The sequence below is a fragment of the Schistocerca americana genome, chromosome 4 (assembly GCF_021461395.2).
Source record: "Schistocerca americana isolate TAMUIC-IGC-003095 chromosome 4, iqSchAmer2.1, whole genome shotgun sequence".
NCBI lineage: Eukaryota > Metazoa > Arthropoda > Insecta > Orthoptera > Acrididae > Schistocerca > Schistocerca americana.
Genome location: NC_060122.1, coordinates 343,138,743 through 343,282,921, shown reverse-complemented (window position 1 = coordinate 343,282,921; position 144,179 = coordinate 343,138,743). Strand labels below are relative to the sequence as shown.

Sequence of the window (144,179 nt, the reverse complement as noted above, 5' to 3'; positions counted from 1 at the left end):
TGTCTTGAACTTCAGCCTACTCTTCATCACTACTATATTGTGATCTGAGTCTATATCTGCTCCTGGGTACGCCTTACAATCCAGTATCTGATTTCGGAATCTCTGTCTGACCATGATGTAATCTAATTGAAATCTTCCCAAATCTCCCGGCCTTTTCCAAGTATACCTCCTCCTCTTGTGATTCTTGAACAGGGTATTCGCTATTACTAGCTGAAACTTGTTGCAGAACTCAATTAGTCTTTCTCCTCTTTCATTCCTTGTCCCAAGCCCATATTCTCCTGTAACCTTTTCTTCTACTCCTTCCCCTACAACTGTATTCCAGTCGCCCATGACTATTAGATTTTCGTCCCCCTTTACATAATGTATTACCCCTTCAATATCCTCATACACTTTCTCTATCTGTTCATCTTCAGCTTGCGACGTCGGCATGTATACCTGAACTATCGTTGTCGGTGTTGGTCTGGTGTCGATTCTGATTAGAACAACCCAGTCACTGAACTGTTCACAGTAACAGCTTCCTATTTATAACGAATCCTACACCTGTTATACCATTTTCTGCTGCTGTTGCTATTACCCGATACTCATCTGACCAGAAATCCTTGTCTTCCTTCCACTTCACTTCACTGACCCCTACTATATCTAGATTGAGCCTTTGCATTTCCCTTTTCAGATTTTCTAGTTTCCCTACCATGTTCAAGCTTCTGACATTCCACGCCCCGACTCGTAGAACGTTATCCTTTCGTAGATTATTCAGTATTTTTCTCATGGTAACCTCCCCTATGAACATACAGCTGAGCACTGCTTCTATAGCCTTTTATATGAGGAACAGAAGGAGATGATAATGGATGAGTATGGGGTGAATACTTTTCAGCAAATAATGGTTATTCAGTGGGACCCATTTCACAAATCACAGTACTGGAGCTGTTAACATTTTGTGAAGTGGCCAGTCAGTCCACAGTGCAGGAGACAACTTCACCCTGTTACATTACCTTATACAGAATCAACCAGAGATGTTTGCCTTGGTATATGGCCCCAACTGAGGATTTTTGAAACGAATTTTTCGCACTACTACCACCCTTGGGAACCAACAGAATGCAGCATTACCCCCTCCCCCACCAGGAAATTGGCAGGAGCCAATGGGAGTGGTGCATATGGACACATGATCGTAACATCAGGGGATATAAGACTGATGCACATGCAGTTGGAGTCAGTCAATGGAAAAAACTTGAAGCATCAGCAGCAACTGTGATCCTAACCTGCCTCCATCTCACAGAAGAAGCATAAAAGTAAGTATGTGTGGTTCAGCTCTAGTTTTTGTCTGGGGATCTCCAGCATATTTAGACCAGCAGCAGCCATCTTCAGCTCGTTGAGACCTGCAGCGACCTCAGGTCAGAATGGCAGTGGTGGCAGCACTGTGGGATCCTGTAGCCCAGATGACCATGTTAGAGCAGGATAACGAGCTGCTATTATCCATATTGCTCGTCCATGACTCTCAGAAGAACTGTAGTGGAGGTCCTACACCACATGGCACAGGTCAGTAATGGTCTCCAACATACACACCATACCAAAAGATTCCATTGTTACTGTTAGGACGGAGTGTTTATGTGGTGGATGAGAAACTGCTAGTTTCTCTGAATGCTCTAATGCTACTCACTTCAAGCTATAATATAACAGCTAGTGCTTCAAATTGCTTAAATATTGGTACAGGAGCGTCAGAGGACAGTGACTGATGTGTTGCATTAGAGACTGAAAATACACCGATAAGTGTTAAAGTGCGGGTTGTAGAGTTGGAATGGGATCACCTGTATCATGCAGAACCCTATATCAATCAACAGATGACTGAGTGTTGTCATCCTGTGGTATGGAATACACCGCTACTCAACATTCACCCACCTGAAGGTGAGTACCATATGAGATACGCACAGAACAATTAAAGGTCAAATGTGGACGCATTTGAATCTTCTTGGCTCAAACACATGGGTGGATATCCTTCCAGAAACAATAGCACAGTATAATCGAACCAAACATCACATGAAATATGAGACCAACATATTTAATGTAAGTGACATAGTAGATTTTTCAAAACACAGCAAAGTAGTTGAGAAGTCATACCTATAAAACTGGTCGATTGAGATATTTATAGTTTCCAAAGTGCAGAGAAGAAATTCCAGAACCTGCATCTTAAAAGCAGTACAGGAACTGCAGGATGCTTTTACACAGAGAAAATGCAGGAGAGCTAGGAAACAAATGTGTTTCTCATAGAGAGGGAATAGAGCTATAGTTAAATGACTTGGTTTTCCTACACCAGAATACAGATGGAGTGACGCTGACGATTTGCTATGTAAAGGGGTGCACAGAGAACTGCCTGCACAACGGCATAACATGCGTGTCAGGAGACACATTATAGGGGGTGGTGCTATTCTCAACAAACTTCCAGATGAGTTGGACATGTGGACCTGGTACAAAGCTTCAAAAACATTTGCTTCATAGTGATAAAGGAGATTGACCTGCTTTACAAGGCACGTTTGGAACACGATGCTGCATATGCGAAACATAAAGACCTCCAAAAGCATTACTCTGCACGTCGAATTTTAGCCGATAAATCCAAGGCAATAAGTGCAAAAAAGAATACTGGTATATGGCAGCGCTTTGCAGTATTTGAATTTTATAAAAGCCATGCATGGTAAAATGCAGTTTGGCTTGAATGAGAATTTCAAGTAAGTTATGAATGCCGCACATCGCGCACTGAAGAAGAAGAAAGAGAGGAAGCCAGTGTAGGGGTGTTTAAAATCTTTATCCTGATAGCAATGTAAGCAGCTAAAAGCGCTCTGAAGCGTAAAAGAGCGATTAAAGCACCCCAGATTCTACCAGTACACAAGTTGTCACGCACGATTATCCCCTTCCTCAATCCTGCCCTCACAGGTCTCTCAGTGATGGGTTCACTGGCTGGTGGTGCTGCGCCTGTTGTCAGAATAGTCAAGAACGCACAGAACTCCCAGGAGTAGACAGAGCAACAAGAAGACATAACCATGTGATGGAAGCAGCAGCCATTGGAAAAGGACTACACCTAAATCCATACAAGAAAGGACTAGGTCTCTTCACAAATAATAAAAAAAGCCTATCAGCCATCCTACTGGATAGACTACTTACAAATACAGATCTGCTCATGTTTTTTAGGAAAAAATTCGTCATTTATCATTCCAAGGTTCTGTGAATTGTTTATGTGGAATACATTACCAACGACTATCTGGAAATCTGGAGAATGTGAAATTGTGAATTTAGATGTCACTGGGGGACCAAAGACCCACTGGGTTGCGTATGTTAAGAAAAATACGGATAATGTCTACTATTTCGACTCATTTTAAAATCTGCAGTCACCAGAAGAGTTACAACGACTCTTCACAGACAGTTGACGTGCGTTCTACAATTTCCATCACTATCAAGACTTTAGTACTTACTTGTATGGGCATCTGTGCATTATGTTATAAAGGAGGACATATGCATTATGTTATAAAGGAGGACATATAAAGACGTACATTAAACATCCACTCGACAGTTGAGATTCAGTTGCTGTGTCATATGCTATGACTTAAAAAAAAAGATCGTCAGTATTTTGCGCAAATTACTTTGCACCAATTGATTTAAGCAACAGGGAGTGCAATATTATGCTGATCGGACTGAAGACATACAACAGCATTCCGAATATCACAGAGACTAAAAATAAACTTCATCTGGAAATCAATGGTGGAAAATATACTTTGGAATCAGAACCTGGTGCATATAATATTAACGATTTAAATGACGTTTGAAAATGGTCTTGGAAACATCAACACAATTAAACCAGGAATAAGGACATCGTATGCAGCGACTGACTTCAACTAGAAAGGTTCAGTAAGATGGCTTCTGGGTTTCAAAAAGGACAGGTTTTGATTAAGGACCCTAATAAATTTTACAGATATGATCAGTCAGTGGATATAATTCTTGTTAGCACAATCTGTGTTGAGTGTAACATTGCAAAAAACTCTTTACGGATTCTTCCCATCAGTGGAAAAAGGAAATAAGTTCGTTAAGAACCCTATCAACGCCATATAACTCCCAGTAACAGTTCATACGTTGGACTATCTGCGAATGCGTACTGTGGACCAGGATAATCAACTCATCGACTTTCGTGGTGAGGAAATCATTGCATGACTGCGTCTAAAACAGAGCTACCAGTGACCACGAACCTGCAGAGACCTGGAAGCCATGGTGACCTTCAACTGGCCAGGACCTGCAGTGGACCCACTTCAACCTCTCGGCCCCACCTTGCTGGGAAATCAGAAGCACCGTGGCGACCTTCAACCAGCCATGACCTATCAAAGACAGAAGGGACTGGATGTAGCATAGGGGACCTTCAACTAGCTGGAGCCTTACAGCAGCTTCCCAACATCCTCATATCGCCAACAAAGACAGGATGGGTATAAGGTATAAAATCAATGTGCAAAACGCACAGCTTGGCACTTCACAACAGAACAGCAAGATGATAACACTTTAAGAGCACAGGAAAATAACGTGCTTTGTCCAAATTACCAAATTATTCAAGAGAGTAATTATAAAATCTGAATCCAAATTTCATAGATTCTAATGGACAAAATTAATGAATACAAAATTCATTTGGAAGGACATGTTATATACATATAAACTGCATCTTTAAAAACTTAAGCTATGGTTTTATTGGGGTAATATCTAAAGTAATGCCATGTGTTACAATGAAAAAACGTGCTACTTGTATATGGCGAAACTCAAGATATTGCTAGAGAAACGCTATTTTTGGTTGACCATAATGTGTCAGATTATTTTGTAATGAAAAACAATATTTGAAACAATAAATATACTTCTTGGTAAGCAGATTTTATTTGCTATTTTAACTTTGTGCGATAATGTGGTAAAAATAATAAAATATAATATCACTTAGCCCCAATAGCGACGTGTCATCCTGTTGTAAAACTTTTGTGTAAAGCATTCTCTCTTCTTGTCTGCAATTCTTCTTAAAAACCTGGAGGTACTGATATTTTTCCTTTTGATGTTGCCAAAGACGCGTAAAGACAAATTATTATTTGTCTTATTGTTATTTATATCAGTATTGTACGAAATTATTCTAAAAATTTTTTCATTATGTTTTAAATTTTACTTCTGTAAGCAGGGGATTGATATTCTCCAGCGTGCTGCTCTTGAAGCTGCTATGAAACTCACACCACCACTAAAATCGAGGTTCCATTATAAGTTACTCGATGTTGAATGAGGTGGTGATGTTTTCTTGTGACGACTACCTCTCTGATGGGGCATGTTAGGAAAGGACATTTCATCAAATATTCATTCTTCAGAAATGACCTCCAGTTTGGTATCATATTTTACGAGTAATTGACCACTACAATAGCAAGAGGCTTAGGTTTACATCTAACTTCAACCATAATCCATACCCAATCCATTGGAACTTCTGCTACTCTTTATTTGTTAATCAGTCCCATACTCTTAACACACTTCATAAAAAATGTCCTCTAGTAGAGGAAGCTACTTTCACTCTATCCAAAGGTTTCAGTTCACTCACATGATACCTTGATAAAGTGTAATTCTTGTTCTGGCCTAAGCACATATCACAAAACCTTCGAGATATTTTACCTTCTCGTGTTCTCATTCTGTCACAAAGTGATTTAAAACGGAAACAACTACTTTGGCCTCTTCTTCGAATACCTTCAGTGTAAGTGTAGAACATTGAAGTTGCAGATTAGATTAGATTAGTACTTGTTCCATAGATCATGATTACGACACTTTGTAATGATGTGCAACGTGTCATGTTAATAAAAGGTGTCTATACAAGATATTACATTACACAAAATATTACATGACACTCGATATTTTTAATTTTTTTTGTGGGTGTTGGGGAAATTACCCACTTACTATATCTAAAAATTCATCTAATGAGTAGAAGGCGCTGCTATTAAGAAATTCTTTTAATTTCCTTTTAAATGCTATATGGCTATCTGTCAGACTTTTGATGCTATTAGGTAAATGACCAAAGACTTTTGTGGCAGCATAATTTACCCCCTTCTGAACCAAAGTTAGATTTAACCTTAAGTAGTGAAGATCATCCTTTCTCCTAGTGTTGTAGCCATGTACACTGCTATTACTTTGGAATTCATTCAGGTGTTAATAACAAATTTCATAAGTGAATATATACATTGTGAGGATACAGTGAAGATCTCTAGCTCTTTAACTAAGTGTCTGCAGGATGATCCTGGATGAGCTCCAGCAATTATTCTGATTACGCGCTTTTGTGCAATGAATACTATGTTACTCAATGATGAGTTACCCCAGAATATGATGCTATACGAAAGCAGAGAATGAAAATAGGCGTGGTAAGCTAATTTATTCAGATGTATACCTCCAAAATTTGCAATGACCCTAATAGCATAAGTAGCTGAACTCAAACGTTTCAATAGATCCTCAGTGTGTTTTTTCCAGTTCAACCCCCCATCAATGCATAAACCTAGAAATTTTGAATATTCTACCTTAGCTACCGATTTCTGATCGAAGTCTATATTTATTAATGGTGTCATTCCATTTACTGTGTGGAGCTGTATATACTGTGTTTTGTCAAAGTTTAATGAGAGCCCTTATGCAGAGAACCAATTAATGATTTTCTGAAAAACATCGTTTACAATTTCACCAGTTAATTCTTGTCTATTGGGTGTGGTAGCTATACTTGTATCATCGGCAAAAAGTACCAGCTTTGCATCTTCGTGAATATAGAATAGCAAGTCATTAATATATATTAAGAGCAGCAGAGGACCCATGTCCGAACCTTGCAGCACCCCATTCTTGATTGTTCCCCAGTTTGAGAAATCACGTTATTTGCATATTATGTGAACTGTTTATTTCAACTTTCTGCACTCTTCCAGTTAGATATGATTTAAACCATGTGGGCACTGTCCCATTCATACCACAGTACTTGAGCTTATGTTGAAGTATTCCATGATTTACACAATCAAAAGCCTATGATAGATCACAAAAAATCCCAAGAGGTGACTTCCAGTTACTCAGAGCATTTAATATTTCATTAGTGAAAGTATATATAGCATTTTCTGTTGAAAAACTCTTCTGGAAACCAAACTGACATTTTGTTAAAACTTTATTTTTACAAAGGTGTGAAGCTACTCTATAATACATTACTTTTTCAAGAATTTTGGATAAGGCATTCAGAAGAGAGACTGGGCGCTAGTTGTTGACATCAGATGTATCCCCTTTTTTATGCAGTGTTTTAACAATGGCACACTTCAGTCTGTCTGAGAAAATACCCTGCTTCAGAGGGCTATTACATATGTGGCTAAGAATCCCACTTATTTCTTCGGAACAAGCTTTTACTATCCTGCTGGAAATGCCATCAATTCCATGTGAGCTTTTATTCTTGAGAGAGTTTATTATCTTCCTAATTTCAGGAGGAGAGGTGGGTGGAATTTCAATTGTATCAAATGGTGTGGGTAAGGCCTCCTCCATTACCTGCCTTGCTTCTTCTAATGAACATTTAGATCCTATTTTCTCTACAACATTTAAAAAATGATTATTCAAAATGTTTTCGACTTCTGGTTTGTTGTTTATCAAGTTTCCATTCACTTTGATGGTGATGCCGTCATCCTGTAGTCGTGGTTGCCCTGTCTCCCTTGTAATAATATTCCAAATTCTTTTGATTTTGTCATCAGAGGTATTAATCTCAGACATGATGCACATGCTTCTGGACTTTTTAATAACCTTTCTTAATGTAGCACAGTAGTTTTTATAATATTTGGCTGTTTCTGGATCATTACTCTTTCTTGTTGTTAGATACAGTTCCGTTTTGTGGTTACAAGATATTTTTATTCCTCTAGTAAGCCAAGGCTTTTTGCATGGTTCCTTATAATTAGATTTAACTACTTTCTTGGGAACACAGTTTTCAAATTCTCTTACAAGTGTATCATGAAGTAAGTTATATTTTAAATTAGCATCGGGTTCCTTGTACACCTCATCTTAGTCTAACTGCTGAAGATTTTCTCTGAAATTTGTAATTGTTGAGTCATTAATTGAATGCACAACTTTGGAGCATAGTTTTGAATTAGTGAATTGAGGTATTTCATATACTGTAACTAGCTGAGCATAATGATTAGAAAGCCCAATCTCAACAGGACAAGAATTTATGTTTTTAAACCTATATTGGTCTAGAAAAGTGTTATCTATCAATATGCTGCTGTCCTTTACTACCTGAGTAGGAAAATTAATGACAGACGACAAATTGAAAGAACCGAGCAAGACTTCCAGGTCATTCTTCCTATTACACTCTTTCAGTGAATTAACGTTGGAGTCCCCACAAATAATAATTTGCTTTCCCCTACCTGACAGATAGCACAACAAGGCATCCAAGTTCTCCAGGAATAAATGAAAGTTTCCTGAAGGAGACCTATATACTGTTACAATTATAAAAGAGCCCTCCTTCAGTTTAAGTTGACAGGCACATGCCTCTATATCTTGCTCTAGACAAAGTTTTTTGTAACTAAGCTTTCTACACAGTGATAACTTTTGACATATATGGCAACTCCTCCTCCCACCTTATTCTCTCTACTCATATGTGCAGCTAGTTTATAACCACTGATATTTACCTTTTCCATATCAGACACAATGTGATGCTCAGACAGGCATAGTATATCTATTACATTATCAGATTCAATGTCATCCAAACAAACCTTGAGATCGTCTACTTTATTCTTCAATCCCGGAATGTTTTGGTGAAAAAGGTAACATTATTTTTTACTTTGCTTTTGTGAGAGTCTAATTTTTTCTTTAATCCACCAATATTTTGGTTAAATATGGTAACATTATTATTTACTTTCCTGTTGTGAGATTTTTGTGAGTTTTGGACCTCTTTAGCACCTGCCTGCCTGAGCTTCTCATTGGACACTGATATTAGTCTAAAACAGAGGTACATCCATGACTACTGGTGTCCCCCCTTATGGATTTCGCTAACAACCCTGCCAGTTTACCCTTCCCTTTCCTATTGAGATGTAGGCCATGCCTTGTGAAATCCCCACTATCAATGGCCTCGACAGGAACCAATCCAATGTCTGACAGAGTGGCCGCCCTACGCAACTGATCCAACTCCATATTTACCCTACTGACAGAGCGGTTCAACTGGGGCTGATCATGCCGCACAAAAGCAGGCACCAGCCCAACATTGGTATCGGTCGTTGCCGTGGCTATTTTCACCAGGTCACACTCAATACTGTAGCCCTGATCCCCATCAATACTGTTGCCCACTCCTCCTACTATCATCACATGATCCTGCTTTGTGAATCCCCCCATTTGGCTTGAAAAAGTTTGTGACCTGGTACCTGTCACTTAATTTTTCCTGCAAAATCTGGCCCACACCTCTTCCATGGCTGCTACCTAGCAACAGAACTTTCCTCTTACTTTCTACTTTTTTTTGAAACAATTGGTTTCCTAGTGAGATTCTGTTGCGTCTTAACTACATCTACTTCTACTGCAGCCTCTTCCTTACTTAACTGTGGTAGCAAGGCAAATCTATTGGTTGTGCCAATTGGGAAACTGTCAGACACTGTCCTCTTTCTGTGGCCCCTGTTCCCAGCTACTACTTCCCACCGCTGTTTGCCCTCCTCCCCCCTTAACCTCTTCAGTTCCTCACTCGCTCTGTCCAAATCAGCCTGAAGGGCTCTAATTTCCTCCTCCTGTTCAACTACAATCCTATCTCTTGAGCAAACCCTGCAAAAGAATGGAAGAGTCTCGTTTGTTTCCCCAATTCCCACGCCGCTACAATTTCCCCAATAAAACCACCTCTCACAACAGCTGCACAAAACCCCTGAACTAACTTTCCTACTGCAGCTCACACACTTAGTATCCATGGTAGTTTGGAAATTAGTTAAGAGATTTACTAAGTGATAACGATAATATATTAAATACAAATGCAAAAGGACACTAAATATGTTTTGGAAACTAATATGTAAGTAAACTATTACCAAACGCACTTAAATTTGTGTTATAACGCTAGATATTCACGATCAAAAATTAGGCCTAAACAGCCGAATGTGACCAAAACGAACTTTTTGCGATAAGTGGAAGAATACGTAATGCATTTGAAAGCTGATGAATATTGAAATAATAAACAGACACCTGTGTTTTACAATAGATGTCACTAGTACTTATGTTTGATAAGCATACTTTTTTCTGGTAGTCCATGCAGATTACTTCTGATTCATTAGACTTTTTGCTTTTTAAAAAAGAATTTCTTTTTCTGGAATAAAATGTTTCTGCTTCAACTTTGTGTACTTTTTTGTTCGATGGTGATCTTCAAGATCGGTTTCATCATGGCATCATCTAAATTTGCAGATAAAATTGCACTGAACACTTTCATCTCAGCAGTGCAGTTGTTGCAGGTTGAGCATGTATCTTTCCTTTAATGCCCTAAAGCTAGATTGAACTTGGAGTTGGGTACTCTTCTATGCATTTCATATGGAATGTCAAAAGTCGGGTGTTTTTCCTGGATCAGATCTTGCAGTTTTTCTACCAAAAGTTCCTATGGTAGATATAACTTCTTGGTCTTGTCTTTGCTATAACGGCTTGACGTACAGTTAAATGAATGACTGTGATCATAAACTGCCATTCCTCCTTCTTCCTCAATTTTACGTGGCCTGTGTCCATGCTTACCCATTCCAGCCGACTTACTAAACTCTCGTTAATCGTAGTCTTGTTACTCCATGTACTGCCCTGATGGTTTCTCTTTGTGTAAGAGTTTCAAGTACAATGTCGTCACGTTTCACTTTTACTCCGTATATGAAATTATACTCTCAAAGCTATGCTATATATTCATTCATCCTTGATCACTTTTTGTGAAGCAGAATTATTTTAATGAGGCCTTCGAGATAAATGGTTGTTCATTTAAGTCTACCGTATCACTAAATTTTCGTATAATATTTGATCTTCTTCGGTACTTACTACCTCAAAACATTTTAACTACAGTTGCAGATCCCTTAATTTCTTCATGAATGCGCTCATTTGCCTTTGTAATTGCCTTTTCCTAACACTGTTGGAATCTGAAGTTCTTTGTCTTTCATCCTCAGATGCAGTACTCATCATTCAGTACAAATAATGAACTGTTAAAAGAGGAGTGGATAACGTAGAACACCTGAAACTAAAGCAATTGTTTTCACAAGTATAAACAACGTACAGTAAAGGAAAATTCTGTTTCTTGCTTCTACGCTGTTTGTCAACCAACAATAAATCTAAAACTTAATACACAACACTGGACAAAGCACGTTTATTTCTCGTACAGAGACATTAGCATGTTCTTTCCCTGCATGCGTAACCTAAAATAAGTTATAGAATGTAGACTATTCATATTATCGCACTGGTCGATTAACAATACCAAAGACACAGAATCTTACATGTCATGGTATACATAACTCATTTTTGGAAAAAAAAGTGGACAGAACACGTTCTTTTCGTGTACCCTTCACGTGCGAACTACAAGTTTCTTAAATCAGTAGGTCTGAAAGCTCGTAATGACGTCGTTTGATGTAACAAGCCCAGTGGAACATGATGAGCGCATTATTTGCCAGGAATACTTCTCGCATAAACCTTATACTTCAACCACATTTAACAACAATGATGAAATTAGAATTGTCATCCGACACAAAGATACTTTAATCCTCCCATGCAACGGTTTCATACATATTGATGGATCATTTACGAAAAGGAACGGTACTGCAACAGCGGCATCGAATCTTGCGTGTAATGATTTAGAGTTCCTGTTTATGAGATTTATTGTGAACTAAACGGGGTCGAGACTGATCATGCGCAATGTAGGTATAGCACCAACTATTAAAACATACAGCTCTGCTTCTTCCTCGGATTTGAACGATTTATAAAAGACTGGATGGTTCATAAACGGGTCAGAGAGTAGAACAGTGGAAGACTACAAGAGATTTACTGCATGTATACCTGCAAAACTGCGTATGAGATACTTTGAAGACGTGTAACGAGTTGTTTGGAGTGCTAAACAGGATATAATTCTGGTATGGACTGCAACAGATAACTACTCATACACTCAAGAAGCTCAAGAGGAGAACGAGATCTCCATGAATAACATAATATGGAAAATGCCGAACATCACTATATCATGTGCAGTGTATTTGAAGCTTTTAAAAGTTACGAATGCCGCTGTATTTTTACTGTTGTCATTCTATCCATGGGAAGTTTTCGAATACCCAATGTTACCGACTGCAAGTAGGTAAACGTGGGATATTAAAAACTCTGCTCCACTGGAGACACCCAGGTCCATCACACTAGCGTTTGAGACCAATGTAAGAGGGACTGTCGCAAATCATATCACCAGATTTGACAACTGCAAGGTAAATGATGCCACGGATTGCATGAACTCCGAATTCTAACTGTATGACAATTTACACCCACAGTGAAATGAAAATGTATACAGTCTAGCACATGTGATGGATGCAAGATTCTGTGCTTCGTACTATGAAGAGGAAGAATGTCTACTCAGCACACGGAAATTCAAGGTGCTGGTACCGATCATCATAACAGACTTCTCAAAACAGAACGAGGTACTTAAATCTGGATCTACAGATGCACAAACTGAACTTGAATCTTCGTCAAAATTCCCAAAACACACTGCAGTATATGCTCTAATTGTACATGACCTTTGGTTAACTATTGCCCATTCACTTGTGTTGCGGCGAGAGCTGTATAGAGGAACAGGTGCTGAGCCTTACTAGAGCATTTCACAAAGGCATTTCAAGATGTGAACATCATTGCAAACGCTCAGGGTTTCTATGATGATAGTTCACACTTAAAGAAGTTGCGTTCGTAGCATGCACAGAAGATGCCAGGATAATAGAGACTTGTATCCCTGAGGTCTTTCAGGGATGTAAAGTATGCTAAAACATGGAGAAGTGCAAGGTGGTTAACATTTTTATACCATGGAATTCACTCTGATGATCGTAGTATGCCCTGTAAAGATATGGTGACGTCGTTTCAATTATTAATACACATGAATACCATCATCCATGTCAAAGGTGAGGAGAAGATCAAATGGTTTTCAAATCTTCAAGTCTTCTGCTATTCAAGACGTCGAATTCTACGGATGTACTGCTCTCCATTGACTCAAGAAGAACATGTATGAAAATTGTGTTGTGTCTGTTTATGAAAATGTAAAATTACTTTAAGTTGGACGGGAAATAAATGAATTTTTACCTCACACTCTGCATATGATTTCTTTTCACCCTGGTCTTTGATAGCATACAGCTTTCCCAGATACTGTGTCTGTGGTATCCTTCAAGTACGGGTGATATAATGTTTGAAATGTTTGCTTTATGTCTTTGGAAGTGGACATGGGTACATGCCTCCTGCTTCCATAAGCCTATTCATGCTGCACATTAGGCATAATCCCATGCAACCATTCTATGTATTTTGTTATCTTCTATGTTAAATTTCACCTTCATGTACATTAATTTGCGTCTTGCACGTCATATATGTATATGTTAAAAACTAATGCAGAGATACTTTCATTATTAGACTACAACTAAATTCCACAATCTCAAGTAGCAGTTACATGCTTATTATACAGCGACAGTTCTGATTGCCTGTGGATTATGTACATACATCTACAATTACCTGATCAGCTAGCGGTAGGTGAAACTTAAAAATTATGCTATTTATATGGGGTACAAGGTGAGTATATATAGCGAGTGAGTATTAGGTGAGTATATACAGGGTGCCCCAAAAAGAATGACCCAATTTTAACTTGTAATAATATTGAGACAAATGACATTAAGTAACTGAAACAGCGCTAGATGTAATCGGCATGGTTTAGGGTTTCAGAAAAAATCCGCTAGATGTCGCTACGAGCGCAGTTTCCTCAATGCCAACGTGCCCCAACGTTGGATATGGCGTAGAGGACCGCGAGACCAGGCTTTACACTCTTATCCTTCTAGGTCTCCGGACTTAACACCATGTGACTTCTTCCTGCAGGGAGATGTTAAACAATGTGTTTGCCTTCTTCCCTTACCTCGTGACATTGATGAATTAAAAACCAGAATATCAGCTGCTGTAGCTTCAGTGACAGAAGACACCTTACGCTCAGTTTGGGATGAATTCAGCTATCGGCTAGATGTCGTCAGTGCAGCCATGGAGGACATATTGAATATTTATGATGGATTTTTATGAACTTCTGTCTTTTCTGAGTAATTTACGAGGGTAGTTCAATAAGTAATGCAACACATTTTTTTTCTCGGCCAATTTTGGTTGAAAAAACCGGAAATTTCTTGTGGAATATTTTCAAACACTCCCGCTTCGTCCCGTATAGTTTCATTGACTACCGACAGGTTGCAGCGCTGTACGGAGCTGTTAAAATGGCGTCTGTAACGGATGTGCGTTGCAAACAACGGGCAGTGATCGAGTTTCTTTTGGCGGCAAACCAGGGCATCTCAGATATCCATAGGCGCTTGTATAATGTCTACGGTGATCTGGCAGTGGACAAAAGCATGGTGAGTCGTTGGGCAAAGCGTGTGTCATCATCGCCGCAAGGTCAAGCAAGACTGTCTGATCTCCCGCGTGCGGGCCGGCCGTGTACAGCTGTGACTCCTGCAATGGCGGAGCGTGCGAACACACTCGTTCGAGATGATCGACGGATCACCATCAAACAAATCAGTGCTCAACTTGACATCTCGGCTTCAGCGTGTTCGTAGGCACAAAAATCTGAACGAACTTCTTCTTCCTCATGACAACGCAAGACCTCACACAAGTCTTCGCAGCCGAGAGGAGCTCACAAAACTTCAGTGGACTGTTCTTCCTCATGCACCCTACAGCCCCGATCTCGCACCGTCGGATTTTCATATGTTTGGCCCAATGAAGGACGCAATCCGTGGGAGGCACTACGCGGATGATGAAGAAGTTATTGATGCAGTGCGACGTTGGCTCCGACATCGACCAGTGGAAAGGTACCGTGCAGGCATACAGGCCCTCATTTCAAGGTGGCGTAAGGCCGTAGCATTGAATGGAGATTACGTTGAAATACAGTGTTGTGTAGCTGAAAGATTGGGGAATATCCTGGTGTATTTCAATGCTGAATAAAACAACCCCTCTTTCAGAAAAAAAATGTGTTGTATTACTTATTGAACTGCCCTCGTAGTATGCAATTTGTTGGTGTTAAGCCCTTCTTCCTAATAAATAATTCTATTTTACAAGTAAAATTCTTGTTGATGAACATAGTAAGCATATTTTTCTACAAGGTATATGTTTACGATTGTACATAGTAACACAGTACATATTCCTCACACACATGATATGCACATATAAATATTTACACGACACACACACACACACACACACACACACACACACACACACACACACACACACACACACACAATTACTTACACTGTGATGAGAGGGTCATACTGTGCTGCAAATTGTACACCCTCTCTCATTCTCTCCCTCTCACACAACCAGAGTCCCCATCATGAGGCGACAGGTCGATGTTAGATTGCAGCACAGTGTACACCTCATGTCCTCTCGATCGAATACTAGTTTGCTGCATCATCTGCTGTGGCGAAAACCACCGTACAGGCACTACAAATAGTATTCTATTGAGAGGACACTGCAAATAGTATTCAATTGAGAGGGCTCTCAATGTCACATGACACAAAACCTTAGCGCGCTACTGGGTGGTACCTCCGCCATCTTCACAGCAACAAATCTGTCACTGAATATTGTGACCAATTTAAAATTTGGTCTGGTGCTGCATATTGTTACGCCATAACCCCCATCCCAATCACTAATCAAAATTTCACTATCTTTACTCAAACTCCGAAAGCTGAATTATTACTTAAAATTAAAAAAAAAACTTTGTCAAGTTCACATGCCATGGAAGATCTGTGTTCCTTATTCAAATCAATATATTCGTTCAGCGAGGTGCCAGGCTCATCCCCAACCTGAGACATTGCTGGAGATTACGATAGCGAATAATGTATCTCTGCTTATTCCCCAATGTTGTCATCAGTCCTGGGCTGGAGCTTCCTTGCAGAACTAGTTGCTCCGTACACAGTGGCAAATCGGTGTGCGCCTGATTCCAACTAATAGGGTATGTGAGTTCTGCCTCCGCCACTTACTCCACCTCACAATGAGCCACCATGCCCTCGATTTTTCCACCAAATCTCTTGCATTTGGCGTCAGGCACCCATCGGAACTTAATAGTCAGCAGTGATTATTGCATGGTGGCCCTGTTTAAGTTATTGATATCTGGGTACATGATGTAACTCGAATCAAGAGAAGTGGTGGCATGCCTATGGACACATTGACAAAGTCCCCCACGGATCCCTCGCTCAAAGAAAAGAGCTACGTCAGCATCGGTGAATAGTTTGAGCTGTGCTTCGTTATCTTGAACACAGAGTCCCAAAACAACACAGGTTTGTATAATAAAAGGCGGAATCCATAGAATGTGTGATCATGCACAGACTCCGGAATTTCTTGGAAACATTCGTGAGCAAGTGCACATCTGGGTCCTTGTAAAGCCATGCATATTCTCCTAAAGTGGGGATGTTGAATGCCCGTCAGACATTCACAGCTTGCTCATACTCTGCATCCGTTGTGGAATCGCCTGTGAGGTTACTGGAGAGCACAGTTCGGCCGGGTGGGCTGATTTCGTTGAGTTTTGCCATACTATCCAGATGCGCATATGGGAAAACCCCCTCCCTAGTCACAAGTGGAAATTTTTCCTCGTCAGGATACACAGCTAGAGTGATGTGCATAACCTTCTGAGGCAGAATTCCAAGTTTGTAGAGTGATGCCTGCACAAAATGTAGCGAAGAAGCGGAGCACAATTCTTAGTGTCATTCCTTCAGAAAATTAAGTGTGCTTCTCAGGACTCTTAAGCAGGACGTTGACGTTCATCACACCGAAATCAGCCAAGTGCTGAACAAGAAAGTGAGCGTCATGCACGCTTAAATTATGAAAAGAGACAGGTATATATCGTGGTAATTGATACGTCAAGTTGCATGTATTGTGAGCTATGACACGGAACTTCCCCTAAGACTACAGTTGTCCCAATGAGTAGCTTCCTTTCTAACGGCAGCCAACAAATATGGCAGTCAGCCGCGTTATTGTGCAAATCTTCATTCTCATTAGATTTGATCACGGATATGTTGTCGCTGTAAAGCTTATCAACATCCCATGAAAGTCTTTCAAAGCTCAGTGAGAAGCTAAATCGCAGGATTATTCCTGAAATAAGGTTTTTATTGGCTAAGACTCGTACCATAAGACGATATCGCTTGGTATGCTGCTACATATAGTACTTCTTTTTCTGTGAAGCTAGTATCTGAGGCTATAGGATCACTTTCACATTGGGTCACAGGGGTGAGGAGGCATTCTAAGTCATCACAAACCACAAATGGGCATCGTTACTGATGGTGAGAATTCTTAAACTTTATGGATAATAACACTTACCCTGTTTACCTGTACGTTTACTGAGTTGGGTAGCATGTCACTGATCCAGCAGTAACGATGAAAGTCTTTCTTCCTATTTTCCTCATCTGAGAATAGCATCACATGTGTGATGAACTCATAGGGGAATTTTCAGAAATGTGTGACGACTATATGTTTACCTGCTTGTTCTTCTCATCTGACTTGTTTCTCTAGACCATAAACATGAACCGATATTCCGGTGTTTGGCTCCTCAAATTTACAAATGTCCTGCTTGACAGGGGACCCGACACCATCAAAGTTGTAACACTTACGAACGCCAATAATTATGTCATATCCAAATTTGTCTGTCGCCGGTAGCTGAGTGGTCAGCGCGACAGAATGTCAATCCAAAGGGTCTCGGTTCGATTCCCCGCGGGGTCGGAGATTTTCTCCGCTCAGGGGCTCGGTGTTGTGTTGTCATCATCATATCATCCCCATCGACGCGCAAGTCGCCGAAGTGGCGTCAAATCGAAAGACTTGCACCGAGCAAACGGTCTACCCGACGGGAGGCTCTAGTCACACATTTATTTATTTATATCGAGATGTGCACTGTGAACATTTGATGGAATGTCTTTCACAAGTTAGGAATGTCCACGCAAAACAAGCCTCAGTGGTTTCATTTTTTTAAATTAATAAGTGATTTCTTATCAGTTACATCCTTAGGAAGTTTGATACTTCTGGATCCTCCATTTACTGGATCACAGACATGTGTACGAATGTCGTATTCAGCTGAGTGCTTTAGTTGACCCTCTAACTTCTACCTGGGAAAACCGGTCCAGTATAGCACTCCTGGTGGACTCGCGAAAACACTCGGTGATTGTGAGATTGATGTGCTTCACGATATCACGCCATTTCCCCCGCCCCCCCCCCCCCTCCGCCTTCCCCCCCTCCCCGCGGTGATTAATGTGCTCCGCGATAACATGTCATTTCCCCCCAAAGATACTGAAGTCTTGTCTCTTCAGTGCCAGAGGATTGTTTGGGTTTGTGACACAGTCCGATACACAGAGAAGCGCTACATTTAATGGTTGGATACTATGGATCATTAACAGCCTTGAGACGCTCCTTTTCCAGAACAGGAAGACGCGCTTTTAGAAATACTTCAGGGTCACGTTACTCTCGTGCTTGATTCTCGATCCCAGTGAATGAGATTCGCTCCTCAAAGGTGTCCGCAATCACCGAATTTTCTAATTACAGTATGGTGCTACCAATCTGATGTCCTTGACTAAAAGGATGGGGGAGAGAACTGCCGCTAGCCACAGGTTACTCAGGTTACTGCTATTACTACAACTGCAACTAGTTGTCGACAATGCTCCTGTTGATGACTGTTGCATGGAGAAGCAAGGAGGTGCACATACCTTGCGGTTTGGAAAAGAATGTGGGGGAGGAGACACTGCTTTACCCCAGTCTGTGCAGCCTGGCTGTCGCTGCAGACAACCCAGAGCCATTTTTTGGAGAGAGGGTTGACCATGGACGCCATAGTGGAAACGGTGCAGGGGCGGCAGCGGCAGGGGTGGCTACATCAGTGGCTGTCGCTTCTCTGGCTTTTCGTGCAGCAACAAACGACATATTACACGCTGGAGCATGCTGCACAGGACCGCTTCTTGTTCGTGGTTTCTTCGCCGGCCTCTGTATCCGCGCCATGATGTACTGTGATGAGGTACCTGCGGGAAGAAAAATTAAGTACTATGTTCTAGATATTGCTTGCCACAGCAGCTGCACGTAAAGAATGGTGATTACATGTAAGTAGAGTGAGTATGTATATAAATTACCTATATTGCTCTGGCCCTGTGACATATCCTCTGGTCATTGGGAATCACCTCTGTCATCTCCTCACACTGACACAGATCCCTCCCTATTTCCTCCATCCATTTTGGCATGTCGTCATTCTCGCCAAACCACCGTGGATCTATTGATCCATCTATCCTACATTACCTACAACAGCAATATATTAATTTAAAATAAAAGAACGTACACACTTACACAAAACTATTTTTTTACAATATACACCTTCATGATAACTGTGACGGGGAAAAGTATCACAACCTCGGCCCCTCCCCATTCCTCCACAATAACAAAGAATATATCTTAGACAACAACATGTTACAAATGTACACAGCACTACAATGAAATTTTAGAAAGAATTTCTTTTTAACGGAAAGAATATGCCTCAGCAACATATACAGGGTGTTACAAAAAGGTACGGCCAAACTTTCAGGAAACATTCCTCACACACAAATAAAGAAAAGATGTTATGTGGACATGTGTCCGGAAACGCTTAATTTCCATGTTAGAGCTCATTTTAGTTTCGTCAGTATGTACTGTACCTCCTCGATTCACAGCCAGTTGGCCCAATTGAAGGAAGGTAATGTTGACTTCGGTGCAATCACGTCATCAACACAGATTTTCTGTGAACGTTTGGGCAGGCATTGTTGGTGATGTCTTGATTGGGCCCCATGTTCTTCCACCTACGCTCAATGGAGCACGTTATCATGATTTCATACAGGATACTCTACCTGTGCTGCTGGAACATGTGCCTTTACAAGTACAACACAACATGTGGTTCATGCACGATGGAGCTCCTGCACATTTCAGTTGAAGTGTTCGTACGCTTCTCAACAACAGATTCAGTGACCAATGGATTGGTAGAGGCGGACCAATTCCATGGCCTCCACGCTCTCCTGACCTCAACCCTCTTGACTTTCATTTATGGGGGCATTTGAAAGCTCTTGTCTACGCAACCCCGGTACCAAATGTAGAAACTCTTCGTGCTCCTATTGTTGACGGCTGTGATACAATACGCCATTCTCCAGGGCTGCATCAGCGCATCAGGGATTTCATGCGACGGAGGGTGGATGTATGTATCTTCGCTAACGGAGGACATTTTGAACATTTCCTGTAACAAAGTGTTTGAAGTCACGCTGGTACGTTCTGTTGCCGTGTGTTTCCATTCCATGATTAATGTGATTTGAAGAGAAGTAATAAAATGAGCTCTAACATGGAAAGTAAGCATTTCCGGACGCATGACCAGATAACATATTTTCTTTCTTTGTGTGTGAGGAATGTTTCCTGAAAGTTTGGCCCTACCTTTTTGTAACACCCTGTATTGTATACAAACAGCACTATGATGAAGAAAATTTGCAGTTACGAAGCTGATGCTGCTACTGCCGACCGGCCGCAGTGGCCGAGCGGTTCTAGGCGCTACAGACTGGAACCGCGCGACCGCTACGGTCGCAGGTTCGAATCCTGCCTCGGGCATGGATGTGTGTGATGTCCTTAGGTTGGTTAAGTTTAAGTAGTTCTAAGTTCTAGGGAACTGATGACCACAGATGTTAAGTCCCATAGTACTCAGAGCCATTTGAACCATTTGCTACTGCTGCTGCCTCTCAGCTTCCATCTGATCCAGTATTTCATGGACATAAGCTGAAAGAAGAGAAAGCATGTATTCAATACTATGAAATCGTTAGTGAAAAAATTGTTGATGAAAAAATTTCAGTTATCGATTAGAATATGTGCTTACCAGGTAATTCTCCTTGCCGAGGGCATTTGTCACCGGCACCCCAACTGTACTGGCTGAGCGTTTCATCTTGCATTACCTAACTAATAAAGACACACGAGTAGCAGACAAGCAAGCAAAGACCTGCAATCCTGCTAAACATACAGCCAACCTGGTACAGCTACAGACGATAGCAGAATGAAGACAACTGGGGGCCGCACTGGTCCACTAATTCAGCATTAGGCAATAGGAACACAGAATCTTACGGAAGGATGAGAACCTCTGTCTTCATGTTTGGACAAGTTGGTCCTCTTAGGTGAGCAAACAGGAAGTAACTATTTGAGAGAGATAGAAACAGAAAGTGAGTCTGGAATTTTCTGATGAAAGGAAAGCCACCATCTAACGCTTTGTTTGGGGGCTGCGAGAGCAAATGGTCGTCCCTCGGGCGGGTAGGTACACAAAAAATCGGAGTGGTATCAGCTCGTGCGGCACGCAGCAGTGGCTGGCTTTGCGGCCTCCAACAGCCGTTTCTCCGCGGCGGGCTGCGTGGTTTGCAGCACCGGTTTCTCTGTTCAGGATGGAGGATGAGAGCCCTGTGCCTACGTGGTCTAGCGATAATTCCGCTGGCTACAGTATGTCAACGCCGGCGGCGCATGCTAGCTCTCGCAATCTCGAGGTGTGCAACTAGCCCCCGGGCTTCCTCAGCAAATGTAGCTCTCAATGACCGTTGATAGCAGCGCCCAGCTGGCAGACTTGGACTATAGCGCGTCCGGTGCCCAGCCGGCTGACTCACGCACGGGCTACCCAAAACGGCAGCTAATATATTGCACTTCATTCCATTTCTCGCTGCTGTGACCGTGTAGGCTGCAGATTGCTTGACTTGCGTCATCGGGTGGTGGGAATCCGGGTTCCGCTTAATAGGACAGGAGTCAATACACAGAGGAGGCGGCTACACGGGTAGGGGGGCTGTGTGGAAGGGACAGGGCGCTTTTTTAGGTTAGAGGGTATCAGGGAACCACACAAGAGATCGTCTGAAAGTGGGCTGGCAAAACACAGTAAGGTAGTTGTTAATTGTCGTAGCTATGTTGAGAAAGAACCAGAGCTCCAAGCCCTAATAGAAAGCACTGAAGCTCAAATAGTTGTAGGTACAGAGAGCTGGCTAAAGCCGGAAATAAGTTCAGCCGAAATTTTTTCAAACCATCTAACAGTGTTCCATCATCTTTCGGGCGTGCACTCGGGACAGTGACAATTCTTCTTGCGATATTTCGGCTAGAAACCTCCGAGCCATCTTCAGGACGAGTCGGAGACTGAGTTCATAGCGTTTGCGCGTTCTTATTTATAGGGAGAGTCACGTGATAAAAAGCTGCTCAGGATTGAAAGAGCATGCGTCAAAGAGCGCTATCACATCTAACAGTGTTCAGAAAGGATAGATTAAATGCAGTTGGTGATGGAGTATTTATTGCTGTCAGAAGTGGTTTGCCTTGTAGCGAAATTTAAGTAGATAGTTCGTGTGAAATAGTATTGGTAGAGGTTACACTTGACAATCGGACTAAACTATTAATTGGATCGTTTTACCGACCCCCCGACTCAGAAAATATAGTTGCTGAACAGTTCAAAGAAAATTTGAGTCTCATTTCAAATAAGTACCCCCGCTCATACAATTATAGTCGAGGTTGACTTTAATCTGCCCTCGATATGCTGGAAAAATTATACGTTTAAAGCCGGCGGCAGGCATAAAACGTCATCTGAAATTGTACTGAATGCTTTCTCAGAAAATTATTTTGAACAGTTAGTTCATGAGCTCACTCGAAACGTAAATGGTTGCGAAAGCATACTTGAGCTTTTACCAACAAATAAACCTGGACAAATAGTGAATATTGTGACGAATACAGGGATTAGCGACTACAAGACAGTTGCTGCTAGACTGAATACCGTAACACCTACAACCATCAAAAAGAAAAGCAGGGTACATCTATTTAAAAAGGCTGATAAAAATGCTCTTAACGCCTTTTCAAGAGACAGTCTTCACTCCTTCCGATCTGATCATATAAGTGTAGAAAAGTTGTGGAATGTTTTCAAAGAGACAGTATCGACAGCAATTGAGAGATATATACCACATAAATTAGTAAGTGATGGTACTGATTCCCCATGGTACACAAAACGGGTCAGATCGCTGTTGCAGAAGCAGCGAAAAAAGCATGCCAAATTTAAAAGAACTCAAAATCCCTAAGATTGGCGAAGTTTTACAGAAGTTCGAAATATGGCGCTTACTTCAATGGGAGACGCTTTTAGTAATTTACACAATGAAATTCTTTCTCGAAATCTGGCAGAAAACCCAAAGAGACTCTGGTCATACATAAAGCACACCAGTGGCAAGACGCAATCAATACCTTCACTGCGCGATAACAACGGTGAAGTCACTGATGACAGTGCCACTAAAGCAGAGATATTAAATACGGTTTTTCGAAACTCCTTCACCAAAGAAGACGAAGTAAATATTCCTGAATTCCAAAAATTCCTAACTAACCTAAGGACATCACACACACCCATGCCCGAGGCAGGATTCGAACCTGCGACCGTAGCAGTCCCGTGGTTCCTGAATTCCAACCAAGAACAACTGCCAAGATGAGAAACATAGAAGTAGATATCCTCGATGTAACAAAGTAACTTAAATCACTTAATAAAGGCAAGGCCTCCGGTCCAGATTGTATACCAGTCAGGTTCCTCTCAGAGTATGCTGACAAAATAGCTCCATATTTAGCAATTACATACAATCACTCGCTCACAGAAAGATACGTACGTAAAGACTGGACAATTGCTCAAGTCACACCAATACCCAAAAAGGGAAGTAGGAGTAATCCGCTGAATTACAGGCATATATCACTAACGTCGATTTGCAGTAGGGTTTTAGAACATATACTGTATTCGAACATTATGAAGTACCTCGAAGAAAACGATTTACTGACATATAGTCAGCACGGATTTAAAAAAAAATATCGTTCCTGTGAAACACAACTAGCTATTTATACTCATGAAGTAATAAGTGCTATCGACAGGGGATGTCAAATTGATTCCATATTTTTAGATTTCCAGAAGGCTTTCGACACCGTTCCTCAGAAGTGTCTTCTAATCAAACTGCGTGCCTACGGAGTATCGCTTCAGTTGTGCGATGGATTCGTGATTTCCTGTCAGAAAGTTCACAGTCCGTAGTAATAGACGGAAAGTCATCGAGTGAAACAGAAGTAATATCTGGCGTTCCGCAAGGAAGTGTTATAGGCCCGCTATTGTTCCTGATCTATATTAACGACATAGAAGACAATCTGAGTAGCCGTCTTAGATTGTTTGCAGATGATGCTGTCATTTACCGCCTTGTAAAGTCATCAGATGATCAAAATGACTTGCAAAATAATTTAGATAAGACATCTGTATGGTGCGAAAAGTGGCAATTGACCCTGAATAAGGAAAAGTGTGAAGTTACTCACATCAGTACTAAAAGATATCAACTAAATTTCGATTACGCGATAAGTCACACAAATCTGAAGCCTGCAAATTCAACTAAATACTTAGGGATTACAGTTACAAATAACCTAAATTGTAACGATCACATAAATAATATTGTGGGTAGAGCAAATCAAAGACTGCGATTCATTAGCAGAACACTTAGAAGGTGCAACAGATCCACTAAAGAGACTGCTTACACCACGCTTGTCCGCCCTATTCTGGAGTATTGCTGTGCGGTGTGAGATCCGCATCAGGTGGAACTGACGGATAACATCGAAAAAGTACAGAGAAGGGCAGCTCGTTTTGTATTATCGCGAAATAGGGGAGATAGTGTCACAAACATGAAACGTGAATTGGAGTGGCAATCATTATAACAAAGGCGTTTTTCGTTGCAACGGGATCTTCTCATGAAATTTCAATCACCAATTTTCTCCTTCGATTGCGAAAACACTCTGTTGGCACCCACCTACATAGGGAGAAATGATCATCACCATAAAATAAGAGAAATCAGGGCTCGCACAGAAAATTTAAGTGCTCATTTTTCCCGCTTGCCGTTCGAGGGTGGAATGGTAGAGAGACAGCTTGAAGGTGGTTCATTGAACCCTCTGCCAGGCACTTTAATGTGAATAGCAGGGTAATCACGTAGATCTAGATGTAGATGTAGATGCTTACAACTATACCGTCATGGAAAATGAGGGAGGGGAGGGGAGGAGCTCTGTCTCTTACAAACTGATTAAATAAGAAAAAAGCAAGTTGAACAATATATTATTATATCAAATGACACTGATTTGGATTTCATGTTGTGAGATCCTTCCTCTCCAGCAGCTCAGCACAGACTCAGTCCTTTCGCGTCGAATTCCAAGTGGTGATGGGGAGGGCGGAAGTGGGGGAGGGGAGGGGAAGGCAGGCGGATTTCCCACGAGGAGAGAAAGAGGCTCAGAACTGAATTTTGGAGGAGTGACAGGAAAAAGTGTCCCTTTTCCCAAAGGGTGGCGGAGGAAGAGGAGAAGGGGAGGATGGGATTTTCTCAGAAGGATGGATTATCCCCAGGGAGTCATAAATCCATTACCAAATGGTCATAAGCCACTTAGCAGAACGATAGGTTTAGGAGAGGGGTAGGGAGAAGGCTGGTTCAATTTATCGATTTATTAACATATCAATTTGATATCAAAAGTGCCTCAGAATCGCTTTGTTCCAATATTCAAGTTTCCTGGGTCATGCTAAATAACAAGCATCTAAGGCAGGGAGTTTAGCATTCGTTTCTCCAGCAGAAAGAGGTTCCTACTTAATGGTCTGAAGATGACACCAGTAGTGGTCGAAACCGGCCACCTTAATAAATAAATCGTGATCAAGATTGTTTTTAATAATAAATAGCATTCGTTTGCTGGATATGGGTTTTCTGAGATGAGTACTGGTGAGTGCTGCCAGTTCTCTGTCACGTTAATCTCTGGGCGTGCTTCAGCGACCACAGTGAGATGTTGTGTGTCACAGTGAGCAGGTATCTTGGCTACGCCGCTTGGGTCGCGAGAACGATACAAAACTATCTAAATCAACCCTTAACCTTGAGGTGTGCAGTGAGGCAATGAGATGCAGGGCAGTTAGGCACAAGAGCCCCAAGTGGGTGACCTCTGGAGAACCAGCGGCACAAGGCTTACCCAGGCTAGTGGGGCTCTGTCTAGTTGGACATCTGTTACCCTAGCTGCTCGTGATAGGGAATGGACTGTCAAAATGTTTTCGTGACTTTTAAAAGGTTTAAGGGCATCTTTGCTAAAGTGTCTATATATTACATTATGAAAGGGGTAGATAGCATTACAAATGGCTTTGTAAGGGTATATTGTTGTTCAAAAGTGCCACTTCAGGACAAGTGCATTAACTTCTCAATTCATTACGAGGGTATCCTATTGTTGCTAAATTGCATACCACCTTCAGTTCCAAATGCGTCATGTGAAGATCTAATGCTTGAAGACGTCGTTGTCTTACAAAAGAGGTGGGCAGACGAAGGTGTTATGGAGGGTAGAACGTGATGAAGAAATTGTTTAAAGCCATGCAGCCCCCATCATTCGTTACATCATTGCATGAGCTGTGAAACAGCCCACAGTTAAAATTAATGTGTCAGCACTGACGGAAACGGCAAATCCCACTATCGACACCTGCTCCTGTTACTGCACGTGACGAACGACAGCTCCAGTAAACATGTGCCTGCCAAAGAATGTTTCGAAAGTGTATTAAGATCTGAATAGCATATACCTGCTGAATAGGGGCACATTGACATATTTTTGCACAGCAACTGGGTCATTTTCAGCCATTGATCTGAGAGTCTGGTTTCCTGCTCTCGTAGATTCTGTCCAGTAGGTGGTGGACGATATCCACTCCAGTGACCGCTTCCCTATGTCTGACTACCTTTTAAAAAGAACGGAGCCTGACAGAAAATCTCCCAAGTGGCTGCTCTGCAAGTGAATCTGGACGTTGTATAGCCAGTTGCCTCTACTTGAGTACCGGGTTAAACTGGATGAGTCACACTACCAATGTGATCCATTCTGCCATTGACGAATGTATGCAAAAATCGTCAGGCCGTCACAGGAGGCAAGCTGTTCCATGTGGAACTATCAGTGTCGTAATGATATACAGGGGACAGCGCTGTGCAGATTCAAGTGCAGTTCATCGACAGAGAATCCAGCAGCCTTATGGCTAGCGAAAGCAAAGCCCAGACAACAAAAAGCGGTCATGGCACAAGTTTCTGAAGTCCACTAACTGGTCAACTTCCGTCCTTGCGGTATGGGAATTAGTGAGGAAGATATCTGGGAAAAGTATGTCAAGTCCATAAGATGTTATATTGGACAATGGTGTCCTGAAAGCAATGACCGTCTTGATAGCATAGACCATGGTCCTTTTGCGATGTAACATCATTCATGGGTCCAGTTCCAGGTTTCCACGCCTATCGCGCGGTTCGGGAGAGGAGACGCATTTATTTCTACTCAACAGTGAGGAAATCTACAACCTCCCTTTGTTCAGGAGGGAACTGGGCACAGCCGTACGTTCAGCACGCGAGACCGCTGCTGGACTGGCCTTGATACATTCTGGCATGCTATGGCATCTTAATCCTGAAGCTATGGAATTCCTACTTGCCTTTTATAATAACATTTTAGTGATGGGGAATATCCTTGGAGCGAATAAAAAATGACATCTATTCTTAAACCGGAGAAGGACCACACATATACTGGCAGCCATCGTAGCATCGCTCTTATCAACTGTGTAGGAAAGATCCCTCCTTGTTCGGACTCTAGAATCTAGGGATCTCCTAAGTTATTTCTAGTGTTGGTTCGCAAGCTATCGTTCCACTCTTGATAACCTCACCATATGGGAGGTATTCCTACGAAATAAGCATTTAATAGAACTATTTTTCGACAGTGAAAAGGCATACGACACAAAGTAGAGGCGCAGCACCGTCTGCCAGTTACACGAATGGTGGGTCTGTGGTCGACTCCCGCCTTTTTCTGAGGTTCTTCCTCGCCGAGCGTCATTGTAGGTACACGTCAGGAATGCTTTTTCCGATAGATTTCCTCAGTTTCAAGATATCACAAAAAAGAGAGTTTTAAGCATGATTCTATTCTCAGTTGCAATCAGTGTCAAATCGCCTGCAGTGAGGAGTTTTGTGCAGTGCTCATTGTTTGTGGAAGACATCTCCATTTTTTGCTCCACTTCTAGTCCCACACTTTCCTCTCGTCAATTACAGATGACACTTAAGAGGCTAGAAGAAAAATTCTCAAAGCACGTCCGACGTACCTGAATGTCACCATTCAAGGACGTTGCATTGGAAGAGGGGGAGCAGAAGGTGAACTTCATCGCCGGTAGCCTCTCAGGTCTCCAGACCTCACACCTTGTGACTTTTCTCTGTGGGATTACCTAAAAACCGCGCTTTTATCTCCCATATGCCTGCCTCTCTTGAAAGTCTGCAACATCGCATTTTTGAAGCTGTGAACTCGATAACAGCTGCTTCTTGTGTGGCAGGAAACGAACCATCGTTTTGGTATTTGTCGGGTAACACGCTGATGCATAAAAATTTGAACGTCTGAACCGCACGAATTGAGTTCCTTTCTTTTGTAGATTGGGAGTAATAAATATTTGAAATCTGTTCCTTCTTTTTGAATAGCCCTGTGTAACTGTTGGCAACAGTAACCGCTGATGGTAAATTAGCTCTCTAGTTCTGTAGGCTAATTTGTTCGGTACTTTGTGCATCGACTGATTGTGACTGAGAGTACTTTGATCAATGCAAAAAATTCTCATAGCACAAACAGTATGTGGAATGAGATTTGTGTACCGTATGTGTATTGTATTGTGTATTGAACTGGAGACTTAGAAACGACAGAGAAGCTTCGTCCCATCGTATCTCTCAGTGGCTCACAACCCCACAACAGGCCACAGCAGTACATCCACATCATCGCCGCCCCACACTGAACCCAGGGTCTACTCCCCTCCCCCCCCCCCCCCCCCCTCCCGGGAACGTCTCATACCAGACGAGTGTAACCTCAAATGTTTGCATGGTAGAGTAATTATGGTGTACACGTGTGATTCAGTGTGTTTCAGTGCACGATGCACCAGCCTCACGGCAGACGGCGGACGAAGGCCGGCCGGCGCGTTATGCAGGTGACATTTTTGTAACGAGCATCGGTATGTGTGTATGTGCGCGGCAGCCATCAACAGCCAGAACGCAGCATTAGCAGAATTACGCAGGCGCGGGCCGCGTGTGGCGCGGTTGCGTTAGCCAACTCATCGGGAACAATTTAATAAACACGGCGCCGCGTAACCGGCGGATTCAGCAGCGGTCTGCACTATTTAAGGGCATCAGAGGTGGGCGTCGGCATCGGCTCGACCGGTTGGGCGTTCTGTCGCTGTCACGTCGTCGTCATCAGTGACGCTGTCCCCGAGGACCGGACGGCGGAGGGCGTTGCCCGCTGCTGAACCGGCGACTCCCGGTGTCGTCACCAGCCGCCGTGTCTGCAGGAGGCGAGCTAGGGTGGGCCTCGTGCTGCTAACCTCCTACCGCCTGCGCAGCTGCTAATCGAGCACGGCGTCACATTCTCCGGGCTGTGCGCATCAGCACGTCTCCACCACGACATGTGCATTGGGGCTGAGCTACCGGAAAATGTATTGGAAGAACCAACAATAAAGAGGAAGATTGCTAAAAACAGCCACCTTCTTCTACCCAGCCACGCCCTACAACCCCGACCATGTCACCCACTCCGGTCATCCTATTACAGTTGAAACATGTTTGTGCATCAATCGCTGACATAGTGCAACTGACGTGGAATAAGGAGAACCATCCTGCATTCGCCGAGGCAGATGGAAAACCGCCTTAAAAACGATTCACAGGTTGGCCTGCCCTCCGGATCTTGACGCTAATCCGCCAGGCGGATTCGTGCTGGGGACTGGCACGCCTTCCCTCTTGGGAAGAAGCGCGTTCGACCGCGTGGCTAGCCAGGAGGGCATATCATGTGTATTGACACTGCATTTTCTTCAGATGCCAAGATAAGTTAATAAGGAAACTAATTTGTCATACATTTCAACCACTGAGGAAGTGTCTCATAATTTAAAGTTTCTGCAGTTTTTACTAGTATGTTACGAAGAAACGCAGCTGCCTGTCCCTATGTAACACATTATTATACAATTCTAAACACAGGAACCAATAGCGACTGACCTGTGGATGGATCTGGAGTAGTAAATATGCTGAAATGTGTGTAACTGCATTCCTTAACGCCACGCACGTGTTGTGAATTTTGTAAACTGAAAGAAGTTATGAATTCTGTCTGTCACCGTTTCCCCTGCCATCAGATTAAAATGAAATTACCTAATAGTCTTCTGCTTCCTGGACGATGGAGACATCAGACGACTTTTCTTATAGGAGGGAATGCTTTTATCAAGTGATTAATTTGACTAATGAAGGAAACAGAGGGGTACTACAGACCAGTAACATACGGAAAAGTGTTACTGAATTCTTTGTAACCTTGATTAGATATAGAAATGTGAAGTAACCAATATTTCGGGCTATTTGATGAAACGCAAGCTTGCTGTGAATCAAGCCAAATGTACATAAAAAGAAAAAAGAAGCATATGAGAGACAATTATAAGTTGTCCAGTCATTAGAGAGGATATTGATAAGAAAAATAGTGAACCCAGGGAAATTAGAATCACTAAGGACAGTAATTAGTCATAATAATTACATAATGGGAACAGACGCAGGAACAAAGCGTCAAAGATCACCTCTCTACCATTGGTGGAACCGTGATGCTATTCTAGTGGAGCATATCACATGTTTGAATCTTAATCAAGGACGCCTTTGCTACGAGGATTCTACTGTGAATGTCTTGGTTAAAGCTGAAAAAGCTGTACATGGCTGTTTCCTAGACAGGGAAAGGCAACACATGTATTGGAAAAAAATGGCAGCATTTGATGCCTACTGCTAGTCACAAAGCGAAGCCTACTAAGAACAAACGGGAAATCCGGGTTGGAGTCCAGGTCGGGCACAGATTTTATTTTGTCGCTATTGGGCAGTAGATCTACAACTAATACCGCAGACGTCAAGCAATTCGCAGCCAGTGAATTAATTTCTAAAGTATTTCGTACAACCGGGATCGTAAACAGTGCCTGTTACTCCTCAGATATGCATCTAAGTATTATTGGTTTGATGCGTAAGTTAGTCTGCCAACGCTGGGGTAACTTTCCGATTCCGCGACTGTAACATTACGTGGTTTTGAGGCGGAGAACTCGTTGAGACTTGTTCGGAACGTGTCTTCATCCGGAAAGGAAGTTCCTTGTAGGTTGTCCGATAGAGAGCATAAAAGGTGAAAATTTGAGAGGGCAAGATCAGGTGATTAAGGTGACTTTACAACCGAACTTCTGTATGTGCTTTCTGTCAGTCTAGCAGAATGTGGGAGGGCGTTGTGTAGTAGCATCACTTCACGCAGTCCCCCTGGGAGATGTTCTTGGACTCAGTCTGCAAAACTTTTCAGTTGTCGACAGTAAAAGCCAGCATTGATGGTTACACCTCGGGGAAGCAATTTCTTGTACACCACACCGACGCTTTTCCACCACGTTCATAACATTATCTTTGGTGGATGCGCGCAGCTCTTTGTATGGAAAGTTGCTGCCGTGTTTTTGGACTTCCTTTTCCTTATGTTGTCACAAAGATATCATTTCTCGCCACCAGTAACGATACAGGAGAGAAATGGTCGGCGTTGTTCACGAACCAATGGATGACGAGCAAGGAGAGATGCATATATGACCACCTGCTGATTTTTGCATACAGTATGCATATACCCGTTTTTTTGTCCCTCCCCACTACATGCAAATGTCGCACGATGATAGAGTGCATCACATTTGCGATCAGTTGACAGCGACCGCGTGGTGAAGAGATTTCGGGGCTGGACTTCAGTTAAGTAGTTTTAATTCGACATGGTACCACGGTACTATAGGTTTTAATTTTAATGTTGACTGTGCCTTACTCTGGCATATTGTAGTAACTTTATGCCTCCGAAGAAGGCTAGATTAATTTAGCCGAAACCAGATAAAGACCAGAAAATTTGCGCAAAGGAGGCTGATCCTTCAAAATATTAGTCTTTAACAGTTCCTGACGGGGCTGCAATTTCCTAAAAATTCTTAAATGAGGTTGTATATTTACTTGTGTTAGATTTTTAAAAAGAACCGGCATATCATCTGTTGGGAGTTGGGTTGTTTGGCGGAAGAGACCAAACTGCGAGGTCATCGGTCTCATCGGATTAGGGAAGGACGGGGAAGGAAGCCGGCCGCGCTCTTTCAAAGGAACCATCCCGGCATTTCCCTGGAGCGTTTTAGGGAAATCACGGAAAATCTAACTCAGGATGGCCGGACGCGGGATTGAACCATCGTCTTCCCGAATATCATCTGTGATTACAAAGTAGTTTCCTTCAGTATCCCAAAAATTTCTTTCTTGTTTTATTGGTGATATTTTAATTTTTAGTTCTAAATTATCACAAATTTTTCCATTTGTAAGATGCACTTGAATAGACTCGTCGATAAATTTTTTAACCTTACATGTAAATTTATTTTAAAAGATATAGAGTCATTTACAATATGTTCTATTTGCGTATTTGTCTTTATTCCTACTGTTACAGATTTCATATTACCTGTGTTTGGTTATTCGAAGTCAGAAATTTGATTGGAAATTTTGTGCTAAGTAAACCGAGTAATATATATATATATATATATATATATATATATATATATATATATATATATATATATATATATATATATACTATCGTAACGAATTCACGAATATCAGTCTGTATCGGTCACTGAACTTATGCTCTAAATTACCCGAACACGAAATGTACGTTGAGAAGGAACAACGAGAAGCGACAGTAATAAACACGTAGATAAAGCATTTATATTAGTTGAGCCGGCTATGGTGGCCGAGCGGTTCTAGGCGCTTCAGTCCGGAACCGCGCGACTGCTGCGGTCGGAGGTTCGAATCCTGCCTCGGGCATGGATGTGTGTGATGTCCTTAGGTTAGTTAGGTTTAAGCAGTTCTCAGTTCTAGGATACTGATGACCTCAGATGTTAAGTCCCATAATGCTCAGAGCCATTTGAACCATATATTAGTTGAAGATGATCTTGTAACTCTCATGGAACTGAAGTGTATCTGGACTGGGAATTTACTCCAATGTACTTACCACATATAGATTAGGAGAATTTCTCTCTAAAATACTCTTGGTAAGAAAAGCTCTGGCGAGCAGCATAATGTTAGGTCGGAGGCATTAGGAAAGATATCCAAAATACTTGTATGCGCTGATATGAATATATTGCCTCGAGGAAAATATTATTGATGAAATATGACGGAACGTGGCGAATTTAATTACCGACGTAACAGTCGAGAAGCTATGGTTTCTTGTACAATATTTTCCTTCTTTGTAAAGAGCCTATGCCGTAAACTTTTAAAAAGTTTCATATTAAAGGAGTAAGTGGATAAACTTGTTGAGCAATGACTCCAAATCGTACACTGCATGCATCTAACGGTGACGAAGGGAACGTCACAGAATTGCAGTGCTTAAGCGCGATAGTGTTTTTTTTATTTTCATGTGTCGTTATAGTTTTCACAAATTTTACATTCAGCTACCTCTTTCTAAAGAACAATTATGATTTATGATATATTTTATGCTAACGGGGATCATGGGAAAACGAAATGCTGTATCAAGAAAGTATCTAGGAAATATACAGACTTTGAATGCGTGAAACGGTGAGTGGGGTCACACGGAGAAGTGTCGTGTAATTTGAAAGGCGGGAGGGAGAACAGACTTAAAGGTTTCGTCTCCACTAAGCTCACTAGAAACGAAAAAGGACGGTGTTCTTTTCGAAGGAACTTTCCTATCATTTGACTAAAGAGATTACCGGAAATCAGCACTCCAAGCTGATATCTGGCGCGGTCGATTATGAGAATGATCACACAGACATTCCACATTTACTATTTCTCCTATCAGCCATAGCTCTGATTATCAGCTCAAAATGCACAAGTAGTAAATCTGGATGACCAAGTGCGAATTTGAACTACTTTGCTCTCGGATTCCTACCCTTTGTAAGATAAGGATGCACAGAGCAGTCTCTCGACTGACCCTTGAGGTACCGCCCATGACACTGTTTAAGATTGCAACAACTGATGCACATACATATTATCGAATACATCTGAAATTGGACATAGATAGGTCCTGAATTCGCGCCACGGACAATTTTGTAGCGACCGTTATCATCCACGAAAGTGTGTCCATGGCCGTATGGTCCAAATTAAAGTCGATTTAAGGCAACATATCACATATATGTACCCACAGAACTGTTCCTGTGCGGGAATACACGGTGGCATTCTCGCACTGATTAGAACACGTGCCCAAACCATGTCTACCCACTGACTGTGAAATGAAATGGGCTACAGTTACAGCCAAGCATAACATCAGGGTCATTAGGGTCTACGCCATCTGCGGTCAATCACCTGGTGATGTGGGACCCACTCTCATGTAGCAACAACTACGCCTAGGTCACTGGCCCCTATTCGAGATGCTTCTGTGTGACACAGAAGGTGCTGTCTTCCACATGGTCAACCCTGGACAAATGTCTTTAAACCCCCTCTGGTCATCCTGTCTTGGTCGAACAGCTGATCTTTGTTATGACGTCCAGCACGTAGCCTGCAACAGCGTACCAATAATGCACCTGCCACCACCACCAATACCGGAACTCGGACTTTTGACAGCTGCTTTGATCACTCAGGCGCTTTGGTAGATGTGCCAAGGTTGGAATGGAGAACCCTTCCGCCTTCTGTCACTGGGCAAGATGCAACCTGCCATATTCTAGGGGACAGCAACCGACGCTGTGGCTAGCCTGCTATCACTGAGGAACACAACCCATCCTCTGACACAGAAGCAGCTATTGTGCACGATCTGCGCTACCACTGAGCGGGCCAGACTGGGACGCCAACACACCAGGAGATCCTCTGTCCAATCACCACCCACACAAAGCCACCCTAGATAACGGTTATAACAGTATCACTAACACCCAGTATGGCTTGGACAAGACAATTAAACTATTTGACACCTGAATGGATGATACAATGATTTAGTCAACGTAGTCACAGAATAATAAGTAAAATAATTTGTAAACCATCCATTCCGAGTCAGAGTCCATGAGAGACTAAAAAAAAAAAAAACAGTTTAACCAGAATGTCCGAGAACCCAGAACCAACTCTTAACCGATCACAAGAGTCCAGCGTAGAAATCAGGTACGCAACCAAGTCCAGAGGCTATCGGAAGGTTTCTTTGATCAGTTCAGGCGACGTCACTAGCTGCTTCTTGATCCAAAGTGAACGTGCACTTCCGCTGCACATCCCTATAAACTGCCCGCTCGCTGCAGTTGAGGGAATCTGGAAATTTGTGGTAAGTTCCTATAGGACCAAACTGCTGAGGTCATCAGTCCCTAAGCTTACACGCTACGTAATCTAACTTAAACTAACTTACGCAAAGGATAACACACACACACACACCCTCCGACGGGGGCAGCCACGCGAACAGTGGCAAGGCGCCCTTGACATCGCGGCTACCCCGAGCAGCTTCAGTTGAGGGCACCACTTGACATGTTGTGAACGCCTCCTAATACAGACCAGTGTTTCGATAACGAAATCTGAAGTGGAGCTTGAGTCACCGTTTAGCCGGGATACAATAGTAATGGGTTCACTGTTTTCTATGCAGCGGGTGATAACCCATATTCACACGTTATACTGAAGTGGGAATCACTATGAACGAATGTCAGACGTTCCAATCACTATAGTGGCTTCCAGTTCCCTAGCATTCAGATCAACACCATCAATCAAAACGGTTCTTGCAGAAATGAGAGAGTCTATATCACCAGCAAAGTCGGAAACAATTTTTGCAGGCTATCTTTTCTGCAGCTGTACCGAGTATTTATCTCATTTCTCTATTTTACACCTTCATTGACGTCATCAACGGCACTTCCATCACATGTGGAGCCAAGCAACGAACCAATCAGTTCTAGATACAGTGAGATTGTGTCTTGTAGCCATTTTAAAATAAATTACCTGGTGAACTTAGCAGCTTCACAATCAGTATTTCTGTCACATACAAAGTTTTACTCTGACCACGATGTACTAGATCACTGCAGAAAAGTGAAACCCGATGGCGTTGTTGCGTTTATCTCTGGTACATATAGCTCTTCAGTCATTTGGTACCCTCTGCTAATAGCGTAGAGAAAATAGATACTGGGACGTGGTTTCCAAGCAGCTGCCAAACTGACTATATTGTCTTTTGCTGGATATAAGGATTTTTCATATGAAGTATTTTATGTGCGATTGCTACTGAGTTAATGTTGTTTGCTTTCCTGTGAACTTATCACGTGACTTTCTTCTCACAATTCAAGCACCTATTCATAATAATTACAATTTTATAAATGATGGAACTCTTTGCCACTCCATCACTCAACAAGGCAGGAGATTGAATCAAACAAAAAATTGCATTTGTAAGAAAAATCCGCAGCTTCTTTCCATTAACCTGTAATCCTACAATTTAGATAAGTTATTCCTGTCAGTATAAATAGAATAAGAATGCACACTATGATAGTGTTCGCATAAAGTACAGCCGCACTTGGAACTTGAAATGAAAGATAACGTCATTCCACCTTCGCTTTATGAAAAGGAAAGATGTTAAGCTTACTGTGTCGTATACAGCCATGAGAATTCACTACGTCGATGTTTGACTGTGAGACGGAGGAGGAGGAGATTAGTGTTTAACGTCCCGCCGACAACGAGGTCATTAGAGACGGAGCGCAAGCTCGGATTAGGGGAGGATGGGGAAGGAAATCGGCCGTGTCCATTCAAAGGGACCATCTCAGCATTTGTCTGAAACGATTTAGGGAAATCACGGAAAACCTAAATCAGGATGGCCGGAGACGGGTTTCAACAGTCGTCCTCCCGAATGCGAGTCCAGTGTGCTAACCCACTGCGCCACTTCGGTCGGTCTGACTGTGAGAACAGGGACATATTGATGAGTGAGAAGACGCTACTTATGCTGTATGGCACAGCTACGTTAAAATTGCAACACAAGAAGAATAATAAATAGAAAGATTCACTTCGTGTGGCTATACAGTATGGCAGGAAGAATATATAATTAAACTCCTGGGAATTAACTTGTAGAAGAGAAGCGACACAGAAATAAGATACTAGAATCGAATTAGTGTTGGAATCCCCCTTCTAGAGTTAAGTACTCCATGGTCTCCACAAACCACCTAAATCAAATACCGAGACATTTCTTTCAGAAAAGCGTTTCCAATACAGTTCACTCTCTTGCTCCAACAGAAAACTATTCTTACATGCATGTAATACCGGTTGTATGAATGTATGCTCGATTTCAACATGTACTGTTTGTTATATAAGAATCAGCAGTGGGGGGGGGGGGGGGGGGGGGAGGAGGGGGAGGGGGGGGGGGCGCTAGAACGTGACAGCTACAATAGGAGCAGAGAAGATATGAGCCAAAAACGGATTTCTGCACCTGACCTGTAGGCTGCTGTACATAACAGGCATATTCTTCAGGTAGTATCACCATACCTTGCAGAGGTTACGTGAGTGGATGGGACAGCTGAGCAGAGAGAGGAGGGAGGATGAAGTGAACAGAGAAAGAGCTAGAAGAGAATGCACAGAAGGGGAGGATGAGATGGACAGAGAGAGAGTAAGTAGTACAAGATGGACACAGAGGAGAGGAGATGCGTTGTGTACAGGAGGTATCGACATGCCTTGCAGGGGCTACTAGTGTGGACGAGTATAGCTGAACAGAGAAAGCGAACGAGGGTTGGAAGGAGACGGATAGTGAGAGAGAGGGGAGGAAGATGAGGTGGACACGATAAATAGAGCAGATGGACAGCCTGAGAAGGGACAGGAGGTGATGGACACAGAGAGTGGGAGGAGGGTATGGATAGTGGAAAGGAGGAGGAGGAGATGGACAGAGAGAGTGGAGTGGAGGAAATGGACAGCGAGAGGGGTGAGAAGACGTGGACACAAATGGAGGTGGGAGGGAGGAGATTTGTAAAACACGTGTTTCGAATGCGTACACTAGTGAAGCTTCCAGGGGAAAGACTACTGTATTATAAAAATGCATGTATGTGTGTATAAGGTATGCCCAATATGAAAGGAAACCTTTACTGTAACGGCATTGTATGTAATACCAGCAGTGAATGTTTTTACCGAGAGGTGGTGTGTTGTTACTCCCAGTTGCACAAGAGCAGCAATTACTTCATATCTGGAGAGTTATTTCCGTAGTCTGTTGCATGATGAATTCCTACAGATCAGCACAATGAGCGGTTACCAAATTTCTTCGTGCAGAAGGGGAGCGTGCTTCACAAATTTGTAGCGAGATGAAAGAGGTATATAGAAAGCAGTGTCTCGCACGGTGCCTAATATTCCGGTGTATCACTGTTATGAGGCGAGATGTATGGCCAAGAAAATATTGAGCTCCTTCAAAAATTTCGTAACATCCTCCTTACAGCACCGATATGCTCCCATGTGATACGCGTATCTTTGGCCCCATAAAACAGTCTTTGGAAGGTCAGAGTTTGATTTGTGACATGGAAGTGCAGAACATTAGAAAACTGGATCCGTCAGCAACTCAGGAGTTTCTAAACTGAAATATCCACTCCTTTCGTGTGCACTGGCGATTATGTACAATTGTGCTATTCTACATCATCGTAATTATAATACTGTTGTTATAATTTCTTTACCTACAAGTCTAGTCTCGTTATCATCACGTCCAAAACCATTGCATACTTTTCAATCAATCTTGATACACATATCGATTACTATCTGGAAAAAAGCGCTTTTGAGATAAGAACTACCTGGCGGTGAGGGTGATAAAGAAGCATAACTAACCGCACTGAAATCTCTGATTATACTTGGTCAGTATCTGAGATTGAGAGCACTTTGTGCCTTGTAACAAACTTAACACATGATTTGAAAGCCATACTAAACTTTTCTAGCTGACATCCCCCTAAAATTTTCGTTGTTCTTGCAGCACAACTGCAGCATCAGGCATGAGGTTCTTATTTATTGTTTCTTTACTACAGACTCTATTCGCAACAAATTTTGTCCGCAGTATCCAGACACACTGAGACGACAAAAGTCATGGGATGCCTCCAAATATCATGCCGGACCCACTGTCGCCTAGGGTAGTGCAGCAGGATTCTACAAGTCGTTGGAAGTCTCCTGCAGAAATATTGAGACATACACTCTCTATAGCTGTCCAAACCTGCGAAAGTGTTTCCAGTGCAGGATTTCGTACGCGAACTGACCTCTCGATTATGTCCCACAATTTTTCGATGGGTGGCCAAAATGATTCGCCCGAATTATCCAGAATGTTCTTCAAGCCAGTAGCGAACAATCGTGGCCCAGGGACATGGAGCATTGTCATCTATAAACATTACACCGCTGTTTGGGAACGTAAAGTCTATGAATGGCTGCATATAGTCTCCAAGTAGCCGAACATGAACATTTACAGTCAATGATCAGTTCAGTTGGACCACAGGACCTAGTCCTTTCCACGCAAACACAGTCCACACAAGGATGGAGTCCCAACCAGCTTGCATGGTGCTTTGTTGACAACTTAAGTTCATGGTTTCGTGCCATCTGCACCGCACTCGAACACTACCATCAGCTCTTACCAACTGAAAACGGTTCTCCAGTCGTCTACTGGCCAACCGATACGGTCACGAGCCGAAGACAGCCGCTGCAGGCGATGTCCTTCTGTTAGCGAACGAATTCCGGTGCTGCCACTCATTCTGGGGTGTCACCGCCAGACACCACACTTGCTAGGTGGTAGCTTAAATCGGCCGCGGTCCATTTAGTACCTGTCGGACCCGCGTGTCGCCACTGTGTGATCGGAGACCGAGCGCCACCACAAGGCAGGTCTCGAGATACGGACGAGCACTCGCCCCAGTTGTACGACGACATTGCTAGCGACTATACGGACGAAGCCTTTGCTCTCATTTGCCGAGAGACAGTTAGAATAGCCTTCTGCTAAGTCCATGGCTACGACCTAGCAAGGCGCCATTAGCCTTACATAGTTTGAGAGTTATCGTATAAATGTCTCAAGAAGAACGTGTAAACCAGTCCACTACATTGGCGACGAGGGATAAGTGTTCTTTCTAATTGCTTACATTTCCTTGTGTCATGGCTTCGCCAGATGTACTGTCCGAATTTTATCTCTTGCAGAATCAGCAGACGCGGCGTTATTGGATGCCCTTGGACAGCTCGTCCAGGGTCAACGTGCCATTCAAACCGATGCGGCAGCCGTCGCTTCATCGCTGCCGCCGCCACAACATGCAGTTGCACCGCAGTTTCGCCAGTTTGACCAAACCCACGAGACTTGGACGGAATGGTCCCGACAGTTTGGATTTTATCTCGCCGCCTACAGAATTCAAGGTAATGAGCGGCAGCCGTTTTTACTTTCGTGTGTAGGTGTGTCCACCTACCGTGTGATAGTGAAATTGTTTCCCCGACGCGACGTAGCAACTCTGTCCTACGAGGAAATTTTGTCGGCATTGGACGCCTATTTCAAAGAAACAGTTAATGTAGTTGCAAAAAGGTATACGTTTTTTCGTACAAAACGTACGGCCGGTCAGACTAATAGGGAGTGGGTTGCAACTTTGCAAGGCCTTACTAGGGAGTGTGCGTTTGAATGTGACTGTGGACTTTCTTATTCAGATGCAATGGTACGTGATGCAATTGCGCAGAACGTTTCTGATGTTCGCATACGGGAGCAAATTTTGAAACTAGTTAATCCCTCCCTTCAACAAGTGATAGACATATTGGATAGCCAAGACACGCTTGACTTTGCTCAGGCATCATTTGAAACATCGCCAGCCGTGTGTAACATTAACCGGCCCTCCGGGCGCGCTGCGCGACCCGGTCAACTGCCCTCGTGCGCGTCCACGAAGCTGCCGCCGCGCTCTAAACCAGGTGTGCTGCGCCAGCACACAACTGCATGAAATCATGCCCGCGGTGTGCTACTAGACATTCGCGTGAACATTGCCCGTCACGCCAAGCTATTTGCTTTTTCTGCAATAAAAAAGGACATGTTCAAAGTGTTTGCCAGCAAAAGCTCAGATCAGACAATCACAACCATTCCAGGCCCTTTGCTTCGCGTCGGAATCAAACCAAGGACACTCAGGCTCGTGGACCTTCGCCCATGGACATTGCATGGGGGCTTAATTAAATATGATTGAAAATATTTTTAGTTTTTAGTAGCTGTATGGCCGTTTACGCTGTGTCTCGTAATCGGTTGGCCCTGACTAGTATTATTACGCTATCTGACTGCAAAGAACAACAACAAGAATGAAATGAAATTTTTCGTTAACACAATTAATTAATTAAGTCCCCAGCAACTATAAAACCTACTAAACCAAAGCACAAGTATAACTGTTCTGTATGTGGGAGTGTGACTCAACGTACACATCTGGCACGGTTCTTCTTCAACAAGACAAGAATTTTTAAATACCAATGATACTGACGTGATAAAAGAAAATTAGAAATACGATAATTGCGTAAGGAAAGCAGAATTACACTCTAATACAAGAACACACGCCAGATGCTTTGTTGACTGAACCTGTAATGACGCATTATTTAGGACACTGAAATAAAAACAAACGGAGTTAGTTACCTCATTTATATTGATGAAAATCACTCTAATCCTTACATTATATCTCACACTGACTCTCTACTATCACATCTCAACCAGAACTCTCCAATATCACATCTCAGCAAGCACAGCCTAATAGCACATCTCAACAAACACTCTCTGCTACAACATCTCAGCACAGACTGCTACGAGCTCTCCCCAAGCACTGACTGTTACGAGTTCTTAACAGGCACTGACTTCTACGAGTTCTCTCCAAGCACTGACTTCTACGAGCTCTCGACAAGCACTGTGGAAGCGGCTTAATAATACTCTTTGGCGCAATCTCTGGCGCAGTGGCTCAGTGTAGCCACCTTTCATATGCCCCTCCTCCACAGGCCAGAATTTGATGGTATTTTTTGCCAGCATTGGTGGTGAAAATACCACCAAATTCGTCCACAAAAATACAGACAAAAATAAAAGACAATATTAATACCTAAATATCACATAATTAGTTAAAATTTTGGCTTTGCACTGACCTTTCAATAACCTAATATATAAAATACAGTAGGCAATACAAATTCTTTTCATACATGTGGCTTTACATAATAGTTTACACAATACACAAAAAATCAGTTTATACAAATGTTCACATAAAATACTTTTAATTATTCAAAAAAAAAAAAACAAATAGTTGATAATTCCAGCCCAGTAATGGTCAACAGGTGCAAACACCAACAAGTGACATCATTTCAGCAGAAACAGTCCAACAGTTGCACCCAGCAATGTTGAGAGCAGGTGCAGACACCAATAAGTGACACCATTTCAGTAGAAGCAGTCCATCAGTTGCACCCAGCAATGTTGAGCAGGTGCAGACACCAACAAGTGACATCATTTCAGCAGAAACAGTCCATCAGTTGCACCCAGCAATGTTGAGCAGGTGCAGACACCAACAAGTGACATCATTTCAGCAGAAACAGTCCATCAGTGGCACCCAGCAATGTTGAGCAGGTGCAGACACCAACAAGTGACATAATTTCAGTAGAAGCAGTCCATCAGTTGCACCCAGTAAAGTTGAGCAGGTGCAGACACCAACAAGTGACATCATTTCAGTAGAAGCAGTCCATCAGTTGCACCCAGCAATGTTGAGCAGGTGCAGACACCAACAAGTGACATCATTTCAGTAGAAGCAGTCCATCAGTTGCACCCAGTAAAGTTGAGCAGGTGCAGACACCAACAAGTGACATCATTTCAGTAGAAGCAGTCCATCAGTTGCACCCAGCAATGTTGAGCAGGTTCAGACACCGACAAGTGACATCATTTCAGTAGAAGCAGTCCATCAGTTGTACCCAGCAATGTTGAGCAGGTGCAGACACCAACAAGTGACATCATTTCAGTAGAAGCATTTCCATCTGTGGCACCCAGTAAAGTTGAAGAGGTACACACAGCAACAAGTCACATTAGTTCAGTAGAAGCAGTCCATCAGTGGCACCCAGCAATGTTGAGTAGGTGCAGACAGCAACAGTGACTTCATTTCCATACAAGTAGTCCATCAGTTGCACCTAGCAATGATGAGCAGGTCCAGAGAGCAGTCCATGATATTCACTATCACCGATCACACTGTTCATCAGAGTATATAAGCACAAATTAAACATGTCCTAGTGGCACCAATCATGTAGAAAAAGTACAAGTAACAGTCCATAATATTCACTATCACTGATCACACAGTTCATCAGCAGAAATTAATCATTCCTAAGTGTCACACATTATGTTGAAAAAGTGCAGGTAACAGTTCACAATATTTACCTTCACTAATCAGACAGTTCAAGCATGAACAATAGTTTGAATGCACATACAAATGCTTTTACACTAAACATACAAATCATAACAAACACACAAATGATGTCAGATAATTTTCATATTAACTATTACAAATACTCAAATATCAGTAAACCTATAATATTTATGGGTGTCAGTGCAAGCCACTACAAACAAATAAAATAATATTTACGAGATAGGTGGGTAGGATTAGGAAAGGAAAACACACAAAACACACTCATTCATCTTTCGTCCACATATAGTACTACTGTGTAATTGAATAGTGTTAACTGTGTAAATGTAATTCTGTCAAAATCTGATGTTCATCATGTGTATCAAGTAGTAGTGGCAGCAATGTATAACAGTCAATAATAGTTAGGTCAACGTCATAGTCATCATGTCAAGACCAATGTTTGCCAAGCCAGATCAAATGTACTGTTGTTGAACAACTGTCAGTGAGCCAAGATATGCAAATACTTCCTCTCTTCAAAAAAAAGTATATACTGCTTAGTGATTTAACAAAGTGTGTGTATAGACTATCTTCCTTCTACTTTAGTGTTCTAGTCTGCTATCTTCATCCTCCTTGTTCCATAGGACCAACAAAAAAAAAATATGCATCTCACTTACTTTACCTCTTATCCACCAAAACTCCAATAATCATCAACTTCACACAATCTCAATAATACCTCAATAATACCTCTTCAATACGTCGATACATATAAACCTTATTGCCAATATATGCTCCTCATTTACTTTACCTCTTATCCACCAAAACTCCAATAATCATCAACTTCACACAATCTCAATAATACCTCAATAATACCTCTTCAATGCGTCGATACATATAAACCTTATTACCAATATCATTTCACTTCCATAACAACTCTTTCCTCTAGTCAGTCTCCTCGAACAAGTACAGATAAAATCCTAATGCAAACCTCATCATCCCATACAATCCGAAGACACATTGTCAACACACAACCTCTGTGTAATCCATCTGAGCCAAATCTTCTACTCATTATGAATAATAAACAAAAGAAATGCATACATGACCTCTAACAGACTTAGTTCGAATAACTCTCAGTAATTAAGTACGATTACGGAATGTGAATGATCATAATATTTCACAGTGTGTACACCACTTCAAGAATTATGGCAGAAGCAAACATGTGGAGTATTTCTTGTGTCAAGTGCCACTTCCTATTTCAATTGCTCGCGAAAAATGCAGTGTAATAACTGTCAATGGTCTAAACCTAGTTTTGGTATGTCATGTCGTTAGCTTCCTTCCTATTAGCATAAATTTATACAGCTTCCATAAAACCTCAGCTCATGTGACTTCTATGAAGTTTCTTGTACTAATGTCGTTCGTCGAATTATAGCAGTTCATTTTCTTATCTTAAAAATATAAGGCACTGAGCGTAAGCAAAACAAGCAATAGCGAGTAAATATACCAGTAGAGAACAGAATGTCAACAAGTGTATGCAGCACAATTCTTACAAGGAGCCTCTGCCAAGCAAACAATCTATAATTAATACTCGTACAATAGTGTGACCTAAACTCTATGTTCATACACAGTATATCAGCATTTCTATACACCAAATTAAAGAGTGGTTATGACAACAAACAGAAATGTATAAATATGCAATCCATACGCATAGCAGCAAACAGGTCATTAGCATCATATCAGCATAAGCAACTAAATGTTCATATGTCATCCTAATAAGTAAACATGAAGGCGCAAGCAGATAAATCACAAAGTATAACTTACATACCTAACCACATCAGCACAATAAATCAGGTGACAATTATAATTTAAATAAATAAGCACAGCAGGCACATAATTAAAAAAAATATGACATCAGTGAAAAAGCAGTGCAGCCAAGCGATGCATAATATACACAAGTTACAACCCAGTTCATTAATAATCATTGTCAAAATCAGTTAACGTACGCAAGCACGTCGCTTCACAAGTAATTTCATAGAACATGAAATTAGCACAAAGTATGAATCACGTAATTGCGAGCAGCAAATTACGTCTAAAGTACGTACCTAAGTGGAAATATGTTACCTGAAAAATGAACTCAGTTAATAGTTACCTTTTTAGTTTATTAGTTTCTTCTTGGAAATTACATTCTTTCTGAAAATTTCTCGATAGCAAGTCGTCTTAACGTCGGACACGCACAGAATTTACCTGAAGTTCTTAAATATTTTATAGAACCGTATCCTGAAAAATACTGAATGTTAATAACATAATTCATCAAGTCACTATAGCTTTATACTGAATTTAGTCGGAGAAATTAAACTGTGTATTTGTTTACGGCTGTCAGTGCATTCGCACTGAGCGCTCGATCAGCTGTAGGCGCGTGACGTAGGAAGCAATTGTTTGCGGTCAACGACTGCCTTGTGCGGCGAGCAGACTTGAATGTTGCTTTGAGTATGTGCCGCCGCCAAAACACAGCGCGGTATCCTTGTACTCTCCGCATGTTTACATGTAGCTGTTAGTTTCTCACAAGTATGTCATTCCACAAAAATTTTGACGTTTGATATATGATGTATTCCCTTAGAGCGTCGTGATTTAAGAGTTTCTACTTCAACAGTGTTATCATGTATAATTTTGTGAATTCTATATGGACCGTTATAAAGCAGAAAAAATTTGCGACACAAGCCTTTTCCTTTGTGCGACAAACGATGAGACTTAATTAACACTTTTTGACCAACTGACAAGATTTTTGAACGACCAGGACGCTTAGCTGATTTCTCTCTTCTAGCAGCCGCAGATGCAATATTTTGCAGAGCCAGGTTGACAATTTCAGAATGCCGCAGTTTCCGTGAAGGCGGAAAAGGAACGATTTCAGATATGCGATTTGTCGGTGCTTTATTTTTTAATACCAGTATAGGCGGTAAAGAAGTTGAATCATTAGAGAGTTCATTCAGAATGTTTTGAAAAATATGAAGATACTGATCCCACGTTCTGTGATTCTGATGACAATAAAGTCGACACAATTTATTGATTTCCTTCATCCATCTCTCTGAAGCGTTAGATTGAGGGTGAAAAAGTGAAATGAAAATTGGTTTAATTTTACGACGCTGTAGAGTACGAAGCCAAATTTTAGGACGAAACTGTGATCCATTATCTGATATGTCGACCGATTTTCGTTTAAAAAGAATGTCATTGCGAACTGAATAGCATCTAGTTTCTCTGGATCAGGAAGAATACCTTCTGTAGAAATAATGTGACCGAGAAATTTCACCTGTGAACGACCAAATTCAGATTTTTCCAAGTTCACTGTAATGCCAACTCGTGCAAAAATACGTAATAATGAATCAAAAATTTTGTTATGCTCACTCCAAGAACGTTTAGCAATAAGAATATCGGGAACATATGAAGTAATATTGTCACGAAGATAAACAGGTAAAATTTCATTTAAGCTACGAAAGAATGCTGCTGAAGGTACAATAAGTCCAAATGGTAATTTACGAAATCACTTTTAGGTACAATTAGTCATATCAGGTTATTGTTTACTTACTCACTAGGTAGATTGATAGTCGAAGAGTTGTTTTGACAGATGCAAAGAATAGTAAAAGAGTAGGCAGCGGTACAGAAAACTAAAAGAGAAATAGCACCACTACAGCTCGGGGCCCTATGCTCGCTACGGCACATATTCACTTAGAGTAGTGAATCCCCTGAGGACGTTAATAGCCGCACATAATTTCTAGTTTGTGACTTAATGGCAACTTTGGCGGAAGTGCGTACGTAAATTGATCTAACCATGCACATGGATGTATCTCATTCTTAGAATTGCGAAATATCTTAATCTTCCGAACAGTTAAGAAGTGTTTATAGTCAATGTTTTCGCCTCGTGGCGACAAAGACCTACCGCATCTGTCCCAGTCCCAATGTCGATTATTGTCAAGTTCGCGCACCTGGCGCTCTCTTGTCGCATCCCGTAAATGAAACAAATTATTTTCTTCAAACCCCTCTGCTATCTGCGATTCCAAATTTTTTTTGCTGTCTTTTCCTACAATTTCGCCTTCGATCTGTTTGACTTGCTTTCGTAATGCCTCAACTTCTCTTTTAACGCGTTCATTAAATTTTCCCTGATTTTCAACATTCTTATTTATGTTCTGGTACTCTTCGGTTTCTGCAAATGGCAATGGTGCTGTATCATCTGAATCTCTGTCCCCATTTAAACTAAGACTTGTCAATTTATCTGAAATCTCCTCAACTCTTTCCGATAAATCACCTATTTGTTCTTTCTGTTTATTTACTTCTTCCGTAAGTGTCGCGACTCGGGTTTCAGTATTAACACATTTAGTAGTTAACTGTTCACACTGTTGCGTTAAGTTGTTTATTCTGTCATTTGGTACGGATTCCTCGATTCTTTCAATTATTTCTTCCTTATCGTGTGCACGTTGTAAATTTAATTCTGAAAATTTTTGTACTATCACGCGATCTTTTTCTTCCTGTTCTCTGTCCTGTTCCTCTTGTCTAATTTCTGATGAAATTAAACTATTATTGTGAGAATTCAAAATCGGTTGTACTTCTTCTCTAATTTCTTTCTTTGATTCATCATTCGTATTTTTGAAACATGTCCCTATTCGTGAGCATAACCGTGTTGTCATTGCTTCCATCTCTGTTATAAATTCAGATCGTAAAGTTCCCATCTCTGTTTTAAATTCAGATCCTAACCGAGTTTCCATTGTTCCCATCCGTGTTTCCATTGTTCCTATTTGTGATCCCAAATTTAATATAGCACTCATCAACTGCTCCATTTCTTCTGTCGTTAATCTCGTATTCTGAAAATTTTTCGATTGTGAAAAATTTTGAACTGTTTCCGGACTATTTTACCTACTTATTAAATTGTTTTCCACTACATTATTCATGACACTGTTTTCCTCTGTTGGCGAGTTCGCCATGTTAACAATTTCGTTATTCTGACTATTCATCATTTTTGCCTGTTTCATTGACCGCGTAATCATTTACAAAACATAAAAAATTCGTCACTGTACGAAAATTACACACAATGACTCTTTATCTCCAACAATACCATTTACATTAAATGTCTCCCTCAAACACGATCAATCGAACAATTGAAATAATTGCACTAAATTGTCAAACGCGTATACAAGGCAATAGAAATTAAATATTGAAAAATACCATTAGAAGAATGCCAATTACCAAATCTACACATGCAATACAGACTACAATTACTAAACTCAAATTACTACAACAATACTACTGTCTACTATTTCTACAATCAGAAGAATTGCAAGGGACGATCCTGGCAGGGTCGCCACGTGCATGGGGGCTTAATTAAATATGATTGAAAATATTTTTAGTTTTTAGTAGCTGTATGGCCGATTACGCTGTGTCTCGTAATCGGTTGGCCCTGACTAGTATTATTACGCTATCTGACTGCAAAGAACAACAACAAGAATGAAATGAAATTTTTCGTTAACACAATTAATTAATTAAGTCCCCAGCAACTATAAAACCTACTAAACCAAAGCACAAGTATAACTGTTCTGTATGTGGGAGTGTGACTCAACGTACACATCTGGCACGGTTCTTCTTCAACAAGACAAGAATTTTTAAATACCAATGATACTGACGTGATAAAAGAAAATTAGAAATACGATAATTGCGTAAGGAAAGCAGAATTACACTCTAATACAAGAACACACGCCAGATGCTTTGTTGACTGAACCTGTAATGACGCATTATTTAGGACACTGAAATAAAAACAAACGGAGTTAGTTACCTCATTTATATTGATGAAAATCACTCTAATCCTTACATTATATCTCACACTGACTCTCTACTATCACATCTCAACCAGAACTCTCCAATATCACATCTCAGCAAGCACAGCCTAATAGCACATCTCAACAAACACTCTCTGCTACAACATCTCAGCACAGACTGCTACGAGCTCACCCCAAGCACTGACTGTTACGAGTTCTTAACAGGCACTGACTTCTACGAGTTCTCTCCAAGCACTGACTTCTACGAGCTCTCGACAAGCACTGTGGAAGCGGCTTAATAATACTCTTTGGCGCAATCTCTGGCGCAGTGGCTCAGTGTAGCCACCTTTCAACATTCATGTAGTTACTGCCACTTCGTCCAGTGCCACTTTCTCTAACAGTGACTGTGTTCGTCCCACAAAAAGTGTGCGTCGACGTCGCCAGAAATCACGTCAGTTAGCAAGTGATTCTGTACCAGTGTCTGTTCAAATTGCACAAAACAGTCGCTCTTGTCGTCAGCAGGACAATAAACTTTTTGTAGATTTGGACTTTAATGGCCAGGTCATTCCATTCCAGCTCGATACCGGAGCTGCAGTTTCACTGCTCAATCACGACACGTACAAACAACTGGGCAACCCTCCGTTGCGTGCCGCAAATGTTCAGTTAAAAAGTTATTCAGGACAGCAGATCCCTGTGTTAGGACAGTGCACTCTTCTTGCAACATACAAGGGACAAACAAAACTTGTGTCATTTTACGTTCTTCGTTCTTCTACAGCAGTGAACTTGTTTGGTTTCGATTTATTTCAATTGTTTAACATGTCTATTGTAAATCAGGTTCTATCTGTGACTCAGACTGTGCCTTCAGACAGTGTTTCTAGTGTATGTGAAGAATTTGCAGACATTTTTGCACCGGGCTTAGGTTGCGCTCAAAACTATGAAGCACATTTGGAACTGAAAGTAAACGCGCAACCGAAATTTTTCAGAGCGCGCAATGTTCCCCACGCATTGCGTGATGAGGTCGCAAGAACATTAAACGATTTAGAATCACAAGGTGTGAGTGAATGTGCGCAGTGCCTATTCTCTTTCAGCTCCGCTTCATCGCTTACGCCGTACAGGTGTTCCGTTCGTCTGGATGACGGAATGCGGACGCGCCTTTCGCCAGTTGAAATCGGCGTTGCTTTCTCATACTTGCCTTACGCCTTTCGATCCCCAGAAACCCCTTTTGTTGATGGTAGATGCATCGGATTTCGGGATCGGTGCTGTGCTTGCGCACAAAGTTGGCTCGCATGATCGCCCTATTGCCTTTGCGTCCAAATTGCTCTCGTCTGCGCAAAGAAATTACTCACAGATAGAGAAAGAAGCTTTGGCTCTCGTGTTTGGTGTTACTAAGTTCCATGATTTCTTGTATGGTCGTCACTTTACCATCATCACTGACCACATACCTTTGACGTCGCTTTTTCATACGACCAAGCCTGTACCTCCACGTACAGCGCGGAAATTCATTCGCTGGTCTATTTTCCTCTCGCAGTACCGCTACGAGATCTTGTATCGGTCCACTGCTAAGCACGGAAACGCCGATGCGTTGTCCCGTTTGCTTGTTGCTGAGGATGCAGCATTCGATTCTTCCGAACTTGCTTGCATGTTCATTGATTCGGAAACCGATGAAGTGGTCGAATCGTTTCCGATTGATTTTCGTCGTGTAGCTACAGCCACCGCTGCTGACCCTGTCCTTGCTACCGTTTTGCGTTTTGTTGCTACGCAATGGCCTTTGTCAAAGTCTCGGATCGAGGATCCGTTGGTTCGCCGATTTTTTGCTCATAAGGAGAGACTTTTTGTTCGACGTGGTGTTTTGTTGTTGCGTTCTGATAATGATCAGTCCAGAGTAGTGGTCCCACGTTCGTTACAGTCCTCTGTTTTACGGCTTCTTCACCAAGGACATTGGGGTATAGTGCGAACGAAACAACTTGCTCGTCAGCACTGTCCTTGGTTCGGAATCGATGCTGCGATTACGAATATGTGTTCTTCTTGCATGGAGTGTGCCGAACAACAATCCGCACCGCCGCGGAAAGTCTTTGCATGGCCAAAAGCCACTTCCCCTTGGCAACGCTTGCACATTGCTTTTGCTGGTCCGTTCTGGATGCTCGATGGTTGGTTCTGGTGGATGCCTTCAGTAATTTTCCTTTTGTTGTCCTGATGTCTTCCACGACGTCCTCTGCCACCATCCAAGCATTATCTGCTATCTTTTGCATTGAAGGTCTTCCGCAGACTATTGTTTCCGACAATGGCCCACAATTCATGTCCGCAGAATTTCAGTCATTCTGCCAGGCCAATGGTATTCAACATCTGACATCCGCGCCGTTTTCGCCTCAGTCAAACGGTGCCGCTGAACGATTGGTCCGGACTTTCAAGTCACAGATGTTGCAGTTGAAAGAGTCGCATTCTAGGGAGGACGCGTTGTTGCTCTTTTTGTCTTCGTATCGCTCTCAGCCCCGAGATGGTCGCTCGCCGGCTGAGTTGCTCCACGGTCGTCCTCATCGAACCTTGATGTCTTTGCTGCATCCCCCGCATCTGGTTCCAGTGCAGCGGCAGACTTCTGCTTTTGCTCCAGGCGACGTTGTATTCTATCGCAACTATCGCGGTTCACGGCGTTGGCTCGCAGGGCGCATTCTTCGCTGCCTCGGCCGCGCGATGTATTTGGTATTGGGGGCCTCTGGTGAGGTGCGTCGGCATCTCAATCAGCTGCGCCTCTGTCGTCGCACGGGTTCTGCCGCTCCTCGTCTGCTTTCAGCGACGGTGCCGTCCGGTCAGCGCCCTGGGGACCCATCTACTGGCTCGCCTCATCCCCAGGTGTTACTGACGATGCCTTCCATTTTGCCCCATGGCGACGCGCCGCCGCAGCCGCCGCCGCCGCCGCCGCCTGTTCTCCAGCCGGCGCCGCCCGCAGTGGACGCTTCGCTGCAGCCGCCAAGCGCCTCCCTGGGTCACGCGCCGCCGATCGCTTCCCGTGACCAGCCGTCCTCCGCCATGGAACTCTTGCACGCTCCGGACCCCATGACGTCATCGCGCGTCGGGTACCCCGACGCAATGGAGGTCGACCCTTCGGCCCCTCCTGTCTCTTTACGGGCGCATACACCGCATGTTGACGTGCACCCTGGACTAGGTTTTTAGGCGTTTCCTAGCTCCCCTCGGTCCGAATGGCCGGGTGCGGGTGGCACAGCCTCGCCTGTTGTTAGGCTCCCCACCTCATCGCATACGTCAACATGGGGTCCTCCCCACGGCGGGCGGAAGCCTTATAACACCACCGTTCGCCGATTTGCGGGGGAGGAATGTGGTGTCACCGCCAGACACCACACTTGCTAGGTGGTAGCTTAAATCGGCCGCGGTCCATTTAGTACCTGTCAGACCCGCGTGTCGCCACTGTGTGATCGGAGACCGAGCGCCACCACAAGGCAGGTCTCGAGATACGGACGAGCACTCGCCCCAGTTGTACGACGACATTGCTAGCGACTATACGGACGAAGCCTTTGCTCTCATTTGCCGAGAGACAGTTAGAATAGCCTTCTGCTAAGTCCATGGCTACGACCTAGCAAGGCGCCATTAGCCTTACATAGTTTGAGAGTTATCGTATAAATGTCTCAAGAAGAACGTGTAAACCAGTCCACTACACATTCAAGAGGGTATTTTCTGACGAGATAACGCACACATACTGTTTTTGTAACCCAACATAATCTACAAAGTGTTGACATGTTGACTTGGCCTGCTCGATCACCAGATCTGTGTCTCCAATCAAGCACATATGGAACGACATTTGACAACAACTCCAGCGTCGTCCACCAACATGACTATGTATCCTTGTATTGACCAACGAAGTACAACACAAACTGTCATCAGGCAACTATACAACACAATGCATGTACGTTTGTATTCAGCATTCTGGCGGTTACACCGGCTATTAATGCACCAGCATTTCACATTTGCAGTGACTTATCTCGTGCTTACATTAACCTGTGATCTGGCAACCTTAATCACTTAAATATGTTACCCAGACAAACGTATTCCCGAAATTTTATTACTCCGCATTAATTATTTTTTAGTGCAGGAAATTCTTTTCGTCAGTGTAATTCGCAGAATCTTCCTGTCTCACATCTTCGAACAACATGGATATCCCAGAGGACATATCAACATATTATGTGCCGTGAGACCTGCAGTCGTCACCTGTAACAGTTGCTCTGTTCTTACGTCGTTGTTCCAAAGTGTAAGTTATCGATGTCAATAAAGGAGCTAAATATTCATCTCAGACTGTTAATGTCTAACTTCAAAGTACTCACTTTAGGGTAATCGACCAAACGCATCATCTTTTATCTGAAGGTCTGTATTTTTGGTTTATATATTGTTCTGTATTATGGGCTTACAACGCATGAATGTAATAAAAAAAATTTAAAAAAAGACAGAAATTAGAATGAGAGGGAAAGAAAGCTGCCTAATATTGTGACTGTATGATCATTGGATACTTGGTACATTTAAGTAAGTCACTGAGTTCTTCCATATTACTCTCGTATGCAGCTACTCTTATTGTTTGGATCATTTCTCTCCCGTAACTGAATAAAAATTGGTCTCACTTCAATTTCTTTCATTATGAATAAGATTTTCATGATGCTATAACGTTACGCTTGTCAGTAAAACAAGTGCTGGAAAGAGAGATCTTTTTCCACAGTTTTCCAAATTGCTCTCCGCTTGACCTAATCTGGAATTTGTCTGAAAAAATGACAGTCACACAATTCGATATGCTGTCTCTAGGGAGAAATTACTGAGAATGTATGTTTGGACCACTGATTTCATGGTAACGGAACGGGGAAATTTAAATAAATTCCGTTTCACCCCTATTTTACATTCAATGACTGCATTACATTTGTATTAATAACATCGTCATTTATTATATTATACTTAAAAACCGGGAAAACCGGAACAGAAGAGAATCGAAGCATTTGAGACGTGGTTCAGCAGAAGAACATTGAGAATTAGGTTGACTGATAACGTAAGGACTGAGGAGGTTCTCCGCGGTATCGGCGAGAGAAGCCGACACTAACAAGGAGAAGGGGGGTGACGGTAGGACATCCATTAGAGTATCAGGGAATAACTCCCATGGTACTAGAGGGAGCTGCAGGGGTAAAAATATAGAGGAAGGCAGATATTGGGTATATCCAGCATATAACTGAGGACACAGGTTGCTAAAGGAAAAAATCTTCAATTAGGAGAAGTTACCTTATCTAATGCCTCAACGTAGCCTAGTAGCCCATAGGCTAGGAAACTTATTTAGACGTTATTGGAGTTTATGGAAAGCGAAACGCAATACGCGTAAAAATGTTGTTGCTCCTTCTTACAACTATCGTGGGATTCAAACATACTATGGAAATCTAACAACAAGAATCGGTTTAGACCATTTGTTTACAGTTATTAGTACTTACATAATACTGAAAAAGACGAACCATTGCAACTTCTTAAAAATTAAATGCAGGTGTAGTTGTAATCAGATTCTTTCCTCATGTCAGCAGTGAGACTGTTGGACTAAGTCTCTATCGCGTGTTACTTCCACGGTATTCCTAAAAATTCGTTATGATTTTATTTACAGGTAAAATGAAGTCTAGTGCGGTACCAGCTCCGAACTCAGATATACTTGCTTCAGCGCGTAGGTGACTTTTATTTGATAGCAGAGGAAATCAGCTGAATTATCGATCTTCTATTCATCTGTTCGGAGAAACAACGATTCTTCGTCATAAATTAGGAAGCAGAATTTCAAAATGTTTCATTAATCAGTTTAAAATATAGATATAGCTGTACAGAGCTAGGCTGTGTTTACAAATGGTTTGTAATTACACGTAATGTTAAGTGCGTTTTGTTAACTATTCACTCGTGAATCTTCTCGTTGTGGCGTGGGAAGTAAGATTTCTACCGAGAGTAATATTCCCTTTGAGCACGATATTGTAATGAAACCTCACGAAGCAGAACTCTATATCAGGATGTATCACTTATGCATTGCCGCATATAATTCTAGTTACTCCTACACAACAGTTAACGTATAGCAGATGTTCTAAGCTACGTACGTTGGAGTGATGTAAGACCACTACTGTCACTGCACCATTCACCTTTAATTAACAAGATTCTGCTAAGCTGTTTAGGAATTCTCTTTATGGTGCATCGATGTCAGCACGACGGCACGTAAGCGGTGAACGAAAAATGCTTACCGTCTCTGTATTGATCTCTCGTCGGTTTCCACTGTACGAGAAGTGATGGTTCGGAGGAGAACACATCCACTGGGTAGGACTCTCTTCCGCATTGTCGATCTGTGGAGCTGACAGAGGAATAGAGCTTAAATCTAAAGGTATTTACTCCCGTGTGGACAGTCTGGTGTAAGCTGCTGTCCGCCCATGGGCTGGGATTCGGAAGAAAGTCAGCCACTGACGTGGCAGTACACGGGGGGCTCCGTGCTCAAGTGCGACCTGCGCATGCTGCACCTGATTGGCGTGTGGCCCCTTTCAGGTTCGCGGCTGTATCGATGCCTCGTGACTGTCGTCATCGCTCTTTGTTTCGGGCATTTCGTCGAGGCCGTAATCCATCTCTGCACGCTGGACGGATATCTGGAAGACTTCACCTTGGCTCTGTCCAACATCTCGGTTGTTATCGTGGGTGTCCTCAAAGTGACCTTCTTCTTGAGGCACGAGCGTTCCTACTGCCGCCTGGTGCGATGGCTGGACGGCCTGGTGACCAGTCAGAGGGAGTACACTCGAGGAAGACCACAGCTCGAGGAGGTTTCCGCTGGAGCCCAGAGGCTCGCTCGGCGCATTACCAAAGCGTTCACCGTGTACGACGCTCTTGTGGTCCTCGCATGGACGCTGGTGCCACTTACAGCGCCAGCCGAAGCCAAAAGATTGCCTTTCGAGCAGCTGCCCTTAACGGAGGAGAGCCCGTACTCCATTTACGCGCTGTCCTACGCCATACAGGGCGCCTCCACGTTCTGGATCGCTGTAATCAGCGTTCAGATGGACTGCTTCTTCACGGCCGTCATGATACACGCCGCTTCTCAGCTCAGTATACTATCCTTGCGCATATCTGACCTTCAGCTGGGAAACGGTCACCTGCAACTTGAGTTCAATGGCTCACTTGATGGCATGTACGAGGAACTGCGTTTGTGCATACACACTCACCAGGATATCGCAAGGTACATATAGCCAGTATCACTCTTCGCAATAGCTCATTGATGTTATATAAATGATGAAACCGAACTGAACCGACTAATGGTCGATTGTTCAGGGAAATTTTCGGAGTATTTGGTACAAGGGAACCATAGTCTCTTTATTCGATTTCTTGTCCGAATTACCTAAATTTCTGTGAAAATACTTTCATAACTGTGCGAAAGATTTCAGTATGCAATCATCTGAACTCGAAAGGATCCGGTTCTTGTAGGCACTTTTTTACAAACGAAAAGCACTGCAACATAGTTGCCATCTCAGAGAATCGGTAAATATTCCGATCGAAAAACTCACGTGATATCTCCTAAAATCGCGTCGGACCTCCTTTCTCCTGGCGTAGTGCAGCAACTCGACGTGGCATGGACTCAACAAGTCGTTGGGAGACCCCTGCACAAATGTTGAGCCATGCTGCCTCTATAGCCGTCCACAATTGGAAGAGTGTTGCCTGTGCAGGTTTTTGTGCGCGAACTGAACTCTCGATTATTTCCCATGAATTTTCGATGGGATTCATGCTGGGAGACGCGGGTGGCCAAATCATTCGCTCGAATTGTCCAGAATGTTCTTCAAAAGAATAGAGAGCATTTGGGGCCCAGTGATATGGCGCATTGTCATCAATAAAAATTCCGTGGGTATTTGGCAAGTTAAAGTCCATAAAAATGGTCTCCACGTAGCTTATCATAACCATTTCCCGCCAGTTTTTTACTAAAGACAGCTCACAAACGAAGAAGGACTGCGATGTAGTTGTCGTCTCAGTGGATCAGCTCAGTATAGCGTTTTTGCGTCGATTTCGTGTCCACTGGACTCAGAGAATGCGGATTCCGTGTAGGTCATCTCTTCACCAGTAAGCCTATTAGTACTGCTGTGCATCACTGTTACCATGCAACTAACACTGCCGGAAAGACTAACCCGAGAAAGAATCCATCAGGACTGAAAGCAAACTTTAGTCGAAGTGGGTGTTACTGTTGTCTACAGTGAACACCGTGAGCAAATGGAACACGTTTGTTTCCAAACAGGACGCATGGCGCATAGGGTCGACAATTTTAACTACTATGTAGATGTTTTCAGTGCTATACGGAAAGGTAAATAGGGGTAAGAAATGCAATTACTGTGTGACGAGCAAAAGTTCTGTCAAAATAGTCCGAAAATATCTCTGAACAACCTCTGACATTCAGTCGGAGGTGTTCTGATTCATCCTCTATACTGTATTTGATCCATTTGGTTGCAACAAATTTCAAGTTTTGAATTCTTAGTTTGTGCTAGAAAATTATGAATTGCCTCTGGGAAACGATCTGTTGATACACACAATGCCGGCCGCGGTGGCCGAGCGATTCTAGGTGCGTCAGTCCGGAAACGCGCTGCTGCTACAGTCGCAGGTTCGAATCCTGCCTCGGGCATGATTCTCTAGAAGTAATGAGTCATAACCGGCCGGGGCTCTCAAATTGATCCAGTATTTCTATATTCCCGAAGCTTCTAAGCATGGCGCGAGAGTGGGGAGTATCGTCTTAGTTGTGCTACTGGTTTCGTGATATCCTGTCAGAAAGGTCAGATCTTGTAATAACTGATGGAAAGTCATCCACTAAAACAGAAGCGATGTCTGGCGTTCCCAAAGGAACTGTTATTGGCCATATGCTGTTTCAGAGTTATATAAATGTGGCAGGTAACAATCTGAGCTCTTATCTCAGAGTTTTTTTTACAAATTATGCTGTCATTTACCGTCCAGTAAAGTCATCAGATTATCAAACCAATTGCAAAATGATTTAGTCGAGGTATCTGTACAGGTGTCATATATATATATATATATATATATATATATATATATATATATATATATATATATATATATATGTATATATATATATGCCGAGAAGACCCTATACAGCTTGACATTTTATTATTATATAGTCTTGTGTTGGTCTTTCTACTTTTGATGGTACTGTTTTGTTGGGGTGACATGAAAATATAGAGATTTCGGAACCAGATTTTAAATTGTAAGACATTTCCAGGGGCAGATGTGTACTCTGACCATAATTTATTGGTTATGAACCATAGATTAAAACTGAAGAAACTGCAAAAAGGTAGGAATTTAAGGAGATGGAACTTAGGTAAACTGAAAGAACTAGAAGCTGGAGAGAGTTACAGAGGAAGCGTTAGGGAACTATTGACAAGAACAGGTGAAAGGAATACAGTAGAAGAATGGGTAGCTTTGAGAGATGAGATAGTGAAGGCAGCAACGGTTCAAAATCAAATGGCTCTGAGCACTATGGGACTTAACTTCTGAGGTCATCAGTCCCCTAGAACTTAGAACTACTTAAACCTAACTAACCTAAGGACATCACACACATCCATGCCCGAGGCAGGATTCGAACCTGCGACCGTAGCGGTCACTTGGTTTCAAACTATAGCGCCTAGAATCGCTCGGCCATCCAAGACAGCAAAGGACTGAGTAAGTAAAAACACGAGGGCTAGTAGAAATTATGGGGAAATACAAGATATATTGAATTTAATTGAAGAAAGGAGAGAATATAAAAATGCTTTAAATAAAGCAGTTGAAAGGGAAAACAAACGTCTAAAAAATGAGACTGAGAGGAAGTGCAAAAGGCCTGAGCTGGCATGGCTCGAAGACAAATGTAAGGATTTAGAAGCATATACCTCCAAGGCAAAGATAGATGCCTCGTACAGGAAAATTAAAGAGACGTTTGGAGAAAAGAGAACCACCTGTATGAATATCAAGAGCTCAGATGGAATGTAAAGTCCTAAGCAAAGAAGGGAAAGCAGAAGGAGTATATAGAGGGTCTGTAGAAACGAGATATATTTGAGGTCAATATTATGTCAGAGCTCTGAAAGACCTAAGTCGAAACAAGGCCCCAGGGCCCCGGGAGTTGACAAAATTCCTCTAGAACTATTGATAGCCTTGGGAGAGCCACCCATGACAAAACTCTTCCATCTGGTGAGCAAGATGTATGAGACAGGCGAAACACCCTCAGGCTTCAAGAAGAAAGCAATAAATCCAATTACAAAGAAAGCAGGTGCTGAAAAATATGAAAATTTCCGAACTATCAGTTTAATAAGTTACGGTTGCAAAATACTAACACGAATTCTATAAAGAAGGATGGGAAACCCGGTAGAAACGACCTCGGAGAAGATCAGTTTGGATTGTGGAGCAATGTAGGAATACATGAGCCAATACTGATCCTACGACGTCTTGTAAAGGATAAGTTAGGAAAGGCAAACCTACGATTATAGCATTTGATGACTTACAGAAGGCTTTGGACAATGTTGACGGAATATTCTCTTTCAAATTCTGAAGGTGGCAGGGGCAAAATACAGGGAGCGAAAAGCTATTTACAATTTGTACAGGAATCAGATGGCAGTTTTCAGAGTTGAGGGGCATCAAAGGAAAGCAGCAGTTGGGAAGAGAGTGAGGCAGAGCTGTAGCCTGTTTCCGATGTTATTCAATCTGTATATTTAGCAAGCAGTAATGGAAACAAAAGAAAAATTTGCAGTAGTATTGAAGTCCAGGGAGAAGAAAAAAAACTTGGAGGTTTGCCAAAGACATTTTAATTCTGTCAGAGACAGTAAACGACTTAGAAGAGAAGTTGAACCGAATGGACAGTATATTGAAAGGAGGACATGATATGAACATCAACAAAAATAATTCAAGGATAATTGAATGTAGTCGAATTAAATTAGGTGATGCTAATAGAATCGGATTGGGAAAAGAGACATTTAAAGTAGTAGATGACTTTTGATATTTGGGCAGGAAAATAACTGATGATGGTCGTAGTAGAGAGTATTTAAAATGTAAACTGGCAATGACAAGAAAACCGCTTCTGAAGAAAAGAAATTTGCTAACATCGAGTATAGATTTCAATGTCAGGAACTCTTTTCTGAAAATATTTGTATAGAGCGTGGCGATGTACGGAAGTGAAACATGGACGATAAACAGCTTAGATAAGAGGAGAATAGAACCTTTCGAAATTTGGTGCTACAGAATAATCCAGAATGAGATTTCCACTCTGCAGCGGAGTGTGCGCTGATATGAAACTTCCTGGCAGATTAAAACTGTGTGCCCGACCGAGACTCGAACTCGGGACCTTTGCCTTTCGCGGGCAAGTGCTCTACCATCTGAGCTACCGAATCACGACTCACGCCCGCTCCTCACAGCTTTACTTCTGCCAGTATCTCGTCTCCTACCTTCCAAACTTTACAGAAGCTCTTCTGCGAACCTTGCAGAACTAGCACTCCTGGAAGAAAGGATACTGCGAAGACATGGCTTAGCCACAGCCTGGGGGCTGTTTCCAGAATGAGATTTTCACTCTGCAGCGGCCAGGAAGTTTCATATCACCGCATACTCCGCTGCAGAGTGAAAATCTCATTCTGGAAACATCTCCCAGGCTTTGGCTAAGCCATGTCTCCGCAGTATCCTTTCTTTCAGGAGTGCTAGTTCTGCAAGGTTCGCAGAAGAGCTTCTGTAAAATTTGGAAGGTAGGAGACGAGATACTGGCAGAAGTAAAGCTGTGAGTACCGGGCGTGAGTCGTGCTTCGGTAGCTCAGATGGTAGAGCACTTGCCCGCGAAAGGCAAAGGTCCCGAGTTCGAGTCCAGTTGTCCTCCGACATGGAACTCTAGCCCGCTCCGGACCATATGTCGTCTTCGCCAGTCGGGTGTCCCGGCCCGATGGAGGTCCACCGTTCGGCCCCTCCTGTCTCTCTGCGGGCGCATACACCGCATGTTGGCGTGCACCCTGGAGCAGGTTTTCAGGCGTTTCCTAGCTCCCCGCCGTCCGAATGGCAGGGTGCGGGTGTCACAGCCTCGCCTGTTGTTAGGCTCCCCACCTCGTCGCATACGTCAACATGGGGTCCTCCCCACGGCGGGCGGAAGCCTTATGCCACAACCGTGCGCCGATTTGCGGGGGAGGAATGTGGTGTCACGGCCAGACACCACACTTGCTAGGCGGTAGCCTTTAAATCGGCCGCGGTCAGTTAGTATACGTCGGACCCGCGTGTCGCCACTAATCAGTGATTGCAGACCGAGCGCCGCCACACGGCAGGTCTAGAGAGACTTCCTAGCACTCGCCCCAGTTGTACAGCCGACTTTGCTAGCGATGTTGCTATTGATATTGTGAATCATGTACCGTCAAGACCGACGTTCATCATTGATGAACTACGTCCGTTTTTCTAAATTCTAATTTCCTTGTCCTGTTGCAGACCTCACGCCAGCCTGCGTGAGCTAAAACGCGTGCATTTCGGCCTCCTTTAGTAAAACAGTGTTGGCTCCCCTGCCAACCACAACAAATGCTATCCTCCGACCGATAGTGCAACCACAACGGCAGTATATTGGCGAGGCATTCGTCTTCATGATGACAATTCGCGCTCCCATCTTGTGAATGACTTCTTTCAGGACAAAGACATCGCTCGACTAGAGTGGCCTGAATTTCTCCACACATGAACCCTATCGAACATGCTGGGGATACATCGAAAAGGGCTATTTATGGACAACGTGACCCACCAAACGCTCTGAGGGATCTACGCCGAATCGCTGTTGAGGAGTGGGACGATCTGGACCAACAGTGCCTTGATGAACTTGTGAATAGTATACCACGACGAATATAGGCATGCATCAATGCAAGAGGACGTGCTATTGGGTATTAGACGTACCGAAATGTACAGCAATCTGGACCACCACCTCTGAAGGTCTAGCTGTACGGTGGTATAACATGCAACGTCTGGTTTTCATGAGCAATAAAAATGGCGGAAATGATGTTTATGTTGATATCTATTCCACTTTCCTGTACAGGTTCTGGACCTCTCGGAACCGTGGTGATGCAAAACTTTTTTTGATGTGTTAGTTCAACCTCAGTGAGGTTTTGATAACTGCGTCAGGCCAATCACAAAGGTAACTAATGCTCACAGCCTTTACAGCGTGTCTTTAAAGTAAAACTGTTTTGCATCCACACACTTGTCATTCTCTCGCAACTATCGCGAAATTTGAATAGGCATCATTTTTCAGATGTAGTAACCCATATACTAACCTCCGTTTACCTCATACAACTTCTTCTTGATATTGGAATTTTTTCCGTCAGTGTGGTTATGTTTGGGTAAAGGGGAACTAGGAAACTATAATGTAGCGGGAAATGAGCCGAATCTACAACCACATGATTACTCTGCAGTTTACACTTAAGTGCCTGGCAGAGGGTTCATCGAACCACTTTAACTCTATTTCTCTACCTTTCCACTCTCGATCAGCCCGTGGGAGCGTTGGAGACTGAAATTTCATTAAAAGATCGCGCCGCAATGAAAAAGGTATTTTTTTAATGATCGCTACCCCAACTCGAGTATCATATTGGTGACATTCTCTGCCCTACTCCGCGATAATACGATACAGGTTGCACTTTTTTGAACTTTTCCATGTTCTGAGTCAGTACTATCTGTAAGGATAGTTCCAGTTTGTTTGTAGTTGATATCCTTAGATATTTAGTTGAATTGACACCCTTTGTATTTGAGTGATTTATCGTGTAACCGAAATTTAACGGATTCCTTTTAGTAATCATGCGAGTTATCTCACATTTTTCATTATTTGTGGTCAATAGGCACTTCTCGCACCATACACATGTTGCTGTTGATGTGGTCTTCAGTCCAAATTCTGGTTAGATGCAGCTCTCCATGCTACTCTATCCTGTGCAAGCCTCTTCATCTCCGAGTAACTACTGCAACCTACATCCTTCTGAATCTTCTTCATTTATTCATTTCTTGGTCTCCCTCTACGATTTTTACCCCCAGCCTTCCATCTAGTACTAAATTAATGTCCTGCCAACCGAGCCGTTCTTCTGTTCAGGTTGTGCCACTAATTTCTTTTCTCCCCAGTTCTGTTCAGTACCTCCTTATTAGTTACGTGATCAGCCCATTTAATCTGAACATTATTCTGTAGGAAACTTCTTGGCAGATTAAAACTGTGTGCCCGACCGAGACTCGAACTCGGGACCTTTGCCTTTCGCGGGCAAGTGCTCTACCATCTGAGCTACCGAATCACGACTCACGCCCGGTCCTCACAGCTTTACTTCTGCCAGTATCTCGTCTCCTACCTTCCAAACTTTACAGAAGCTCTTCTGCGAACCTTGCAGAACTAACACTCCTGGAAGAAAGGATACTGCGGAGACATGGTTTAGCCACAGCCTGGGGGCTGTTTCCAGAATGAGATTTTCACTCTGCAGCGGAGTATGCGGTGATATGAAACTTCCTGGCCGCTGCAGAGTGAAAATCTCATTCTGGAAACAGCCCCCAGGCTGTGGCTAAACCATGTCTCCGCAGTATCCTTTCTTCCAGGAGTGTTAGTTCTGCAAGGTTCGCAGAAGAGCTTCTGTAAAATTTGGAAGGTAGGAGACGAGATACTGGCAGAAGTAAAGCTGTGAGTACCGGGCGTGAGTCGTGATTCGGTAGCTCAGATGGCAGAGCACTTGCCCGCGAAAGGCAAAGGTCCCGAGTTCGAGTCTCGGTCGGGCACACAGTTTTAATCTGCCAGGAAGTTTCCTACAGAATAATGTTCAGATTAGATGGGCTGATCACGTAACTAATAAGGAGGTACTGAACAGAACTGGGGAGAAAAGAAATTAGTGGCACAACCTGAACAGAAGAACGGCTCGGTTGGCAGGACATTAATTTAGTACTGGATGGAAGGCTGGGGGTAAAAATCGTAGAGGGAGACCAAGAAATGAATAAATGAAGAAGATTCAGAAGGATGTAGGTTGCAGTAGTTACTCGGAGATGAAGAGGCTTGCACAGGATAGAGTAACATGGAGAGCTGCATCTAACCAGAATTTGGACTGAAGACCACATCAACAGCAACATGTGTATGGTGCGAGAAGTGCCTATTGACCACAAATAATGAAAAATGTGAGATAACTCGCATGATTACTAAAAGGAATCCGTTAAATTTCGGTTACACGATAAATCACTCAAATACAAAGGGTGTCAATTCAACTAAATATCTAAGGATATCAACTACAAACAAACTGGAACTATCCTTACAGATAGTACTGACTCAGAACATGGAAAAGTTCAAAAAAGTGCAACCTGTATCGTATTATCGCGGAGTAGGGCAGAGAATGTCACCAATATGATACTCGAGTTGGGGTAGCGATCATTAAAAAAATACCTTTTTCATTGCGGCGCGATCTTTTAATGAAATTTCAGTCTCCAACGCTCCCACGGGCTGATCGAGAGTGGAAAGGTAGAGAAATAGAGTTAAAGTGGTTCGATGAACCCTCTGCCAGGCACTTAAGTGTAAACTGCAGAGTAATCATGTGGTTGTAGATTCGGCTCATTTCCCGCTACATTATAGTTTCCTAGTTCCCCTTTACCCAAACATAACCACACTGACGGAAAAAATTCCAATATCAAGAAGAAGTTGTATGAGGTAAACGGAGGTTAGTATATGGGTTACTACATCTGAAAAATGATGCCTATTCAAATTTCGCGATAGTTGCGAGAGAATGACAAGTGTGTGGATGCAAAACAGTTTTACTTTAAAGACACACTGTAAAGGCTGTGAGCATTAGTTACCTTTGTGATTGGCCTGACGCAGTTATCAAAACCTCACTGAGGTTGAACTAACACATCAAAAAAAGTTTTGCATCACCACGGTTCCGAGAGGTCCAGAACCTGTACAGGAAAGTGGAATAGATATCAACATAAACATCATTTCCGCCATTTTTATTGCTCATGAAAACCAGACGTTGCCTGTTATACCACCGTACAGCTAGACCTTCAGAGGTGGTGGTCCAGATTGCTGTACACTTCGGTACGTCTAATACCCAATAGCACGTCCTCTTGCATTGATGCATGCCTATATTCGTCGTGGTATACTATTCACAAGTTCATCAAGGCACTGTTGGTCCAGATCGTCCCACTCCTCAACAGCGATTCGGCGTAGATCCCTCAGAGCGTTTGGTGGGTCACGTTGTCCATAAATAGCCCTTTTCGATGTATCCCCAGCATGTTCGATAGGCTTCATGTGTGGAGAAAATCAGGCCACTCTTGTCGAGCGATGTCTTTGTCCTGAAAGAAGTCATTCACAAGATGGGAGCGCGAATTGTCATCATGAAGACGAATGCCTCGCCAATATACTGCCGTTGTGGTTGCACTATCGGTCGGAGGATAGCATTTGTTGTGGTTGGCAGGGGAGCCAACACTGTTTTACTAAAGGAGGCCGAAATGCACGCGTTTTAGCTCACGCAGGCTGGCGTGAGGTCTGCAACAGGACAAGGAAATTTGAAATTAGAAAAACGGACGTAGTTCATCAATAATGAACGTCGGTCTTGACGGTACATGATTCACAATATCAATAGCAACTCATAATCGCGCCTTGCTAGGTCGTAGTAAATAAAGTAGCTGAAGGCTATGCTAAACTATCGTCTCAGCAAATGAGAACGTAAGTAGGCAGTGAACCATCGCTAGCAAAGTCGGCTGTACAACTGGGGCGAGTGCTAGGAAGTCTCTCTAGACCTGCCGTGTGGCGGCGCTCGGTCTGCAATCACTGATTAGTGGCGACACGCGAGTCCGACGTATACTAACGGACCGCGGCCGATTTAAAGGCTACCGCCTAGCAAGTGTGGTGTCTGGCCGTGACACCACATTCCTCCCCCGCAAATCGGCGTACGGTTGTGGCATAAGGCTTCCGCCCGCCGTGGGGAGGACCCCATGTTGACGTATGCGACGAGGTGGGGAGCCTAACAACAGGCGAGGCTGTGACACCCGCACCCTGCCATTCGGACGGCGGGGAGCTAGGAAACGCCTGAAAACCTGCTCCAGGGTGCACGCCAACATGCGGTGTATGCGCCCGCAGAGAGACAGGAGGGGCCGAACGGTGGACCTCCATCGGGCCGGGACACCCGACTGGCGAAGACGACATATGGTCCGGAGCGGGCAAGAGTTCCATGTCGGAGGACAACTGGTCACGGGAAGCGATCGGTGGCGCGTGACCCAGGGAGGCGCCCGGCGGTTGCAGCGACGCGTCCACTGCGGGAGTCGCCGGTGGGAGAACAGGCGGCGGCGGCGGTGGCGGCGGCGCGTCGCCATGGGGCAAAATGGAAGGCAGCGTCGGTAACACCTGGGGCTGAGGCGAGCCAGTAGATGGGTCCCCAGGGCGCTGATCGGACGGCACCGTCGCTGAAAGCAGACGGCGAGCGGCAGATCCCGTGCGACGACAGAGGCGCAGCTGCTTGAGATGCCGGCGCACCTCACCAGAGGCCCCCAAAACCAGATACATAGCGCGGCCGAGGCAGCGAAGAATGCGCCCTTCGAGCCAACGCCGTGAACCACGGTAGTGGCGGTAGTAGACAACGTCGCCTGGGGCAAAAGCAGGCGTCTGCCTCTGCACAGGAACCTGATGCGGCGGATGTAGCAGAGATCGAGGTTCGATGAGGGCGACCGTGGAGCAACTCAGCTGGCGAGCGACCATCTCGGGGCTGAGAGCGATACGCGGACAAAAAGAGCAATAACGCGTCCTCCCGAGAATGCGACTCTTTTAACTTCAACATCTGTGACTTGAAAGTCCTGACCAATCGTTCAGCGGCACCGTTTGACTGTAGTGAAAACGGCGCGGACGTCAAATGTTGAATACCATTGGCCTTGCAGAATGACTGAAATTCTGCGGACATGAATTGTGGGCCATTGTCGGAAACAATAGTCTGTGGAAGACCTTCAATGCAAAAGATAGCGGATAACGCTTGGATGGTGGCAGATGACATCGTGGAAGACATCCGGACAACAAAAGGAAAATTACTGAATGAGATCTACCACAACCAACCATCGAGCATTCCAGAATGGACCAGCAAAATCGATGTGTAAGCGTTGCCAAGGGAAGTGGCTTTTGGCCATGCAAAGAATTTCCGCGGTGGGACCACGACCCTAGACTGATCATTATCAGATCGCAACAGCAAAACACCACGTCGAACAAAAAGTCTCTCCTTGTGAGCAAAAAATCGGCGAACCAACGGGTCCCCGATCCGTGACTTTGACAAGGGCCATTGCGTAGCAACAAAACGCAGAACGGTAGCAAGGACAGCGTCGGCAGGTGTGGCTGTAGCTACACGACGAAAATCAGTCGGAAACGATTCGACCACGTCATCGGTTTCCGCATCAATGAACATGCAAGCAAGTTCGGAGGAATCGAATGACCTATCCTCAGCAACAGGCAAGCTGGACAACGCATCGGCGTTTCTGTGCTTAGCAGTGGATCGATACAAGATATAGTAGCGGTACTGCGAGAGGAAAATAGACCAGCGAATGAATTTCTGCGCTGTACGTGGAGGTACAGGCTTGGTCGAATGAAAAAGCGATGTCAAAGGTTTGTGGTCTGTGATTATGGTAAAGTGACGGCCATCCAAGAAATCGTGCATCTTTGTAACACCAAATACGAGAGCCAATGCTTCTTTCTCGATCTGTGGATAATTTCTTTGCGCAGACGAGAGCAATTTGGACGCAAAGGCAATAGGGCGATCGTGCGATCCATCTTTGTGCGCAAGCACAGCCCCGATCCCGAAATCCGATGCATCGACCATCAACAAAAGGGGCTTCTGGGGATCGAATGGAGTAAGGCAAGTATTGGAAAGCAACGCCGATTTCAACTGGCGAAAGGCGCGTTCGCATTCCGTCGTCCAGAAGAACGGAACACCTTTACGGCGTAAGCGATGAAGCGGAGCTGAAATGGATGAGGCATGTGGCACATATCTGTTATAATAATTTATTTTTCCCAGCACACTCTGTAGCTGCTTCAAATTCTGCGGCGAATGCAAGTCTTGTATGGCACGAAGGTGCGTGGGACTGGGATGTATGCCTTGGGCATTGAGTACATGTCCCAGGTATGGCAAATCACGAGCAAAAAACACACATATTTCCTTCCGCAAGCGAAGACCATTTTGTCGCAAGACCTGAAGTAATGTTCTGAGATTGGCCAAATGTTCTTCTTCCGTCTTTCCGGAGTACACAATATCGTCCAGATAATTTGCTGCAATAGGGACCGAGGTACAAACAGTTTGTAGATATTGCTGAAACAATGCAGGGGCAGACACACACCCGAATGGCAGTCGTTTGAAATGATACAACCCAAGATGCATGTTAACCACCAAAACGCGCTGGGATTCTTCGTCCACCGGTATTTGCAAGTACGCATCTGAGAGGTCCAACTTCGAAAAATATTTATCCGGGCACAGTTTGTCAAAAAGATCTTCCGGGCAGGGTAAAGGAAAAGTTGCAATCAACAGTTGTGGATTCACTGTTGCCTTGAAGTCCACACAAAGTCTCAATTTCCTGAAGGTTTTGGCAAAATTACTAAGGGTGATGCCCAGAGAGAACCCTGCACACGTTCAATTACACCTTGTGATTCCAAATCATGTAATGTTTTTGCGACCTCATCACGCAATGCGTGGGGAACATTGCGTGCTCTGAAAAATTTCGGTTGCGCGTTTACTTTCAGTTCCAAATGTGCTTTATAGTTCTTAGCGCAACCAAGGCCCGGTGCAAAAATGTCTGCAAATTCTTCACATAGACGAGAAACACTGTCGGAAGGCACAGTCTAGTTCACTGATAGGACCTGATTTACTATAGACAAGTTAAACAACTGAAATAAATCGAAACCAAACAAGTTCACTGCAGAAGAAGAACGAAGGACATAAAATGACACAAGTTTTGTTTGTCCTTTGTATGTTGCAAGAAGGCGGCACTGTCCTAACACAGGGATATCTTGACCTGAATAACTAGTTAACATTTGCGGCACGCAACGGAGGTGTGCCCAGCTGTTTGTACGTGTCTTGATTGATAAGTGAAACTGCAGCTCTGGTATCGAGCTGGAATGGTATCACTTTGCCGTTAATGTCCAAGTCTACAAAAAGTTTATTGTCCTGCTGACGACAAGAGCGACTGTCTCGTGCAACGTGAACTGACTCTGGTACAAAATCACTTGCGACTTGACGGGAATTCCGGCGATGTCGATGCACACTATTTGTGGGACGAACACAGTCACTGTTAGAGAGAGTGGCACTGGGCGGAGTGGAATGAACTACATGAATTTCCATGGGCGAAGTTTCGCGAGCCTGAGTATCCTTGGTTCGATTCCGATTCCAGCGCGAAGCAAAGGGCCTGGAATGGTTGTGAGTTTCCGATCTGAGCTTTTTCTGGCAAACACTCTGAACATGTCCTTTTTTATTGCAGGAAAAGCAAATAGCTTGACGTGACGGGCAATTCTCACGTGAATGTCTAGGAGCACACCGCGGGCATGATTTTAGCACTGCATTTGCTTGCTGGCGCGGCACACGTGGCTGAGAGCCTGGCGGCAGCGGCGCGGCCGTGCGCGATGGCTGTTTACTGTTCCGTACAGCTCGCCCGGCAGGCTGGTTAACCTGACACACTGCTGGCGAAGTTTCAAATGATTCCTGAGCAAAGTCAAGTGTGTCCTTCCGATCCAATATGTCCATCACTTGTTGAAGAGAGGGATTGACTAGTTTCAAAATCTGTTCCCTTATACGAACACCAGAAACGTTCTGTGCAATTGCATCACGTACCATAGTATCTGAATAAGGGACTCCACATTGACACTCAAAAGCACAATCCCTAGTAAGGACTTGCAAGGTTGCAACCCACTCCCGATTAGTCTGACCTGCCTTACGTTTTGTACGAAAGAAGGTATACCGTTTCGCAACTACATTGACTGATTCTTTGAAATATGCATCTAATGCAGACAAAATTTCTTCGTAGGACAGAGTTGCTACGTCGTGTCGGGGAAATAATTTGACTATCACACGGTACGTATTCACGCCGACCGAAGACAACAAAAAAGGCTGCCGCTCGTTACCTTGAATTCTGTAGGCGGCAAGATGGAATCCAAATTGGCGTGACCAATCCGTCCAGCTTTCCAGTGCAGCATCAAAAAGTCGAAAATTTGGTGCAACAGCGTGTTGTGGCTGCGTTAGCAGTGGAGCGGCGGCTGCCGCATCGTTTTGTATCACGTGTTGACCCTGGACGAGCTGTCCAAGGGCATCCAGTAAGGCCTGCGTCTGCTGATTCTGTAAGCGATAAAATTAGGACAGTGCATCTGGAGATTGCGGCGAAGCCATTACACAAGTAAATCAGGGCAGTTTAGAGAAGAAAGCGGTTTTGCCTCATCGCCAATGTTGTGGTTGGCAGGGGAGCAAACACCGTTTTACTAAAGGAGGCCGAAATGCACGCGTTTTAGCTCACGCAGGCTGGCGTGAGGTCTGGAACAGGACAAGGAAATTAGAATTTAGATAAACTGACGTAGCTGGTGGAATACTTAACTTTAATCCATTAATGATGAACGTCGGTCTTGACGGTACATGATTCACAATATCAATAGTAACTGATAATGGTGCCTTGCTAGGTCATAGCAAATAAAGTAGCTGAAGGCTATGCTAAACTATCGTCTCGGCAAATGAGAACGTAAGTAGGCAGTGAACCATCGCTAGCAAAGTCGGCTGTACAACTGGGGCGAGTGCTAGGAAGCCTCTCTAGACCTGCCATGTTGCGGCGCCCGGTCTGCAATCACTGATTAGTGGCGACACGGGGGTCCGACGTATACTAACGGACCGCGGCCGATTTAAAGGCTACTACCTATCAAATGTGGTGTCTGGTGGTGACACCACAGCATTCATGTATCGTAAAGCCATTACGGCACCTTCCATGACCACCAGCGGCGTACGTCGGCCCCACATAATGCCACCTCAAAACATCAGGGAACCTCCATTTTGCTGCACTCGCTGGACAGTGTCTAAGGCGTTCAGCCTGACCGGGTTGCCTCCAAACACGTCTTCAAGATTGTCTGGTTGAAGGCATATGCGACACTCATTGGAGAAGAGAACGTGATGCCAATCCTGAGCGGTCCATTCGGCATGTTGTTGGGCTCATTTTTAGCGCGCTGCATGGTGTCGTCGTTGGAAAGATGGACCACGCCATGGACGTCAGGGGTGAAGTTGATGGACCTCGCCATGGCTGTTGGGAGTGAAGTTGCGTATCATGCAGCCTATTGCGCACAAATTAGTCGTAACACAACGTCCTGTGGCTGCACGAAAAGCATTATTCAACATGGTTGCGTTGCTGTCAGGATTCCTCCGAGCCATAATCCGTAGGTAGCGGTCATCCACTATAGTAGCAGCCCTTGGGCGGCCTGAGCAAGGCATGTCATCGACAGTTCCTGTCTCTCTGTGTCTGCTCCATCTCCGAACAACATCGCTTTGGTTTCTCTCCGAGACGCCTGGACACTTCCCTTGTTGAGAGCCCTTCCTGGCACGAAGTAACAATGCGGACGCGATCGAACCGCGGTATTGAACGTCTAGGCATGGTTAAATTAAAGATAAAAACGGCTGTGTACCTCCTTCCTGGTGGAATGACTGGAACTGATCGGCTGTCGGATCCCCTCAGTGTAATAGGCGCTGCTCAAGCATGGTTGTTTACATCTTTGGGTGGATTTAGTGACATCTCTAAACAATGAAAGGGACTGTGTCTGTGATACAATATCCACAGTCAACGTCTATCTTCAGGAATTCCGTGAATCGGGGTGATGCAAAACTTTTTTTGTTATGTGTAGATTGTGTAATAGAACTACGAGAAGCCGGATGTTCCCTCCACGATATTTCGTAAAGACACGGCAGGAATGTAACTACTGTACGTGATTGCTGGCTGGAGGTCACGGGAAGGTCACGTGAAGATCTGGCTCCGGATGGCCACTTGGCATTACTGACAGGGAAGACAGTCGTGTTCGGCGTATTACTGCGCCGCATCGTACTGCTTCTGCAACAACAACTCGAGCAGCAGTTGGGACCCCCGTGGCACAACAAATTGTTACAAATCCGTTACTTTACGGACACCTCCGGGCCGAATGCCCTGTTGCGTGCATTCCACTGAACTGAAACATCTGCTGTATGCGACTCCAGTGGCGTCAAGCGAGAGCTCATTGGATGGTGGAGTGGATGTCTGTAGTGCTTTCTGACAAAGGCTGGTTCCGCTTCGGTGTAAGTGACGGCCGTGTGTTGGTTAGAAGGAGGCTAGGTGAGCGACTGCAACCAATCTGTCAGCAGCCTACAAACACCGGTCCTGCACGTTGAGTTATAGTCTGGGTTGCGATTTCTTATGACAATAGGAGCACTGTCGTGGGTATCCCACGCACCCTGACTGCAGAAATGTACGTTAGCCTGCAGCACCTGTTGTGGTGCCGCTATGAATTGTATCCAGTGATATAATGCTATCTAACATACCGCTGTTTTAACCCAACAAGGCCTACAAAGTGCCAACACGTTGTCTTGGCCTGCTCGATATCTGTCTCCAACCGAGCACGTATGGGACATCATCGGACTACAAACCCAGATAACAACATTAATCATCGCTGTGCAACAGGTATGGGACTCCATCTCACAAACTGACATCCTGTTACTGTACAACGCAATTCACGCAAGTCTGTATGCTTATATTGAACATTCTGGCGGTTACACCGGCTATTAACGTACCAGCTTTTCTCGTGCTAACATTAACCTGTGAACTTGCAACATTAATCACTTAAATAAGTTACCCAGATAAATTTATTGCGAAATTTCATTACACTATATTAATTATTCCTTAGTGTTAGAATTTTTATTCTTATTTGTACGTAAAGAACACCTTAAATACTCGAATTAGTACAATTCTTCTGAAGGTATGTTCCAGTTTGTGATGTAGAAGAATGTTGCATGATTTCAGATCTTGCTGCAGAGGTTCACGAGGGAATGTTTAATGTCGTTCGTTGTTCACTGATGGAAACGGCAAGCATCACACCACGAACACCTTCACAACAAGTTACTAAAGTGATGCTCCAGTATTTCTACGTGGAATTTGTTGATTAAAATTTCATCCTTGTGCTATCTTTTTTTTTTTTTTCAGTTCACATGATGTCATCCCTACAAATGAGGAAAGATGTGAGTACCAGACCATGATTGGTTGTGTTTAACGGTTCGGGTGTTTTTCAGCTTGAGACTGCAACATACCGTGCCCTGGACTTGGAGGAGGAATCATTGACGTGAAGGACTTGGGAGCATCGTACAGATAGGCCACATAGCTGTATTGCAATGACAGTAGGCAGAGTGTTGACGATAAAGACGTAGGATTACAGTGTGTCAAGAATAGGGACAGGTCCCTGCAGATGGACTACACCACGAGAACGTCGTACGACTGTTAGACTGGCTTTGCTGAATAGACGATGACAACGGTTGAAATTCAGGCAGATAATATAGACAGAGTGTCGTCACTAACCGTCAGGAACAGACTACCGGAAGCTGGGTTGAGATCTCGAGATGGCCTTCGCCGATTATCTGTGACACTCTGGCCGAAAGCCTAGTACACTACTAGCGACAAATTCGCGCGACACTGTATATGGGTACTACCGACACGTTGTATCGCGGCAGTCTCTGTACGGTGTCGTAGGTCCACAGCTTCAGAGTCAGTTGAACTACCGAAACAGGCAAATGTCAAAGGAAACAGGTTATAACTGGTATCAAGCGGCAAAGATTAGGTAACCAACGACAATAGCGGTACAAAATCATCTATTATACACGTAAAATGTGGTATTTTTATGTGGATGAGTGAATCTTAACTTACTTAATATACACTGAAGGAAAAAAAATCGCAGCACTAAAAAATAATTAATGTAGAATAATTAAATTTCGGGAATACATTTGCCTAGGTAATATATCTGATTAACATAGCAATATCACAGTTTAATACAAGCACGAGGTAAACCATTGGAAACGTGAAATCCTGGTACGATCTGAGTAATCGCCAGAATGTTTAATGTAAGCGTGCAGATGTGCATGCATTGTGTCGTACAGATGCCACATGTCAGTTTGTGGGATGGAGTTCCTTGCCTGTCGCACGTGGTCAGTCAATATAGGAACGGTTAATGCTGTTGTGGGTGTCGCTGGAGTTGTCGTCCGATGATGTCCCTGACCTCCTTCTTACCAATACACGGCCATCACTTGCACTGAAGCAGGTCCAGCTTTCGTCAGAAAACACAACAGATCTTCACCCTGCACTCCAATGAACTCTCGCTTTGCGCCACTGAAGTTACAAATATATGTGGTTTGGGGTCAGTGGAATGAACGCTCTAGGGCGTCTGGCTCTGAGATGTCCTTGAAGTAACCGATTTGTAACCGTTCGTTGTGTCACTGTGGTGCCAACTGCTGCTCAGACTGCTGGGGCACACTCAGTGCAATGCGCCAGAACATGTTATATCCATGGAAGGCAAGTAGAAACTGACTCGGAAAAAGTATAGACTAAAACGAGTTAAGTACCATTGCCGCATGTTTCCCGCTTCGATGGGGAACCTGAGACTTTTGTTTCGCGACAGTCGCGGAACACGAGAAAAATGTCGCGGAACAGCCCTGAAACTTGTCCCGCTACGTGTATACGATGCTATAGACAATAAAAGACCTGCTCGGCGTAGACCCAGAGTCAACTGGAACGCTGAATGGCGTTCCTGAACGGTCAGTGATGAATGTCGTATTTATGGCGGTCAGATCAACACAGATCTGACCGGTAGACGGACTGTTGAAAGGCCGATTCACGAGACTGGACATCAGCGATTCCTAGAATCCAGGAGTGAGGAACTGTTGAATATGGTTCAAATGACTCTGAGCACTATGGGTCTTAACTACTGAGGTCATCAGTCCCCTAAAACTTAGAACTACTTAAACCTAACTAACATAAGAACATCACGCACATCCATGCCAGAGGCAGGAGTCGAACCTGTGACCGTAGCGGTCGCGCGGTTCCAGACTGTAGCGCCTCGGCCACTCCGACCGGCTGTTGAATATGTAAAGAATTTGTAATTGTTAAACGGAGACCGAATGCTCACTAGTATGTAGCATGTCGTCGTAGCCTTGATGATTGGTGTCCAAAAGGCACTTTCCAGCAGGAAGCTGCTAGGACCAATATTGCAGTTCACACCACGAACACTCAGAGTTCCACTTCTGTTTGGAGAAAGTGAAACACCAAGACCGAGAGAGATGATCACAAAGAAATTTATTCGATCGATTAGAGACATGAGACAAAAAAAAAGTGATTATCACTACAGAGCTGTACAAACACTGTGACTAGAAATACAGTATGGCTTAACGCCACCACGTGCTGCAGTCACTAGACATCGTGGAACGGAATCAAAGAGAGCCTGAATATGTTGTTCGGGAATACTCTGCCACGCGGTTTCTAGCCGCATCCGCAACGCAGCAACTCTGGCGGCAGGATGACCTAAACGAAAAAGCCGCCGACCGACCATATCCCAAACATGTTCGATGGGCGATATGTGAGGCAGACGGGCAAGCCAGAAAAGCAGTGGTACACGCCATTCTTCGAAGAAGACTTGCACCTTCCTCTCTACATGCGGCCAGCCATTGTACTGCTGAAATATGCCAAGTGGAATGGCCTGCAAGAACGACAATGCCTCAGGTTGTAAAACCTAATGTAGTGGTAGCTATTCAGACTTCCCTCTAGACGTAGGAGGCAAGATCACGTGGTACAGGCAATGGCGCCCCATACCATTATATTTGCCATATGTCGCTATACCGCTCAACAATATAGTCTGACCGACTATGTTCACCATGGTGATGTCAAACGCCTATGCGGCCATCACTGTTGGACAAGATGAAGCGGGACTCGTCACATAACACTACATTGTGCCACTCAGAGCGCCAGTGTCAGCGTTCACGTGTCCATTGCTGTCTGTGGCGGTGGTGTGTTCTGGTCAATGGAAGCAGCTGCAATGACATGCGTGTCACCATTCCAGGCCATAGGAGATGATGTCGAACCGTCAAAACAAACATGTCTGTATCCATTGCAGTGCTCCAGTGTTGTGCCAACACTGTGGACAAGATGGCGGTCATCTCACAATGTGATCAAATTGTGTCACCCAGTAACCTGTTGACCCTGTGTATGGCCCTTTTCTCTCCTTTGCTTCCACATACATCTCACAATTAAATTAGTGTCTTGTGTATTAACTGCAGTGTCACAGAACGACAGATCCGCACGCCAAAGACCAATCATTCTACCCCTCTCGAACGCTCTCACACGCTGATATTACACCCTGTGGTGTCAGCGAGACATAGTGGCACTTGGTTACACTTTTCCACTTCGTATGCTGGCTCCGCACCGACTGAGCGTTGCGTAAGTTTGACCCGTCTGGTCACACAAAAGGGGGCGATGTTGGGCCTACGTGCACGGTAGGCCCGGTACCTTTCTGACATTTAAACAACTTATTATAGTTCCACTGTACTGCACCTGCTCTTATCATGGCGTGTTGCACACCGTTGCTACTGAACATTTTACTTTCCGCAAACGGTGCTGTATACAGGGTTTTACAAAAAGGTACGGCCAAACTTTCAGGAAACATTCCTCACACACAAAGAAAGAAAATATGTTATGTGGACATGTGTTCGGAAACGCTTACTTTCCATGTTAGAGCTCATTTTATTAATTCTCTTCAAATCACATTAATCATGGAATGGAAACCACTGCAATAGAACGTACCAGCGTGACTTCAAACACTTTGTTACAGGAAATGTTCAAAATGTCCTCCGTTAACGAGGATACATGCATGCACCCTCCGTCGCATGGAATCCCTGATGCGCTAATGCAGCCCTGGAGAAGGGCATATTGTATCACAAATGGTTCAAATGGCACTGAGGACTATGGGACTCAACTGCTGAGGTCATTAGTCCCCTAGAACTTAGAACTAGTTAAACCTAACTAACCTAAGGACATCACAAACAGCCATGCCCGAGGCAGGATTCGAACCTGCGACCGTAGCGGTCTTCCGGTTCCAGACTGCAGCGCCTTTAACCGCACGGCCACTTCGGCCGGCTATTGTATCACAGCCGTCCACAATACGAGCACGAAGAGTCTCTACATTTGGTACCGGGGTTGCGTAGACAAGAGCTTTCAAATGCCCCCATAAATGAAAGTCAAGAGGGTTGAGGTCAGGAGACCGTGGAGGCCATGGAATTGGTCCGCCTCTACCAATCCATCGGTCACCGAATCTGTTGTTGAGAGGCGTACGAACACTTCGACTGAAATATGCAGGAGCTCCATCGTGCATGAACCACATGTTGTGTCGTACTTGTAAAGGCACATGTTCTAGCAGCACAGGTAGAGTATCCTGTATGAAATCATGACAACGCGCTCCATTGAGCGTAGGTGGAAGAACAAACTAAAATGAGCTCTAACATGGAAATTAAGCGTTTCCGGACGCATGTCTACATAACATCTTTTCTTTATTTGTGTGTGAGGAATGTTTCCTGAAAGTTTGGCCGTACCTTTTTGTAATGCCGTGTATATTGTTCCTTTACTGCCCTGATAGATCCTCTTGTTTGTCACACGTAGAGCATGTATGGGATGCCATTGGAAGGCGTATAGTTTCATGCCAGCCTCCAGCCAGCAGTCTCCATGTATTGACACAGCGTATGTTTCAAGTGTCGCTAGAAAGTCCTGAAGATGACTTTCACATGCTGTTTGCTTCCACGTGACAATGGATATATGAGAGTGTTCATGTCCATGGAGGACACGCCTCACACTGGTAATAACGATGATAGATATCGGTTCTTAATGGAAGAAAAGGTTAATCATTTAATATCCATTATGCGAGCACATCTCCATAAAGCCTGATAAATATCAAACTGGTGTTTTGTATTGTAATATTTTCCATTTCCATTTCCACCAGGAAGTGAAAGCACTTGAAACAGAATATTAAAATATCGCAGTGACACCTGTTAACAATATGGTCTGAAGAACAATAAGACGAAAGCGAAGTGCGTGGTGCATAACTCCAGCATGCATGGTAATGTGGGACAGCAATACACTTTAGACTTAATGCAAAAAGAGACAGTCAGAGTTGCGACTAAAATGGATGTTATTTAGTTGGTGGCCAGTTTCTGGCTATGCCAATTCTAAGACCAACCTATGCACAAAAGTAAAAATTAGAATACATCCAAAAGCAAGTTCACACTAGATACGTATGCAAAGCATAGCTGGATTGCATATGGCAACCAGTACATACCAAAGTCTGCCAAATAAAATGTCCAAAATAACAGTAAATAAAGTGGCTACATATGTGTATGGTTCCAACTAATGTTCGTTAACGAATGGTACTTCCAACTTGATCAGGTCTCCCCACTAAGGCGTTTCTAACATTCTAGGTCCAATGGGAACAGAGATACTGGAATTAACGTGTTTTTTCCAGCCTCTGGTTTGTAGGCTTCCCTGCATAGTAAGCATGTTGTGTGGAGAAAGTATCAGCCTGCCAAATCAACTTGCTTTGCAAGGCAGCCTGCATGTCGAGTGCAAGATGTGGTTTTCTGGGCTCCGACGTGTTGGTTGCCCTGCATGGCTGGAGTGAATGCTAGGAGCAAATAAATGATTTTTAAGCCACTGACATATAGGCTGCTGTGCATAACAGATGTGTCCTGGGAGTAGTATCAGCCTACTGTATTTAAATGTGTGGCAGATGAGCTGGGGTTGAGTTGGGTTGTCTGGGGGAAGAGACCGAACAGTGAGGTCATCAGTCTCGTCAGATTAGGGAAGGATGGGGAAGGATGTCGGCCATGCCCTTTCAAAGGAACCATCCTGACATTTTCCTGGAGCGATTTAGGGAAATCACAGAAAACCTAAATCAGGGTGGCCAGACGTGGGATCGAACCGTCGTCCCCCAGAACGCGAGTCCAGTGTGCTAACCACTGTGCCATCTCGCTCGGTTAGATGAGCTGATGAGCATAACTAGGGAGGGGATGAGGTGGATAGAGGAGGGGATGAACAGAGCGAAAGGAACAGGAAATTGACAGGAGTGGAGGATACGATCAGGGGGAGGAAGAAAAAGATAGAGAAAGGGGATGTGCATGATGTGGACAAAGAGAGGGGGAATAGGAGATGAAGAGACAGAGAGGGTGGAAAGGGGGAGACAGACATAGAGAGGTGGAAGGATGGACAGACAGAGGAAGGAAGAGGTGGACACACAGAAGGATGGGAGAAGGATATGCTTGCCACAATATGACGACCGCACCGCTGGACTATTTGACACTTTCATTCATAGCAGCTAAATGAAATCAGCTATGTCTTTTTAAGCACATCAAATTTGATGGGTGTTTTAAGTGCTGGATAGTCACATCCGGCAACACTTTCAGTGTGTTACATAAAACACTACAGTCTACACCTGGGATGGTTCAGGGTGGTTTCTTAGGTTTGCTCCATGCAGAATATGTGCGTCCATTTCTACATCTTCACGGCTTAGTTAGACAATAAGAAAAAGGTTTTGTATCACCGATAAATCATGGTAATATGCCTCCATAGCTGAGTGGTCAGCACAGACAGCTGCCGTATAGAGAATATGAATTCAATCCCCAGTACTACCAAGCCGTATTCCTTGGTGGGAGGACTTGTGTGAGATGCACTCAGCCTCATGATGCCACCTGAATGTGAAGTAGCTGCTCTATAGTCTGGAAAGTGGCTGGGAGAGCACTGTATTTACGATATGCCCTACTAACGAATCCGAATGACCTCGCAAGAGGTTGGCACGGCGGCCGGTCGACATCTCTTGGGCTTTCAAGGCGTGGAAAAGGAGTTCGCTTTCCCTTTTTAAAAAACAAACAAAGAAACAAAAACTAAACGTGGTATAGGAGGAGTACGAACGAGGTAGCCTCAACGAGTTAAGAGTGAACTTAGATGAAGGATTGCAATGTCGATTATCATGTGAAATGGCCATTGGTTTACTTTTTGGTTCATTCTTTGTTATTGTGGGCTAGGTTCAGGCGTCCTAGTATTGACACTCTAAGGACTACGAGTTCGTTAGCCAAAAGGATCGTGATCTCGTCAATACAGTGAATACATATTCTTGAGGTTCAGGCTTCAAATCGCTGTCCAAAAATTATAATTCAGATTTTACTTCTGCAAGTTACTTAAAATAACTTCATGACAACTGATTTCTTCTCCAACTTTTATTCAGATGAGCTAGAGATCTGTCTCTAATGTCCATGACATCGACGGGATTTTAAACTCTGGCCTTGCTGCAGTGGCGGGAAATTGAGCTGTAGCTAACATTAATTTCCAAGGACGTAAACAGACGAAAGAACTGATAATTATCTTGCTGAAGGATATTACTCTAGAACGACGCAAAAAATTTACGAAAAAAATTAATTAGAGGGCTGAATCGAAATCTGAACATAATATCTGAGTGCAAAAGACATAATTTATTGTAAAAGTAGGATAAAACAGAGTTTTCTTTTTTGTGAATGTTATGTTGGACTTCACATCAACTTCAGGTGCTTCGTCTTATTTTCTCGTGGAAACGCAAGTGGAGATCTGACTGTAACGAACTTTATTTTTCGTATCTTGCAACATCTGGAAACAACTGACTCAGACGAGGCTCCTAAGGCAACAGGAGAGTGCTATAACAGAAAGTGAAATACGAAAACATCCGTATCGGTATAAAGCCTATAACATTGTTTAGTGGAATACAATCGCGAGTTTAGATTTTTCTTACTCGCGGAGACTTGCCTGTGCCTGTGCCTCTTTGTAAGCTTTTACGAGGTCGCACCGGTTAGATGAAACTTGAAAACTGCATCAGTACCCTAGCACTACTGAACGCGAAGAAACGGATGAAACACGATTAGATACCCTCGCGAATCGCCGTTCATACTACTCATCTCGTACACTAGAAGAACTATTTGCAAAAACTGCCTGATCAACGGAGAGAGCAACGTGTCGACCACACTAATCTGACACAGAGGCAGATATCTCTCAGACAAACTGCAAAAAGACTAGTCATTAGCGTGACACAGTAAAACATGTTTGTCATCCTTGGTTCCATAGGCTTAAGAGGAATTATAGGAGAAACTGCAGACTGAATTGTGGGTAATAAAGAAATGGGATGCTTATTGTCACCTGCGACTCTGTTAAACCCTTACAAGCAATTCTGCAAAAACGGTAGGATTTGACGATGATAGCATGCGTATTAGAGCACACAAAAATCAAAGAAATGAGGTAATATAACAGGAAAACACTAATTCAGAGTACACAGTACCTCTTGCTTGTGTCATAGGTATCATGGAACACAGCGAATGAGAAAAAAGTTTCAGTAATTGCCAAACAAGCTGCCGTCGTCCCCCTAACATTGTGCACATCATTCCAGAAGAACAAAATAATCCTCGTTTTTCCCGGAAAATGTCAATTTAAACATACTTATCTCGTTCTAGTAGGAGACACATTTTTACACATTTACACAGCAAATGTTTGGTATATGTAAGGTAGCACATTCTGTGCAGTACATTGTGACATTTTGTATTTCATACGTTGAGAAGGAGGAGATCTAGAGCCTACCCAGTGACTTACACTGAATTGTAGGTGATAAGGCAGCGAGAGTATATTGTGATAAGAAATTTTGTGTGGAGTCAGGAATCCTCCCAAATTTGATTTAATAGATGTTGTGTTTCAGGGCGTCTGATTGGGAGTATATTTCAGGGATCAGTCCAACTCCCATGTGTACTCTGTTGTTGCACCAAAGAATCAAATAAATTCTTTAAACAGTTTAAAGGAATCTCGAAATAACTGTCAACAGACGTCTGTGAGTTTAGTTTGTATAACAGTAATATTGTATACCCTTAGTGTCTGCTTTCGAGTGTATTTTGCATACTTTTAGAATTTTAGATTTTGTAGGTGAAGCTTTCTTCACAAAAGTTGACAGTTCTAGAAGTTACTTTATCTTACGAGGGTTCCTGCCACACAACTAAAACGGTAGTGAAATTGCTCGAACATGAATTACGTAACGTAACACTCAGGACCCACAAAATTGAATAAAAATTGTTCTCAGTTTCATTATTCAATGCACATGGATAAAATGCCTAGGCTACTTGTGTTCTACTCTGAAATCGACTCGTCTTTGCAGATTCGTCAAGCACCTGGAAAGCGTCATGAACCCTATCGCAATGATGCAGCTCGCTGTTGGAGTGTTTAACGGCTGCATGCTGATATTCCCGGCGACGTACGTGAGTACCATAATATATACAAGAACTCGGTTACTTTCTTAGATATCAGAAGAGAAAAAGTTACGTAAACGTTACCGCCAATATCCGTAACTTGCAGATTGCACAGCCGAATGAAAGTCTCTTGTTGCTACCCATCATGTTAATGTTCTCTGTAAGATATTAACCTATCATCTGTTTGGCTAGAATCACAACTATTTGAAACCCCAAAGCAAAGAGGAAGCAATCGTCATGTGACATTATTTCCTCGAATTTCAACCAGTAGATAGCGTTCGATCCAGTGACATGGAAAAATGAGAGCAGCGTACAGCTTCTGAAAGAGTAACGTACAGTATTGTCGGCATCGGTAAAAATTATTCGCAAGTTTTATTCATCTGAAAAGATTTTCGGCAATCTACGTGATGAAGAAAAAATAAAGTTGAATGGAAGTCGAAAAAAATGCAAATGAGATCAGGCTGACCGTATTGTTCTTAAAGAAGCTGTATGATGTCCGTTGGGTATATATCATTTGGTATAATGCAGTATTTCGTACCACTATATGACTGGGGCTTTTGATAGTTGCAAGCATATTTCTTAATTGTCGATATTCACTTGTAACTTCCAAGTTCGTTTTTTGACGAATTATATTACTACTGGTATCCAGAGCCTTTTACAGTCGACTTCAAGATCAACAATTAAAATGTTTTTCTCCATCCTTCTCTCTGTCTGTTTCTTGCTTTCGCTGTAGGACTTATACTTTTTCTCTTGTTAGATAAGCTGTTCGTGTAACATTTCGTAGTAAAAATTTGTATCCTGAAGTTGTCAATAACCACCTGCTATGTGAATATTTATGCCAATAATTTATTTTCTACTGCGGCAACACAGGAGTGCATTTCTTTCTTTGTGAACTGCTAATGTGTGAGGTCGAATAATCGGAAGACCACGCGCCGATAATGATAGTCGCTGTACGTATAACTGTAGTGAAAAGGCTTGGTACATTCTCCCAAAAAAATAAAGAAATTCTTCCACCTAATATTCAAACCAACAAATATAACAGTATCGATATTCTGTGATTTTAAACTCACGACTGTGTCTGTGCACAGTAATTCAAGTGCTGTGGCAACTATTTGACTTACTTCAGTATGAATTCTGTGTGTTTGTGTGTTTGCGTGTGTGTACATATGTGTGTGTGTGTGTGTGTGTATGTGTGTGTGTGTGTGTGTGTATGTGTGTGTGTGTGTATTTCTGCTTGTCTGTGGCTATAGAACATCGAAAATAATTAAAGAAATATCGAAATAAGTTTAATCTCTGTGTTTTTTTATCTTTGCCTGTAATTCACAGTCTATATACTCGAGTATGTGGATGAAATTTTTATCTAACAGAAATAGGAACAGGAAATCTTTTACAAATAACAGAGAAAACTCTTTCGGACGAACTGTCGGAAGTCTGAAACTTGCTGCCATAAAAACAGTTTTTTTTAAATTTTTTCTGTTTATCATTCAGAAATTACATAATAACCAAAATCTACGTTCATGACCTACATACTTTGTGCTACTGCTTTTGCCCTAAAGCGAAACTCTGAGGTCTATACCAACATCTTTTTCAATGTTACTACGAAGAATAAGGATAAGACAGTGGTAGCAAACTTTGCAGGGCTCTTCAGAAAAATTCAATAAGAAGTACAGATATCAGATGTACTATAATAAAACTAATCTAACAAATTAAGAAACAGGTTTTCACTTTTTTGTCGTATCACTTTCACTTTTGATTCTATCGTCTACAAAACACTTGTTCACCTCAGCTTTGACTCTGCGAGTAACACTTTTGTTTAAAAAACGTTAACGTATGTTTATTTTAATTAATGCTTGAATCGGAAGTAACAATGTGAAAAGAATATTTCCTGACGTTTCATTCTCTAAGTGTCCTGCTGGGTGGGGGGGGGGGGGGAAGAGGGGAGGGGGGGAGGGTCGTAGTACATACAGGATTATTCACAAGCACCTCAGAAGAGAACTAAGAGATATATTGAAAACAGACACACATCAGTGTAGGGAGCAACACACGAAGTTTGTAACTCACACTGCTGGTGTTCAATGTGGGCTTCGTTTGTGATGTGGCAAGCGTCAGTTCGTGGTTGCAGGCTGTGGCAAAACGGCGACGAGAGTTAACAACGAAACTTGAGGACAGCACAATCTACAGATGCAAGGTGTAAGTTTAACAGTTCTTCTAACCTTTAGTAGGCTTCCCTTTACCAGTAGGACATTGATACGTAGCAACAAGTTGCAGCAAATTCCAACTGGTTCTCTGGTAACCTGTCATGGGACACATACGTCCTGATGGCAGTCAGAGGGAGACATGCGAACGTACAAGCTAAAAGCAACGTGGTTTCCTTAACCTATTTCGTTCCAGTGTTGTGTACATCAGACACGAACTTTTCTATATATATTTTTTTTTCAGAAGGTATTATACTAATTGCGAAATACAAAAATCATAGACATAGAAATTGTGAAGCTCCTTCAACACTTGGATGATGAGTTTTATATAATAATATCATTTAGACTGCACTTTGTGAAGTTAAACCTCGTTTTGCGTGTATGCAACACTGGGAAGGAAAGAGTTAAATGTAATTCTATACAGATGCTTACAATGAGTGAATAAAGCTAAGATATAATGCGAGGGTGGATTGATAGTCTGTAAACAGTGTGGCATTTAACACTGTTTACGAAAATGAATATTTGTGTCTCCAGCTTCATTACCCTCACTAGACTTGGCCCAATGAGATTTCAATATTCCTTTTGCCCCAGAAAAGAAATTTGTCTCTAAAGCTCCACCTTACTCATGTATAGCAGGGATAGTGTCTTCGGTCGACGAAAACTGCATCCGTGAAAGACTTTTTTTGAGATTAGGAAACAAAAGAAAGCCGAATTGGTCAGTAACTGGAAAATACGTCGTGCGGAATCTTATTTCTGAGTCTAATTTGCGCTCCTTTGACACTGCAATCGCCGTTGCGTGAGCTGACTCACTGTTTTGATTCGAGAAATCTTTTCACGCCACACACTTGTTCGCTTCTAGTTCAACTGATTACCTAATCAGTACTGTAATGTTGGATAATAAGAATTCATCACTACTTTACCCTTTTCGAAAGAGTACGTACACACTAAGAATCTGAGTAAGACAGTCTAGTTTTCTATTTTCGTTGTCAAAATGGCTTTCACGTTTTTCAACTCATTTTCGTTCCATACAAATACTGTGATGAATACAGTATGGTCTCAAGCGCGTAACAGAGGATCTTAGTTTCGTCTATATTCAATGCTGGAAGTCATTCGCATTATGCTTAAGCTATTCCAAACAAAATTTTGAAATGTCGTTCCTCGAGTGTTTTGTATCCGGTGTCGCATACTCAGTTTTTGCCTACCCATATTGTGTATCAGTTCGTGTAAGATGTTTGCCACCTCAATATTTTTACGAGTCTTATTACAGTGTCTTTCTGTCACTATACTATGAGTTTTAGTGTTTCTACAGAAGAAACCATAATCAGAAACGTATTAAACCTGCAGCACTCCAGTGACTGCATGTAAACCCGTTTTCTGAACTAATCTGCTCCTCCCATGAAGACAGAGGATGAGAATGTGAACCCTTTACCAGTTCATCAGTTATTAGTAATACGTAGCAAGAATACGTGATTTAATCGGTGGTTACTAAGTTCACGAATATTAAATTCCTTAGAATTAACAAATAAAGATAATAACTGATTAATAAAATACATCATCTTGTAAACTAGTGTTTATTTGAACCCACATACACTTCCAATCCCCATCTTCATATTCTGAAGATAAAACAAATGGAAACAATCAAGCTGTGGATTCTAATATATCCACAAGATATGTATAACACACATGGAAGTTATTCGTACAAATTCCACTGTAGTAATAGTATTTCTAATTAAAAGGGGCAAGACTAGAAATATATTTCCTGCTAAATGATCCATTAATGATACAAAACTGTTTATTTTTGAGTGTAAATGAATTGTTACCGTTGAAGAGTATATTGGACAAATAAAAAAAGGGATATAATGTAAACAACGATACTGGAACCTGGCTGCGTAGTTGGTGACAATACGTGTTGTGAATAAGTTTTTGTGATATCAAATTTTTGCATGCTGTGAATATTTTTGCGGAAAAAGGTTATCTTTAAGGTATGTTTAGTGGCTGAAAATTCTAGTTTCTTTTATGTACATGTTGTGTTGTTCAATGATTTATTGTGCCCAAAATACAGCTTTTTGAGCAATTTAGCGAGACAGCATCAAAGCTCTACCCAGAGTTGCTTATAATTTGGGGTAAATGTTTCCTAAAAGAAAACGGTGACTAATCGCGGTTTCTTAAAATTGTCGGACCAAGGCACTGGAATATCGTTGGACCAAGTGCATTAATCTACAAGGAGATTACACTGAAAAATAAAAAAAGTTTAGGTGATGTAAGTACATTTTTTCCATTCCGATCTGAGAACTTTTCAAGCCACCCCTGTAATTTGACTCTGATAAACGATAACTAATAACAGTAAATGTGCTTTGACTGATTTGATATTAATAGTTTTTTTTACTGTCTGCAGATAAATGGAAAAATATTTAATTTACGTTCAGTAATGTAGCATAACTTTCAACAAGAATAATTTTACATTGCCATAATTACACTGCCGGAAAAAATTAGTACATCCTTTGAGACGTTTCGAATTCACTCAAGATTTATTGTTGCAACAGTGCGTATGGAGTACATGAACTGACTACATTTACAGATGAATAGCACAAGATTCTGAGATGCCAGGTATCGATCCATGTTGAAACACCCATATTAGTGTGTGGTGCAGCCTCCACGGGCAGCAATACATTCAGTCGATCATACAGATGGCTAATACTGTCCTGAGATACGTTATGCCACACCTGCTCGACTTATTCACGTAGTTATGTAAGAATTGTTGATTGACGAGTCGCACGAGTCACTTCTCATGCCATCACATCCCACGTGTGCTCGATTGGAGACAAGTCCAGAGATCGTGCTGCCCAGAGAAATTGCTGCACGTTTTGCAAAGCAATTTTAGTTGCACGGGCAGTGTGTGGGCGAGCATTATGCAGCTGGCACAACACATCACCTTCCTGTTGGGAGAACGGCAAAAGAACGGGTCTAAAGACATTCTGCATGTATCGAGCACTGGTCAGCGTCCCCTTCGAAAACACCGAGGGTGAACGAGAGTTGTAGCTTATTGCACCCCAAACCATAAGGCCTGGCATAGAACCAGTGTGTCTTCGACGAATGCACTCAAACAGACAGCGCTCACCATGTCTACGTCACACTCACAGACAATAACTCGCGAACACGCAGGATCTGCTTTCATCGCTGAAGGCCATGGCGCGCCACTCCATCTTCCAAGCGATCCTCTGCCAGCACCAATAGAGCTGCGCCCTTCGATGCTGTGGTGTGAATGGAAGACGGACCAGAAGAGTACGTGACCCCAGTCCGACTGCTAATAACTGATCTTCAATAGTCCGTGTCGACACGTCTGGCTTCACAAGCCCTCTTCTATGCGCTGAGGTAGCTGTACGATCTGCAACTACTGCCCTTACGATACGACGATCTTGGCGGCCGTCTGTGGTGGGTGGACGTTCGAAACCTCGTCTATGGGTGTGAGAATTTTCACATGACCACTGATTCCAGCATCGTTGTGCAACTGACGCAGCAAGTCCAACATGTGTGCCAATTCATTGAAAAGATCATCCCTCCACTCGGAAGTCCACAACTTGACCTCTTTCAGATTCACTCAGTTGCCTATAGGAAGCACGAGTGCGTAGTCGTAGCTTGGTCGCCTGCTTGCTTCACACGTTTGCACCATACGGAGCCTTCTGGCTATGAGAATTCCCTATTAAAGGGTAGACACAGCTGTCATTATGGTAGCTATGCCATTACGATATCTGTTGCAGGACGAAGCTGAAACCATTATCAGTACACATACTATCTCTACTATCCCCATGTGCATATGCCATCAACGGACCACAATCGACGTCATCTTTTCAGTGGTACTAATTTTTTTCGGCAGTGTGTAACAATGTTCACAATGTATTTAGTTCTTCTCAAAGTACACAGCACAGAAGAATAAGTTTTAATAAATGTGTGTGTGTGTGTGTGTCAGTAAGAGAGAGAGAGGGGGAGAGAGAGAGAGATAGTGCATGTTTGTTTGTTTTCGGAAAGGGAAGTGAGGAGAGATGAGGAGAGAGGTGGAAGGGAGACAGATGTTGTAGTTAACAAGTGGCGGGCGCTCCTAATAATATGACAGGCTCCTCATGAGCTGAATTCGCAGCTTCACTGACTGAAGTACTGTGTGTGTCCACAGAGCTCGGAGAACGAAGCCCTGTTGAAGTGCGTCGCCGCCGCCCCCACCATCAGCGCTCAGCTGCTGCTCTACTGTCTGGGGGCGCACAGCGTGCGGGAGCAGGTTAGCTGCAGCTGTGTTCACCATTTTGTTTCTCTTTCCTGTAGAAGCGAATAATGTCTATAACCAAAATACAAGCTGCTGTCCAAACATTCCGCAAATTTCTATTTGTTCGCAGTGCTTTCCGTCGTAATACTGTTTCCACGAGTTGTGAAAACGACTGAAACGTATCTGAGTATTTTTCGGATTTGTTGTGCACTCTGTCTCTGTTGTTACTCAGGTCAGACAGCAGGTTGCGTAAATATGTGCTTTTATCTGACAAGACGGCCTTAATGACTGGGCCACCTCAAATTCTTTTACAACTTATAAGACTTATAGCCGTTTCCACAACATAAATCTGTTAACTCAGTCCGACACAATTCTCAAATAAGATCGCCTGCTGTTACGTACAAACTTTTAGACGTTATTGTCATAGTCATTGGTAGCTAAGTGCGTTGCGTCAAGTCGGATGAGAGCTACGTCGCTGAGTCGTATCTCGTTACTATCAACTTTGGTTTAAATTCTGTATTTATTGGTAAATGGAAATTACAATAAAAATATTAAGTCATTTTTCTGGGGAAAACAACATATTCTTCTTTTTAAAACTATGACAACTTTCTAATACAATTTTTGTTATTTTAGACTACCGGCCGATGAAAATATATAAATATTTGTTCTCGACATACGAAATATATAACTCTGAAAAGAAACAAACAGACACATCAAAAATACTGTTCAGTCTCTAGAAATATTTCTCATTTTAATAGCACTCGGAAATATAATTTTCAAAGATGGTTTTTTAATTTTTTTAAAGAGAAATCACCTTGTTGCTTTAAAAGACTATTGAACTGATGTCCGACCACTGCCCTTCAAAACTTCCAAGTATTAAGAAAATTGATAAGCGCAGAGCAATCCATGAGGCCCTCTCGTGGAAAATATCTCTTCGAAGTGTAAACAAGAATGTCATGAAAACTAGTACAGTTTTGAAGTAGATCATTCTCCAGAAAGATACAATGCCAGATTGTACTGCTTTTAGGAACTGTAAACAGAAGCGAAGGTGGATTTCGTACGCTCTCATTTCTACGGAATGACGAAAGAAGAAATCAGTAGTCATTTGAACTAAACAGAGGCAACACAAACCACACAGGAAATTATTACTTAAATAAAAGTCAATTTTCAGTATACCACGTTTCTAAAACGGACTAAAGGTATCAGATATGTTTTCAAAGTGCCATATAGATTCATCATCCCATACAAATAGTCCTAAAAACTTATGACTGAGAATTTTTAATAGCTATGGAAGTGCAAGTATGATTTGAAACGAGAAACGTGGGGTGCATGCTGTAGATAACAGTAGAGTGGTGAGCTGTTCATGCATCACTTTGTAAAAGGTGTAGTAGTAAAAAGGTGAACTATTAGTGCAGAATTATCTATCGAGTGCACCACAGGTTTTATGTTTGAAGCGTCATTGGTATTAAAAATTCAGTCACACATTTTATCGACTATCTGTATTGCGTTAAGAATCTAGGAGAAATAATTTTATGTTTTTTAATTCGGTTTAACAATGTGGTATACTAAAAACTAATATTTATTTACATAACTTGCTTTTTCCCAGCGGCCTCGCCCACGTACGTGTTGGACACATATCTCGTCATCGCTTCCTTCCCTTTCTCTTGATACATCTCCTCTTCCCCCCCCCCCTCCATTCCCACCCCCTCTGCCCTCTCTCTCTGACCATCTATCTCTTCCTTCCCCCACTAGATCCATACTCTTCTCCCCTTTTGTCCCTCTCCATCTTTCCCTCTTCTATGCCGATCTCCTCTCATCATCCACTCTGCCCATTTCCTTCTCACACCCCCTCTCTCTGGTCATCTCTTTCGCCCCACGGTGAAGCCAAAAAGAGAGATTCGTGTCCACACTGAGCCTTCTTCCCACGAACTATTCGCGACTGGAATGGGAAAAGGGGGAAATGGCGGTGGTACACAAAGTATTCTCGACTTTCAAACACCAGACAAATGGTTCAAATGGATCTAAGCACAATGGGACTTAACATCTGAGGTCATCAGTCCCCTAGAACTTAGAACTACTTAAACCTAACTAACCTAGGGACATCACACACATCCATGACCGAGGCAGGATTCGAACCTGCGACCGTAGCGGTCACGCGGTTCCAGACTGAAGCGCCTAGAACCGCTCGGCCACAGCGGCCGGCATAAACAAATTTTCCTGGGTGTGTTTCTACATCTCAAAAATGATGTCTATTGCAGTTTCGCGGCAGTCGTATAAGAGTAGCGCCAGTAGGATACTCTGAGATGCAAATCGGGTTTCCTTTAAATACACGCTGTAATGGTCGTGACCGTAAGTTACCTTTGAGACTGGACGTGGTGAGCTGATGTTACTCAAGAATGCCTTTAAGGCGACAAAGACGCCATTATCAACACCTCACTGAATTGAAGAGGTCGTGTAACAGGGTCACGAGAAGTTGGATGTTACTTCTTCGATGGTGCAGAAATACTACTTGGCATGAACGTAGCCACTGTACACGATTGCTGGCAGCAATGGTCACGAGCATGTACGTTTGCAAGAAGACTGGGCTCGGGATAGTCACCTGGTACTATCGAGAGGGAAGGCCATCGTGTTTGGCAAGACAATAGGAGCACTGTCGTGGCTATCCCACGCAGCCTGACTGCAAATTAATACGTCTATCTGTTGATTTGACCTGTTGTGCTGCTATTCAGGAACAGCATACCGCCGGCCGGGGTGGCCGAGCGGTTCTAGGCGCTACAGTCTGGAGCTGCGCGACCACTACGGTCGCAGGTGCGAATCCTACCTCGGGCATGGATGTGTGTGATGTCCTTGATTAAGTTAGGTTTAAGTAGTTCTAAGTTCTAGGGGACTGATGACCTCAGAAGTTAAGTCCCATAGTGGTCAGAGCCATTTGAACCATTTTTGCACAGCATACCATGGGGTGTTTCCAGCAGAATAACAATCGCCCGTATACCGCTGTTGTAATCCAACACGCTCTACAGAGTGTCAAGATGTTGGTTTGGGTTGCTCGATCACCAGATCTGTCTCCATTCCAACTTCATCATCGGTGGGAAACTCCAGCGTCATCCACAATCAGCATTAACAGTCGCTTTACAGACTGAAAAATCAACAGGTATGGAACTCCGTCCCACAATTCTGGCATCCGGCACCTGTACAATACAATGCATGCATATTTGCATGCTTCCAGCAACATTTTGTCTCAATAACCTAGGTATTTCAGCGACTTTATACTTCGTTATCGGTCGTTCATACATTCCGCAGCAATTTGGACGAAATATAGCCACCATAGTTGCGTTTGGTCACTCACCCTACGCGCTAACGCTCTATGCTTTCTTAATTTAGTGTGGCGAGTAGCTGCAAGACGAGTGCTTAGGTTAGTTTTTGATGGGAACTTTTCCATCGTCATGTTTCCGTGAGTTTGCAGTTTTGCGGTGGATGATCCGAAACATCAGGGTGTCTGTATAAAGTTTTGTTTAAAACTTGGAAAAACCGCTGCTGAAAGGCAACAAATGTAGAAACAGTTAAGAATAATATTCTGTTCATTCCAGTTCTGCTCGCTTATGTTTCTAAAATCATACATAGTTATTTTAATTCCTTTCTGCTTTCTTTGCGTTTCCTATTTCCAACCGGGTCTTTTCCATGGAACTGATCAACACCAGCTTTCAAGCCATTCTGAAGACGTTTGAAAAAATGTGATATTAACTTCACTGGATTCGCTGGATTTCGCTGGATCAGTCGTGAGTATCTGTGTTGTCAGGAGTGATAGTACAATTATCGTACATTTTAAGTATCTTCTTCTAACGTTTCACCTCATCGACAGTCCTTGTGACTTGGTGCGGCAGTTTCTTCACGTTCTCTCTTGTACTGACTGAACAGAAATAGCGTCTAGTATCTTTGGTTAGTTGTACACACATCAAAGAAAGTCTTGCGCCACCTCGGTTCCGAGAGCTCCGGAACCTGTACAGAAAATTGGAGTAGAGATCAACATAAACATCATTTCCGCCCTTTTTATTGTTCATGAAAACCTCGCATTGAATGTTGTACCTCCACACAGCGAGACCTTCAGAGGTGGTGGTGCAGACTGCTGTACACATCTGTACCTCTAATACCCAGTAGCACGTCCTGTTGCACTGATGCATGTCTGTATTCGTCGTGGCATACTATCCAAAAGTTCATCAAGGCACTGTTGGTCTAGATTGTCCCACTCCTCAACGGCGATTCGGCATAGATCCCTCAGAGTAGTTGGTGGGTCACTTAGTCCATAAACAGCTCTTTTCAATCTATTCCAGGTATGTTCGATAGGGTTCATGTCTGGAGAACATATTGGCCACTCTAGTCGAGCGATGTCGTTATCCTGGAGGAAGTTATTCACAAGACGTGCACGATGGGGCCGCGGATTGTCATCCATGAAGACGCCAATATGCTGCCGATATGGTTGCACTATCGGTCGGAGGATGGCATTAACGTATTGGACAGCCGTTACGGCGCCTTCCATGACCACCAGCGAAGTACATCGACCCCACATAATGCCACCCCAAAACAGCAGGAAATCTCCACCTTGCTGCACTCGCTGGACAGTGTGTCTAAGGCGTTCATCCTGGCCGCAATACCTCCAAACACGTCTCTGACGATTGTCTGGTTGATGGCATATGCGACACTCATTGGTGAAGAGAACGTGATGCCAATCCTGAGCAGTCCATTCGGCATGTTGCTGGGCCCATCTGTGCCGCGCTGCATGGTGTCGTGGTTGCAAAGATGGACCTCGCCATCGCCATAGACGTCGGGAGAGCTATTGCGCATCACACGGCCTATTGCTCACAGTTTGAGTCATAACACGACGTCCTGTGGCTGCACGAAAAGCATTAAACACGGTGGCATTGCTGTCAGGGTTCCTCCGAGGCATAATCCGTAGGTAGCGGTCATCCACTGCAGTAGTAGCCCTTGGGCAGCCTGAGCGAGGCATGTAATTGACATTCCTGTCCTTCTGTATCTCCTCCACCAACATCGCTTTGGTTTCTCTCCGAGACGCCTGGACACTTCTCTTGTTGAGAGCCCTTCCCGGCACAAAGTAACAATGCGGATGCGATTGATCCATGGTATTGACGGTCTAGGCATGGTTGAACTACAAACAACACGAGCCGTGTACCTCATTCCTGGTGGAATGACTGGAAACGATCGGCTGTCGGACCCCCTCCGTCTAATAGGGGCTGCTCACATGCATGGTTGCTTACATCTTTGGGACCATGTCTGTGATACGATATCCACAGTCAATGTCTATCTTCAGGAGTTCTTGGAGCTGGGGTGATGCAAAACATTTTTTATGTGTGTCTATCAGGTTATTTAAAAATTAGCGTTAATCACATGGCAAGTTACACATCATTTTATACATACTGCAAAATCCCCTGTTCGTGATTTTATCTTTCAGTGCAGAAAGCTAACTGTGGGCAGCCTTACTTTTCTAAGACTTAACATATGAATTTACATGTGCGCAATCTGAGGTGGAAAAAGCCATATTATACCCTTGGTGTAGATCCTAAAGTGGGGATTTGCATAATAAATTCATGTGACTAGAAGGTACCTGAAAAAAAAAGACCGATCTGTCGTTTAAAAACTCAAGTGTATCGCGATTAATAAAATGTTTCGGGCTATTATGCCGTGGTTGAATTGATTTCAGCTTAAAAACAACGTTTCGTTCCCATCTGTGGAAGACATTTTCAGGAGAGACCGTAGCTACTGTCAGTAGCGAGCCAGGATGTGGTTCGTCAACCTGAGACTCAAATTTAATCCCACAACATCGTAATGGATAAACCGTGGCTGAAAGCTTCATGAGTGGGTAATCAGATCCTACATTCAAGACACGAACATTGAATCTGCGACAAGAAGTCGCATGAAATTTCAAAAGTGCAGAACAAAATGACCGAATTCGCCTGTGCCACTTTTGATGCTCGCCGTAAAACTTAGAGAGATTGCAGGGCACTCTCACTTCCAATTTGGTGTTATGCCGCTTCATGTTCTTAGGGAATATGATCTTTATTGCAATTTTGACTTCATACATCATGATGATGATGGGCAGTAGTTAATGCTCGTGCTTACATGCTGTAGGGAAGAAATAACAGTAAGCGTTACCTGTGTTCAAAGAAATAGGGTGCCGATTTAAACGACTGCAGTAAAAGTGCACGGTGACGGTAATCTGAGGGAAGCACGTTTTTTTTTCTGCGGAAGCTAGGGGAGACATTTCGGATGGCCCAGTTCCGCGGTCTCATTGTGCAGGCACGTTGGTTGGCGCTGGTCGGGAAGCAGCCGCGTCCAGGTAGACTGACTAGCTCCAAGAAGTCGCCGCTGCAATGGCCAGCGCATTGTAGACCAGCGATAAAGCAAATGTTGGGCCGTTGTTAGGCAGGAAGCAGACAAAACAAGCGTGAGCGTCTGCGAATTTATGAGGGACAGGGCCACCGAAGCCCAGACGTCCAGACTCTGTTACAAAACATATTTGTGAAAACACGAGGCTTTTAGCGAGTATATGACTGTTCACTGGAAACTTTGAAATGGATGCAACAGGCGAGATAATAAGGTTTTTATGGAGGGCTGTAGTTCTATCTTGGTCATTTTGTTAGCAAAAGACATGGCAAACATGTGGGAAAGAGGCCGCGGAGGTGCATATTTTTTCCTTTTTCTCCCAATTAATTTTAAAGTCTCTGATTGGTAAAATCGGTGTATGCAGAGCAAGGGCCACTCTACAGCCTCGAATACCAGGCTCCAGCTCGTGATTGGCTTGTGCTTAAGTAGGGGAAGTCTAAGATGTAAATGTGCTTTGCTACCGAGCTGAGGAGGAAGCGGACAGAAAGATAAGAACACACTCTTGTACTGGTACTTCACTAGTAAGGAACTGCAGGTCTCTACCTAAACGGCGAGACTTACGTCCTTTGCCAGTGTGCCATTTAGAGCCTGTGCCAGTTACCTTCTGAACTGTCAGAGGTACTGCTTCTAGCGTCACGCATACAATGAGTGATGTTGGTGTACTTATTTGTCTTGAGTCGGCCATCTAAACGTTTGACATATTCCGTCACGCATAGTTTTGACATGGAGTCAAATTGGTTTGGCAGACCAGCAAACGGTCCACCTGCACACTGGAATCCACAGGGGTTTCAGAGGCCCATAGGAAAGTACCTGCATTCCGAATCAACCAAAAACGAGACCGCGCACTTGCATTTTTCAGGCGCGCGCAATTAATAACAGATTGTGGCTGCCCATGACTTCAGTCGCCGAACGCATCGTGATGTGCCGCCCTAACCGTTTTCGAAAACAGGTGGAGGCTATCTACAAAGCCGGCCTGCAGAACATAAGAAAACCATTCTGCCCACAGCTCGGTGCCTCTCTACCTCCTGGCATTCTGCTAGGCGGCACAGCATTGCAAACCAGAAAGTGGCTTAACGCAGCCTGCTGGGCCACACCAGCAGTCCTTATCACGAATGGAATGCCTGGGCCTTCCAGTCGCAGCGCAAAGTGATATTTCTGGTCGCTCATCTCAGCTCCAGTCCTGTGTCTTCCCATGCACATGCAAAAAAGGAAAATTCAAAAACCAGAGAGTGCTTCTCCACATCAAAGAAGGGAAATTACGCAGGGCATCTCAAGATCAGTTACTACTGTACAAGTGCCTCTTAATGAGTATTCTCAAAACCCCTAAGAAATTTTTGCACTCTCATTCTCTAAACTATTAAACCAATATTACAATTAATGCAAACAGCATGCAAATTTGCCTGCTGCATGTCTGTACAAAAAAAGTACGTAATTTATAAATTTATAGACGTGTTATTTACATAATTGATCACATCTGCTTTAGTGTCCAACAAGGCCCAGGAGTTTCAGAATACAAATTTCGAAGGCAATCTTTAACAGTATCTCTGTCAGTTTGTCTAGGAAAACGTCATATACACTCCACAGTGAATGCATTTCGTTATCTGGTCGCCGCATGTCCCGTAGTTGGTCCGGATCCTGTTAAATGTACTCCATATTCTACACGTTTGTTTTCTGCTTGGAGAAAGTTATGAACCTGTGGTGATGTGTTATACCATTACTGTGCCCAATCTTGGCGGAGACTGAAGTTATGGTCAGCCATGCTACTAGCTTTCCTGAGAGGAGAATGTCTGGGGCGGAGTATGTTGATTTGGACAGCAGGTATGTCCTGATGAACTGGCAGCTGCTGATTTGGCACATTTCTTACACTCCTGCAAAAGGATATTCTTGCTTCTCAGGTTAGATGGTGGAATGCTGCTCAGGGCAAGAATTCAGAATATTGGAGTGGACTTAATTGCACCAGTAACAATCCGCATCCTTTTTGATTTAGTTGCGCACCTGTTAATTTCGTGTAGCTCCGTTTATCCAGTCAGGGCTACAGTACTCTGTCGCTGAGCTACTGTACTCTGTCGCTGAGTAGAGAAGGTCAAGGACAAATGATCGTAAGGTCGAAAATGCAGAACCCCATGTGACACCACATTTTTTTGCTGGGTAATATTTCTGGACCTGAGTTTAGCTGCAGTCACTATATGATGCTGTTTAAATGACAGTGTTCTGTCAGGTATGAGTGGATATTTGTTGTGGGTCAGACGATTAGCCTAGTAATACGTATCCATTTAACGGCTGCCTAGGTTATTACTCAGATGAAACCATGGGGATTCTTTACGATAATATTGTCCCGTTATACTTAGACCCTTTCTTGCTACATTTCCGGTGACCTCTGTTTGTGCTGTACTGCTGTTACATGTTATCAGCATAATCAAAACTTCGTGGACTTAGGAGTATCTGAGGTAACTGGAATGTACAAGGTAAACAATAGCGGAGCAGCGACTATGAATTGAAGTAGGCTATGGTTAAGAGTCTTCTCGTCAGTAGCCTCTTTGCCTGTTGTTACATGAAATGGTGTGTCAAGCAACATATTGTTGAGGAGTTGGGCTATTCTTCTACCCAGCTTCTACGTAGTATTACAAGGTGCAGACAGATCAATAAATACTGCATAGGTCTTCAGTTGTTTCTCGAAGTCAGCTTCCACGTAAGTTAATAATGAAAGAACTTGATCGACACAGTTACAGTTTATTCGAAATCCGGCCTGCTCAACGAGAATGTTTCCAAGTATCTAGATGCGTATTCTGTCATGCGGCAGCCTCTCAGTAATTTGTTTGTCATACTCAGAAGATAGGACGCAACTTTGACTTTCTTTTGGGTTTACGAGGTTTCGAGACACCAGAGACATTAACCTGTTTCATAAGTCGTGGAATGGATTCTGTTTGCAGAATATTTCAGAGAAGCTGGGCTGGTCATACCTTTGTACAGTTACGATAGTGCAAAAGGAATCCTGGGCGTAAGCCATCAAAACCTGGAGCTTTACCTGATCTGATATCATGTAAGGCCGTTAAATGTCTTCAGGAGTGAATGTTGATATTGGCTACGACGTGAACATCCTGTCATCGTGGTTCTCAGTTCTCAGTTATCTTCTATGGCATGAGGACGGGAGAGAGATAGTTTAGATGTTGTGATGATGTGTGCAGCAAATGTATTCTTTTTTATCGGGCTGTTATTTCATGTTATACTATTTGCAGTTCCTATATTATGTACACTAATGGCTATTAAAATTGCTACACCAAGAAGAAATGCAGATGATAAATGGGTATTCATTGGACAAATATATTATACTAGAACTGACATGTGATTACACTTTCACACAATTTGGGTGCATAGATCCTGAGAAATCAGTACCCAGAACAACCACCTCTGGCTGTAATAGCAGCCTTGATACGCCTGGGCATTGAGTCAAACAGAGCTTGGATGGCGTATACAGGTACAGCTGCCCTTGCAGCTTCAACGCGATACCACAGTTCATCAAGAGAAGTGATTGGCGTATTGTGACGAGCCAGTTGCTCGGCCACCATTGACCAGACGTTTTCAACTGGTGAGAGATCTGAAGAAAGTGCTGGCCAGGGCAGCAGTCGAACATTTTCTGTATCCAGAAAGGCCCGTACAGGACGTGCAACATGCGGTCGTGCATTATCCTGCTGAAATGTGGGGTTTAGCAGGGATCGAATGATGGGTAGAGCCACGGGTCGTCACATCTGAAATGTAACGTCCACTGTTCAAAGTGCCATCAGTGCGAACAAGAGGTGACCGAGACGTGTAAACAATGGCACCCCATACCATCACGCCGGGTGATACGCCAGTATGGCGATGACAATACACGCTTCCAATGTGCGTTCACCGCGATGTCGCCAAACACGGATGTGACCATCATGATGCTGTAAACAGAACCTGGATTCATCCGAAAAACCCAAGTTCGTCGTTGAGTACAGCATCGCAGGCGCTCCTGTCTGTGATGCAACGTCAAGGGTAACCGCAGCCATAGTGAGCTGAGAGTCCATATTTCTGCAAACGTCGTCGAACTGTTCGTGCAGATGGTTGTTGTCTTGCAAACGTCCCCATCTGTTGACTCAGGGATCGAGACGTCGCTGCACGATCCGTTATAGCCATGCGGATAAGATGCCTGTCATCTCGACTGCTAGTGAAACGAGACCATTGGGATCCAGCACAGCGTTCCGTATTACCCTCCTGAACCCACCGATTCCATATTCAGCTAACAGTCATTGGATCTCGACCAACGCTAGCAGCAATGTAGCGATACGATAAACCGCAATCGCGATAGGCTACAATCCGACCTTTATCAAAGTCGGAAACGTGATGGTACGTATTTCTGCTCCTTACACGAGGCATCACAACAACGTTTGACCAGGCAACGCCGGTCAACGGCTGTTTGTATATGAGAAATCGGTTGGAAACTTTCCTTATGTCAGCACGTTGTAGGTATCGCCACCGGCGCCAACCTTGTGTGAGTGCTCTGAAAAGCTTATTATTTGCGTATCACAGCATCTTCTTCCTGTCGGATAAATTTCGCGTCTGTAGCACGACATCTTCGTGGTGAAGCAATTTTAATGGCCAGTAGTGAAATAGGTCAAAATATTTCTGGCGGCTGGTGGCGCTTGGCGCCAAGACAATATTCATAAGATATTTTTTATTCTCTAGCTGAGAGGAAGACCGCAGGCACCATTGGCTCACACAGTTTAAGATAACCTGTTAACAAACAACGAAGACCTATATCGGCTCAGGAAAAGCAAAGAACAACCACAATTCAAAGAAACAAATGGTGGTGAAATAGATCAGCTAGGAAATCGCAATGATCGCAGCAGGCCTATACGTATCAATAATAAAATAACAGTTAAGACCTCCAAAACTGAAGTTCACATATCGAAGCTGAAGCTTGCCGGTTCTAAAGCTCTCTCACTGGTGTGCCACGTCCCAGAGCTGGCTGGCCAGGCTACGCACGGAGACGGCGCTCGATGTCAGCCATCGATTCAGATCGACCCACAGATATGCCCAGCAGACACTCGCCGGACTCTGTACCCAAAACGCATGGGCGAGTGCTCGCCTTGCTCGCCGGGCGGACCTCTCACACCGTCCCCTCGCTCCGTTACCACTCCGCAACTCGCCACCCCAAGACGCGCCCCGTCCCCCGTCAACAGTCTCGAGCAAAGATCTTAGTGGCCTCAAAGCAGGACATCACACGACATATTGAGCTAGTGGCGCCAGGAATTCGGAAGGCGACGCCAGCACGCTTTTTAATTAAAACAAACGTCATAAACACTCTACATCTTTATTCACCATGCTGCTTATTTAATGATCAACATAGATAGCCCGACGATGAACACATTTCTCACAACGAGAAACCAATTTGCTGATACTCTCATTGTATCACGGCTCAATTACAAAGGCCTAAAAATGTTTATGGTTCCTTGTAGTGGCGATTTTAGAATATGAAATAATAAAAATGGGAAGGGTGAGCTCATTTGTTTCAAAAGACAATGAGTGAAGGACAAGCTGCCTTCAAATCAAACAAATGGACAACCATCTCAAAGAAACCCCATGAATAATGATGAGTCTTGTGCTACAATCACTTTACCACTATTTGCTCCCACATAAGCAACATGTTGTTATTCAATCTGTATATTGAGCAAGCAGTGAAGGAAACAAAAGAAAAATTCGGAGTAGGTATTAAAATTCATGGAGAAGAAGTAAAAACTTTGAGGTTCGCCGATGACATTGTAATTCTGTCAGAGACAGCAAAGGACTTGGAAGAGCTGTTGAACGGAATGGACAGTGTCTTGAAAGGAGGATATAAGATGAACATCAACAAAAGCAAAACGAGGATAATGGAATGTAGTCAAATTAAATCGGGTGATGCTGAGGGGATTAGATTAGGAAATGAGACACTTAAAGTAGTAAAGGAGTTTTGCTATTTAGGGAGTAAAATAACTGATGATGGTCGAAGTAGAGAGGATATAAAATGTAGACTGGCAATGGCAAGGAAATCGTTTCTGAAGAAGAGAAATTTGTTAACATCGAGTATAGATTTAAGTGTCAGGAAGTCGTTTCTGAAAGTATTTGTATGGAGTGTAGCCATGTATGGAAGTGAAACATGGACGATAACCAGTTTGGACAAGAAGAGAATAGAAGCTTTCGAAATGTGGTGCTACAGAAGAATGCTGCAGATAAGGTGGGTAGATCACGTAACTAATGAGGAGGTATTGAATAGGATTGGGGAGAAGAGAAGTTTGTGGCACAACTTGACTAGAAGAAGGGATCGGTTGGTAGGACATGTTTTGAGGCATCAAGGGATCACAAATTTAGCATTGGAGGGCAGCGTGGAGGGTAAAAATCGTAGAAGGAGACCAAGAGATCAATACACTAAGCAGATTCAGAAGGATGTGGGTTGCAGTGGGTACTGGGAGATGAAGAAGCTTGCACAGGATAGAGTAGCATGGAGAGCTGCATCAAACCAGTCTCAGGACTGAAGACCACAACAACAACAAGCAACATGTAGTCAACAGTGAAAGATGATAAAGATTTTAAACAAGCTTATCGTTAACCCTTTAACAACTGTTGTTATGCCTACCGGGCACGAGTCTAAAATTCAGAAACGATTCTGAGGTGGTGACTTCTACAAGAAAATATGTATAGTAAACGCGTAACGCAGAAATGTGTTGTTCAACAAAAGGTACAAATGGCTCTGAGCACTATGGGACTCAACTGCTGAGGTCATCAGTCCCCTAGAACTTAGAACTACTTAAACCTAACTAACCTAAGGACATCACACACATCCATGCCGAGGCAGGATTCGAACCTGCGAGCGTAGCGGTCGCGCTGTTCCAGACTGTCCAGACTGTAGCGCCTAGAACCGCACGGCCACTCGGGCCGGTTGTTGTTCAACAAAATCATCATTAAGTACTACGCGTTCTTTACCTACCACATTTTGCTTTTCCATGTTGAGTAGTTTCACCTAACATACCAACGATAAAAGTGAGTCACAGTTCATACCACCTAACCTCTGTTTTAGTTTCTGCGTATAGAAAATGTAATCATTACAGCACATATCTTTTTTTGTCTATGATTTCGATATCGTACATAATTATTTCCAGTTGTTAACTTTCATTCATATCCCATTTGCATACCCGTCCATAAAAACGGTTTATGTTCGCGTTTTAAGTGTCAGTGGCTGCACAAAGACCTTGATTATTGGTTTTGAAACTTAATCTCAAGTGCGCATGCGAAACTTAAAAATACGGTGGCGGTCACAAAAGTGATGCTTACGCGTTTTTTATATGAAAAAGCTATTTAAATAAAATAAATGCTGTAAACATTTCTCATCTTTACTCTTCATGTCATATTTACAGCCCTTCGCCCTTGTAGCGTGTAACATGGCTGTGTGTAACTTAACTCTGTCGGCGCGTCAGAAACAGGGAGCGTCCACCCAGGAAACACGCTCTCCATTCGCATGCCAATGCCGGACCACACACGAGCGCTGCAACATCTGCAACAACATTCCGTCGCCTTAGACTGACTATCATCGTCCATCCTCCATACAATCGCGACTCGACCCCATACGGGTTTTATCTCTTTCCAAAACTTAAAGAACGGGTACGACGACTTCGCTTTGACGAAACAATGCAAGCAGAGGTGAAACCGTGGCTCCGTCAATAAAGTCAGACATTCTATAATGACAGTATCAGCAAACTGATTTCTCATTGTGAAAAATGTGCTAGTCGTCGGGATAATGTTGATCAGTGAATAAACAGACATGAACAGTGTTTGTTTTATGTAAATAGCTTTAACAGTTTACATATAGAAAATTTGAAACCATTGCTTTTCAGCACGCCCTCGTAGTAAGTACAATGATCTTGATCTTCTCAGGTGTACCCCAGCTCCAAACACCAAACTAAAAGGCGATCACAATCAGCACAGTTAACTTTCTGACCGTGTCTCGTCTTGTGCAAGTGTGGGTGTAACTCACTTACTTCGCTGCAGAAATCTGCATGTTCTGGGGTTCTTCATACAGCTGCAAGGTCACAATCTAAAGAATCAGGTTGGACACAAGTTTCAGAATTTTGAAATAAGACAATTTACAAAAGCCAAACACTTCACCTCTGAAAACTGAACCAGTACTACCGTTCAAGTGGCCCCATCCACCCTTCTTCATTTATATTACAGCAATGAATTTCTCTTGATGACATTCTTGATTTCATGCTTTTTGTGAAAATATTATTATAGTTAGGATAAACAACGAATTTCGAGATGAAAATATGGTTGACGGTTTAGGAAGCACTTTAAAAGATAATCATATCATGAATCCATCAACATTTGAACACTCAAATGTTTAAAGATAATTACAACATATTACTAGCAGGTAAGAAATACGAATTACTTTTACTCTGAGATGACAAAAGACAGAGGATAGAGATATTCACGTATACAGATGGCGGTAGTATCGCGTAAACAAGGTAGAAAAGGCAAAGCATTGGAGGTGCTGTCATTTGTGCTCAATCCCCCAATTCGCACGACGGGAATTAATAGACTTTGAATGTGGTGTGGTAGTTGAAGCTAGATACGTCGGACATCCCATTTCGGAAATCGTTAGAGGAATCAATATTCAGAGATCTACTGTGCCAAGTGTATGCCGAGTATAGCAAATTTCAGGCATTACCTCTCACCACGGACAACGCAGTGAATGACGGCCTTTACTTAACGACCGAGAGCAGTGGCATTTGCATAGAACTGTCAGTGCTAACAGACAAGCAACACTACGTGAAGTAACAGCAGAAATCAGTGTGGGAAGTACGAAGAACGTGTGGGGCGGCGAATAAGTTGTAAAAATAAAGAATTGCTGTATAAATGTTTGAATGTTGAATCAGTTTCCGGCTTTTAGAATGTTGTTAATGCTGTCTTTCGCCGTTCTCAACACTGGCTCTCTATTTACTTTTTAGCACCCAGAAAGTGATTTAACAAAACATGGAGCCAGTAATTAGAGATCCTAGTGCCCACTTCATCTGAGAATACCATTATAGCTGCAGCTTATAACTCTGAGGAATTAGGAGATTGTCCGGGATTTCTAATCAAAAACGGTTTTCCAAAATAGTTGAGTATATTCTGAAATCCACTGATAGAAAACACAAGCATCCCTACAACCTAACTAACAGAGCAGTTCAAAGTCTAATGCGCTGATGCAACTATAAATGTCCGAATTAAATGTTAAAAAGAATGCTCGCCATAATTTGATGAGAATATTTCATCAAACGCCACGCTAAATAATTGGTAGAATGTCTGTCCCGCGACGGCACGTGGAAATACGACAATACGCAAACTGAAGCTAGTTAATGAAAATCATCCCAGAATTAACACTTCACTTGAAATGATTTCATGGTTCCGCGTATCTGTAATAACTTAATACGGCACCCGAGGCTGTTTGTAGCAGTGATACCGATGCGACGCGACTCCCGACACAGATGGCGTGTTATTCAGCGTCCGGAGAGAACTGGGGCCTTGCTTCCTCGCGCAGCGTTCTTATATGTAAAGCTGCGGTGCGGACGGCTAAGGGAATGCCTGATCAAATCGGCTCTCCCGACTAGCCGCTGGGCTAATAACGCACCACTTCAAGTTACATAATAATTTATAGCTTCTTTTGCTGATGGCCGATGAAGCTCTTAATTTAAACGTGCATTCAGCACGCAGGTAAGTACTGATAATAAAATTCTGACGTGGCTAAGTTAAATATTTTGGGCGAGAGAATTAATTAAATTACACTGCACGCAGTAGATGAGCTCTGAACTGGCCCTTTTGAGATCCGCTATCGCTATAATTTTATAGGTATTCAAAAGAAACTTTTCACATCTTCATAGTCATAGCGGACCTCCAACCTATTTAAATCTAATTTATTAGCCTACTTAATCTATCTTGCTTCCTTCAGTTTTGAGATGAAAACCAGAAAATCATGAATTTCCACTAAAATCTTAATTTGTGAAATCCAAAGTACTGTTTTTATTAAATCATTATGAAAGATGAATCTAAATATAAATTTTGAAGTCTCTAGCTCTTTTCTGTTGCGCCAATGATTTTTTCAGAAAAACGTCCAAATTTCGAAAATGGCTGAAGTTATCGAACTGATATTTAACACACATTAATTTAGTATTATTCCTGACATGCTAGAAAAGTTTTAGGTCATTTGCTTGATTTTTAAGGTATTGCGCAACATTTATGACGTCAGAGCTAGTTACAGCAGACTGGCTGTCACACAATGGAAACTGATGTGAATTTACTACAGCGTGAGTAGGCTGCTTCCCTACAAACGTATCCGTTAGAACAGTGCAGTCTTTGTCCTTAATGGGCTATGGCAGCAGACGACTAACGTGTGTGTCTTTGCTAACAGCATCGCCTGCAGCAACTCTCCTGAACTCGTGAACATAGAGGTCGGAGCCTATACGAGTGGAAAACCGTGGTCTGGTCAGATGAGTCCCAATTTCAGTTGGTAAGAGCTGATCATAGAGTTCGAGTGTGGTGCAGAACCCCTTGAAGCTATGGGCCAAAGATGTCAACAAGGCACTGTGCAAGCTTGTGGTGGCTTTATAATGGTATGGTCTGTGTTTACATGGAATGGACTGGGTCCTCTGGTCCAACTGAACTGATAATTGATTGTAAATGTTTATGTTCGGGTACTTTGAGACCATTTGCATTCATGGACTTAATGTTCCCAAACAACAATGTCATAGGATCACAGCTGTTCGTGATTGGTTTGAAGAACATTCCAGACAATTCGAGTGAATGATTTAGCCACCCAGATTGCATGACATGAATCCAGTAGACAATTTATGGGACATAATCGAGAGGTCAGTTCTTGTAAAAAAAAACCGCACCAGAAACACTTTCCCCTTTATGAACGGCTGTAGATACTGCATGGCTCAATATTCCTGAAGGCCACTTCGAACAACTTGTTAAGCCCATTCCACATCGAGTTGTTGCACTATCCCAGCGCAGAGGAGGTCCTATACGATATTAGGAGGATCCCATGACTTTTGTGACCTCACTGTATGTTACTGTAAAGAAAATGGTACTGACATATTCTCCGATATTTTACAATTACTTTTTTACTGCGCTGAGGTTTTTACTTAGAAAGGTCGTTAAATCCCAATTTCCAGTTTGTTTATGTCCTGACAATGATGAAACGTTTTATAATCAGATGACTTCACGAATATTTCATCATTTTTATTGCTTAATAGGTTAAATACAAATTCTGAGAAGAAAAGGTGTTCTGTGTGGTGTCTGTTGTGAATTGGCAGGAGCCAATTCACGGAGTTTGGAGGAAGCCGAAAAGCAAGCGTTTAAGCTCACGCAGACTGGCGTGAGGTCTGGAACAATTAAAGGAGTTGAGTCTGATAAATAAAGAACGTAGTTGATTGAATACTTAACTTTAATCCATAATTGGAGAACATCGCTCTTGTTGATACATTAATAACAATCTCAATATAAACTGGCAATGGCGCCTTGCTAGGTCGTAGCAAAAGACGTAGCTGAAGGCTATGCTAACTATCGTCTCGGCAAATGAGAGCGTATTTGTCAGTGAACCATCTCTGGCAAAGTCTGCTGTACAACTGGGGCGAGTGCTAGGACGCCTCTCTCTAGACCTGCCGTGTGGCGGCGCTCGGTCTGCAATCACTGACAGTGGCGACACGCGGGTCCGACGTACACTAGCGGACCGCTGCCGATTTAAAGGCTACCACCTAGCAAGTGTGGTGTCTGGCGGTGACACCACATTCCTCCCCCGAAAATGGGCGAACGGTTGAGTTATAAGGCTTCCGCCCGCCGTGGGGAGGACCGCATGTTGGCGTATGCGACGAGGTGGGGAGCCTAACAACAGGCGAGGCTGTGCCACCCGCACCCGGCCAACATGCGGTGTGTGCGCCCGTAAAGAGACAGGAGGGGCCGTAGGGTCGACCTCCATCGCGTCGGGGCACCCGACGGGCGAAGACGACATCTGGTCCGGAGCGGGCAAGAGTTCCATGTCGGAGGACAGCTGGTCACGGGAAGCGATAGGCGGCGCGTGACCCAGGGAGGCGCTTGGCGGCTGCAGCGAAGCGTCCACGGCGGACGTCGCCGGCGGGAGAACAGGCGGCGGCGGCGGCGGCGCGTCGCCATGGGGCAAAATGGAAGGCAGCGTCGGTAACACCTGGGGATGAGGCGAGCCAGTAGATGGGTCCCCAGGGCGCTGACCGGACGGCACCGTCGCTGAAAGCAGACGGCGAGCGGCAGAACCCCGGCGACGACAGAGGCGCAGCTGCTTGAGATGCCGACGCACCTCACCAGAGGCCCCCAAAACCAGATACATAGCGCGGCCGAGGCAGCGAAGAATGCGCCCTGCGAGCCAACGGCGTGAACCTCGAAAGTTGCGATAGTATCCAACGTCGCCCGGAGCAAAATCAGGCGTCTGCCGCTGCACAGGAACCTAATGCGGCGGATGCAGCAAAGACATCAAGGTGCGATGAGGACGACCGTGGAGCAACTCAGCCAGGGAGCGACCATCTCGGGGCTGAGAGCGATACGAAGTCAAAAAGAGCAATAACGCGTCCTCCCGAGAATGCGACTCTTTCAACTTCAACATCTGTGACTTGAAAATCCGGATTAATCGTTCAGCGGCACCGTTTGACTGAGGCGAAAACGGCGCGGACGTCAGATGTTGAATACCATTGGGCTTGCAGAATGACTGAAATGCTGTGGACATGAATTGTGGGCCATTGTCGGAAACAATAGTCTGTGGAAGACCTTCAATGCAAAAGATAGCGGATAACGCTTGGATGGTGGCAGAGGACGTCGTGGAAGACATCAGGACAACAAAAGGAAAATTACTGAAGGAATCGACCACAAGCAACCATCGAGCATTCCAGAATGGATCAGCAAAATCGATGTGTAAGCGTTGCCAAGGGGAAGTGGCTTTCGGCCATGCAAAGAATTTCCGCGGTGGTGCTGATTGTCGTTCGGCACACACCATGCAAGAAGAGCACATATGCGTAATCGCGGCATCGATTCCGAACCAAGTACAGTGCTGACGAGCAAGTTGTTTCGTTCGCACTATACCCCAATGTCCTTGGTGGAGAAGCCGTAAGACAGAGGACTGTAATGAACGTGGAACCACGACCCTGGACTGATCATTATCAGAACGCAACAGCAAAACGCCACGTCGAACAAAAAGTCTCTCCTGGTGTGCAAAAAATCGGCGAACCAACGGATCCTCGATACGGGACTTTGACAAGGGCCATTGCGTAGCAACAAAACGCAAAACGGTAGCAAGGACAGGGTCAGCAGCTGTGGCTGTAGCTACACGACGAAAATCAATCGGAAACGATTCGACCACGTCATCGGTTTCCGAGTCAATGAACATGCAAGCAAGTTCGGAAGAATCGAATGCTCTATCCTCAGCAACAGGCAAACGGGACAACGCATCGGCGTTTCCGTGCTTAGCAGTGGACCGATACAAGATATCGTAGCGGTACTGCGAGAGGAAAATAGACCAGCGAATGAATTTCTGCGCTGTACGTGGAGGTACAGGCTTGTTCGGATGAAAAAGCGATGTCAAAGGTTTGTGGTCTGTGAGGATGGTAAAGTGACGACCATACAAGAAATCATGAAACTTAGTAACACCAAATACGAGAGCCAAAACTTCTTTCTCTATCTGTGAATAATTTCTTTGCGCAGACGAGAGCAATTTGGACGCAAAGGCAATAGGGCGATCATGCGATCCATCTTTGTGCGCAAGCACAGCACCGACCCCGAAATCCTATGCATCTACCATCAACAAAAGGGGTTTCTGGGGATAGAATGGCGTAAGGCAAGTAGTGGAAAGCAACGCCGATTTCAACTGGCGAAAGGCGCGTTCGCATTCCGTCGTCCAGACGAACGGAACACCTTTACGGCGTAAGCGATGAAGCGGAGCTGAAATGGAAGAGGCGTGGCGCACGTATCTGTTATAGTAATTTATTTTTCCCAGCATACTCTGTAGCTGCTTCAAATTCTGCGGCGAAGGCAAGTCTTGTATGGCACGGAGGTGCTCGGGACTAGGATGTATGCCTTGGGCATTGAGTACATGGCCCAGGCAGGGTAAGTCCCGAGCAAAAAACACACATTTGTCCTTCCGCAAGCGAAGACCATTTTGTCGCAAGACCTGAAATAATGTTCTGAGATTGGCTAAATGTTCTTCTTCTGTCTTTCCGGAGATCACAATATCGTCCAGATAGTTTGCTGCAGTAGGGACCGACGCACAAACAGTTTGCAGATACTGCTGAAACAATGCAGGGGCGGATGCACACCCGAATGGCAGTCTTTTGAATCGGTACAACCCAAGATGCATGTTAACCGCCAAAACGCGCTGGGATTCTTCGTCCACCGGTATTTGCAAGTACGCATCTGCTAGGTCCAACTTCGAAAAATATTTACCCGGGCACAGTTTGTCAAAAAGATCTTCCGGGCGGGGTAAAGGAAAAGTTGCAATCACGAGTTGTGGATTCACCGTTGCCTTGAAGTCCACACAAAGTCTCAATTTTCCGGAAGGTTTCGGCAAAATTACTAAGGGTGATGCCCAGAGAGAAGGCTGCACACGTTCAATTACACCGTGTGATTCCAAATCGTGTAATGTTCTTGCGACCTCATCACGCAATGCGTGGGGAACATTGCGCACTCTAAAAAATTTCGGTTGCGCGTTGACTTTCAGTTCCAAATGTGCTTTATAGTTCTTAGCGCAGCCAAGGCCTGGTGCAAAAATGTCTGCAAATTCTTCACAGAGACGAGAAACACTGGCTGAAGGCACAGTCTGGTTCACTGATAGGACCTGATTGACTAGAGACAAGTTAAACAACTGAAATAAATCTAAACCAAACAAGTTCACTGCAGAAGAAGAACGAAGGATGTAAAATGACACAAGTTTTGTTTGTCCCTTGTATGTTGCAATAAGACTGCACTGTCCTAACACAGGGATATTCCGACCGGAATAACTATTTAACGTAACATTTGCGGCATGCAACAGAGGTGTGCCCAGTTGCTTGTACGTGTCTTTATTGATCAATGAAACTGCAGCTCCGGTATCGAGCTGGAATGGTACCACGTTGCCAGTAATGTCCAAGTCTACAAAAAGTTTATTGTCCTGCTGACGACAAGAGCGACTGTCTCGTGCAACGTGAACAGACACTGGTACAGAAGCACTTGCGACTTGACGCGATTTCCGGTGATGTCGACGCACACTATTTGTGGGACGAACACAGTCACTGTTAGAGAGAGTGGCACTGGGCGGAGTGGAATGAACTACATGAATGTCCATGGGCAAAGGTTCACGAGCCTGAGTATTCGTGGTTCGATTCCGATTCCGGCGTGAGGCAAAGGGCCTGCGATGGTTGTGTGTCCGTTCTGAGCTTTTTCTGGCAAACACTTTGAACATGTCCTTTTTTATTACAGAAAAAGCAAATAGCTTGGCGTGACGGGCAATTCTCACGCGAACGTCTAGTAGCACACCACGGACATGATTTTAGCGCTGCATTTGCTTGCTTGCGCTGCACACGTAGCGGAGAGCTTGGTGGCAGCTGCGCGGACAGGTGCGATGACTGTTTACTGTTCCGTGCAGCGCGCCCGGCGGGCCGGTTAATGTGACACACAGCTGGCAAAGTTTCAAATGGGTCCTGAGCAAAGTCAAGTGTGTCCTGCCGATCCAATATGTGTATTACTTGTTGAAGGGAGGGATTGACTAGTTTCAAAATCTGTTCCCGTATACGAACATCAGAAACGTTCTGTGCAATTGCATCACGTACCATAGTATCTGAATAAGGGAGTCCACATTCACACTCAAAAGCACAATCCCTAGTAAGGCCTTGCAAAGTTGCAACCCACTCCCTATTATTTTGACCAGCCGTACGTTTTGTACGAAAGAACGTATACCTTTTTGCAACTACATTGACTGATTCATTGAAATATGCATCTAATGCAGACAAAATTTCTTCGTAGGACAGAGTTGCTACGTCGTGTTGGGGAAACAATTTCACTATCACACGATAGGTGGACACTCCTATACAAGAAAGCAAAAAAGGCTGCCGCTCAATACCTTGAATTCTGTAGGCGGCGAGATGGAATCCAAATTGGCGTGACCACTCCGTCCAGCTTTCCAGTGCCGCATCAAAAGGACGAAAAGGTGGTGCAACAGCATGTTGTTGGTGCGGTAGCGGTGGAGCGGCGGCTGCCACATCGTTGACCCTGGACGAGCTGTCCAAGGCCATTCAATAAGGCCTGCGTCTGCTGATTCTGCAAGCGATAAAATTCGGACAGCACATCTGGAGATTGTGGCGAAGCCATGACACAATGAAATCAGTCTATCAATTGGTACAAATGCGATTTAGCTCGTCGCCAATGTTGTGAATTGGCAGGAGCCAATTCACGGAGTTTGGAGGAAGCCGAATGGCACGCGTTGAAGCTCACGCAGACTGGCGTGAGGTCTGTAACAATTAAAGGAGTTGAGTCTAATAAATAAAGAACGTAGTTGATTGAATACTTAACTTTAATCCATAATTGGAGAACATCCCTCTTGACGGTACATGTTTTACAATCTCAATATAAACTGGTAATGGCGCCTTGCTAGGTCGTAGCAAATGACGTAGCTGAAGGCTATGCTAACTATCGTCTCGGCAAATGAGAGCGTATTTTTCAGTGATCCATCTCTGGCAAAGTCTGCTGTACAACTGGGGCGAGTGCTAGGACGTCTCTCTCTAGACCTGTCGTGTGGCGGCGCTCGGTCTGCAATCACTGACAGTAGCGACACGCGGGTCCGACATATACTAGCGTGTCGCCACTAATCAGTGATTGCAGACCGAGCGCCGCCACACGACAGGTCTAGTCTAGAGAGACTCCCTAGCACTCGCCCCAGTTGTACAGCCGCCTTTGCTAGCGATGGTTCACTGTCTACATACGCTCTCATTTCTAGAGACGACAGTTTAGCATAGCCTTCAGCTACGTCATTTTCTGCGACCTAGCAAGGCGCCATATTCAGTTACTTCAAGAATGTATTCTGAACAGATAAGATTGTGAATCATGTACCGTCAAGAGCGACGTTCATCATTAATGGATTAAAGTTAGGCATCAAAGTAATTACGTTCGCTTTCTGAATTCTAATTCCTTGTCATGTTCCAGACCTCACGTCAGTATAGTTCTTCCCTCCTCACGCCTGCCTGCGTGAGCTAAAACTCGTGCATTTCGGCCTACATTCGTAACACGTTGTGGGCTCTTCAGCCAACACAACATTCTGCTCTCAAGTATACAACGAATGTGAATCTAAAAGTGTTCTCCCGTGAGCCGGCGGGATGGCCGAGCGGTTCTAGGCGCTACAGTCAGGAACCACGCGACCGCTACAGTCTCAGGTTCGAATCCTGCCCCAGGCATGGATGTTATGATGTCCTTAGGTTAGTTCGGTTTAAGTAGTTCTAGGGGACTGATGACCTCAGAAGTTAAGTCCCATAGTGCTCAGAGCCATTTGAACCAATTTGTTTTCCGATGAGCCGGCCGCGGTGGTCTAGCGGTTCTAGGCGCGCAGTCCGCTACGGTCGCAGGTTCGAATCCTGCCTCGGGCATGGATGTGTGTGATGTCCTTAGGTTAGTTAGGTTTAAGTAGTTCTAAGTTCTAGGGGACTGATGACCACAGATGTTAAGTCCCATAGTGCTCAGAGCCATTTGAACCATTTTATTTTGTTTTCCCATGAGTAAATGCAATACGCGATATGACTATCACAATCTCCAGTTATAAAATGCATCAATAGGTTAGTTTTGTCCAAGCCCATTCAGCTACATTTCAAATGTTAGTGGTCTATTTATGTAAAGTGGGTGGTTGTGATCTGTGAGGTGCATGTCCCAAGGACAGAACGCTCTGATGGTTTTCTTTTCCTCTGTTTTTGCGACATTGTTATTTATGTACCAATTGCTATCAGCAGTGAAATTATTGATGTACCACCTCCAAAAGGACCGGTGGTATTGAAAGTTCAAACCAATGTTTGGGTTGAGGACAGCTATACTTTTACTGACTATTACTGCATGTGTGTGGGTGGTAACAGTGTACAGAGTCAACTATGAGGACAGCAACTGGCATTCGCAGGGAGAGGCGGTGTCGCTGGGGGCCTACAGCTGTGGCTGGCAGGACGCGAGCGCCGGCTTCCGGCGGGCGCTGCTGGTGGTCATGGCGAGGGCGCAGAAGCCGCTGACGCTCACCGCTGGCGGCATCTACCCCATACAGAGGGCCACCTTCCTCTCGGTAGGCACCGCACTAGCACAGCCTTAGATTAGTATTATGGTGATTATGGAGACACGCATTCTTGAGAGAGTTGTCCATGGGCTGGCTTAGTATTGTCCCATTGCAATGTTTATCCCACCACGAACGATAATTCGTTTTAATATCCCATCATTCATATTTAGATAGTTGCTGGAAGTAGAGAACTACGCTTCTTCTGTAATGATGTGGCTTGGTATCAAATTACAACCGAAACTCTAACGCCGTTATACAAATTCATCACCAGTCATTTATTTTATAGCATTGCAAACATCAGTGGCGCAGGCCTATAGACTACCTGGGCCCCCATGGATCGTAAAGTTTAACTGTCTTGTTGTCGATTTCCGCACGTGAGTAATAACGTTTATAGGATGTACATTCAAACGGTCAGATACCATTACAACACCTACAGTTTATAGAGACTCTAAGTACAACTGCTTTCCACTTTTGCCTCTAACGTTGGATGTCTATTTTAAAATATCAGTATTCAATGTGATTTGCACATAGAATATATTTTTTTACTATAGAGGTGTCAGTTGTTTCCTCTAACTCTACTAACGAATCTTTTGCTTACTTCAAATGGAAATGTTTTGCGTTGAACCCAACCTTCAAAATTATGACCATCAGCAGGAAACCACATAACTGTGACCAGTTACACTTATTGATGTTTACATTCTGTGTTTCAAAGAACGATACCTACGTCAGGTTATGGAATTCTTGAAAGTATCAACACTTAGACGTGTTGCACATGTCACTTTTCTAGGCAGCCTGTGTCACAATCTTTCAGCACCTACAAGTTGCTTTTCGCACCGTATCTTACAAACGGGTACTATACTGAAGCGCCAAAGAAACTCGTATAGGCATGCATATTCAAATACAGAGATATGTAAACAGGCAGAATACGGCACTGTGGTCGGCAACGCCTATATAGGGCAACAAGTGTCTGGCGCAGTTGTTAGATCACTTACTGCTGCTACAACGGCGGCTTATCAAGATTTAAGTGAGTTTGAACGTGGTGTTATAGTCGGCGCACGAGCGATGAGACACAGCATCTCCGAGGTAGCGATGAAGTGGGATTTTTCCCGTACGACCATCTCACGAGTGTACCGTCAATATCATGAATCCGGTAAAACATCAAATTTCCGACATCGCTGCGGCCGGAAAAAGATCCTGCAAAAACGAGGCCGACGACGACTGAAGAGAATCGTTCAACGTGACAGACAAATTGCTGCAGATTTCAATGCTGGGCCATCAACAAGTGTCAGCGTGCGAACCGTCATCGATACTGGCTTTCGGAGCCGAAGACCCACTCGTGTACCCTTGATGATTGCATGAAACAAAGCTTTACGCCTCTTCTGGGCCCGTCAACACCGACATTGTTGAGGACTGGAAACATGTTGCCTTTTCGAACGAGTCTCGTTTCAAATTGCATCGAGTGGATGGACGTGTACGGGCATGGAGACAACCTCATGAGTCCACGGACCTTGCATGTCGACAGGGGACTATTTAAGTTGGTGGAGGCTCTGTAATGGTGTGGGGCGTGTGCAGCTGGAGTGATATGGGACCCCTGATACGTCTAGATACGACTCTGACAGGTGATACGTACGTAGGCCTCCTGTCTGATCAGCTGCATCCATTCATGTCCATTGTGCATTGCAATTTCAGCATTGCTACGGAGTATCTCCAGGACACTCTTCTGAGTTTAAATACTTCCACTGGCCACCAAACTCCCCAGGCATGAACATTATTGAGGGATTATTGTGGGATGCCTTGCAACGTGTTGTTTAGAAGAGATCCCCACCCCTTCTTACTCTTACGGACTTAAGGACAGTATCGCAGGATTTATTATGTCAGTTACCTCCAGCACTACTTCAGACATTAGTCGAATCCATGCCACATCGCGCTGCAACAGTTCTGTGTGCCCGTTGAAGGGGTGGGGGGGGGGGGGAGGGGGGCTACACGACATTAGGCAGGTGTACCAGTTTCTTTGGCTCTTCAGTGTATAAAGTCTTCATGGTTTAGTTTAATGTCTATGCAGTGTTTACATGACTCTTAAATACAGCCGGTAACCACTAAAAGACAGTCCCACATATTGCTCAGAAATGTATGTACAAAACATCTACAGGTTGTTAATTTAAATAAATCCATCAGGTACTGGAAGGAAAAGCAGTAAACATGCGCCGCAACCGCAGACAGATAAGTCTGTGATGGTGCCCTAACTGTAAAGTACATTCCTGGTAAGGTTACCCAAAAGTTCGTTGGACCGTATACCGATCGAACTATAGATTTTTAGTCTGCGTTATTGGTTCAAATGGCTCGGAGCACTTGGGACTTAACATCTGAGGTCATCAGTCCCCTAGAACTTAGAACTACTTAAACCTAACTAACCTAAGGACATCACCCACATCCATGCCCGATGCAGGATTCGAACCTGCGACCGTAGCAGTCGCGCGGTTCCGGACTGAGCGCCTAGAACCGCTCGGCCACCGCGGCCGGCTCAGCGTTATTATTTAATGTTCACTCCTCAGTGGTGGTGGGGATTCCCCAGAAATGATAATATACTGTACATATTGCATCCATGTCCAAAGGAACTGCCACTATGGTGACTACAACCGTTATGAACTACATTAAATATGTAAATATGTAAAATGACAACCATTAGCTGTAGAACGGAATGACGACAATGAAAGTCGTACTCGCATGGTCGACGACATTTGGGAGTTTGAGTCTGGCCTCTAGTCGTGCACGGGGAGCCAAATGGTGAGGCGACCGCTCGCGATAAGCGGGAAATCCGAGTGCGTGTCCCGATATGGCACAGATTTTTATTGTTGTCATTCCATTCTACAACTGATGGTTGTCATTGTTCGCAACTATGAATACATTTAATGTATGTAATATAATAGTGTTGACTGTGTTTAGTGTTTTTTGCCAGGTCTGATAGGATATATAAGGCGAGAGAACAGTCTCAGATGTTGAGTGATCACTGTGAAGGACACGAAGAAGCCATGTACTTTGTGAGTCGGCGTTATCAGCACCTGGCAGACTTGGGTCTCAATTTTGCCAGATTGTGGATGCTTAGTACGTGTCATCTGTCAGAGTTGTACCTAGACGTATCAGGGTCCTTTTTTTTTTTTTTTTGGTCATCAGTCTACTGACTGGTTTGATGCGGCCCGCCACGTATTCCAATCTCTGTCTTCCTCTACAGTTTTTGCCCTCTACAGCTCCCTCTAGTACCATGGAAGTCATTCCCTCATGTCTTAGCAGATGTCCTATCATCCTATCCCTTCTCCTTATCAGTGTTTTCCACATATTCCTTTCCTCTCCGATTCTGCGTAGAACCTCCTCATTCCTTACCTTATCAGTCCACCTAATTTTTAACATTCGTCTATAGCACTACATCTCAAATGCTCCGATTCTCTTCTGTTCCGGTTTTCCCACAGTCCATGTTTCACTACCATACAATACTGTACTCCAGACGTACATCCTCAGAAATTTCTTCCTCAAATTAAGGCCGGTATTTAATATTAGTGGAGTTCTCTTGGCCAGAAATGCCTTTTTTGCCATAGCGAGTCTGCTTTTGATGTCCTCCTTGCTCCGTCCGTCATTGGTTATTTTACTGCCTACGTAGCAGAATTCCTTAACTTCATTGACTTCGTGATCATCAATCCTGATGTTAAGTTTCTCGCTACTTCTCATTACCTTCGTCTTTCTCCGATTTACTCTCAAACCATACTGTGTACTCATTAGACTGTTCATTCCGTTCAGCAGATCATTTAATTCTTCTTCACTTTCACTCAGGATAGCAATGTCATTAGCGAATCGTATCATTGATATCCTTTCACCTTGTATTTTAATTCCACTTCTGAACCTTTCTTTTATTTCCATCATTGCTTCCTCGATGTACAGATTGAAGAGTAGAGGCGAAAGGCTACAGCCTTATCTTACACCCTTCTTAATACGAGCACTTCGTTCTTGATCGTCCACTCTTATTATTCCCTCTTGGTTGTTGTACATATTGTATATGACCCGTCTCTCCCTATAGCTTACCCCTACTTTTTTCAGAATCTCGAACAGCTTGCACCATTTTATATTGTCGAACGCTTTTTCCAGGTCGACAAATCCTATGAAAGTGTCTTGATTTTTCTTTAGCCTTGTTTCCATTATTAGCCGTAACGTCAGAATTGCCTCTCTCGTCCCTTTACTTTTCCTAAAGCCAAACTGATCGACACCTAGCGAATTCTCAATTTTCTTTTCCATTATTCTGTATATTATTCTTGTAAGCAGCTTCGATGCATGAGCCGTTAAGCCAATTGTGCGATAATTCTCGCACTTGTCAGCTCTTGCCGTCTTCGGAATTGTGTGGATGATGCTTTTCCGAAAGTCAGATGCTATATCGCCAGACTCATATATTCTAGACATCAATGTGAATAGTCGTTTTGTTGCCACTTCCCCCAATGATTTTAGAAATTCTGATGGAATGTTATCTATCCCTTCTGCCTTATTTGACCGTAAGTCCCCCAAAGCTCTTTTAAATTCCGATTCTAATACTGGATCCCCTATCTCTTCTAAATCGACTCCTGTTTCTTCGTCTATCATATCAGACAAATCTTCACCCTCATAGAGGCTTTCAATGTATTCTTTCCACCTATCTGCTCTCTCCTCTGCATTTAACAGTGAAATTCCCGTTGCACTCTTAATGTTACCACCGTTGCTTTTAATGTCACCAAAGGTTGTTTTGACTTTCCTGTATGCTGTGTCTGTCCTTCCGACAATCATATCTTTTTCGATGTCTTCACATTTATCCTGCAGCTATTTCGTCTTAGCTTCCCTGCACTTCCTATTTATTTCATTCCTCAGCGACTTGTATTTCTGTATTCCTGATTTTCCCGGAACATGTTTGTACTTCCTCCTTTCATCAATCAACTGCAGTATTTCTTCTGTTACCCATGGTTTCTTCGCAGCTACCTTCTTTGTACCTATGTTTTCCTTCCCAACTTCTGTGATGGCCCTTTTTAGAGATGTCCATTCCTCTTCAACTGTACTGCCTACCGCGCTATTCCTTATTGCTGTATCTATAGCGTTAGAGAACTTCAAACGTATCTCATCATTCCTTAGTACTTCCGTACCCCACTTCTTTGCATATTGATTCTTCCTGACTAATGTCTTGAACTTCAGCCTACTCTTCATCACTACTATACTGTGATCTGAGTCTATATCTGGTCCTGGGTACGCCTTACAATCCAGTATCTGATTTCGGAATCTCTGTCTGACCATGATGTAATCTAATTGAAAACTTCCCGTATCTCCCGGCCTTTTCCAAGTATACCTCCTCCTCTTGTGATTCTTGAACAGGGTATTCGCTATTACTAGCTGAAACTTGTTACAGAACTCAATTAGTCTTTCTCCTCTTTCATTCCTTGTCCCAAGCCCATATTCTCCTGTAACCTTTTTTTCTATTCCTTCCCCTACAACTGCATTCCAGTCGCCCATGACTATTAGATTTTCGTCCCCCTTTACATACTGCATTACCCTTTCAATATCCTCATACACTTTCTCTATCTGTTCATCTTCAGCTTGCGACGTCGGCATGTATACCTGAACTATCTTTGTCGGTGTTGGTCTGCTGTCGATTCTGATTAGAACAACTCGTCACTGAGCTGTTCACAGTAACACACCCTCTGCCCTACCTTCCTATTCATAACGAATCCTACACCTGTTATACCATTTTCCGCTGCTGTTGATATTACCCGATACTCATCTGACCAGAAATTCTTGTCTTCCTTCCACTTCACTTCACTGACCCCTACTATATCTAGATTGAGCCTTTGCATTTCCCTTTTCAGATTTTCTAGTTTCCCTACCACGTTCAAGCTTCTGACATTCCACGCCCCGACTCGTAGAACGTTATCCTTTCGTTGATTATTCAATCTTTTTCTCATGGTAACCTCCCCCTTGGCAGTCCCCTCCCGGAGATCCGAATGGGGGACTATTCCGGAATCTTTTGCCGATGGAGAGATCATCATGACACTTCTTCAATTACAGGCCACATGTCCTGTGGATACACGTTACGTGTCTTTAATGCAGTGGTTTCCATTGCCTTCTGCATCCTCATGTCGTTGATCATTGCTGATTCTTCCGCCTTTAGGGGCAATTTCCCACCCCTAGGACAAGAGAGTGCCCTGAACCTCTATCCGCTCCTCCGCCCTCTTTGACAAGGCCGTTGGCAGAATGAGGCTGACCTCTTATGCCGGAAGTCTTCGGCCGCCAATGCTGATTATTCATCAAAATTTAGGCAGTGGCGGGGATCGAACCCGGGACCAAAGACGTTTTGATTATGAATCAAAGACGCTACCCTTAGCACCTGGCAGACTTGGGTCTCAATTTTGCCAGATTGTGGATGCTTAGTACGAGTCATGTGTCAGAGTTGTACCTAGACGTATCAGGGACCTATATCACTCCAACTGCACACTTCCACACCATTACGGAGCGTCCACCAGCCTGAACAATCCCCTGCTCCCATGCTGGTTCTATGGATACATGAGGTTGTCTCCATACCCGTACACGTCCATGCGCTTGATACAATTTGAAACGAAACTCGTTCGACCACGCATCATGTTTCGAGTCATCAACAGTCCAATACCTGTGGTGACGGGCCCAGGCGAGGCGGAAAGCTTCGTATCGTGCATCAACAAGGGTACACGAGTGCTCCTTCGGCTGCGAAAGTCCATATCGACAATGTTTCGTTGAATGGTTCGCACGCTGACACTTGTTGATGGCCCAGCATTGAAATCTGCAGCAATTTACGGAAGGGTTGCATTTCTGCCTCTTCATTCGTCATTGGTCCCGTTTTTGCAGGTTCTTTATCCACCCGCAGCGATGTCGGAGATTTGATGTTTTTACTGGATTCTTGATATTCACGGTACACTCTTGAAATGGTCGTACGGGAAGATTCCCACTCCGTCGCTACCTCGGAGATGCTGTGTGCCATCGCTCGTACGTTGACACTACGTTGAAACTCACTTAAATCTTGATAAGCTGCCATTCTAGCAGCAGTAACCGATCTAACAACTACGCCAGACACTTGTTGTCTTATGTATGCATTGCCGTCCGCAGCGCCGCATTGTGCCTGTTTACATATCTCTGTATTTGAATACGCGAGCCTATACCAGTATCTTTGGCGCTTCAGCGTCGATCTTGATAATTTCATTATTTATAGTATAAATGAATGTCCTCCTTACTGGATGCATTGATGTAAGCGCCTCTTGATATTGGCATTGACACCTCTTAACATTTACGTAATACTACAACCTAAATCCAATATTACGATAACACTTTCGTTCACGCTACATTGTACATAAGCGTTATTTTCATTTAAGCTAAGCTTACCGTGCGTGAGATGTGCTCCAAAACACTGAATAACGTTTCAGGCCACATCGGGTGCGTCGCGAATTGGTCTTGCCACAACACGTTGTACCTGGAAAGCTCCGTCGGCTCTTAAACGCATCTTAATATGTCTAAAAACATGCGCAGAAGGTAGATGTCGCGTTGGAAAACGTTGTGAATACAACCTTTGGGTCTCAGCTGCATTGCGTAGCGTCTCCTAATAGATCACCACAGTCTTCCCTGGAATACACTGCAGTTTTTACCTGTTTGACAGTAAGACCTGACTTGAACTACAGACAGACGACCACGCGACTTTATCGGAGCAGAAGGAAAACGCAGCACGCAGATGGCGACACAGTTCGGCGGAGGTTCGCTTGTACGTGAGCTTTCCTTTGGACACCAGTGACGAGGCAGCCCTTCTTGTACTAACGTTTGCGTGAGACATAAAACTACAGAGGATGACTTGCATGGGCCACGTGGTATATGTGTTGCAGAAAACTTGACTTATAGCTTTTTTCACAAGTATAAACATAATTGAAATTAGTCTGTGGAGCAATGGAAAGAGACCGTTTCATGAAGGATGCGTTGCATTGGTTCAAAATGGTTTAAATGGCTCTGAGCACTATGGGACTTAACATCTGAGGTTATCAGTCCCCTAGAACTTAGAACTACTTAAACCTAACTAACCTAAGGACATCACACACATCCATGCCCGAGTCAGGATTCGAACCTGCGACCGTGGCAGTCGCGCGGTTGCGGACTGAAGCACCTAGAACCGCTCGGCCGCCGTGGCCGGCCGTTGCATTGGTCAGATTTGCACTTTTATAGGGTGGGGAGGCATGATAATGACCGCAAGGTGTTGTGGCGGCAGTCAAATTAGAGGGAAATACTCTTATGATGTAGGAGCCGTTTCTTATAGTTTCGGCTTGGACTATTAATTCTCCGTGATGGTGAAATGTACACTGGTATTGTGAAAAGAATATGGACAACAACTGACCTCTCGTACTGTGGAGTCAGACCTTCTTTGCATCAACACGATAACGCACTAGTCTACGATACATCGATTTCAGAAAGTGAAAGGCGTGGATTTCGTGGACCTGCCAGCATAAGTTTCTCCAACTGCGTCCAAATTCACCCAACAATACACTGAGTTGCAAATGTCATGGGGTACCTACTAACAACTCGTCGGACCTCCTTTTGTCCAGTGTAGTGCAGCATCTTGATGTGGCATGGACTCAACAAGTCATTGGAAGTCCAATGCGAAAATATTCATACTGCCTCTACAGCTGTCCACAATTACAGAATTGTTGTTGGTGCAGGATTTTGTGCACGAACTGACCTCTCGATTGTGTCAGATAACTGTTCGATGGGATTTATGTCGGGTGATCTGGGTGGCCAAACCATTCACCCGAGTTGTCCAGAAAGACCCGTGGCAAACTCCGGTGCCATGACGCATTGTCATCCATAACGTGAAGGCCATGATTGGCTGCAAATGGTCTCCAAGAAGCAGTCAATGATCGGTTCAGTCGGACCAAAGGAACCAGTCCATTACACGTTAACACAGCCCACACTATTATGGGGCCACCACCAGCTTGCATAGAGCCTTGTTTACAAACTGGATCCATGGCTTCAAGAGGTCTACGTCACACTCGAGCCATACCATCACCTCTTACCAACTGAAATCGGGATCCATCAGACCAGGCTCCTGTTTTACAGTCGTATAAGGTCCAACCTGTACGGTCACGAGCCCAAGAGATGCGCTGAGGCGATGTCGTGCTGTTACAAAGCCACTCACGTCAGTCGTCTGCTGCCATGTCACTAACACCAAATTTCGCCGTACTGTCTTAAAGGATACGTTCATCGTGGTTATCACATTGATTTCTAAGGTTACTTCACGCATTGTTGCTTGTCTGTTAGCACTGACAACTCTAAACAAACGTCGCTGCTCTCTGTCGTTACGTGAAGGCCGTCGGCCAGTGTGCTGTCCGTGGCGAGAGGTAATGCCTGGAATTTGCTATTCTCGGGGCACTCTTGACGCTGCGGATCTCAGAATATCGAATTCCCTAACGATTTCCGAAACTGAATGTCCCATGCGTATAGACTACCATTCCGCGTTCGAAGTCTGTTAATTCCCTTCATGCGGCCATGGTCACGTCGGAAAGCTTTTCACACGAGTCACGTAAGTACAAATAACAGTATCGCCAATGCACTGCCCTTACATACCTTGTGTACGCGATGCTACCGCCATCTGTTTATTTCGCCACAATGTATGTCAATAACTATTCGCTGTTCTTCAGAAAGAACGGAAATATAAATCTCTTCTTCAATAATCAGAATTCAGTACAAACATTTTCCTGAAGATTAAGCTCTATAATAGTGGCAAAATAAATCGATTACCCTAACATCTACACACTTGATCTCAAAAGAGTTTGTATGCTGTCCTTTTTGAGCTAATTTATTTAAAATCTGGAAATTTGAAACGGTAGTGACGAACTTTGTCTAAGTCCATCTGTTGCCTTTCCTTCTGTTGCAGCTGCTCAACGCAGGCTACTCTTACTACGCCGTGCTTCGGAACTTCAACAGCCATTAACAACGCGTCATCCAATAGCAGTAACATTTTCTCTGCCTCTGTCACCAAGAAAAGTGAGTCCTCGTTGGCTTCACTGCAATCCTACAAACCCTCTGTTGTGGGCGTATAACGTTAACCTCAGGAACTGTAGAAATATGTACACCATCAACAACATGTCACAAAAGAATTATTTAATGTATGAAGGTCACTCAAAACTATCGCTTGTCACAATGTAGAGCCAAATTGATGAACAAACGTTCAGATTCTTCACATTAAACAAAGCAAATGTTTCCATAAACACGGGCAGATTTATCTGTAAAATGCAATCTTGCCGAAATACAAAGCATGCTTCTTTGTATATATATTCTTCCTTATGGAGCGTCACATTGCCTTAAAAGAAAATGATGAATGGGATTTTAGTTGTAAAGTTCCAGTGTCCAAAATCATAAAAGTCGTAAAGCAACATTACTCGTTATCACCTCTGGTACTGAAGAAGCAGTAAAGAGACATAAATAAATTACTTGATGTGGTACTCGTTTATCATGGTCAGATAATAAGTGTGATGCAGTGGGTGACAACGTAACAGTGGTGATAAAAGTTAATAGGGACTGAGCTGGAAGCTTAGTGAAGCGGAACATGTGTTGGCTTTCCTGTAACATGTACATCAACGAAACAATAACATGAAGGTGGTGATAGGTGTGCAGTACATTGAAACGTTCCTGTCCGGAATTTAGTGTACAAGAGAAAGGTCTGGAATATTAGTATTACGAAAATTATTTCCAGTACGTCACGGAAAATAGAAATACTGATTATTATGCAATTCCATGACAGACGAGAGAAACGTTCAAGGGCGACAGACCTGAGCAAAGAAGATAGATGAATGAAATTAATGATTAAACTGTCAACGGATGTCACTCACGTGCCCACGTAATTATGAGTTTACGCCGTATTAATATCGTGAGAGACGATACATCAAGCCACTGAACGAAGGTAACTGACCAGTCAGCCTAACATGATTATTATGTAAAAAATATACGTAAGGAATGAAAAGAAGTGATCGGCAACTCGATCTGAGGATGGTTCTGTTTAGCGATATTGAATGGATAATCCTTCCTTTACGACCTCTGGAAGAAAAGATACAGAAATTCATACAAGTTTATGGTTTTTATGATGGGGTATTATCAGGTTTGATTCCGTAATTAAGTTACACTTGCACATTTGAAAAAAATATTATATTTTATCTAAAGGCGAGGTACATAGAAACGTGTGCTTACTATGCTACAGCAGAAGACGCCACAGAATGGCGAGAAGAAATGAAATGCCACACCTTTTGTTTTACAGCAAAAGATAAACAGAGCTCGTTTCCTTTTGGCCTCTTTAGCAAAACTCTTTGACCAAACCATTTTATTACATTTTAATTACAAAACGTATTTTGACATAGAAAAAAACTGAAATTCGGAATACATCAGTGTATTGACATGTTTCTATTGACATTTTTCATCTCAGTTTTTACACTGTTATGAAGTCACATGAGGGCAATGTATGTATGTTTTTCATGGCTAGCATATATAACCTTATAATGTGAACACTATAGATGTTAAATTTGCACAAGAGATTCTGGCAGAGGTGGATGGATTTTGTTACATTGTAATATATGTTAAACGATGACGCAAGACACAACAGAATGCACAAACCGAAAGGACTGAAATTAAACCTCCATCATCAAAAACTGAAACTTTATATCCAAAAACATCATGAGAAAGTACAGCTATACATCCGTGTGAAACGTCAATTGGGTGGAAGACAGAAATAAAACTGGAAGTTTCTGAAGTGTGATGTTACCAGGGACTGTTGAACATCAGATGGATTCGGCGAGTAAGAAATGAAGTCATCCTGCAATGGGTAAAGATAAAACAGAGAAAATTCTGAAAAAACGGAGAGCATGGTATGGCACATATTAAAACATCGATCAATGAAAAAACTGCTGTTGAACAGATGGTGGAAGGAAACTGTCGAAGTCCGGATATGAATGCCGTGGGGATGAATCTTATTGTTGTTAGAAACCATGTGCTGGGAAAACTAGTTATGAAGTCATCAATTATACTCTTAGGTTGTCTCAGGAGGTTACTTAAGTTGTGGTAGACTAGTTGTATTATCCAGTTTGAGAAACCAATTACACATTAATATTGTATACATTAACTTTAAAATCAGCAGTTACCAAGCAATTTCAGTGAACACATATAAGTATTTTGTGTTCCAGCTGCGGGAATGTAAATAGAACACATTACAGCTGATTTTATTTTCACAGAGTTGGTCTTGATGTGGATCACAGATAAACTGATTGCAGATACCCTTTCTAAAACGTATTTTGTAACAGTTAACATCATTAACAGATTAAAGAGAAAACAATTACACCTCACTTTTAATAATTATCTGAAGACTGCATTACAGGGTGTTTGTTACTACTTTGAGACAAAAGAAAAATTGGTAGACAGACTTTTACTTGACTGCTTTATTGCATGTCGTTACCCAGCGAAGATCAGCCTGTACGCAGCTTTGGATGACTGTGCATAGAAGTTGTCAAGCTGTGGTCATTGTGTGTCAGTGGCTGTGGCCTGGGCTGAACCAGACCTCTGATCACTTCAAAAACGACCAGTCATGAGCAACCTCACTGCAGACGATGACGCTCACATCAATCCTAGCACTAGCAGCCAAATGGCTCACAATATGTAACGTTGCATGTACGTAGGTAAGCTACTCAGCCACCTAGACTGGTACGAGGTGAGGTGAATTTGTTTGCACAGCCGAACGCTTGCGGCTGGTCCCAGGGCCCTCAGTATGCTGCCGTCGCACCAGCTGGGGCCAACATTGCTGGTCTGCCCGAATACAAAGGTAGGCAGCAAGTAGCCGGGAATGGGTAAACTTCAAAGTTGGTAAATTGGACGACAGTTGCCCGCATGGCCTTCGTGCATAATATGTACAAGAAATGGCGTCATTTCAAGTTGTTTAAATGATGGCTACTTACAACTCTTAGAAATTCTATAATAAATCACAGTAACATAATGAAGTAGATTTGAATACATCAGTGATTTCAGGAAAATGAGATACATCCAGTGAAACAATGACATTTTCAATATCTTAAAAACTACTGAACTAAATCATTTACAATGACCAAATATTGTCACCGTTAACCTCAGAATTGACAGCTCTTAAACGCTTCATGCGATTTCAATAAATGATAACTCGGCTGACAGCATTGCACTATGGCTATCATCCGTGAAAGCTGTGTATATATAACCATTTTATTTATCGATTTATAACCTTTTAGATCTTTCTCATTACGCAAATGTAACCTCTATAAGTACACAGCAATTGAAAGTAGCATGAATATTTCATGTCTTGTCATATTTCTGTAGTTATTTGGGAAATATACTACTATTAGGTTGGTCCACAAGTTTCTGGCGTTTTTATTTTGCATGTTGGTATTCCGGTATTTATCGATTGTCGTTTTTAATCCGTAGTTCACTATTGCTATTTGAGTTTAGGCACTGTCATTTTGTAATTTGGAGATAGAGAGTGAAGCTGCGGACACTAGTAAACGGACACTAGAAAACGGAGTGCCAAGCGGAGAAATCGGAACGCTTCCAACATATTCGAGTGCTGATGTCCGCGCAGTTGAGAGCCCCACAAACCAAACATCATCATAATCATTTCAACATATTCTTCTGTTTGAGTTCAATGTAGGGATGACAGCAGTGGAGGCAGGCAGAAACGTTTGTGTCGTGTATGAGGATAGTGCCACTGGACAGAGCACAGCAAGGAAAAGGTTTCTCTTTTTAAGGAGAACCGTTCTGCCATTAGTGACTCTCCATTTTCAGGAGTACATTCGGGGTTTGATAAAGACTGTTGAAATGCATTAATCCACAATGATCCACAACAGTATACTCGTGAATTGGCAAACGTGATTATTCCACCATCGTGCGACATTTGAGTGCAATGGTGAAGTTTCAAAAACTGGGTGTATTTTTACCACATGCTCTAAGCCAAAATCACAAAAATCTGTGGGTGGCCACATGTGTCTCTGAGCTTGCTCTTCTGAACTGGATCGTGAATAACACCGACCACTCTTATCCTGTATCATTACTGGTGACGAGAAATGCTGTCTATATGTCAATATAACAAAAAGAAAGGAATGGTTAACCCCAAACAAAACAGCAACTCCCTATACAAAGACCTGTGTGCATCCACACAAGAAAATGTTATGGAACAGCGGCGGTGTCAGCCACTGAGATGTCTTGCAGATGCAGTCCAAGAACAACAATCAGGAAGACTGAGCAAAGTGATGCTACTCCACGATAATGTCGATTCACATTCTGCTAGACTCACGAAATACACTCTACAGGAATTCGGCTGGCACCCACCTTATTCACCTGTTTTTACGTCCTCAGATTTTCACCTTTTCTGCTCTCTGTCGAACAACTTTAAAGAAACTTCCTTTCCGAAAGAAAATACACTCTGAATGTGGGTCTACGAGTCTTTGCTTCATCGTTACGTGATTTCTACAGTCGGGGAATCGAAATCTTAACCCGAGCGTTGGCAAAATGTTGTAAATAGGGAAGGAAAAAATATTATTGATGACTGAAGTCTCTGTTATGTATATCTGTTTATTAAACTTACGAAAAAACGCTACGAACTTATGCACTAACCTAATATTTTACCAACAGCCTTTTTAAAAATGTTCATTACCGTTGGTATTAGAAACCGTGCTAGTTTAAAAGTGGTCAATCGCACGTGATAGCGGGAACCACCATTAAAAAGGTAACCAAAAGACGCTTCTATCAAGTAGACATAAATAATGGTTTAGGCAATACTTAATGACACTTTTTTGTCATTTAACGTGAGTGCACTGGTGCAAGAATGATTGTTTATTTAATTATGAACAAACCTTTATGTTTATTGTGCATGGTCTGAATGTGACCTAATATTTATAGCATATATTTATTTAAATATTGTTCTAACGTATTAGTTTAGCGAAGAAAGTGATCAAGTTGAGTCAAAATATTGTCTGTAGAACATAAGAACGATGTATTTTTGTGGGAATAGCCTTCAGCCCGTGGAGAAGCAGACAGTGGCGGAACAGTACAGGAGTCAAGTGGAGATGACACTTTTTGAGGGAGTGCATCCAAGGGAGCGGTTTGACACTTTATGTCTAGTTCCGGAATAAGACAGACCTGGCTGTGGCCAAGTACGATGTTTGGTTGTGTAGGTGATAGATTATGGGCGGTGAACGGCAGCTACGGGACTTTAACTTTTAAAGAAGCTTTTACATTAGATTTTGAAGATGGCAGACACTTCAGAACGAGTTCTTGAAGGAGGCAGACCTGCCTGTGGTAACATGCGTTATTTATTCATGTGGTTGGCAGACTCTGGGCGGTGAACGGCGACTTAAATTCTTTAATTTTCTGTGGAATTTTAACTATGAAAAACTCTGAATTCTGAACTGACGAATAATTTGTGTCTTGCAATTAGTTTTTTCGAGTCCCGAATGACTGTTTAGCTCCGGGATTCTGTAAACATTCCCATTACGCTCTCAATGCAACTTTGCGGCATTTAATTAAGTTATCACACTATTTGTAACATAGCTGGCCATCGCAGGATCACATTCCGTTGACTTGAGTTTTACTTTCTTGAATGAATGTTATTTATCAGTTCTCTGTCCTCTATATCAATTACAGACGTTAGAATACTACCCTTTCTATTAATTATTCGTATATCTTTTATTTTATTTGTCTGTTTATTTTATTAATTCGCAATCCTAGCCAATGCATAGACTGTTTTGCTGCAGGAACACAGCTACAGGTTATTATCTGCAGCGAGATAGCTGCTGGTTATGAAAGGAGACGTGTGCAACTCGACCCTACGACGTTATAGAGCTATTCTAAACAGATCCGTGCGTTGGCCAGTTACCTAAGGTACGAGTAACCGCATGCGAAGTCACAGCTGGTTTGCTAAGCGACTACGAGACGTGTTTTTTTTAAGTAAGTACCGTTTTGAAATTAAAAAAAGACGTGGTAAGCAATCTCAATAATTTTATTTTTACATGAAAGCCTGTACCGTAATGTACTTTTCTACAGAATTTCCGTCAATATTGAGGCACTTATCATAACGTTGTACCAGTTTTTGAATACACTCCTCATAGAAGTCTGCCGCCTGCCTTGTTAACCACTGCATCATCACTGTTTTGACTTCGTCATCGTCTTAAAGACGCTGACCGCCCAGGTGTTTCTTCTAGTGCAGGAACAGATGGTAGTCACTGGGTGCAAGATCGGGGATGTACGGAGGATGGTCTAGAGTTTCCCATCGAAAATATGTGATGAGATCTTTGGTCTGATTCGCCACATGCGGACGGGCATTGTCTTGCAGCAAACGATGCCCTTGCTCAACTTCCATGGACTGTTGCTTTGATTCTGGTGTGACATAGACCACCCATGTTTCATCACCCGTAACAATTTGGTTTAAGAAATCATCACCGTCATTGTGGTACCGCTCAAGGAAAGTCAATGCACTGTCTAAACATTTGGTTTTGTGCACATCCGTCAACATTTTCGGTTCCCAACGTGCGCACAATTTTCGGTAATTCAAGTGCTCGGTCACAATGCCATACAAAACACTACAAGAAATATTAGGAAAGTCATCCCGCAAGGAGGAAATCGTATAGCGTCTGTTTCCTCTCACCTTATTGCCCACTTCCTGCACCAAACTTTCATTAACGATCGAAGGACGCCCACTCCGTTGTTCATCAAGCACATTTGTGCGGCCATCTTTAAATGCTCTCACACACTTTCTTACTATTCCATCACTCATAATGTTTCCTCCGTAAACTGGACAGATCTCACGATGAATATCGATCGCTTTTAGGCCTTTAGCACGAAGAAATCTTATAACAGCCCGTACTTCACAGTCAGCGGGACTCACGATTATCGGAGGCATCTGAAACACTCAGTACACAACGTAAACATGGAAGAATCAGACTGTAATGGCGTCAGTGCGTAGATTAAGGTACAGGCTTTCATGTGAAAATTAAATTATTGAGATATCTTAGCACGTCTTTTTTTAATTTCAAAACGGTACTTACTTAAAAAACGCGCCACGTATTTTTGTTCTCTACAGCTTCATTTAGCACCATAGAGATCATTCCCTGGTGCCTTAACACATGCCGTATCGTCGTGTGCCTTCTTCTTCCCAGTGTTTTCCATATGTTCCTTTCTTTGCCGATTCTGAGGAGAATCTGCTCATTCTTTATTACTTTATTATTAGTACACCTGATTTTCAACATTATCTTGCAACACATCTCAAACGCTTCGATTCTCTTCTGTTAAGATTTTCCCACTGTCTGCGATTCACTACCATACAGTGCAGAGCTCCAAACGTACATTCTCAGAATTTTTTTCTTCAAATTGAGGCCTATGTTTCATACCAGTAGACTTCACTACGCCAGGAATGGCCTCTTTGCTGTGTTAGTATGCTTTTTCTGTCCTCCTTTCTTCGTGTGTCGTGGATTATTTTGCTTCCAAGGTAGCAGAACTCCTTAACCTCGTCTACGTCGCAGTAACCAATTCTGGTGTTACGGTTTTCGCTGCTTTCATTTTGCTACTTCTCATTACTTTTGTCTTTCTCCAGCTTACTTACAGTTCATGTTCTTTACTCATTACATGGCTCACTCCATTCAACAGATCTTGCAATTCTTCAATTCCTCTGAGATGAAATCTCATCAGCGAATCTTATCATTGATGTTCTTTCCTCCGGAACTTTAATCAGACCCTACATGTTTTCTTTTATTTTCGTCCTTGCTTCTTCGATGTACAGACTGATAAATAGGGGCGAAAGACTGTATCCTCTTCTTACATAATTTTTAATCCAAGCACTTCGTTCTTGGTTTTCTAATCTCACTGTTACCTCTTGGTTCTTGTAGAATATGTGTATTACTCATCCGTCCCTACAGTGTACTCCCAATTTCTTAGAATTTCGAACATATTGCACCATTCTACATTATAGAACGCTTAGTCTAGGTTGACATATCCTATGAATGTGTCTTGATTTTTCTTCAGTCCTGTTTACATTATCACGGGCAATGTCAGAACCGTCTCTGAGGTGCCTTTGCCTTTTTTAAAACCAAACTGATCGAAATCTAACAGAGCGTCAGTTTTCTTTTCCATTCTTCTCGTGATGACTGGGTATTGTGTGACGTCCTTAGGTTAGTTAGGTTTAAGTAGTTCTAAGTTCTAGGGGACTGATGACCATAGATGTTAAGTACCATAGTGCTCAGAGCCATTTGAACAATTTTTTTCCCATTCTTCTGTGTATTATTCTTGTCAACAGCTTGGATGCATGAGTTGTTGAGCTGACTGTACGATGGTTCGCGAACTGTGTCTACCCTTGCTATCTTCGGAAAAGGGATAACGTTCCTCCAAAAGCCTGATGGTACGTCACGAGTCTCATAGATTTTACACACCAACTTTACAAGTACTTTGATTGCCACTTCCTCAGTGATTGTAGAAATTCCGATGGGATGATATCAATCCCTTCTGCCTTGTTTGATGTCGAGTCTTCCCGAGTTCTTTTAAATTCTGATTCTAATACTGGATCCCCATCCCTTCCATATTGACTTCAAGTTCATCTCGTGTCACGTCAGCAGACGAGTCCTTCCCCTCATAGAGGCCTTCAATGTACTCTTTCTACCTGTCCGCTCTCTTCTCTACATTTAACAATGGGATTAACATTGAACTCTCCAATATGACCACCATTACGTTTAATTTCACCGAGGATTGTTTTGACATTTCTGTATGCTGAATCTGTCTTTTCATTCCTTCACATTTTTTCTGAGCTGTTTCGCCTTGGCTATCCTGCGCTTCTTATTTATTTCACGCCTACGCAATTTATGTCGCTGTATTCCTGTACTTCCCTGAGCATTGTTGTACTTCCTTCTTTCTTTGATGAATTGAAGTATTGCACCTGTTACACAATATTTCTTCACAGTTACTTACGTTTGTCTATCCAATCTGTGACTGGCCTATTTAGCGATGTCCAACCCTCTTCAGCTGAACTAACAACCGTAGTATTCCTTATCGCAGTATCTACACCTGAACTGTCGCTGTTGGAGGTGATTTGTAATCGAATCTTATGAGCCCAACCGTATTACTGAACTGCTTACTGTAGCCGACTCGTTGTCCTACCTTCCTGCCCATAACCCTACTCCCTTTATACCATTTTCTACTGCTGTTGATATTACCCTATATTCGTCTGACCAGAAACCTTTATCGTCTTTCCTCCTGACTTCACTGGCTCCCACAGTATTTGTATTGAGTTGTTGCATTTTCCTTTCAGGTTTTCTAATTTTGCTACTACGTTCAAACTTCTGACACTCCATGTGCTCTGACTCGTGGAACGTTACCTTTTCGTGGATTACTTCAAGTTTTTCTCATGGTCACCTCCCGCCTAGCATCAACTGCCAGAGATCTGAATAGGGGATTAGTCCGGCATCTTTTGCCAATGGAGAGATGATCATGACACATTTTCAATTACAGGCTGCCAGTTTTAAAGGGGGGTAAGGAGCTGGACTATCGCTTTAGTTATAATGAGCATCCACAAATGTTTAGTTAATATTTACGACTATACTGAATAGTCAGAGTAAAAGAGTTTCCTACATGCTATAAGAGTAATGATTGCTTACAGTGAGCATTGTTACTTCTCAAGATTTTAATAGGGAGGACTGAAAATCTTTGAATCCAGTTAATCACAATTTAGCTGGAGTAGCTAGTGTGATGCTTTATAATCTCCTTACTGGTTTTTGGGAATTTCTAGTTTCTTGCTTTGTTTCACAAGTAGCTTGCAAAATATCTTTGTGACAGTGTACAGAACATCGCTATGAGCACTATGGAATTACATATAATCTATATGAATATAATTTTAATTTCTGGTGCTGGGATTACTTAACTCACAGATGCTAATCTTTCTGACAATAAGTGCCGATTCAGATCGTTGACGATCCGTGTCCTCCAAAACTTCAAAGAACACAAACAAAAACACTTCTACGAATCTTTGTAACTCAGTAGAAAATTCGATTATAAAATACATAGCTTATGTTATTCACAACGCGGGAATCACTTAATTTCTCTCCATAGACTTCAGATGACTACACATAGTGTAAAGTTTTTACATGCTGTACAAAGATCTGTTGTGTTGGCAGAAGAGCCAACACCGTGTTACTAGTGGAAGCCGAAATGCACGCGTTTTAGCTCACCCAGGCTGGCGTGAGGAGGGAAGGACTATACTGACGTGAGGTCTGGAATATGACAAGGAATTAGAATTCAGAAAGCGAACGTAATTAGTTTGATACTTAATTTTAATCCATTAATGATGAACGTCGCTCTTGACGATACATGATTCACAATATTATCTGTTCAGAATATATTCTGGAAGAATATGGCGCCTTGCTAGGTTGTAGCAAATGACGTAGCTGAGGGCTATGCTAAACTGTCGTCTCTGCAAATGAGAGCATATGTAGACAGTGAACCATTGCTAGCAAAGTCGGCTGTCCAACTGGGGCGAGTGCTAGGAGTCTCACTAGACTAGACCTGCCGTGTGGCGGCGCTCGGTCTGCAATTCACTGATAGTGGCGACACGCGGGTCCGACATGTACTAACGGACCGCGGCCGATTTAAAGGCTACCACCTAGCAAGTGTTGTCTGGCGGTGACACCACAAGATCAATATCTGTTTTCCTTTGAAAACTGATATTCATTCAATGGTTTTCGATTCTCTTTCATAAAGCAAATTCAAAGTATCGTTTTACACTTTTGATAACATCTAACGGCCGTAAACTGCCGTCTATTCCTGTTGCAAGGAGTCGCCAGTAGATGACAGTGGTACGGTAAGAAGCGAAGGGAAAGTGTGCCCATCCTATTTCCTTGTCTGTTATCTGCTGCTCATGAGTCCCTGAGATCGAGTCAAATGATATTTACTGCCATATTGGTCCTATACGTCGTTTGTATGACATAAGAAGTACAATTATTTTCGTAAGTTTTGTGTTGAATAATTCCATAGTGCCTCGCTTTTGGTTGCGTTTTTCAAGCACAGAAGGAGGAAAACATTACAGGTTGTGTATGAAAGAGAGATGCTGTAAGAAGAAGACTGTCTGATGAAAATCTGCAGAGCAACCTGGTTGCTCACAGCAGAAGCTCGATTCTTTGCAGTAAGTACAATTTTCATGCATCGTCGTAAATTACAATATTTAAGATCCACTGACGTGTATAACACGTAAGAAAGACCTGCAGTATTTTAAGTTAAACAAATTTCTGACGAAAATTTCTAAACAATGTTGTTCTTGACGTATCGATGCGTTTATTTGGAGATAGTTGTAGGAAACACACAAAAAATGATGTGCAACTGAGCGAATAAAACAGATACTTCTTTCGGTTTGCAGTTAATGTGCAATTTCTGGAGCATGCTTTACCCATTCTTTTACTTTGATTCATCATTAGTGGAGACAATGATTGAAACAAGAAAAACGAAAGAGGCATGCAGATCTACTAAAAAGTAGTATGACCGATTTTTAAAAAAAATTATCAGCGTTTTAGGGCTCTTTCGGGTAAATATTACATATTTCGTAGTTTATATGCGATTTATTTACTCATTATGTATCAAAATAGTCATACAAGACTCGTTCGCTTTCTAATAGGCCTAAATGTTACTTGGAAATTTGTGGTAAATTCCTATGGGATCAAACTACTGAGGTCATCGGCTTACACACAACTTAATCTAACTTACGCTAAGGACAACACACACACCCATGCCCGAGGGAGGACTCGAACTTCCGACGGGGGTATCCGCGTGAATCGTGTCAAGAGCGACGGCCCATATATTATCCTACAGATCGCGTCATGTAGGAAAGCGCGATAGGAAGGAGTTTGCGTAAGACTGGCGGCAAAGAATGTGCAAACAAAATTTGCGTTGCCTGATGGTGTTACTGCGGACAACAATCAGTCAATTTGCCTACAGTGGATCGTATTGTACATTAACGGTAAAAAGATCGCAACATCAAAAAATAATTAATGTAGAGGAATGAAATTTCGGTGAATAAATTTGTCCAGGTAACATATTTAAGTGATTAAGATCGCATGATCACATGTTAATGTAAGCGTGAAATGAGCCATTGCAAATATGAAATACCGCTACATTAACAGCCGGTGTAACCGCCAGAATGTTGCGTGCATTGTGCTGTACAGGTATCGCATGTCAGTTTGTGGGATAGAACTCCATGCCTGTTGCCCTTCGTCGGTCAGTACACGGACGGTTAATGATATTTGTGGACAGTGCTGGAGCTGTCGTTCAGTGATGTCCCATATGTGCTCTATTGGAGACAGATCTGGTGATCGAGCAGATCAAGAAAATATGTCGACACTCTGCAGAGCATGGTGGATTACAACAACGGTATGTGGGCGAGCGTTATACTGATGGAGAACAACCACTGGAATGTTGGTAATGAATGGCAGCACAACAGGTAGAATCACCAGACCGACGTGCAAATTTGCAGTCAGGTTGCTTGGGGAAACCATGACAGTGCTCCCGCTGTCACACGAAATCGCACCCCAACCGTAACGCACCCAAACCGTAACGGCGTAACACCAAGACCACTGTTTCGGGGCTGCACGCAGATGAGATGCAGGCGCTCACCAGGCCTCCTAATAACCAAGACACAGCCATCACCGCCACCGAGGGAGAACCAGCTTTCTTCAGAAAACACAGCAGACCTCAACCCTGCCCTCCAATGAACTCCTGCTTCACCCCACTGAAGTCGCAAATGGCGGTGGTTTGGGTTTAGTGAAATGCACGATACACGACGCCTGGCTGGATGTCCTTGAAGTAATCAATTTGTACCAGTTAGTTGTGTCACTGCGGTGTCAACCAACCGCTGCTCAAATTGCTACTGCAGATGCAGTACAATGCGCCAGAGCCATACACTGAACACAATGGTCTTCCCTCTAGGTAGTGCCATGTGGGTGCCCGGAGCGCGATCTCCTTGGGACCGTACATACTCGTAACCGCCGAGGCCAGCAATCACAAGCAGTGACTACATCCCTGCCAAGTCTTCCTGCACGATATTGTTCAAATTGAGTGAGATGTTGATAACGGCGTAATTGTCACTTTAAAGCCATACTTGACTAACATCAACTCACCACAAACAAGTCTCAACGGTAACTAACGCTTGCGACTGTTACAGAGGGTATTTAAAGAAAACCTGATTTGCATCCTCATAGTGGCGCTACTAGCGCGAATTTTGCACAGACTTCATCTTTCAGATGTAGAAATATGCCTACCAACTTTCGTTTGTGTTGCACAACTCCTTCTTGGCTTTGCCATTTCTTTTCCGCCAGTATGTGTTCGAAACTATGAGAAGAATAACAAATTTTAGTTTACGTGTGGGCGATGCGTCATGTCGGATCTTTATGAAGACGAGAAACTCGTTTTTCTTAAAAGTGACGATTGTCTAACGAAAAGGTCAACGATACCGATTATAGTATTTATCATTTTCTTCCGTTTGGATTATGTTATAAACAAAAATGTAAAACACCATCATCTACTGATAAGAATCTGAGTTGGAGTTCATACTTTACAGATATTAAGCGTTCAAGCGCTGCAACTTTTCGTGCTACGGATAATGGCAGACTTCGTTGATGAAAATGTAAAAAAAACCTGAATTGCTTTTTGTACTTTCGTTCACTAATTCTCTGATAAGTCTTCTTAGAGAAAGAAAGTATGTAGTAGGGTAATTAGTGGTTTTTCATATAATGCACACTGTAAACCTTTGTTCTGTGAACAAATAATCTTGACAGTAATAAACACAGTGTCTCACCCAAACTTTTCACTGCCAGTGTCTCTGAAACCACAACAGATATTGACAACTTCTTTCATGGGTACGAATGTCCGGCAGGGACTCACGAAAGTAAATATTATGAGACATTCTAAACCATGTACAAATATTATTTTCAACACAAACTTATATATTTTTAAACTTAGCGGGGGAAGGTGGGGGAATTACACGCATGTGGGTAATCCCACGCAGGCTGATTTACGCAGTTTGAATGGCGCAAGCTGTTCCCAGTTGGTGCTACACCCTGCCGGCAGGAGTAACAACTACTATGCGGCTTATGCCAGCCATTTTCCAGTGGCATTGTTGGAGTAGTGAAGTATTGTTTATTTTCGGCGTGTCTCATGTAATTTTGGTCAGCTGTATTTTGCAGGGTAAGTGCTACTATAAGTTGCTTTAATGTAATTCTTGCATATCAACTACTAACGCTAGATGAAACCTTTAATTTAATTGTAGATTTGTCCCACTATTTGAATTAGGTGCCGAGTTATGCTTAGGTTAGTCATCGAACTTACAGTGTGGTAATGCCTCGCAGCTGTTGAAGTGTGTGGTATTCCCCCTTGCAGGTTATATTTTCAATACTAACGAGTTTTTTTTAAATCTCAGATGGGTAGATATTATAAAAGAAAAACCCAGAAAGCAAAATGGACGCAAGAGGAACTTTGTAAGACTCTTGATGCCATCAAATCTTGAAGAAAAATAAGAGAAGTATCGAGAGCTTTCGGGATTGATGAAGCTACTCTGCGAACGACAATGAACGTTAAAAATACCGATGGTCCAAAACTTGGAAAAAACCCAACATTTTCGACAGAACAGGAAAATGAGATTAGGGATCATGTTATTACAATGGCATTACATGCATCCAGCTGCGAAAGATTGCATTTGAGTGTGCAGAGGCTAACAACATTGCAAACAATTTTGATAAGTCATCTAGGTTAGCTGTAAAGGATTGGCTAGCTCTGTTTTTAAAAAGAAACCCAAGTATTAGCATGAGAAAGCCTGAAGTAACTTGCATTAACAGAATACAGGCATTTAATGAAGAAGAGGTTAATGCACATTTTAAAAACTTAGAACATGTCTTTGATAAATATAAATTTAAAGAGGGGCGAGTGTTCAACGTCAATGAAACGGGCATAAATACAAAAGCCCAAGAGAATTTCGGCTCCTAAAGGTGTTAAACAAATAGGTGGGGCCACGTCTTGGGGAAGGGGTAAAAACATGGCGATTTCAGAAGATGTCTGTTCAGTTTGTAGAGAGTTTGGGAAGGATGGAGAATTATGGTACCGATGTATTTCTTGTAGCGGATGGAGTCATGAAGAATGTAGTGGCTGGAACACTCCAAAAGGTTACAAGTGCGATCTTTGCTGTATGGTATGAGAACTCTTTTCACATAAAAAATTGTAAAAAACGAAAATTGTAAGATATGTTTCTAGAATTACATTATTTCGTACTTAAATATACTGTTTACTATTTGTCGTAACTAATAGACAAATAAAAATAGCAAGTATTGTACATTTTTATGGTTTGTTTGTTTTTCGTGTTATTACCCAGTACTTTGCGTGTCATTACCCTCAGGGGTGGGGAATACCACACATTTGCACTTTTTTTTATTTTAATGTTCAAAATTAAGGTACTGTTTATAACTATTTATAGACGATTGGAATATGTGGAGAAATGTCCATTGTATGGTATGTACTTATTTTCGTATGTTTTAATGACATAACGAATGGTTCACATCGATTTTTCCTTAGGTGCGTGTATTTCCCCCACTCTCCCCTACACCCCATCTTATTCTATACACAATCAATAACATGAGAAACCACAACAATAATGGCGTTGGTTGCATGACAATATGTCAGTTATATCCAGAGAATTTGGAACACGAAACTGACATGTGAAATGAATGAAATGTGCTGCTACTGCACTTCCTGTGATACCAGGGGGACCCGCATGTTGCTCATAATCGCGATGTGATTGATGTACCATGATGCAACAAACGCTATACTTACATATTGCTATGTACACTGATAGTAGGTGGCCTGATAAACATATGGATGTCCAGTCACCCACAATGAAAACGTTGACACCATTTACTCGTCTGTACTTTACTGGACTTTCCCACAGTACTACAACAGATATAATGTATGTAGTTGTAAATCAATTGCACAATGGTACATGCCACACACAGCACATGTCATTGAACATCTTTAAAGGCTGCAATACAATTGAACCATTGCAAGTGGTGCAACACGTACATAAATGTACAGTAGTACCAACAAAACAAACATATGTCTTCTCCATAACACACAATATGTACGTCGGTGTACAATCACAGGTCTCACAGCCCAAATGCTACAACCTGTGTTTGAAGAGATCTCCATTTGTTCAGCAACACCACTGTGTTCACTCCCTCAAGGACCCACTCACAGTTGTCAGTGTTTGTGGTATCGCTGCAGTGCTTGCAGCAGTAATATGGGCTTTCATGTTGGCCATTGTTGTTGGAACCTGCTGATAAAGCACACTTTCTACATATCCCCAGAGAAGAAGGTCCATGGGGGTGAGGTCCCACAGCGTTGCTAGAAATCCCTGAATGAGACTGCCTCCCATTCCTCGAGGTGGGACTTGGTTTAGTGCCTGTTGTGCCACCATGGCGTTGTGCACAGGACATCAATCATTTTGATACCACATTATTTGCTGCAAATGAAAGGGTAGGTCTTCCATCAGTCTGGGTAAGGTACATCTCAGGAACTGCTCGCACTGTTGCCCTTTAAGAGTGCCATCAATGAAATATGGCCCACTGACGTGATGTCCTGCAATACCGCACCTTGCACTGACATTCAACTGACATTGATGTGCAACGTGGTGAATCTAGTGGGGGGTTTTCTGATGACCAGTAATGCATATTGTGTGAGTTGTATTGTGTGATTTGATGTTCCCTAGGTTTGTAAATGTGGCTTGTCGGTAAAACAATACCCTACGCATAAACTCATGGCCTTGCTGTGGAATCCACTGACAGTATTCTATTCCAGGCAATTATGAATGTTGTTCCCATGAAGTCTTGATGTAGCGCCATGTGATATGAGTGGTATCTATGTCTGTGCAGAATATGCATCATGCCTGTTCAAGGAATTCCCGTCTGTCTCTCCATTTCACAAAAATTTGCATGAGGGTTTATTGCAGTGGTCACCAAAACAGCTTCCTCTGATCCTTCAAGTGTTATGTCTCTGCTCCAGATCCGCATTCATGGAGACAATCACCCTGTCATATGAAGCCTTCGAACAATATTCGTGGACATAGTGCAGGTTGGCTGACATCTATTAAGATACCACTGAGCACCCAGATGGTACTGTTACATAGTCTGTATGTAGATAGATACAACACCATGAGGGACACCCTCATGGGCATATCAATGTTTGTGGCAGGAATCCCTATTATTACTTTTGACCTCATGATAACAGTGCAAATATGTATGCATACGTAAATCACATTGTGATTGCAAGCAACGTGCAGGTCATTCTCGCATCCCAAGAAGTGGAATTGTGGCATGTTTCATTCATTTCTTCAGATGTAACTGATATATTTTGATGCTACCAACACCATTACCATTGCGATATCTCATGATATTGAAAGTATGTGGAATAATGTGAGGTGTGCATTTTTTTAAAAAAAAAAAAAAAAAAAAAAAAAAAATACTTAAGTTTGTGTTGAAACCAATATTTGCACATGGTATAGAATGTGTCATAGTATTTACTTTCATTGGCCCCTGCTGTAAATTCATACCCATGAAAGTCATTTGTAAATATCTATTGTGGTTCCAGAAATATTGATGAAGAAAAGTTTAGGTGTGACACACTGTGTGTGTATGTGTGTGTGTGTGTGTGTGTCTATATATACATTTGCTACATTTTAATTTATACAAAGAAGTTATCAGAAGCACAATGCAACAAAAATATACATTGTTGCAACACACCAAGCAACAGATGATTTACACCTCATATCACGGACTATCAAAATCACTTCACAGCTATTAACTCATGGGGTACAAATTGTTTAAGCTTCCACAAGCCTTACCAGAACAAGCATTCAAACAAACACTGCATGACTGGTTAGTAGCCAACCCATTCTATGATGTAAAGGAATTTACTAACTGTAATAAAAAAACTGTAATGTTAACAACTAACATGTTGTTACTTTTAAATTATCAGCTGTATTATGAGTGTGACCTTTTCTATTGCTGTAATGGCGTATTAAGAATAAAATTAATATTATTATTATTGCAAGATCTTACTATCACAAAGCTGCCCCTTATCTTCATCTGAAATTATTGGCACTCACCATCCCATACACAAATGCAGTTTTCTTTAAAAGGTTATTTAAACAAGTGTGATTAAGTGTCTTGTGCACTGATATACTGTCTATAGCAGGCCAGTGAATTTTGCAATGGCTAATATTTTGTCACTGTGAGGCAAAATTCCTTCCTTTGTAAAGCTACAGCCAAGAAATTTTAACCACCTCACAGTAAAGTCGCATTTTTCCAACTATAATGTCATGCCCTCTTCCCTTAATTTCTTACCTAGGTACTTCTCATAACAGCTCTACATTTTTCCCATTTTCCTGCCATGAAAATATCAACGAAATTAATGACGAACTTTGCTGATATTAGCTTCCCCAGAACAAAATTTAAGCCATGTATCTATTCTGCAACAGAAAACTTCAAACGAAAGGGTACAACACAGTATTATAACATAAACAAAAGTAGCATATTTTCAGGACTCAGATTGAAATGGTTTCTGATTAAACTCAGAGGTAAATTCAAGACCTGACATGAGATTTATATGTTCAAATTTATATAGTAAATCATCTTCATTTTCTGGCTGGTGTGTTTCTCTTTCTAAAAATTTGTTCAAATGTTTCACATGTCTTATAAATGTTATTCCTTTATTTTTCGTGGACACTAAGACAACTAAGGTTACTATACTCATTGTATCTCCTATTCATAATTCTCTAGCTCTCCATCTTTTGCAGTTCTTTCTCACACAACCTCTTTTAGAAGCAGACATACCACAGGGCTTAATAAACTGTGGCTCATTTGACTTTAATTTTAATTTCCTCAGAAAATTTTCAGCTCTCCCAAGATATTCGCTAGAGACATCATAATATTTCTGCAAAAATTCCATCAAACCCTCTTTTCAATTCTGGTTTAATTTCCCTGCATCAACAAACTTGGCTCTCACTATACTGTCATCACTCATCATCTAAAGGTAGTGTATCTGTCCAGTAATCAAAGCGTCCTGGTTTCTGGGATCAAAGACAGCACTTGCACAAGTTTTGAATAAAAACCATGAGTGAGGGTTGCTGATGACTTCTAGCATAAGAAGTCACCCTTGTTCTGCCAGCAGCCTTGTCAAAGAGGGTAGGGGAGCCAATAGAAGTTCAGGATACTCTCTTACTCTTGAGATGGGAAACTACCCCAAAATAGTGGAAGAATGAGAAATGATCAACGCTTTGAGGATACAGAAAGCAATGGTAATCACTGCATTAAAGGCACATAATGTGTATCTACAGGACTTGTGGCCTCTGATCAAAAAAGTGTCATGATAATTTCCCCATTGGCAAGAGATTTCAGATTAGAACCCCATTCAGATCTTAAGGAAGGGACCGCTAAGGTGAGGTGACTATGAGAAAATGATGGAATAACTAGTGATGGGATAACATTTTGTGAGGTGAAACTGTGAATTTCAGAAGTCTGAACATCGTAGTAAAACTAGAAAATCTGAAAAAGTAAATGTAAAGGCTCAATCTAGAAATAGTAGGGATCAGTGAAGCAAAATGGAAAGTAGACAAGGATTTATGGTCTGACGAATATAGGCTACTATTAACAGCAGCAGAATATGGTATAAAAGGGGTAAGATTCATTATGAATAGGAAAGCAGGGTAGAGAGTGAGCTACTGTAAACAGTTCAGCCAAACGATCGTCCTCATCAGATCTGATTACAAACCAACACCAGCAACGATAGTTCAGGTATATATGTCAATGTCACAAGGGGAAGATGAACAAAGGCAAGAAATATATATGTACATATGAATACTGGAAGGGTAATTGAGGATGTAAAGGGAAACGAAAGGTAATAATCATGGGGGATTGGAATGCAGTTATAGGGGTAGGTGTGGAAGGAAGCATTACAGGAGAACACTGGCTTGGTACTAGGAATGAGTTCTGTAATATATTTCAGCTAGTAACAGCGAACACTATTCAAGAATCACAAGAGGAAATGGAATACTTGGAAAAGGCTGCAAGATTACATCATGGTCAGGCAGAAATCTGGAAATCAGGTAATGGATTATAAGATGCATCCAGGAGCAGATATAGATTCATAGCATAATTTAGTAACAATGAAGAGTAGTCTGACATTTTAGTGAATTGTGTGGAAGGAACTGGGATACCAAAGTGCTAAGGAATAGGGAGATGTGTTTGAAGTTCACTAACGATGTGAATACTGCAATAAGAATTACCACA

General features: G+C 43.0%; 1 protein-coding gene across 1 annotated transcript; it reads left to right on the top strand.

Moving 5' to 3' along the window:
- The first annotated feature begins 55,721 nt into the window (after positions 1-55,721).
- On the top strand, positions 55,722-123,757 carry LOC124613469 (odorant receptor Or2-like). The gene is made up of 5 exons (XM_047142176.1): positions 55,722-56,512; positions 82,499-82,598; positions 88,953-89,054; positions 113,614-113,769; positions 123,701-123,757. The coding sequence occupies exons 1-5, from the start codon at positions 55,722-55,724 to the stop codon at positions 123,755-123,757; spliced, it is 1,206 nt and encodes a 401-aa protein (XP_046998132.1).
- Positions 123,758-144,179: the final 20,422 nt, after the last annotated feature.

What these genes read in the sequence shown, in the direction of transcription:
- LOC124613469 (XM_047142176.1), top strand. Translation starts at nt 55,722, where the DNA reads ATGGGCTGGGATTCGGAAGAAAGTCAGCCACTGACGTGGCAGTACACG. An exon ending in ACTCACCAGGATATCGCAAG is followed by an intron (nt 56,513 to 82,498) that starts GTACATATAGCC and finishes TCGTCTTTGCAG; the next exon opens with ATTCGTCAAGCACCTGGAAA. An exon ending in TGATATTCCCGGCGACGTAC is followed by an intron (nt 82,599 to 88,952) that starts GTGAGTACCATA and finishes GTGTGTCCACAG; the next exon opens with AGCTCGGAGAACGAAGCCCT.